Below are 144,179 nucleotides of genomic sequence, written 5' to 3' on the forward strand. Positions count from 1 at the left end.
AGCACCGACCTACTCAAAAAGAAAGTTTCTATTATTTGGATGCTAATTGAACAATCTAGCTTTGAGAAATTAAAGCATAGTTTGATAAATACTTCTATCTTAAGTCTACCTGACTTAAGCAAGGAATTTGAGATTTTCATAGATGCCAGCTCTCTTGCATTAGGATGTGTACTAATGCAGGAAAGTCATCTCGTAGCCTACTCTTTGAGAAAATTGAAAGTCCATGGAAAGAGTTATGCTATTTATGACCTGGAGTTGTTAGCTATGATTCACAATCTCAAATTATGGAGACTTTACTTGCTTGGAAATAACTTTTCCTTGATCATAGATCAAAAAAGTCTCAAGTGGATTTTAGCTTGATCTTAATGTGAGGCAACAACGATGGATCAAAATTTTGCAAGAGTATGACTTTGAAATTAAGTTTAGACTTGGTAAAGAAAATATAGTAGCAGATGCCCTTAGTCGTAAAGTTTTCCTTAGTGCTCTTATAACTGAAGAACCATCTAGGGTAGAAACTCTAGCTACAATGATCTCAATGCCAACTAATCCTATCATTGAGTTGACTAAGGATGAAGAAAATAAGAACCCACACTATCAAAAAAAATTTTGGGAAGTTCAGAATAAGGAACAAGATCCCAAATTCAAGACTAAGTATCAGGAATTCTCAACCAATGACGAAGGACTTGTTTATTTCAAAATGAGACTATTCATTCCTTCAAGTCAGACTCTCAAGAAAAGGATACTTTGGAAAGCACATGACTCTCCTTTTTTAGGACACTGAGGTTATGCGAAAACACTTAATGTTGTCAGGAAAAGCTATTATTGGCAAAGACACAAGGGCGATGTACTTAAGTATGTTACCGAATGTATGAGTTGCCAAAAAGTAAAATTTGAACGTGTCAAGTTACTATGAAAACTCTAGCCACTTGACATTCCTAAGATGAAATGGGAGTTTATTAGTATGGACTTTGTAGTTGGGTTATCTTCAAGGAGGATATAACTCAATGATAGTGATAGTAGATATGCTAACAAAGGTCACTCATCTTATTCCAACCAAAACCAATTACAAAGCTTAAGATATTGCAATAATTTTTGTAAAAGAGGTTTTCAAGTTACATGGGTTACCTAAAAGAATCATAAGTGATTGTGATTCTCTTTTCACATCACATTTTTTAAAAAGTTTATTTGAAGCCATCGGAATCCAACTTTGTTTTAGTACTGCTTATTATCGACAAATTGATGGGCAGACATAATAAGTTAACCAGGCGATTGAGGATATTCTTCAAGAATATTACAGCAAGGAACCTACAAGGTGGATTCAGTATCTACCCTTAGTGGAATTTACTTATAATGCCTCCTATGATCGAGGTATTCAGATGACTCGATTTCAGGCACTATATGGTCAAGATTGCTATATGCAACTTAATTTTTCCGATCCTACCCTAAGAGTAGAAGATTCAAGAAAAGTATTAGAAGAAATGTATGATCAAATCAAGATTATCAAACATGATATTCAAGCTGCCAAGGACTAGCAAAAGGTATATGCTGATCTAGAAAGGTAAGAACGAATCTTCAAAGAAGGAGACATGGTCTTTGTCTATGTCCATCCAAAGAAGAGTTTCTTGTGTTTGGGAGAATTTAAGAAGCTAATTCCAAGATATTGTGGAACCTACAAGGTTCTCAAGTGCTTAATACCAAGCGCTTACAAGATACAACCCCTTGAGAATTTGAAAATCCACAATGTATTTCATGCTAGCTTATTGAAAGCATATGTAGCCAATCCTAATCATATCCTTGATGATCAACAAGTCGTAATACCTAGCCAAGGAGTCCTTGAGCTACAACCTGATAGAGTAATTGATGTAAGAAAGAGAAAATTGAGACATAGAACCCTTAGAGAATTATTTGTCAAGTGGAAAGACTACCCTCCAGAAGATGCTACATGGATAGACGAGAATGTTATTTATCAACAATACCCAAAGTTTCTCTCGAGAAGAGAACATCTCAATTTCTCTAAGGGGAGGAGGATGTAACATCCCCACGCCTCCACACGAATGATTTTTGGTTAGCTAAGACAAAAATGCTAGTTGGTACTGAGTTATTTTATAAGTTAGTAAGCTAGTTAGTAAGATAGTCAATTTATAAGGTTATAAGTTAGTTAGTTTATACATTAGTTAGTAAATTTATAAGTTAGTAAGGCTATTATTAATGCTATATAACTTATATGTTATATAAGATACTTATTATAAATGTTATAATTAACATTAAAAAAAGAAAAGTGTCGCGAAGTGACTAGCCATTGCCCCCATAAAGTGTGCCACCTCTCGAATCAGATTGATGAACATGCAGTGGTCATTCTCCTCAACATCATCATCAATGACACATTTAAAAAAAAAGCCCACACTCTAAAATTGAGAGTGAAGGAGCTATTATAGCAAAAAACGAGGAGAAAGAGAAGGGATGGGAGAGGCAGCACGTACTCCCTTTTACTTATATAAGGCATGCCCTCTACTTGAAAATGAAAAAGGAAGATACTCTGAGAGGATATGTGAGAGAGAGAGAGAGAGAGAGAGAGAGAGAGAGAGAGAGTTAGTGAGGATAGGGAGCTAGTGGGAAATATAGAGTTAGTGATACAGAGAGTTAACTCAACCCTCCCTCTCTCAATCATTGACTAGGAAATATTCTCTCATGCTCTCCTAGCTTGAGTTCAACCCTCCTTCTTTATCCCTTAACCCCACTCTCGACGATGGCTCCAAAGCAACAAGGTGCAAAGACCATGAGAATCACCACAACTGGCCAAGGAACGGGTATTGCCAGAGATATGGGAGTACCCAAGGTTGCTAGAGTTGCCATGACCAATGGAACATCGGGTGTGGTGAATGCAATTGCAAGTAAAGAATAAACTCCCAATGTCGTCGTGCCAAACCAGGCTACTCATGTTTCATAAATAGGCTATTGGTTTCATATTGGCATAAAAAATAATAAGGTTTTTGCTGAAATTTTACATAAAATGTTAGCTTTTGCATTAAATGGTGCATGAACTACTTGTTAGACTGCATGGACAACATCCATATAAAAATTAAGTACATAAAATATTGACTTCCATATTTACACTTACATGAAATGATAGCTTTCATCTAGAATGTGCATTAGTACATGCATAAATTGATAATTGCTACCTATGATTTGTAGTTAGATTATTCAAGATTATAATGCATAGAATCATAATAGAAATAGTTGTAGGTGGATATTGTATAGGTTTTGAAGTAGGAAAACTACACTAGATACTAAACTATTAGGTAGTTGTATAGATGGTTGCATAAACAAAGAACTTAGTATTATGGAATGATCTATGCAATAGAATAGAACTACAAGCTGCGCATTAGTTAGCACACAAAAAGAATTTCTAGTTGGATTGCATGAAATAAGTAAAGGACTATATGTACACTCAAGATTAGTTAAAGTAAAATGACTTGATATATATTTTGTCGAATGCGACAAGGTTAAGTATTGAATAACAATTGTTATACAAAAGTAAAAGTCTATTTAAAAACCTTGTAAATCATCTGTTATCGTTGCTGTATTTTTCTAGGTACCAACTAAAGAAAATTCACTATTTCTTAGGACAATTTAATGTTAATGAAATATTGAATGGAATCTATTAAAAAAAATATTTGAAGAACAATTTAGACCCTCCTAGTCTAACACATTATCTACAAACCCCCAAAATTGAAATGGAGGAATATTGCATATTCTTCATAAATAGTTTATGCAATGGTAACACTTATTTTTTATAAGTTAGCCCTAAGCAAAAAATTCATGCCTTGCATAACAAAGTTGAAAGAGATGTACTCAACACTTCTTTACAGGGAGGAGAATCCTCATTAGATTGTAAGGTTATCTTAGGTTAAGGTTTACCTTGACTATGTGAAGCTGTGAGTTGCATGATGGTGTGATTATAATCATTGCATCATTGATATATGTCTAAAAGGATTATTTATGTTTGCTAGCATCTAGATCTTTGATTAAAAACATTGACAAATAAGGTAAAAGGAAAGATCGGATTAGGCTATCCCCAAGCTAGATGTGAGACCCTACTCGAAGGGGGTCATGGATGGTTATCATCTTGAGAGGCTTAGATTGGCTTGCAGAAAGGTCTGCCTGTGGATAGTCTCGAGCAGTAGGAAATGTGGATACCAGGGGGTTATCTGGCTGTAAATTCCGCATTACTCCTAGAATCTAATGAGCCCCTTTGTGACCTAGGATGGGATGCTAGAACCTTAATAGTAGTTACAAGGGTGGAATCTTGGTGGATAGAATACCCTCGTGGAATTATATATATCTTTCACAGGGTCAGAAAATATGGAAATTGTAATAAACTTTTGATATAATAAAGGAATGTGTTTTCTCAAGGATTATTTGAATTGTATGCATATCCATGAGATAAATTACGTAAAGGAACCTGTGATCTAATAGATTAATTGAGAAAAATAAAGATGATACCATCATCGAAGGAAAGTGGGTGGATGTGACCAATGGTAGGGTGGTTTCAGTTAGTTGGGAGCTTTTCTAAATCGGCAATAGAAATATGAAAACGATAATTGACCAACTATTTGCTAGATAGAACCAACTTACATTGTTTTAGGGGACCGGAATGGGATTTTTCCTTATGGGTAGGAGGGTTGATGTGTCACACTTCCCTTCGTCTCCCATTCTCTTTGAACCAAGTGCAATGGTAAGTCTGCTTTAGTTTGAGTGATCTTGTGTGTGAGGTGTCCGCTAGTCTCAATCCACGGCACACCTTTTAGTAGTCCATCAGTAGGTTTTCCAAAAATGATGCCACCCGGTGCTCCCTTGGAACATCACAGTGTTTGTCACTTAGGCCCTACCTGATTCTGCTTCGCAAGGGGAGAGTTCTAGCCGAACCCACTAGGATCGACTTAAAGTTTTGGGTTTCTAAAATTAGATGGGTCTCCTAGCAGCCAGCTACTAGCGTCAGTAATTTTGAGTCCCACTTTTAGAGGATTACTCGATCTGAAGCAGAATTGCCATTGCACTTGGTTCAAAGAGAACGGGAGATGGAGGGGAGTGCGGTACGTCAACCCTCCTGCTCATAAGGCAAAATCCCATTCTGCCCCCCTAAAACAATGCAAGTCGGTTCTACCTAACGACTAGTTGGTCAATTTACTATCTTCCTATTTCTATTGCCGATTTAGAAAAGCTCCTAGCTAACCGGGACCGCTTTACCATTGAACGGACCCGTTGGGGGTTATGCCCACCCCATTTCCTCTGATGATGGGTCATCTTTAGTTTTTTAATTATCTACAACACATTTATTGAAACATATACAACTAGCTTCCTTAATTAGTCCATTAAGTCACAAGTTCCTTCATATAATTTATCTCACCAACATGCATACAATTCGAACCGTAAAGCAAAATTCTTTATTATATTTAAAGTTTATTACAATTTCCATCTTTCTGTCCTAGCAGAAGATACACAAAATCCCATAAGGATATTCTGTGAAGATTCCACCCTCATAACTAGTATTAGGGTTTAAGAATCGCATCCTCGGTCGCGAAGGGGCTCGTCAGATTCTTGAAACAATGCAGGATTTACAGCCAAAGCCCCCTCTAGCACCTACAATTCCTACTGTTTGAGACTATCCCTATTGACAGACCTTTCACCTGCGAAGCCGGTCTAAGCCTCTCATAGCAATAATCATGACCCCCTTGGAGTAGGGTCTCGCCGCTAGCTTGGGGGTAGCCTAGCACGATCCTTCCATTTATTCTGTTTGATAATAATTTCAATCAGAGATCTAGATTCTAGGAAACACAAACATTCCTTTCAAATGTGTATCATCACCCCAACATGTAATTCATAGCTTTACATAGCCAAGGTAGACCTTGTCCTAAGGTAACCTTACATTCTAATGGGGATTCTCCTCCCCATAAAGAAGTGTTGAGTACATCTCTTATAACATGTTAAGAAAGGCATGAATTTTCCCTTTGGGCTCACTTATTTGACATAAGCAAAATTCCTTAAAGAAATATATTGTGTCAATAACTCAACGAGATGACCTGTAGGACTCTTAAATAGACAATCGGTTCCTATAACCATCTCTAGTCAACTCTTAACCTTGCCACATTTGACCATAACTATATTGAATGTGTATAAAGACATATGTACAATAATATTTGGCAATTAATTCTAACCTGATTCTATGACTTAGAATCTCAATTAATCTAGCTACAAATCATAGTGATTAATTATTTATGCTTGTACTAATATGTTTTCTAGACGAATTATCAATTTGTGTAAGTGAAGAATATGGAAGTTAATATCTTATGTAATTATCTTATATAGCAAAATAATAATCTAGTAATGAATAACCTGGTTTGGTGGCATGACGATATTAGGAACTTCGTCTTTACTCGCGCTTGCATTAACCACATCCGATGTTCCGTTGGTAGTGGCGACTCCCGCAACCTTGGGCACTCCCGTATCATTGGCAATACCCTTTGCTGGAGCAGTTGCGTTGGTCCCCATGGTTTTTCCACTTTGTCGCTTTGGAGCCATCGTCCATGAGTGGTTTGAGAGATAGAGAAGGTGGAATATCTAATATATCTAAAATATTTTAGTATTGTCCAAAAGTCTAATATTCTTAATCCATCCTTACTGTGCACATTAACATTAGTGATTAATATAGCTCATATCTATTGTTCACGTTATAACTTCCATGAAGGGTGGCTACGATCCTTGTTAATTCATATGAAATATCGAGTTACGACTCTTGGTTTTATTTATTTATTTATTTTTAATGATAGTTACTTATTAATGTTAGTTAATTTTTTACTTTAGTTAGTAACCTTACTAACTTATTAATTGACTAACTAACTTTTGAACTAACTAACTAACTTTTATTGCTTGGGAATATTACATCCTCCTCCCCTTAGAGAAATTGAGATGTCCTCATCTCAAGAGAAACTGTGGGTACTGTTGATGAAGAGCATCCTTATCTATCCATGAAGCATTTTCTTCATGATGATCCTTCCATTGGACAAGGTATTCTCTAAGGGTTCTACTCCTCAATTTTCTCTCCCTTACATCAATTACTTTGTCAGGTTGTAGGTCAAGGACTCCTTGGCTAGGTATTACAACTTGTTGATCATCAAGGATACGGTTAGGGCTATCTACTTATGCTTTCAATAAGCTAACATGAAATACATTGTGGATTTTTATATTCTCAAGGAGTTGTATCTTGTAAGCGCTTGGTCCTAAGCACTTGAGAATATTATAGGGTCCACAATATCTTAGACTTAGCTTCTTAAATTCTCCTAAAGACAAAGAACTCTTTTTTGGATGGACATGGATGAAGACCATGCCTCCCTCTTTGAAGATTTGTTCTTGCCTTCTTAGATCAGCATACTCCTTTTGTCGGTCCTTGCTAGCTTGAATATCTTGTTTGGTAATCTTGATTTGATCATCCATTTCTTCTAACATTTTTCTCAAGGCTTCTACCCTTAGAGTAGGTTCGGAAAAATTAAGTGGCATACGACAATCTTGACCATATAGTGCGTGAAATGGAGTCATCTGAATACTCCGATGATAGGAGGCATTATAGGCAAATTCCACTAAGGATAGATACTGAATCTACCTTTTAGGTTCCTTGCTGCAATATGCATGCAGAATATCCTCAATTACTTCATTAACTCATTCTGTTTGCCCATCAGTTTGTGGATGATAAGAAGTACTGAAACAAAGTTGGGTTCCAATTGCTTCATATAAACTCTTCCAGAAGTGTGATGTGAAAAGAGAATCATGATCACTGATGATCCTTTTAGGTAACCCATGTAACCTAAAAATCTATTTTACAAAAATTCTAGCAATATCTGAAGTTTTGTAATTGGTTTTTGTTGGGATAAGATGAGCGATCTTTGTTAGCATATCTACTATCACCAGTATTGAGTTATATCCTCCTTGTACATAAAGTAACCCAACTACAAAGTCCATGCTAATAAATTCCCATTTCATCTAGGGAATGCCAAGTGGCTGGAGTTTTCTTGGTAACTTGAAACATTCAGATTTTACCCTTTGGCAATTTATACATTCAGTGACATACTTAAGTACATCACCCTTGAGTTTTTTCCAGTAATAACTTTTCTTGACAGCATTAAGAGTTTTTGCATACCCTAGGTGTCCTGAAAAAGGAGAATCATGTGCTTCCCAAAGTATCCTTCTCTTGAGAGTCTGACTTGAAGGAATGCATAGTCTCATTCTAAAATAAACAAGTCCTTTCTCTTCATCTATAGAGAATTCCTAATAATTGGTCTTGAGTTTGGGATCTTGTTCCTTATTTTGAACTTCCCAAAGCAATTGTTGATAGTCTGGGTCTTTATTTGCTTCATACTTGTTCAACTCGATGATAGGATTAGTTGGCATTGATACCATTGTAGCCACAGTTTCTGACCTAGATGGTTCTTCAGTGGATAAGAGCATTAATGAAGGGTTTACGGCTAAGGGCATCTGCTACTACATTTTCTTTACCAAGTCTGAACTTAATTTCAAAGTCATACTCTTGTAGAAGCTCGATCCAACGTCGTTGCCTCATATTAAGACCAGGCTGAGTAAAAATCCACTTAAGACTTTTATGATCTGTGACTAAGGATAATTTATTTCCAAGCAAGTAATGTCTCCATAATTTGAGAGCATGAATCATAGCTAATAACTCCAGGTCATGAGTAGCATATTTCTGCTCATGGTTTTTCAATTTTCTTGAAGAGTAAGCTACAGGATGTCCTTCCTACATTAGTATACATCCTAATGCAAGAGAGTTGGCATCTATGACAACTTCAAATTCCTTACTTAAGTTAGGTAGCTTTAAGATAGGAGCAGTTACCAAAGTATGCTTTAGTTGCTCAAAGTTAGACTGTTCGATTGGCGTCCAATTAATGGCAAGTTGCTTTTTAAGTAAGTTTGTAAGAGGTGGTGCAATTTGAGCATAGTTTCTAATGAATACTCTATACCATTCTGTTAGATCTAGAAAACTTCTCACTTCCTTGATAGTGGTTGGGGGTGGCCAATCTTGAACATCCTTGACCTTGGCAGGATCTATTGATATACCCTCAACACATAGTATGAATCCCAAGTATTCAATCTTCCTTTTGAAGAACACACACTTCTTCTTCTTGGCATACAACTTGTGTGTTCTCATTGTCTCTAGGACAATGCGAAGATGTGGTTCATGATCTTCTTCCTCCTTAGAATAAGTTAGGACATCATCAAAGAATACAAGAAAAAAATAATCAAGATGAGGTCTAAAAATGTCTTGCATTAACCTGTTGAAGGTAGCTGGAGCATTTGTCAACCCAAATGACATCACGATGAATTTGAATTGACCGTAACTTGTGTTAAAGGCGGTCTTTGGAATATCTTCATTCTTGACTCTAATTTGATAATATCCTAACCGAAGATCAATCTTAGAAAAGATCTTTGCTCCTTATAGACGATCAAGAAGCTCATCTATCCTCTCGGGATTGGGTACTTATTCTTTAATGTCAATTGGTTTAGCCCTCGGTAGTTGATATAAAGATGGAGAGTTCCATCTTTCTTCTTTTGGAATAATATTGGGGCTCCCCATGGTGAACTACTTGACCGGATATACCCTTATTCTAGTAGTTGCTTGAGTTGATCTTTTAGTTCGATGGCTTCAGGAATAGACATTTTTAAAGGTCTCTTTGCCACCCGAGTGGCTCCTGGAACAAGTTCTATCTCATGATCAACTTCTCTTTCCAGAGGTAACTCAGTTAGCTCTTTAGGAAATATGTCGGCGTACTCTTTTAACCAGGATGGTTCTTCTTCTCCATGACCATCTTGATTTATCTTGTTAAGCTTGATTCCTAGTAAACATTCATAGGCTCCTAAGTTCATTACTCTAAACCTCATAACTTGAAAGGTTTTCTCCTAGGTTAAACTCTACCTTGGCAGTTTGCTGTGTAGAAAGTATTTCCTTTCCATTTGCTAATTCCACAAGCAGCTTTGATGCATTTACTATATCTATTCGTATCTTCTTAGCATACTTGGGTGAAATAAATGAGTGTGTACTTCCATAGTCAATCAGAACTTTAAATGATTTACCTTGGTGACTAGTTGGTGTTTGTATTACCGAATATTGACGATTTGGTCCTTTCCTGTGGAATGCAACATGAACAGTTGCTCTTTCAATATCTTTTTCTAAAGTAGGGTCTTCCTCCTTATTAGTCTCTTTTAGGGTAATATTTGACGTTCTTCCTCTTGCCATAGCTACTTGACCATGGCCTTGGGTAGCTCTGCCTTGACCTTGAAATTGGCCTTGGTGATGGTTCCTACCAAGCTTTGGACAATAACTAGAACAAAGGAGGATTCAAAGGTCAAGCAAAAAGAACCCAAGGCCAATTTTTCCAAGGACAGAAGAAGAAGGAAAAATCCAATGTAGTTGGAAATTTTGTTCCTACCAGGGAAACAAGGATGGTCTTAGGTGTTTCCACTATATTGTTGTTAGGCTTTGATTCTACTTCCTGCACAATAGAAGCAGCTTGAATCAAAGCATCTTGGAGGTCTATGAGGCGCATTGATTCCAAATGAGTGTTCAGAGGATAATTTAGCCCATTGCAGAACTTGCACACTTGTTGAACAGTATCCATGGGGGGTGAATATTTAAGAAGAGAAACAAACTTGGAGTAGTATGCTTCCAAGGTTAGTCCCATTTGCTTCAAATTGAAGAACCCGTTCATCTTTTGGGTGCGATAAGGTAGAGGTAAATACCTTTCTCTTACAACTTCTTTCAGCAAATCCCAAGTAATGGTATTTTCAAGGACACCTTGATCTTACCACCACTGCTTCCACCAAAGTCGAGCTTCGCCATTTAATTTTAGCTTATCTATCATGGCTTGGTTGGTTGTGATAGTTTCAGCAGCAGTAAAATAATCCTCCATAGATTCGATTCAAATCTCTGCATTGGCTTCCATACTTTTGCCTTTCTCATCAAACTCCAGAGGTTTGACTTGCTTCAAAAGATTCATTTTCTCTTGAGCTTCGTTGGGAATTATTGTGGGTGCGAGATTCTGAGAAAATTTCAGCAATTCGTAAGTTAAATTTTGCAAATCTATATAGCGTCAATAATAGAGTTCAATACTCAAATTATCTCTCACTTAGTTTATTGAAACAACTCTCAAATAAACTCTCTTCGCATGCTAAAGTTAAATTACAATTTCAGAGGTTTCAAGAAAAATAAAATAAGGTTGCATTATTTCTCTGATTGATAAAGTACCAATCAATCTTTTATTACAACGGATGCACAAGATAATCAGATGGAAGAAAATACAATATTCAGATGGCTCGCATGCTCATCTTATTTTCTTTCAAGAAAGGATTCCCTACTACAATCTAAGTATGACACTCTGATACATCCTTTATGAAGTAACTTGGATTTGGAGAGTAAATATCTAGGAATCTATATTTTTTAGGGAGTTTAGGAAATCCGTCTTTTTTGTAATTGTGGTGGCTAGAGCGACCTATGAATTTTATTGTGTCAGCCGGAAGGATCTTCGTAACTTCCCCATATATATATATTGGTTTAGTTTGATCTTCTTGCCTCTAGTATACAGGGTCTAGTTTACACTGGCCTCATGAAATAGATAGATCTTGACAACTTTAAGATCTTCCATCCATTTTATCATTTTCAGATTCTCTTGAAGATAATCTAGACGACTTGCATCGATATAGTAATATCCTCTGCTAATTATCCACCATCTTTCACGATATAGAGGAGAGCGGTTGTACAACTGATCTAGTACCCGCATCATTTGAATTCTCCAGGAAAAATTGGATGAATGCACAGCTGACATAAACATTACTTGAAAGATCAAGAATCGCTTCCAACATTCGTTATTATGTCATAATTCAAAACATACATTAATAAAGAGAAGAAAACATGTCCTAGGCTATGCTTAGAAAAAATATTTTTCTTAAGCTTACATTGTAATCTATACTAATGTACACTTTGATACCAACTATGAGGTGTCCGCTAGTCTCAATCCATGGCACACCTTTTACTAGTCCATTAGTAGGTTTTTTGAAAATGATGCCGCCTGGTGCTCCCTTGAAACATCACGAGGTTTGTCACTTAGGCCCTACTGAGTCTACTTCGCAATGGGAGAGTTTCAGCCGAATCCAGTAGGATTGACATGAAGTTTTGGGTTCCTAAAATTGGATGGGTCTCCTAGGAGCCAGCTAGCATTAGTAATTTTGAGTCCCACTTTTAGAGGATTACTCGATCTGAAGCAGACTTACCATTGCACTTGGTTCAAAGAGAATGGAGACGGAGTGGAGTGCGGTACGTCAACCCTCCTATCCATAAGGCAAAATCCCATTCTGGCCCCCTAAAACAATGCAAGTCAGTTCTACCTAATGACTAGTTAGTCAATTTATCGTCTTCCTATTTCTATTGCCGATTTAGAAAAGCTCCCAGCTAACCGAGACCACCCTACCATTGGACGGACTCGTCGGGGGTTACGCCCACCCGATTTCCTCTTATGATGGATCATCTTTAGTTTTTTAATCACCTACAACACATTTATTGGAACATATACAACTAGCTTCCTTAATTAGTCCATTAAGTCACAGGTTCCTTGACATAATTTATCTCACCAACACTCATACAATTCGAACCGTAAAGCAATCTTCTTTATTATATTAAAAGTTTATTACAATTTCCATCTTTCCGTCCTAGTGGAAGATACACAGATTCCATAAGGATATTCTGTCCACCAAGATTCCACCCTCATAACTAGTATTTAGGATTCTAGGATATTATATTGAAAGTTTATTACAATTTCCATCTTTCTGTCCTAGTGGAAGATACAAAGATTCCATAAGGATATTCTGTCCACCAAGATTCCACCCTCATAACTAGTATTTAGGGTTCCAGGATCCCATCCTGGATCACGAAGGGGCTCGTCAAATTCTTGGAACAATACAGGATTTACAGCCAGAGCCCCCTTTGGCACCTACAATTCCTATTGTCCGAGACTATCCCTATTGACAAAACTTTCACCTATGGAGCCGGTCCAAGCCTCTCATAGCGATAATCATGACCCCCTTGGAGTAGGGTCTCGCCGCTAGCTTGGGGGTAGCCTAGCGCGATCCTTCCTTTTATTATGTTTGACAATAATTTCAATTAGAGATCTAGATTCTAGCGAACATAAACAGTCCTTTCAAATGTGTATCAAATGATGCAATGACAATCACCCCAACATGTAATTCATAGCTTCACATAGCCAAGGTAGATCTTATCCTAAGGTAACCTTACATTCTAATGATGATTCTCCTCCCCATAAAGAAGTGTTGAGTACATCTCTTATAACATGTTAAGCACGGCATGAATTTCCCATTTGGGCTCACTTATTCAACATAAGAAAAATTCCTTGAAGAAATATATTGTGTCAATAACTCAACAAGATGACCTGTAGGACTCTTAAATAGACAATCGGTTCCTATAACCGTCTCTTAACCTTGTCACATTTGACCATAACTATATCGAATGTGTATAAAGATATATGTACAATAACCTTTGGCAATTAATTCTAACCTGATTCTATGACTTAGAATCTCAATTAATCTAGCTGCAAGTCATAGTGATTAATTGTGTATGCTTGTACTAATATGTTTTCTAGATGAGTTATCAATTTGTGTAAGTGAAGAATATGGAAGCTAATATCTTATGTAATTATCTTATATAGAAAAATAATAATCTAGTAATGAATAACTTGGTTTGGTAGCATGACAATATTAGGAACTTCTTCTTTACTCGCACTTGCATTAACCACACCCAATGTTCCGTTGGTAGTGGCGACTCCCACAACCTCGGGCACTCCCGTATCATTGGCAATACCCATTGCTTGATCGATTGTGCTGGTTCCCATGGTTTTTCCACTTCCTCGCTTTGGAGCCATCGTCCACAAGTGGTTTGAGAGATAGGGAAGGTGGAATAGATTTGAGATGAGAGAGCGTAAGAGAATATGGCTTAGTCAAAGATTGAGACAAGGGATTTCAGCTAACTCTCTTCCTCTCTCTCTCTCTCTCTCTCTCTCTCTCTCTCTCTCTCTCTCTCTCTCTCTCTCTCTCTCTAGCTTCTTCTCGTAGCCTCTTGAAGGAGTATCCTTCTTCCCCTCTTCCTTTCTCTTATAACCTCTCGAGGTCTCATTCTATCTCCCTAAGTGCCCCCCATGCCTCTTATTTATAGTGAAATGGATAAGAAGGGTTGTGGCTAAGAGGAGGAGCTCTTTGTGGAGGGGGATCTTGGAAAGATCAGTGATCTGATGCTCAGATCATATATCTGATGGTTCCATTGGCTCCGAAAGGGGGGTAAAACTCCAAGACACTTGCTTAGAAAACTCTCAGTTCACTCCTTTTCTCTATTTGAAGTGCTGTCTTTTGCCTGTAGATTGCCACCGTGACGCGCGCATTTTTGCCAGTCACTTTTCTTTATTTTTCTTTTTATAAAATCTTCAAACTAACTAACACATCACTTTTTTTTCTTTTAAATGACATCTACTTCTAGAAATCTCTATATCTTTAAAAAAAATGATAATATCTAAAATATCTAAAATATTCTAGTCTTGTCCAAAAGTCTAATATTCTTGGACCATCCTTACTGCGCACATTAACATTAGTGATTAATATAGCATATATCTCTTGTTCATGTTATAACTTCCATGAAGGGTGGCTATAGTCCTTGTTAATTCATAAGAAATATTGAGTTACGACTCTCGATTTTATTTATTTATTTATTTTAATGTTAGTTAGTTACTAATGTTAGTTACTTTTTTACTTTAGTTAGTAACCTTACTAACTTATTAATTGACTAACTAACTTTTGAACTAACTAACTAACTTTTATTCCCTAGGAATATTACATTGTGAGAAGTGGAAATTTGAATTATTGATGCTAGTTGGGTGTTAGAGACCCGACTGATTTGAATTATTGATGCTAGTTGGGTGTTAGAGATCCTCCTTACTACTATCAAGGCAAAGAAGCTCACTCTCTAAATTGTCAATGCTCTCTTCACTATCGAACCATCATCACTTTGTTCTTTATTTAAAAAATCACAACTTTCCCAATTCTCATCTTCCCCCAAAGAACATGAAATATCTTGGCTCTCTAAATAATCTAGTCTCCCCTATCTCCCCTAAGATAGCTCCATCTCCAACTCATCTCTATCTATCAAAAACTCACTTGCATAGCCCTCATACTATGTTAATCGATCCCTCCTCATGAGATAAGTCACTAATCCCTTGACTAGAATTATCCTTAGTCAATAGATATGAGCTCAGACTCCTAGATTCTTCATTCCAATCATATTCAGTTAAATACATATTTTTCTCTTCAATTACATTCAGACATGCAGCATGGGCTGATATTTGATTGATGTGCTAATTTTCGGTAATTGGGCCAAGTATTAGGCGGAAGAGATTATCTATGGTCCGATTACCACATGTAGGCCAAACAATTGTCAAGTGGGCCATGTGGGTGGAATTTGATCTAATGTGGAGTTGGACAAATAATTGTTGAAGGGATAATTCATCTCAAGTAGGGCAATTTTCATGTACTGGGTTGGTCACGACACTTACCGAAGTTGGGCTGATTTATTTCTGATTGGGCCGTTCTTTTTATGAGTGTGAATTGATTTTAATTATAACATCAAAAAAATATTTTTTCTTGGTCGGCCGATTTTCCAAAAATGTTCAACCAAAATTGGAGGATGGAGGATGCCGATTTTCATTGAAGTGAGGAGAAGGGGACATGGAGACCCGGGGCCCCATTAGACCATATAACAGCATGGCCATGCATACTATACGTGCTCCATGAAATTCAATCCAAAGCTTTCTCTTGTTGGGATTTTGCTACGTCCAATGGATGTTTGGTAGTTTCAGCAATGGCTCATCAACCACCACCTATAGGCATGTGCATGAGGGTAAGTTGGTGGGCATGAGCATGAGGGTGTGGCCATGGACATGCTCATCAATGCAATGCATGAGAGGCTTCACCAACTTGCAAGCGGCCTCTCAGCATGAGATGGTGGACTTGTAGCCCGAGATACCTGCAAAGCAACTCTAATGACCAAAGGAACCTAGAAAAGGTACATAGGAAATCAATTTCGACTTCTTGAAAATTCATTGTATATAGCATGCTTTTCTTAGCGCTTTCTATCTTTCTTGTTGAATGCTAATGCATGCTCATGCTTGTAGTGGTCACCACTTCCCATACACTACAAGATACATGCCTCATAGCGACGTTTAAAGCGATGAAAATGTTCATAAAAAAACTTGCCCCTGTCGTCACAAAAAACATTGGTATTAGCGATGCCATAGAACAGTCGCTTTTATCATTGCTATATGCGACGCTGATAGTGATGCATATAGAGACCATTTGCGATGCTAACTGCGATGCTAATAGCAATGTGTGCAGTAAATTTGCAATGCTAATAGCGATGGTTATAGGGAAATATATATATAGCACTATGTGCTTTATTTGAACCATACAAAAGAGCTATAGTAAAGTGTACAATACTCATCTCCATGAAGGAAAAGTGTACTTGAATCCATAAGACTGATGTATAAAATAAATACAAGATTGCGTAATGAAAGTGACGGTACAATCATGGCAAGATACAAAGGATGATAATAAGATAGTGCATAGAAAATGCCTACATAAATCACATGACCAAAAAAGAAGAGGATGTGTGCTCCACGGATCCAAGGGCGATCTATAGATCCTCGCCATAAGCTACTCCCGTCGCAAAGGAGCATCGAACAGACTCTGCAAAAAAAGAAACAACTACACATCAGTCCACCATACAATAATGCATTTTAATTAAAATTAGTAACTACGGACAAGAAAGATGAGTAACTTATTGGGCCACCGTGTCCATACGATCGATCGATGCCTCTTTCCATATCGAGTCTCTAGGCCGGTGGGATCACGGTTTGTAATGGAGTGCTGCAAAGAAAACACGATACAACTGTTAGAAACACGATTTTCAGTACAAGGGATATTGCAAAAAAAATAAGCAAGTAGAACAAAAGAGAAACTTACAAAGTCCTCCGGATAAGTCTTGTGGCTGCCACTCCCAAGATGATGGACCACTCTTGTCTCGAGATGTGCCCTCATTACCTCGCGCTGTTGTCTCCAACGTCCTGGAGAATCTGTAGCCTCCTCCTTGAGTCGGTGCCAGTCATTTGTGTCTAGCCACTCGGGCTTTGAGGCCCCACTCTTAAGTGCCTTGCGTGCATTTAATCATCTGTGTGACATGTACACATGCATGCACTCCATCATCCAGCTTGTGGAGAACCTATTTACTACAATGGGTACCCGAAACTCCTCATGCAAGGATGCTACTATGTAGTCATTTCTCCCCTCCAATATGTTCTTTCAATGATCCAAGACGTTGTGTTGAAAAACTTGTTGGCACAACTCTCTCATATGAGCCATCACCCTCCTCCCCTCATCATTAATGATGATGGCTCCTATCCTATCATCTACAAGGTATCCATACCCCTCTGGGGTATGCCTAAGATGTATCCTCTCCCACCCACCACCACACTCCTAGGCATATCCAGGAGACCTATGTTCATTTCGTGTATCTACGAGGGTAGTATCTCTCGGAGTAGTACCATAGGGGTGCCACCTGTGTGGATGGTTGAGCAAAAGCTAGAGTGACTAGAGTAGACATCCCCACAGGTGTGAAAAATCCCATAGGTGATGCAACTCTAGCAGAACGACGAGATGGAGACACTATGTCAGTACTACCTCTATAACAACCATGTGAGCCACACTCTCTTGAACCACGAGAGCAAGGAGTAGCACCTATATCCCTAGTTGTATCCACATCTCCACAGTATCCCCTAGAACCACTCCCTCCATCCAGCCCAAGTCTGGAGCGTCAACCTTGTCTACTGAAAATTGAAGCACTAGAGCACATTGAAGTAGATCTAACAGAATTGCCTGATGGTGTCCAAGACAGCTCTTGGTTTGAATCGAGCCATTTGATATGGAGACATATGTATGAAGATCTATTGTAGCTCCTTGTCGCTCATCCCTTGATTTATCATGAGGATCCAAATATCCACAAAGGTCACTTGCACATACAAAAATTGATGTTAGCATAATCAATATAAATCAAGCAAAGCATAGTAATATAAATCTTCAAAAAATGATCTTACTTAAAACACATATCTTATGTACCCTTATAAGCGATTCGTCAACGAATTGAGTAGGTAGCTTGGGTAAGTTACTCATGAATATATGTGTGCATCACGTAGGTTCAAAATAAGGCATTTTAAAAATAAAATTTTAATACATTTTTTACATATAGAAGGTGTAATATAAAGGAGTTATTTACAGATTGAATAGAAAAGGGTTATGTTTTATTCATGAAAATGCCATAAATGAAGAAGCATTACGAACAATGACTACACTCCAAATAGCAAAATACGCATGCCACTTAAAATCCATTCATAGTACAAACTTGACATATCTTATGCCAATCATGGGATTTTAGCCTTGATAATTGGTCATCTTTAGAAAATGCGAACCTGAGAGAATGCATCATACCCGTTGGAGTGCGGATATACTTGATAATTTGCTTTACAAGGTGCTCTTCTTTAGTGGACAAAACCCAAGGAGTGCGGGGTACCTGCAAGCAACCATCAGCACTCGACACTGTGGCCAAAGTGCCTCAATCTTTCCTACCTCATTCAAATCCATTTGTGCCCCCTGCAATGCCTCTCTTTCCTATGATGTGGTCCCATAGTAAGTTGCCCACATTCTTGAAAATATGCATGGGATCCAACAAATGGTTGATTTGTAAGTGGGTCCAATACGAAAACTCGTAGAAGACTAAGAATTGTCACATTCCATTTGGATGTGACTCTGTGTGGACCATTTTTTGCTCATACCAGCTTTGGGAGTTCATTCGTGCTAGAGGTCGTCCAAGAAAACCTTCCCTCATTTCATGACTCTCTGGCAAGAAAGCGAAAAGTGCCCTTGATATACCATCTTCTTCATTGTTTGTGACCTTTGGGAGTCTAATTGTGGCCCACATAATGGACATGCCTGATAACCTGAGGTATCCAGACCTATCCCAATACCTCTATCAAGTGAATACAAACTTGAACAAGCTATGATAGATATTACCAATGAGAATGGAAGCCTACTTACCTGAGCACTCCCCAAATCTCAGAAAGTCATGAATGGTCCACATGAGAATGGATCAAATATTGGCGGATCGTCGACCATCGCGCTTGCTCATATCTTCCATGGTGACCCCCTCCTCCCACAAAATCTTAAGCTCATCGACTAATGGACAAAGATGCACGTTGATATTCTTGACTTTGTAGTGGCCATGAATGAGCAAGCTAAGAATGAGGTATCCTTTCTTTATAGAAATCCATGGAGGGATGTTGTAATTAACAAGGACTATAGGCCACACACTGTAAGAAGTTGAGCACAGACCGAATGTGTTTACGCCATCCATAGCAAGACAGAGCCCAAGATTCCTTGGCTCTTGGGCAAGCTTGGAAAGGTAGAGTCAATGTGGCTCCATGTGTGTGAATTCACTGATATTCATTAGACTCCATCTGTGGATCTATTTTGTGCATGCCACATTGTCAAGCTCGCCATGTTGGATGTGCGAAACATTTGATGTATATAGGGGATAAGCGAAAAGTGTCAAAGAACTTTTTGAGGGATGGTTTGCCTTTGCAAGTCTTACCAATACTTGTAAGTACTATACTTTGGACATGTCTCCATAGTCTTGTATTCTCCTTAAAATAGTATGCAATCGTTGACACATGCATGTATGCTCTTGTAGTTCATGCCAAGCTTTCGTAAACATGTCGCACACATCATCATGAGACTTAGGCATGGTATTTGCAAGTGGTAATATATGATAGTTTAGTAACCTAAAAGAAATCATAAGACACCTTGAAAAAGCACAATTTTTTTAATGATGGTGCAAAAAAAAATCAACGAAGCGTACGTAGAAGGTACTTAAACAACTTGGTCACACTCGCATCACTCCACCCATATTTTACTTGCACACTTAGGAGTGCAAGCAGTGTCTTCAGGTGAGATACTTAGCACCCATCATAAAATGGTATGGATGCTTCCTCTCTAAGTGGATCAGATGTCTTGATATCCATGGGCATCAATGCATCCATCATTGCCTTCATCTCAGGCTCCAAGATTGTAGAAAATTCTGGAAGACTGCATGTCTCCTCTGGTATTGATGGTATAGGTTGGATAGTACCTTCCAAGTGGTGGATTTACTCAGCCACTCCATTCATCGCACGTCCAAAAACTCTTCTAACTAGCTGCAAAGGGTGTACTCCTCCTTGGGATGAGACATCACCTCCCTGTAATACATTCTACGGCCACGTCCAATGTTTTTTATATAATATTCAATTAGTTTGCAAATACAATGTATGATTGATATACACTTTTCTTACCGTTTTCTCAAAATCTGAGATTTTCTAATTAATGATCTCTGATTGAAACTCGCCGAAGTGTGGTACATGTTCCATAGACAATCAATGTTTTCGTCTAATTGCCAACTTGCATTGAAAGCAAGGACATGGGATACACTGATGAAGATACGCCTCGCGATCTTGAACATCACAACTTTCATCATTTTTCATTTGATCTACATTACGACAAACAATTTGTTTTTGTTATCATTCTTTTTTTCTTTCTTAAATTGTTTGAGAAGAGATTTCATCTCTTGTAACTCAACAAAATTAACATATGCAAAGTCTCCACCTACCTACGGGCAGCGGGCCTATAGTATATAAAGTCTAATATGCTATGCATGGGGACGAGGGAGTAGCTACCCTATGTCGTCCCGTGGTATTGCACCAGGCCACCACTACTACTACTACTACTACTACTACTTGCCTTCTCGAACACACCAAAGGTGCACCTTTAACAAAACTTCTCTCTCTCTCTACTACTACTACTACTACTACTACTACCACCACCACCACCACCACCACCACCACCACCACCACCACCACCACTCGCCTTCCCGAAGCATCAAACACACCCAAGGTGTACCTTTAACAAAACATCTCTTTCTCTCTCTGTCTCTCTGTCTCTCTCTACTACTACTGCTGCTGCTACTACTACTACTACAAAAAATAAGAAAAGAAGAAATTAAAGTACTACTACTACTACTACAAAAAAAAAACCAAAAACTACTACTGCTACTGCTACAACAACAACAACAACAACAAAATACTAGAAAAGAAGAAATTAAAGAACTACTACTACTACTACTACTACTACTACTACTACTACTACTACTACTACTACTACTATAAACAAGAAAAGAAGAAATTAAAGGACTACTACTACCACCACCACCACTACCAGCACTACCACTACCAGTACCAGTACCACTACCACTACTACCACCACTACTACTATTACTACTACTAAAATAACAAAACAAGAAAATAAGAAATTAAAAAACTACTACTACTACTACTACTACTTCTACTACTACTATTACCATTACTCCTACTACCATTACAACTAAGAAAAGAAGAAATTAAAGAACTACTACTATTACTACTACTACTACTACTATTACTACATCAAATAAGAAAAGAAGAAATTAAAGAACAAGATCTTACTCTCTCTTTGTTTTTTATCCATTCATTCTCCTCTCTCCCTCCCCCCCCTATCTCTTTCTCTCTTTCTTCATTATGTTTCATGTTTATTCCCTCTCTCTCTTGTTCCATCTTTCTTTTTCTCTCTTCCTCTCCCTCTCTCATTTCCTCTCTTTCTTTCTCAGTACACATCATTTTTAACAAAAACAAGCAAAAGAAAAAGAGAAAAAACAAAAACAAACCAAGAGGGAGCAATGCACTCACAGCAAAGGTCCAAGGATAGATTCGGTGGCTCCTCTTTGCGATGGAGGCTCCTCTTCGCCCTTCGTGCACTTCCTCCTCTTCTTCACAAACAGCGAGGCGGTGGAGGTGACAAGCTCTCCTTCACCCTCTTTCTCTCTTTCTCTCCCTCTCCTCTCAAACGTACGATGCAGTTCACTCTCTCTTTCGCTCCCTCTTTTGCTCTTTTGCACAAAATTCCGCGCTCGAGTTTTGGCCCGTTTTTTTTCTTTTGATAAGTACCATCGCTATTTGTGTTGCGTTTGACCCACTTTTTTTCGTCTGAGTACTGATGCAAATAGTGATGCCACTAATTTGCGTCGAAAATGGCCATTGCTATTCTCATATATTCTTGTAGTGATATTACTTTTAGCCATTTCTATGTCAATGAGCTCATAAGCTCATGGAAGTAGGTTCAACATAATATCTACTCTACACTTACTCATGTTATAATTGCATCTAATTTAATGGGTAAGTGAATCATTTGCAAAACTGGCTAAGGAGAGGCATTAGTACAACATGGAGGAGCATAAGCTACAAGAATGTAGTGCTTCCATGGTACCTACTTGGGTATGATGTAGACTATGTGAAGAGTCATTGTCTTGCCTTTTTGCTTAAGTGATAAGTGTGACTACAACGGCCAATTTGTAACGTGTCCACCTGTTATCTTCAGGACATGTCTTAGCATTCCATCGAAAGAGATGTCTAGAAAGCTCCGCTCGGCACTCTCATGGAATGTCACGGGGTTTGCGATCTAGGACTTTCCGTGTCTGCCACGTAGCGGAAGTATTCCGGCCGTTTCCACTTAGGACCAACTTGAATTAGGGTTTTTTTCTATTGGTCATTTTCTAATGGCAACTAGCGTCGAACCCGAGCGAACTAGTTTACACAAAAATGCCAGGTCAGAAGCGTATTCACTCTGCACTAGATTCAAGGAGAATGGAAAACGAGAGGGATGTGAAGCTCAACCTCTACCATAAAGCATAGTCCCATTTCGTTCCCCTAAAACAGCGTAAATTAGGATCATTTATAACTCTAGGTCAATGCACTTGTTGTTCCTGTTCTTTGAGCGATCTTCTTGCTGTCCATCTTGATTGAGAAAATTTCTCGGCCAACCGGGACCACCCATCCGTAGGATGGACCTATGGCCACATCCACCGCACTTTCCTCGGGTTGTTTTAGTCATTTAATTACCTAACATATTTAGTTGGACATGAATCAATCAGCTTCTTTAATTAGCCCATTAGGCACTGGTTCCTTCACGTAATCATAGCACTTGACAGAGAAAAGTAATGTAAAACAAGTTCCTTTTTAACATGCTATCATATTTATCTTTGAAATACATAAAGTCTATCCCATAGGCTTATCCACAATCCGCTCGAAGGCTATCCAGCAATCCATAGGGATCAATAATCCAAGATTCCGCCCATAGACTAGTATGCGGGTCTGGAGATCCAATCCCGAGTCACGTTAGCCTCTTGTGCAGGGCCCGGAAGGCGAGGGATTTACGGCCAGAGCCCCCTGGCACCCAAGCGTCCTCCTGCTCCAAGTAGCGCTTAACAGAGAGACCTCTCATGGCGGGTTCAGTCCACTTTTCTGACACGGTTAACAACCCCCTTGGTTAGGGTCAAGCAGGCAGTCGGGGGTAACTGAAGCTGCCTCTCCCTTCAGGCCTTCAACTTGAAGCATTAGATATCCATTTATCCTTTAATTCTTTGAGAAAACAAAGCAAAACAGTGCTCTTAATGCTACTACAAGCACAAACAATTCCATTGGTCGTTATTTTTTGCCAACTGCTAAGGAGCGAATCCTTTTTTTTTAATGCATCCAGCACTCGATCCGGGATCAATTGCGGTTTGGCAAGATCCCATATATCCTAGGTTAGGACATGCCCTATTAACCCAACTTGATCAATACCTTAAGTTCATATGTTATTCTAATTTAGTGGCTTGTCCTTTGCTTCCAAGCAATTATCTTTACTCCAAAAAGATATTATATTAGGACGATTATTCATCCTCTTGCAAGATAACTTGCGTAAGAATCTGCCAATCTCACTACAAGGAATTAGTCATTCCCTTGTCACAAGATCATGGAACTCTACAACTTGTTGCACAAGTGTCGCATCAATTATGGGACTGTTTACCCATCGAATGGAGTCACGAAATAATCTGTTCGTGATAGCATTAGGCCATCTTGTCAATCCTAGGGTTTTGAGTTTCATCTTTTTAGTGAGAGATTCTTAGGAAAACCCTAGATCACTTCTGGCAAGTATGTCCTACATTCCGTAAATGTGGACAAGTATTTAGGGTATAGGAGTTTCAATTTTTGGCAATACGTGCGACTAGATAAATGTCTTCATCGGGCTAACCCTACTCAGTTCCTTGGGATACATCACATTGAATTAACCCCTTTTCTAAATGAGAACTCTGCAGGTTTAGGTATTTAGGTTTATGCCAATTTAACCTATCTATTTTTGAAGATAATTACGCTATCATTTCCATAATCACATGACTCATTGTCTACGCGTAAGTTGATTTTCAAATTCTAACTTTTCGGTTTAAGATCAAGCATAGGTTAGGTTATAGCTTAATTTCAATTAATCATCGAACAAGATTCATGCTAAAACCTGCAGCCTTTTACTGATAAATATACAGTTGAAAAAATGACATTTATACCAATTTACTAGAGTTATGCATCTTAAGAATCATTTCATGCATTGCAATTTCCTATGCATTATTAGCACTTTCCATAATGACTCATTCCGAAGAAGGTATGTCCTACTAATGAGACATGCAATCTATACTTCTATGCCTAAACGGAGTGCACTATCTTAATTCCGTTTTGTAAATATGGACATTAATCTAAGTTCAATTCATTGAAATGCACAAAAGCTACTTGCTGGAAACACATATTAATCTTCTGCTCACTTTATTTTGTTCATTTTATTAAAAATACTAATGGCTGAACTCTTTCGTCGTGAGCTAATTCTTTCAAAATTAACCAAAGTATTTAAGATAAAAACTGCATCCTATCTCCTAAAATAAAATTATCCATGCACGATTGAATTAAAACAATGTAAAATAAAAATTTAGGAAGGAAAGCCTGGACTTGTGGTGAGATGTCCACGTGGATGTTAGGAGACAATCCTCCTACGGCGGCGCCTTGTGCTCTCTTAGGAGCCATTGCGAATGCGGCCCTTTCATCTTGGATGCGGCTTTGCGAACTCCCTTTTGAAATTCTACCGTCCTTTATGAGTTTTCTTTTCCTTTCTTTCGTAGAAGCTTTTTGAAGGGATACTTCTATGGAGAAGGGGAGAAACCACGGAAATGTTTTAAAACTCGGGAAGGGGGTATTTAAAAATCCTCTGCGAGTAAGGCCCATTAAAGCCACGGGAAAGGGCTTAATGGCCTTTTAAGGACTCACAAGAAAGGGGAAAAATAAAAGGTGTAAAAGACCCCTTAACAGTGGATTTTTCTTTTGTGTGGGGGAAAAAAGAGGCTTAAAGAGCCCTTAGGAGGGGATCTCGCATGTGGGGAGAAAAAAAAAGGGCTTAAAAGAGGCACATGAAAACCCTTCAAGTCAAATTTGGGGGGAAAATGTCTTTACTGCGCCCACATGAACAAGAGCCTACAAGGGCAATTTATGGAGGGGGAAAGGTGTAATTGGTGTGCAGATCAGTCGCAAATAGCTCACGTAGTGAATCCCTGAAGGTCCCCAAGAACAATGAACTCTACATTTTTGCACAAAAAACAATGTAAAAGCATGCACGACAAGAGGCAAGAGACAAATTGGGTTCAATCTCCCCCATGCCTTGTGTGAGTGCTTCACAAAGCATGTATTTAATGTATATTTCCAATCTTCATGCTCAATAATAGCCCAATTTACAAAAATATGACAAGCTTTTAGCTTTTGAGTTTGCTTTCTACAAAAATTGGAAAATAAAGCTAATGGACGGTGCCCATAGAGTCTGGCACGCCCAATCTCAATGTCCAAATAGAAATAACATATTCGGGCGCATAAGCGCATACAAAATAATAATCGATAATCAATGTCTCAATAGACATAACAAAATATAGGCGTGGCGCCTATCAAAATATAGTCCAAATGTCGAATACCCGCTAGACTCCAATGCTTTCCTCCGCCACTACTGCTATCTCTACACATCAACTGAAGCATTCACAATCGTTAGTAAAATAATACAATTAAACCGACAAAAGCGAATACCTAGCAGTCTTCAGCTACATAAATAAATCAACTGGTTAGAAATAAATCCTAACCTTAATTTATTACGAGTGCGCACTCTAAACTCATAAACGTTTATTAATTTAATATGCATTTTGCGGAATCACCCGCTATGGAATCACCCATGTACACACTAAATTAATGAAACGCCCGAAAAGGACAGGCGTCCCCATCAACTTCTCGCACAAAGAATCCTCTTTGTGTATGAGCCCCGGTCATCTAAGTAAGTTTACGGAATCCACCGTAAAACCTCACGGAATCCACCGTGGAATATGCCTCCTGGCATCATACCCCCGGGGTGGGATAGCAATTAACCTCAATTGCTATTAGATCAATATGGAGCTAACAGAGTGGGGAAAGCATTTAAGTCTCTAGCGTGCATCCATTGTGCTTCCTCTACAGGATGGTTCTTAAATTTTACTAGATATCTAGAATACCTTCGACCAGTTCTAGTGGTCATGTAGTCAGTGTCTATGATGGCTTCTGGTTCAAGTATTTCAGTCTCTTCTTCTAATAAAGGTGGGTTTTCATAAACAGGGTAGATAGGTAATTGGCCTCTAAATTGTCTCAATAAACTGATATGAAATGTATTATGATTTTTCCAATGAGATGGCAATTCTAACTTGAATGCATTATCATTAATCTTATGAATGATTCTAAATGGTCCATAGAATCTAGGAGCTAATTTGACAACTGGATGTCTATCTACACTTTGTAGTCTACGCTTTTCTATTCTAAGCCAAACATAATCATCAACTTTGAAATTCACGGCTTGTCTTTTCTTGTTGGCTTGTTTGGTATATGATTGTTGGGCTTTAGCAATCATATCCTTAACTTCATCAAAAATACTGTTGTGCATAGTAGCGATATCATCAGCACTCTGAATTCTATTAGACAAAGATGCAACAGGTGTAGATAATCTATATCCATAAATGACTTCAAAAGGTGCTTTCTTTGTAGATGTGTGTGGTGTATTGTTGTATGCAAACTGTAATAAATGCAAATGAGTATCCCATGTCTGAGGTTTAGAGATAGTGTATGCACGTAAAAGATCTAGAATGGTACTATTTGTGGCTTCTGTTTGTCCATTTGTTTCTGGATGAAATGCAGATGAGAAATTAATCTTTGTGCCTAGATTTGCAAACAGTGTAATCCAAAAATTGTTACAAAATCTAGAATCTCGATCTGAAATAATCACTTTTGGCAATCCATGGTTAGTAAAAACAGTTTTCAAAAATAACTGTACTGCTTGTGATGCTGTTAAAGTTTTCTTACATGCAATGAAATATGCTTGCTTACTAAATCTATCTACAATTGTCCAAATCATGTCATGGTTAGATTTAGTATTTGATAAACCAGTAATGAAATCCATAGATATATGTTCCCAAGGTTTAGATGGAATAGACAAAGGCATTAATAATCCATACTGTTTACCATGATGTCTCTTTATTCTTTGACAAATCAAACATTCAGAAACGAAATTAGATACATCTGCATCCATATGCGGCCAATAAAAATCTTCAATTAACATGCGTAATGTAGATATGATACCTCTATGACCTTGATATGGGAGACAATGAATTTCATTCAAAACAAATGATCGGAATGGAATAGTAATACACAGTCTCTTTTCAAAAAACATAAATCCATCATTATATGACAATGAATCAACAGGAATGAAATTATTTTGAACTAATTTTTGTCAATCAGAATGAAAAGTAATATCCTGGTGATATGTATCTTTCATAGCAATCAAAGAATCAAAAGATATGATAGAAATATTATGAATTGCAGGTCTTCTACTCAATGCATCAGCAACTACATTTTCTTTTCCAGGTTGGTATTGAATGATAGATGGAAACTTTGAATGAAGGAAGCCCATTTGATATGACGGTCAGAAATTTGGGGTTGGCTAAGTAGATGTCTAATGCTTTGCTGGTCGGTCTTTATCATGAATTCTGAACCCATTAAATAATGCTTCCATTGTTTTAATGCTTGTACAACTGCTAATAGTTCTTTGTCATAAGTGGAATATTTGAGCTCAGAGGGTTTCAGCTTAGAAGTAGAATATGCTATTGGATGGTTGTCTTGCATTAATACGGCTCCTATTCCTGATCCGCTAGTATCGGTCACAACTAGAAAGAATGGTCGGTTAAAGTCAGGCAATTGTAGAACAGGGGCATTAGTTAATGCACGTTTAAGTAAGTCAAAGGATTTCTGCTGATTTTCAGTCCATTGATAAACAATTCCTTTCTTAAGAAGTTTGGTCAATGGTAAAGCAAGTAATGAGAAATTACGTACAAACTTCCTATAGAAACTAGCAAGACCAAGGAATGAGCGTAATTCATGTACATTTTTAGAAACAGACCAATGCAATATTGCATCAATTTTCTTAGGATCAACTTTAATTCCTTCTTTTGATACAATATGACCTAAATATTCTATTTCCGTCTTAAAGAATTTACTCTTTTCAGGATTTGCAAACAATTGATTTTCTTTCAGTAATTGAAAAACTAATGATAAATGCTCATAATGCTCTTTTTCACTTTGACTGAACACCAAAATATCATCAAAGAAAACAATCACACAATATTGATATTTTAGAAAGATACGGTTCATCATTCTACTGAAAGTAGCAGGTGCATTAGTTAATCTGAATGGCATGACTAAGAATTCGTAATGGCCAAACTGTGTCCTGAATGCAGTCTTAAATATGTCGGATCTATCTAGCCTCACCTGATGATATCCAGACTTAAGATCAATTTTACTAAATATAGAAGATCCTTGCAGTTTGTCCATAAGGTCATCAACTCTAGGTATAGGATACCTATTCTTAACAGTGATCTTATTTAATGCTCGGTAGTCAATACACATACGATAGGTATTATTCTTTTTCTTGACTAGGAGCATAGGTGCACCGAATGGAGAACTGCTAGGTCGAATTAAGCCTCTATTTAGTAATTCTTCAACTTGACTCTGGATTTCTTTTTGCTCTATTTGATTGTGCCTATATGGTGCTTTGCAAAGTGGTTGTGTGCCAGGTATTAGATCAATCTTATGGTCTTCTGGACGTGAATGTGGTAAACCTGGTGGTAGGTCTTCTGCAAAACAGTCCTTAAAATATGCAAGAAATTCCTTATGCCTAGGGTGCAGATGATTTTCCTTTGCATGCAATTCATTCACCCAAATGAGATATGATTTAGTATTCTTGCGTAGTGCACGTTTTGCTTGAGTATGCGAAAGCAGTGGAAAAATATGAGATGCATGCATACCATATAATGTAATAGATTTTCCTTGAAAATTAATATTCATTGTGTGCGTGGAATAATCTATATTTGGATTATGCTGGTGTCTCCATGGCATTCATTCCTAGAATAATGTCGCTTGACTGTAATGGGACAACTAAGAAATTTCTTCTTTCAATGTATGGACCAATTTGAATTTCTAAATCTTGTACTTCTTGTGTACCATTGTACCTAGTGCCTAAAAATGCAGCTTTTATGCGATAATGCGTAGGTACAGTATACAATTTCATTTCCTTTACCAATTTTGCTGAAATAAAGTCATGGGTACTACCGTCATCATGCAATATAGTTCTTTCTTTTCCATGCACCATACATTTCATAGTCAACAATGAATGTGAAGTAGGCATACCTGGTAAAGTGTCGGAAGTAGTAGTAGGATCATCCTCATCTTCAGTGAAATCCGACATACTGTTGACACTTGTAGCATACTATTGGCTTGGCTTTGGTCACATTATTTGCAATGGCTGGGAGTCTGGGTACATTTGGATTTGCTTGTGGAATAGGCTTAGGATTTGGATTGACAATGGATGGTAATGCAGGTGGTTTAGGCCAATTCTTGCGGAAAGATGGTGATGAGAAACGACCTAGATTAAACCTTCTAAAATTGGAATTGAATTGTTTAGATCCATAATTACCGTTGGCTTGGAATTGCTGTGGTCGTCTGTCTCTTCCGCGTAACTTATCTTCAGTGTCGTGAGCTAAGGAGATGGCGTCTTCAAGGGTAGCAGGCTTGAACATGTTCACTTCAGCGTAGTAATGTCCAAGAAGTCCACACATATACTTCCGCTTATGTGTCGTCTCTGGCACGTCTTCAAGCATGCGTAGTTGTAGGAGTGCATTCCAAAAACGCTCTGTATACTGTGGAATAGGCTCACGATCTCGCTGTTGAAGTAAATCCCATTGCTTGATAGCCTTCTCATGAAATTGCGGTGGAAGAAAATTCTGCATGAACTTCTTCTTGAAATCTTCCCAAGTAGCAGGACATTCTATGCTCTTGCGGACTATGGTCCACCAAAGTGATGCTCTGTCTATCAGATGATTAGTAACACACTTGATTTTATCTTTTTCGGGATAAGTTTCTGTCAAGATTGTGGGAGAGAAGGAAGGAGTCGCTTGAAGCTTTCTTGCTTGCACAATGGGGGAAGACACACAAGGGTGGAGGCTGAAAATAGTTTTCCTCTTCTTAGTTGTGTAAGCCAAAAGAACTCTAGTACAAAGAAATAGAAGAACCCTAGATATGGGTCTCAAACCAAACTCAACTAACTAAGGTGGCATACTAACTGAGTCACGAACTAGAGTAGATAAGGATAGCTATCATGTAGCTATTATTCAGGGGCGGTGTAACAACTGCATCTGCAACTGACAAGTCGGTGACATAAATACACAACGGTCACCCTGGCGTATCACGAGTGGAACTCGATATCTCAACACTCCCCCTCGAGCTCAATCCCAATTCCTGTACACCAAGCAGGTCTTTGAACTTGCGCAGCTTCTCTGCGCCCAATGCCTTCGTGAATATGTCAGCTACCTGATCCTCTGTGCTGACATAAACTAGATCAATAAGACCTAGTAAAACCCTCTCTCGCACATAGTGATAATGCACCTCAATGTGCTTTGTTCTAGCATGATAGACTGGGTTATTTGCCAAGTGTATACTACTCATGTTGTCACAATAAATGACAACTGGTCCATCTGTAGACTGATGCATATCATAAAGTAGCTTATGCAACCAAGCTACCTCACATGCAGCCATTGCTGCACCCCTGTACTCGGCCTCTGTGCTCGATAAGGCAACTGTAGGCTGTTTCTTGCTGCTCCAAGTGACTGCAGCACTCCCAAAAGAGAACACATATCCACTGGTAGATCGTCTATCAGAAATGCTACCAGTCCAATCAGCATCAGTGTATCCATGCAACTCTATCTGAACCCCAGTCTCATAGAATAGTCCATACTGCAATGTGGACTTCACATACCTGAGTATGCGTCTAGCCGCATCCAAATGTGGTTTCCTTGGAGCCTGCATAAACTGACTTACCAATCCAACAGCATAGCTCAAATCTGGCCTGGTAATAGTCATATAAATCAAGCTTCCTACTATGCGTCTGTACATAGTAGGGTCTTCCAGAAGCTCACCTGCATCTGTGCTCAGCTTCACATTCTGCTCCAAAGGAACTGAAATAGGCTTACAGCCTGTCATCCCATATTTGGACAGCATGTCCAATCCATACTGCCTCTGCAAGAGCTGTATCCTACTTGGTGATCTAATCATTTCAATGCCCAAGAAATAACGCAGCTCTCCCAAATCCTTCATCTCAAACTTCTGCTTCAATAGCATTTTCACATGAAGGATATCTTCATCACTGTCACCTGTCATAATCAAATCATCAACATAAATGACAAGTAGCATAATACCTTTCTCTGTTTTTTCTCACATAAAGTGAGAAATCTGCCTTGGAAATCTGAAAGCCAATAGTGACAAGATACTGTCCTATCTTGTCAGACCATGCTCTAGGTGCTTGCTTCAAGCCATACAAGGCTTTCTTCAACTTGCAAACAAACTCAGGATGAACAGCATGCACATAACCTGGTGGCTGCTCCATATAGACCTCTTCTTGCAAATCACCATGCAAGAAGGCATTCTTTACATCCATCTGATGTAAAGACCATCCCTTTGATGCAGCCATAGCAATAACTGCTCTTACGGTTGCCATCCTTGCAACCAGACTCAATGTTTCTTCATAGTCAATGCCATATGTTTGTGCATACCCCTTGACCACTAATCTTGCCTTGTATCTGTTCACAGAACCATCAGCATTGTGCTTCACCTTATAAACCCACTTACAGCCAATTGCATTTTTACCTTTAGGCAAAGGTACCAATTCCCATGTAGCATTTGCTTCCAAGGCATCCATTTCTTCATCCATGGCTTTCTCCCATTTTTCTTTTCCCATGGCTTGCTCAAAAGAAGTGGGTTCTGGTTCCTGTATCACCTTGACCATATATGCATAGTGAATGGCTGTAAATCCATCATATTTCAGCCTATCCACAGGATACCTAACTCTGGTAGACCTGCGCAAAGTGGGTTCACTCCCAGGTGCTCTCAAAACATCCCTGGTCTTCCTTACTCCAGGTGTAACAATAGAAGGAATACCCAACTCATCATCAATGCTCTGTTCTGAGCCACTGGATTCACCATCCACATAAGAGTGACCTGCATTCACATCAAACATGGGCTGATCAACCTTCTCTTTTCCTTTTCGTGATACCTGCATACCACTATTTGCATTACTTTGAGAAGATTCTCCTGATCTCAATCTGTCTGTCCATGGCGAAGAGTGTGAACCACTACTAGAGGACGCTCCAGGTCCACTAATATTTTGTGACTGCTGCTGTGAATTCTGTGCAGCATTACCATTTTGTGCATCTACATCATCAATCACATTCACTGGTTTATACCAGCTACTCATCTCATCAAAAACATCTCTGCTCACTGTAAACTTACGAGTAGAAGGGTTATAACATCTATACCCTTTTTGCTGCAGAGAGTAACCAATAAAGATGCACTTCTCAGCTTTTGGATCTAACTTGGATCTCAACTCATCTGGCACATGTACATAGGCAATGCAACAAAAAATTTTCAAATGAGAAATATCTGGTTTCCTACCAGTATACCTCTCCTCTGGAGTCATTCCATGTATTGCTGCAGTGGGAGTCCTGTTCATTATGTAGACTGCTGTAGCAACTGCTTCAGCCCAATAAAAATCTGGCAAGTCTTTTTCATTGAGCATGGCACGAGATACCTCTCCAATATGCATATTTTTCCTTTTTGCAATTCCATTTTGTTGTGGGGTATAACTGCATGAATATTGCTGCTTTATGCCATGCTCCTGCAAGAACTTTGCAAACTCATTTGAGAGGTACTCTCCCCCTCCATCTGACCTTAGGCATTTTATTTGCAGACCTGTTTCTTTTTCAACCATAGCTTTAAGGGTTTTGAAATGCCCAAAAACTTCACTTTTCTTTTTCATAAAATACACCCAAACTTTTCTGCTATAGTCATCAATAAAAGTGACAAAATAATGACGGCCTCCAAGAGATACAGCTTTAGTAGTCCACACATCAGAGTGGATTAATTCCAATGGCTTCTCACTCTCTTGAACATGTCTAAGAAATGGTTTCCTTGCCTGTTTTCCAAACTGACAGACTTCACATACCTTATGCATTTCTGCAACCTTGAATTTAGGCAATCCTGCAACAATGTTTTGGGCCTGCATTGATTTAAGTCGCTGTACATTAACATGACCAATGCGTTTATGCCAGATATCAATATCTGCAACTACACCAGTCCCATGTGCAAACATTGCTGCACTCAATTCAGACATGTCTGCATTCAATGTAAACATTCTGCCCTTCTTCTTTCCTTTTGCTATCAAGCGACCTTTATTTTTCATATCCTCAACAAAGCATCCATGAGGATTAAATCTGACCTGCAAGCCCTGTTCAACCATTTGACCAATAGAAACCAGATTCTTGGTGATATTCGGGACATGAAATACATCGGACAGGTATTTCTTTTTCCCATCCTGCATAGACAAGGGAATTTTTCCAATCTGCACAATAGGATGTGCAGTATCATCACCAGTCTCCACAAATCCTGGTTTTTCCATTTTCCTTGCATCCTCCATCCATTCTGCATGACCTGTCCTGTGGTTTGATGCACCTGAGTCAACATACCATACATCATTGCTTTCTTCTGCACTTGTCACAGAATTGTTCATGTGCTGCACCATAAACAAGTGCTCATTTCTGTCATCACCCTGTCTACTAGAAGATGCATAATTCCCTTGTTGCAGTTTTCCATTCATGATGTCATTCTGCTTTTTATAGCAGTCTTTAGCCATATGACCCATTTTACCACAGTAGTAGCATTCAACATTACTGTTTGCATTTTGGCATCTTTGCCATCCACCACGACCTCTTTGGCTCCCCCTGCCTCTAGAGTTACCACGTCCTCCTCCATAGGACTGGTTTTCTTGAGTTTGCTGCATATTCTGATTTCTACCACGGCCTCCAAATCGGCCTCCTCTACCTCTGCCTCTACCTCTTCCAGCATTTGAGTAGAAGACAGCTTCTTTTGAAGTTCCTCCTGAAGAAGATGCACCACCATTTCTCTGCTCCTCAGAAATTAGAAGAGCAATCAACTCCTCAAAATCAGGAAATCTTTCACGAACTGAAATGGATGTCCGAAACTGCGCATAATCCTTTCCTAGACCATTCAAGGTCACAGAAACTAAATCATCATCTTCCACTGGCGACCCAATGGAAGCAAGTGCATCTGCAATCTTCTTCACCTTCATGTGGTAGTCATTGATGCTCATATTTTCTCTTTGCACATTATGCAACTCTTGCTTGAGCTGCATTTTCCTGGCTTGCGTATTTGTGCTATACATCTTTGACAGAGTATCCCATGCCTCCTTTGGCGTACTTGCATCCTGAATATGCACAATCATAGAGTCTGAAATGCTGATAGACAGCCAGTACATAACTTTCCTGGCTCTCTCATGCCATGCCTTGAATGCTTGCATTTGCTGTTGATTGGGAACATCAGGAAGAACTGGTTCTTCTTCATTTCCTGCAACAAATTCCCAATATCCTTTTCCCATAAGGAAATTCGTCATTCTAAACTTCCATGCCTGGAAGTTGTTCTTGTCAAGCTTTTCAGTAACAATCTGTGAGAGAGAATCAGACGCCATTACAGAATACTGCAAAAAGTTCTGTCACTGCAAAGAACACAGCTTCAGCCTCACAAGGGCAAATCTGCAAAACTGGCGAAAGTGGTATTTGACCACACTGTCACTTCCTAGTGACGATTTTACATAAACAGAAACCAAGGATGATTCTGTAACTCCCAATGTCTCTACGCACAAGCATACGATGCAATTTCTGTGGTAACTTTTCACCGTCCTGTAGAACAGTGGTCGCACAGCATAAAACAAAGCTTTTTCCTGAGTGCGTGCAGAAAACTTCCGCCTCCAAAACAGGCCCCGAAATGGCCTCAAATAAAAAAAACAGGGTCGCCAAGAGCTAAAGCTCTTTCCCGCAGCACATACTGCCCTTTTGCTTCACCGCGAAGGGCGTCTCAACTTGAGACAATGCACTCCTGCAATTTTCGGCTGTGCAACCTGCAGAGATCTGCTCCCAAAACAGAAAATGAAAGCAACACTGCTCCTCTTACCAGAACACCGCGAGCTTGGCTTGCTTTCTTGAGCTCCTTACCACGAACAAGGCTCTGATACCATGTCAAGATTGTGGGAGATAAGGAAGGAGTCTCGCTTGAAGCTTTCTTGCTTGCACAATGGGGGAAGACACACAAGGGTGGAGGCTGAAAACAGTTTTCCTCTTCTTAGTTGTGTAAGCCAAAAGAACTCTAGTACAAAGAAATAGAAGAACCCTAGATATGGGTCTCAAACCAAACTCAACTAACTAAGGTGGTATACTAACTGAGCCACGAACTAGAGTAGATAAGGATAGCTATCATGTAGCTATTATTCAGGGGCGGTGTACCAACTGCATCTGCAACTGACAAGTCGGTGACATAAATACACAACGGTCACCCTGGCATATCACGAGTGGAGCTCGATATCTCAACAGTTTCCTCATGGAAATAGTCATCAAACTGGCTAATGAATGATAAAACAGTCTTTCCTTCTCTTATGCCATTGAAAGTGCGAAACGTGAAACTTCGTTTACTTATCTTGGATTCCTTGCGAATGGTTTGTGCTTCAAGAGTGGCGTCGATGGTACGGCGAATCAAATCTTCAGCTTGAGGTTCTTCTTTATCGGTGGACGCTCTTTGTAGTTTTGTCAATTGCGCTTGCAATGCTTGCCTAGCTCTTCGCTCTTCTTCCAATTGTAGCATGATTAGATCTAGCTTTTGTTCCATGGTAGGCTCAGGTAGGTCGTCTTCAGCCATAGGATCATCCATATGTGGGGTAGTCATCCTGTAAAACTCAACAAACCTTTCTCTCTCAAAATCAGGTTAGCGGGATGAGCGTAGCTCAAATTTGGGATTACAAGGCTATGTATTTTTGGGTATTTCTTTGTATATTTTCTGAAAATCTACAATATTTCTGTCTCTGTTTGCTGAAAATACTTCAACGAACTTGTAGATAGGTAGAACAACTTGCTGCGAACAACTTTCCAGTTCAGAGTTTTTGCATACGAACAAGTCTTCTAGGAGTTTTGAGCACTAGTCAGTTCTGATTTAGTCTGACTTGCAGAGTTGCAGACTTACCAGACTTGCAGAGTTGTTGACTTGCTGAACTTAGACCGACTTGCAAAACTTGCAAAACTTGATTTCAATTGACTTGTAGAACTTGACTTCAGAAGTGCGGGACCTGGAGTATATCGATTTGTCTGCCCTGTGTAACTTGCAGAAAGCCTTAAGCTTAAGTGATTAAGCTTAAGCTTAATAAGCTTTAATGAAGGACTAGCAGTCGACGTAATTTTTCGTGAGGGGGGGGACCGATTTTTTTTTGCCGCGCGAAAAAATCGGAGGTCCTCAGAGACCTCACGATTGGATTTTGAAGATATAAGCTTGTTTTTAAGCTTATAAGCTTAACAATTAAGCTTCTGAAAAGATGTATTATAAATTTCCTCACTGTTTGTTGACGACTTGTTGAAGGAGATGGATGTGTGGTCCTCCGCCTACAGAGCCTGGTCCTTCGCGATCTGACAGTGGAAACAGGGGTTCTTGATCGCCAGGAGTCTACCTGTATCGACGGTTCGCGACGAGATTGACTGTAGAGCCCGTTTGTTCCTGGAGCTCCGCCTTCGCCCGAGATTGGTAGCGATTGGAAGCTCTTGATCTCTGCTCCGCTCTGATACCACTGGTGCGCAGATCGGTCGCAGATAGCTCACGTAGTGAATCCCTGAAGGTCCCCAAGAACAATGAACTCTACCTTTTTGCACAAAAAACAATGTAAAAGCATACACGACAAGAGGCAAGAGACAAATTGGGTTCAATCTCCCCCATGCCTTGTGTGAGCACTTCACAAAGCATGTATTTAATGTATATTTCCAATCTTCATGCTCAAATATAGCCAAATTTACAAAAATATGACAAGCTTTTAGCTTTTGAGTTTGCTTTCTACAAAAATAGGAAAATAAAGCTAATGGACGGTGCCCATAGAGTCTGGCACGCCCAATCTCAATGTCCAAATAGAAATAACATATTCGGGCACATAAGCGCATACAAAATAATAATCGATAATCAATGTCTCAATAGACATAACAAAATATAGGCGTGGCGCCTATCAAAATATAGTCCAAATGTCGAATACCCGCTACACTCCAATGCTTTCCTCCACCACTGCTGCTATCTCTACACATCAACTGAAGCATTCACAATCGTTAGTAAAATAATACAATTAAACCGACAAAAGCGAATACCTAGCAGTCTTCAGCTACATAAATAAATCAACTGGTTAGAAATAAATCCTAACCTTAATTTATTACGAGTGCGCACTCTAAACTCATAAACGTTTATTAATTTAATATGCATTTTGCGGAATCACCCGCTATGGAATCACCCATGTACACACTAAATTAATGAAACGCCCGAAAAGGACAGGCGTCCCCATCAACTTCTCGCACAAAGAATCCTCTTTGTGTATGAGCCCCGGTCATCTAAGTAAGTTTACGGAATCCACCGTAAAACCTCACGGAATCCACCGTGGAATATGCCTCCTGGCATCAGTAATATAAAGGCTTAAATAGGCCACATGAAGGCCCTTCAAGGGGAAAATTTGGGGGGGGAAAGGGGCTTATAGAGGCCTTAGGAGGGAATTTGTGGGGGGGGGGGGGGGGGAGGGGGGATAGTCTTAAGGAGCTATAGGAAGAGGGGCTTCCTAGGAGGCCCAACCTTGGAAGCTTCCAAGAAGCTTCCAAGGCTTCTGGATATGACAGAAGCCCATGTGGAAGGAGAAAGGGCGACTTTGTGGCGAGCTGGCAACTTCGTGGCGAATGGTTGTGGCAGGCGGAGACTGCAGCGACTCCTCTTCCTCTCATGGCAACCCCACCAGGGCGGACTGCGACAACAGATGACGACTCCTCCCTCCACACGACATTGACAGGGTCTCTCCCTTCACGAAATACTCAGTAGCATCAATCTAATCTTCACTCCCTCCTCGAACTTTCTAGCAGCGGCCCCCCTTTATGCTCTCATGGCAGCACCTCAATCGTCCCTCCTCAGCTTGCACACAATTTATATAGGTGAGGGGAGGGGGATCCTCCCTTCCTTGCGTGGCATCACACATGCCTCTTTCCCCCTGCAAGCTCCATCTAGGAGCTTGATCACACTTTCTATTCCCCTCCCCCTCCAGCACGACAGTCGGCTAGGAGGATAAGGGGAATAATATTTTTTTTTGTCATTTATCTAATTCAATTATTCTTTATAGAGGCGATTCATGCATGCTTGTGGAATTTCACAATGTTACACAATTAAATTTCACAAGTGTGTAAGCAAGGTGCAAAATCACCTACCCTCATTCCACTTAAGGAGCTATGGTAACTACATTAAAGAACACCAAGTGGCACTCTTTCACAAAGAGTCTGTAAGACATTGTCTCTCTAGAAAATCATAGAGATTAGTAGGACAATTCACCTTGAAGGTGGACCACCACTCGTCTCATCTTAGGTTATGCTCTTACCTTGGGTGGAACATTAGATAGGTTCCAAATCAGATTAAATCACCTTCTAATAAAAGCATTGATGAGTTGCACATCATCGGCTCTCATCTTGAGCGATGGATTGAGCTACTAAGTAGGGAGTGAAATAGCAAGGGGTGAAGATGACCCACCACACCATTCATATGTGTCTCGATTAGGTTGTCTAGTCCACATTGAATCCTACTTAAGATTGCAAGGAATATAACAATCATAGGGAGAATCTCATAGCTTCAATGCCACTAAAATTTTGAAATTTAGTCATCAAGAAATAGAAACCATGCTAGGAGGAGGGTGAAGGAATCTTGTTCACCAACAAGGACATTCGGAATTTCATTCACCAACCAAAATCCCAACCATACACCTAGTCCTAGGCTTGCAACCAACCCAAGCTGCACATACTCAATTGTATCCAACCACCATCCCAACTAGGCATAGGTAGGTTACTGATCTTGCACTAGGCCTAGAAAGCCACCGTCACTAGCTTCTACATCCTTAGAAGCAAATCATTTGACTACTAACTAGGCATACTTTATAAATATCAAAGGAGCTTTACACTACTTTTGTAAGAAAAGGATCCTTGTGCTTGGAGAAAGCCCATAGAGAAGCTAGAGTCCAAAAAATGCATAGTCCTCGAAGTGCAACATGTAGGGTATGATGAAAAGTCCTTGAAGTACCAAAACTTTGAGGGTGTCCTAATCTTTCCACAATTTTTTGATGTCCTTCATGCACTTTGATCACAACAATCTCACACTATCACTTGCGTAGATAAGCTATGGGATTGTAGGATTCATAGCATGACCAACGAGGGTAGCAAGAATCTTGCAATTGAAATTGCAAAGAGAATTGGCTTTGAAAGGGACCCTAAGAACTATTCATATAGATAACCCAGGGTAGAGAAAATTGAGTATTGAGATGAACAAGTATCAGCAAGAGCAAAAGCATTGGGCGTAGTTTGGTGCATGCTAATGAACCAAACTCTAAAAGACCTAGTGGGAAAGGTTTAAGCTTATTTACTTGTAAGAGAATACTTTAAGTCGTAAATTAGGCATCCTTTAAGTGTTGCATTAGGACCCTTGATCTTGAAATTCAAAACCCCTTGACCTCAAAAGGTTGTCACATCTAAACACAAACCACCTCTCTAGCACTCTATCCCACTTGAGCACCATGCAACAACATCAAGACACTTGACTTATCATTTTGAAAATTCCTTCTAGGATGCAAGAAAAACTCTCTTCTCAAGGCTCTCTAGCACAAACATTGTAGCCTTGTATTCACACACTTGTCTAAAACCTTGCTAAAAGTGCTATACTTGGAACTATAGTGCCTTAGACACACTCTCTCGAAGCCCAATTGCTTGTACTTAGTTCCATATCATAGCACAAAACCAATGCATAACCACAAAACCCTAGGATAATTTCACATCTTCAACTTTGCACTTAATCATACCCCATCTCCTTGACTAGCTACACTATGCCTTAATGAACTTGCGTTGTACTTATTACTCACTCACCTCTATGATTGAGGGAACCAAAGGGACCATACTGAATTGAGGAAACATTGTACCTAAAACTACATAAGAGATCATAGAGAAATGTGCTAAAAAGTTGTTTGGGCATGATACACTATTTATTAAAGGGTGAAAAGCATGATTGATTGCATGCTACACTTAGCGAACTTGAACTCTAAGTAAAGCATTGGTTAAGACAAGAAAAAGTCTAATTATGTGCACTCTTATTGTCACAACATTTTGGGAAAAGAACCACAACATCATGTGTCTCATATGAGATATCATTGTAAGATGAAAAATGGAAAACAACTTTACAAGGAAATAATGAATCACATTGAAATTGATGTAGGAAAAATAGGAAATAATATGTTACTAACAATAGTTGGAGGAAGGAAAATCAAACTGAGAACTTGTAAGAGATTAGAATAAGGAGAGGTAGTACCCGAGTCATAGATCTCAATAAGGAATCACCAAGATGCAACAAGGAAAACCCAGACTTGAATAATGAAGATATGAAGACCATAAAACCTCAATGGGCCATGATAGCCATCAATGGCAACTATGCAATGTAGGAACTCCAAATTACACTCATTCTAAATAGAATGCAACACCATTGAAAGAGAAATAAAAAGATGAATCAACTCAACAATCTTTGACCTTGAATGCAATAAGGGTAGCATTGCACAAAAGAGCCATAATTCTAATACATAATCCACATCCGATAGTGCAACTAGAAGTCTAAAGATTTTCATTCGAAAGGTCAAGGTTATAGAATAGACCTAAAAGATGATGAGATAATATCTCCTACCTATATTAGGGTGAGATTACTACAAAAAGAAAGCTTGTCATTGATACTCTCATTGATGAAGTAGCATACTTTAATATTTTGACCTATGAAGCATGGACTAAGTCATGCCAATTAGAGCTAACATTGACCAACACAATCCTCAATCTCTATGGAGGAAACCCATATTCTCTCCTAGGAAAATGTAGAATTCTCATAACTATAGAGACCAAAAGTCTACCCATCTTATTCCATGTACTCCCAAATTGTGAGGATGTAGGAAAGAAAATACTTCTGCATAGAACTTTCAAACGAACAACAAAATGTGAGGTTGACTATGTAGTACAATGGATACATCTGACGATCCCAAATGTGAGGATCATTACAACTTTAAACAAGGGTGATGTTGTCAATCCTCAAGGAAAAGGCACGTATCAAACCTCTAATCTAAAAGAGATACCGACTAAAGTAAGAGAAGTAGGGAAATACTTGAGTGTAAAATATTACATGGCGCAGCAAACAGAATCTGAGAAAGAGATAGAGAGTACACAACATATAAGAGGAGAAACAATAAATTCTTTAACTCCAAACAACTGATACAAAGATGGCTTTGTCCACCCGTGCACTTCCACTGTGTGAAGCTTAGATGGCAATCTAGATAGAAGATAGGTGAAGAGCTTAAGGCTACCTGGAACAACAACTATGACAGGGTGAAAGATGAGTGATCGATGGCTGTGAAGGGGTTTAGCTTTTATAGCCTACAAAGGCCGTGAGGTTGGCCTGACAAACCTACCATATAAGTCTCCACTAGTCGGCCAGGGAATATTCCAAGGAATATTCCCTTTACCATCGGGCCGGGGGCGTTTCCCCCGAACCCCCACCAGGGACCCGCAACTCGATGCAATGTGCCTTGAGTTGCTACCAGCTTAACCACTTTGTCTAACCCAAAGATTAGACCCACAACAGTCACCTTTTTGCCATTCGGTCACATAGACCTCATCTGATATACAAGTCAGGACTCAACCAATGTCCGGGATCACATTTGGCTTCTCCTCATAATGGGGGCCTTACAACATTGAGCACCATGGATCATTGGTAGCACCTAATGAGGGTGGGGCATTGATCATATCTAACACCCCCCCTCAATGTCCACCCATAGGTGAACTATCTCCTCGGCCCAATGCCAAGTCTCTGAAGATGAACTTGAAGCAGATCCTTCGTAAGTGCTTTGGTGAAGATATCTACTCCATTCTCCTCTGTTGGATAGTAGACGAGTTCCACTATCCCATCCTCCATCAAATCACGCACATAGTGATACTGGATCTCTATATGTTTGGTGCATGCATGAAACATTGGATTTTTGGCAATGGCGATGCAACTCTGATTGTCACATATCAGCACCGTTGGTTCTTCATCCTGCACTCCCATATGCCATAGAATTCTTCTCAACTACACTGCTTTACATGCAGCAAAACAAGCTGCCTTGTACTCTGCTTCGGTAGAAGACAATGCCACTATTGGCTGCTTCTTACTAATCCAAGAGGAAATTCCTGAACCAAAAGAGAAACAATAACCAGAAACTGGCTTCCTGGAATCACTGTCTCCTGCCCAATCTGAGTCACAGTTTCCCACAAGAGAAGTTTTGAAACTGTATGTGATACCATAGTTAAGAGTTTTCTTCAAGTATTTGAGCACCCACATCCTAGCCTTCCAATGACTCTCATGAGGTTTGTTTGAGAACCTGCTCAAAACACCAACAGCAAAACTGATATCTGGTCTGGTGTTACAAAAGTAGATCAGACTGCACAACCTCCTATACCTCCCAATGTTTGCTAGTGCTGATGTATCCTCGATGGATAACTTTGCATTCACCTCCATGGGTGTAGCTATATCCTTGCACTCGGTCATGCCAAATGCCTTCAAGATCTCCCATGCATACTTCTTCTGAGAGATGAAGATCCTTCCAGACTTTAATCCCCAAACAATGGTACAGCAAGTCCAAGTCTATCATTTCAAGCTTAGAACTCAAAGCCTTTCGAGTTTGGTTGATCATATCTTCATAGTCACCTGTAATAAGAAGGTCGTCCACATATAGGACAATCACTACAAACTTTTTGCCATCCCTATAAACATACAAGTTAGCATTTGAGGCACATATTTTGAAGTTTAGGTTTAAAAAGAACTTATCTATCCGCTGGTACCATGCTCTGGAGGCTTGTTTCAGCCCATATAATGCCTTCTTCAGCTTACACACTTTGTTCTCAAAATGGGAGGCCTCAAACCCTGGTGGCTGAGCCACGTACACCTCCTCCTTGAGGTCACCATTTAAGAACGCTGACTTAATATCCATTTGGTACACTAGCCACTTCTTGTGGGCAGCCACTGCAAGTACCGTGCGAATAGTGGTCATTCAAGAAATTGGGGCAAATGACTCTTGAAAATCAAACCTTTCAACTAGTGAAAATCCTTGGGCAACCAATCTAGTTTTGTACTTTTCTAAGGTACCATCAACCTTGTACTTTACCTTCCAGATCCACTTGGTGCCAATAACCTTCCGCTTTGCTGGTCGATCTACTAGCTCCCAAGTGCCATTCTTCATTATGCTGTCATACTCCGCCTGCATAGCAGCCTTTCATGATGGATCTACAAGTGCTTCTTCTAAGTCAATTGGCTCCTTTACTTCTCTCATAATCTCAACCATCAAGGCCATATTGACTATGTGAGCAGAAGACCTCCTTTGCTTCTCTATTCTCTGAGACCTCCTTGGTCCGTCTGCCTTCTCCTCAATAGATGCAGGCATTGGATTATTGTGGTCATAGAGCTGCTTCACCCAGCACGGCAATGGCTTTTCCAGTGGGGTGATGCCAGATTGGTGAACTTTTTCCTCATCATCTGAAGATGATGCTTCCTCCTCCTTAAGGATAGGGATAGCTCTCGGGACAGGTTCATAGTGGACTACTTCTTCGCTTGATGATAAAGTGGAAGAACTTTCCTTCTCCTCCTCCACTGTATGCGGCTCCTCCTTGAACACCACATCATGGCTCGCGATGATCTTCTTTGCCTCTTGGTCATATAATTTATAAGCCTTCTGTTCATCACTATAACCCAAGAAGATACATTTTCTGCTTTTTGGTTTTAACTTGTTTCTCTTCTCATCTTAAACATGTGCATAACATTCACATCCAAAAATTCTGAAATGTGAGACAGATGGTTTCTTACCAGTGTAAGCCTCATGAGGTGTTTTTCCCTTGAGAGCCTTTGTGTAGCTCTGATTTAGAATGTAGACTGTAATATTAATAGCTTCAGCCCAAAAATGGTTAGGCAATCCCTTGCCCTTTAGCATGCATCTTGCCATCTCCACAATGGTATGATTCCTGCATTCCACAACACCGTTCTGCTGAGGTGTGTGAGGCGTCGTCAATTGACGCTTGATCCCTTTGCTCTTGCAAAAGCCTTCAGACTCCTTTGAGTTGAACTCACCACCACCATCTATTCTAAATTTCTTCAGAGTTTTCCCTGTTTCATTCTCAATAAGTTTTAGCCATTCTTTAAACTTACCAAAAGCTTGAGCCTTATCACGAAGGAAGTACACCCACATCTTCCTACTGTAGTCGTCGACAATCAACATAAAATAAGAAGATCCCCCCAAGGCCTGTGTAGGCATCTTACCACACAAGTCAGCATGCACCAACTCTAGAGGAGCTTGTGCTCTATTCTTGCTTTCTTGTGGAAATGTCTTTCTCTATTGATTGCCCATTATACAAGCTTCACATGGTTCCTTCAATTCAGTTATTGTAGGTAGGTGAGCAACCATACCTTGCTTTTGCATCTCCTTCAACATTGCGAATTCAATGTGTCCAAACCTTTCATGCCAAAGCTTACTTGTTCCCACTCCAGTGGTGGCTGAAAGAGCACTTAGCTCATACAGGTTGTTCCTTCTTTCTCCTTTGACAACAATTGTGCCAGCACTATCAAGAAATTCTGCACCTGTCTTCTTGAACCTCACTTCATGACCAAGATCAGTTATGGCAGCAACAACTGATAAGAGATTTCTCCTAATTTCGAGAACATATAACACATTTGAAAGCTTTTTTACTTCACCATTTGCAGCAACAAAAGAAATAGTACCTGTGATCGCAGCAGGGCATTTAGCATAATTTTCAACCATCACAGTGATGGATTCTTGTAGAGGCTGCATAGAACTGTATAGACCTTTCTTGTTGGTCATGTGACGGGAGGCCCCACTATCCAACACCCATGAGTCAGTGGTAGATTCTTCTTGCGCCGAGGAGCACACTTCCTCAATGGTCGCCATGAATAGTTCCAACTTTGCTTCAGCCGTATTGTCTCTCTTTCCCTTTACTTTTAAGGGTACCATTCTTTTCATCTGCCTTCTTGACACGAAAATCTGCAATTGCATGTCCTTTCTTCTTGTAGTAGAAGCACTCTCCTTGAAACTTCTTCTTGCCGCTCTTCTTCTTTTTGTCACCATCATTTTTGGTGGAGGAACCACCTTTGCCTTTTGCATTGGGAGAGAATGCAGCATCTCCATTGTTGCTTCCTTCTAGGGCAAGGGGCTAAACACGATATGGGGTTCTGAGCGGAAGCTTATTTGCAACTACCTTAGACCTAGCTATCTTTCTTGCACAAGAGATGTGAGAACTCAATGATGTCAAGAATCGTGTGGTGAGGGGACTTGCTCAAGATGCTGCGCCGAACACACACAAAATGCACAAGGAGAAGCTCACTCAAGAGACAAGAAGAGAGATGGAGGCCAAAACGTTTTCTTGCTGGTTTTTTTCTTCTTCTTTACCACACTTTACAATGTACACAAAATATAGATAAGATACAACATAAAGGAAAGTGGCCTACTAAGTCAAACAATGCATAATCGACTACACTAGTCGACTGGCGCTATAACTATGCCAGCTGTAAATAGGTGTAACAACCTGAATATAATAAGTAATGAGTCAGTGGCCATGTGAGAGTCATAATGACCACCGACGTGCTAAGTGTAGACGTGTGGACGCATCTAACCAGGTGGTCCATCATCAATGCCCGCATGTATTGAGCTTGTCATCTCAATACTCCCCCTCAAGCTCAACTGCATCTCTGTAGCTCCAGGTAAGCTTTGAAACTTTTGAAGCTTCTCTATACCCAATGCCTTTATGAAGATGTTAGCTATTTGATCCTGTGTGTTGACATACATCAAGTCAATCTCACCTGCTAGTACCTTCTCTCTCACAAAGTGGTAGTGTATCTCAATATGTTTTGTCCTAGCATGGAACATAGGGTTCCTAGCCAATTGTATACTGCTCATGTTGTCACAATAAGTGACAATTGGACCTTCCACCTACACATCCAAATCAGCCAATAACTTTTGTAGCCACACTACCTCACATGATGCAATAGCAGCACCTCTATACTCAGCCTCTGTACTCGACAAAGTAACTGTAGATTGCTTTTTGTTGCTCCAAGTAACTGCTGCACTACCAAGAGAGAACATGTATCCGCTGCTAGATCTTCTATCAGACATACTACCAGCCCAATCTGCATCTATGTATCCAAACACTTGCACATCTGTACCTGCCTCATAGAAAAGTCCATAATGTAACGTGGACTTCATATATCTCAGTATGCGTCTGACTGCATCCAAATGTGGCTTTCTAGGTACTTACATAAACTGACTCACAAGACCAACAGCGTAGCTCAAGTCTGGCCTTGTAATGGTCATGTAGATCAAACTCCCCACTATCCTCCTAAACATAGTAGGGTCTTCTATCTCATCCCCAACATCAGCACTCAACTTTACATTTTGCTCCAATGGGACTGAAAGTGGTTTGCATGATGTCATACCATACTTGGACAACATATCCAAGCCATACTTTCTTTGGGACAGCCATATACCATCATCACATTTAATCACCTCAATGCCAATGAAGTACCTTAGCTCACCTAAATCCTTCATCTCAAACTTCTTCTTCAAAAAATCCTTGACTTCAACAATCCCACTATCACTATCACTTGAAATAATCAAGTCATCCACATAGATGACTATGATGACCAAACCTGCATCTCCCTTTCTCACATAAAGTGAGTGATCAACATCAGAAACATAAAAGCCAATATTGAAAAGATACTCTCTGATCTTGTTAGACCATGCTCTAGGTGCTTACTTGAGCCCATAGAGCGCATTCTTCAACCTACACACATACCTGGGATTATCTAAATCTTCATAACCTGCTGGCTGATCCATATACACTTCTTCCTGCAAATCACCATGCAAGAAGGCATTCTTCACATCCATTTGCGGCAACCTCCAACCTTTGGCTGCTGCCAAAGAAATCACACATCTGAAAGTTGCCATCCTAGCAACTGGACTGAAGATTTCTTCATAATCTATGCCATATGTCTGGGCATAACCTTTTGCAACCAGCCTAGCTTTGTACCTACTAATAGAACCATTTGCATTGTGCTTAATCTTATAAACCCACTTACATCCAATAGCTTTCTTGCCCTTCGGCAATGATACTAGATCCCAAGTCTTATTGGTCTCTAATGTAACCATCTCCTCATCCATTGCTGCATCCCAATGAGGATGACCAACAGCCTCCTCAAAACATGTGGGCTCAACATCCTCAACTAGTTTCACCATATAAGCATAATGGTGAGCTGCATAACCTTCAAAACTAAATCTTTTAACAGGGTATCTGACCCTGCTAGATCTGTGTACCACTGGATCACTCAATTGAGCCTTTACATTACTATGAGCTCTCTGTATACTTAGTGTCCTGACAGAAGGAATATCAAGCTCATCATCCAAGCTCTCTGAGCCATTGGAGTCTCCATTAAGAACTGCATCAATGCCATCTGACACTTTATTATTTCCTTTGTCTTTACCTATAGTGCTACTAGATGCACCTGAAGATGTAGAGGTACTCCTTAGTCTCCCAGACCAAGGACTACTAGATGATGCCTCTGGTCCACTAAGAGTCCATGATCCTTGCTTTTTAGCCTGCACATGAGTATCATAATCATCATCATCATCCAATGAATCACCACTAGATTTATACCAACTTCTCATTTCATCAAAGATGACATCCTTGCTCACTCTGAACTTACATGTGACAGGGTTATAACAACGACACCCTTTCTGCTCTAAAGAGTATCCAATAAAGACACATTTTTCAGCCTTTGGATCTAGTTTCTTCTGCAACTCATCTGACACATGAACATACACAATGCAATCAAACACTTTCAAGTGTGAGACATCAGGCTTCTTACCTGTAAAACATTCTTTGGGGGTCATACCATGAACTGCAGCTTTGGGAGTTCTGTTCATAATATAAACAACAGTATAAATAGCCTCAGACAAAAAATGCTTAGGTATATTCTTTTCAGCCATCCATCAAGGCATGTGAAACTTCTGCAATATGCATGTTTTTCCTTTCTGCAACCCCATTTTGTTGTGGGGTATACTTGCATGTGAACTGTCTCTTTATCCCATGAGACCTTAGCAAATCACTGAACTCATTCGAGAGGTACTCTCCCCCTCCATCTGACCTCAAGCACTTTACTTTCAAGCCTGTTTCTCTTTCAACAGTAGCCTTGAAAGTTCTAAAGTGCTCAAACGCTTCACTCTTTTCCTTCATAAAATATACCCACAGCTTTCTAGAACAATCATCAATGAATGTGACAAAGTATGAACTACGTCCAAGAGATACATTTTGTGTAGGCCCCCAAATGTCTGTATGCACAACATTAAGGATATTTCTGCTTACATCTCTGTCATGTGAAAAGGGTTGTCTTTCCTACTTACCGAACTGACATGCTTCGCATACCTTATGAAATTCTACAACTCTAAATGTAGGCAAACCTGTAACCAACCCTTTGGACTGCATTAATTTCAGCATTTGTACATCTGCATGTCCAATGCGTTTGTGTCAAATTTCAATATCTGCAACAACACCTTTTCCTTTAGCATACATAGCAGCATTCATAGTAGGAATTCCAGTATCTAGAGTAAACATAATTCCAACTCTACTTCCCTTTACTACCAACCTGCACTTGTCATTGAAGTCTTCTACAAAGCAGCCCTTTGCATTAAATCTAACTTGCAGCCCTTGCTCTACCATTTGACCGACTGACACCAAGTTCTTTGTAATAAATGGCACATGTAATACATCTGAAATACTCTTTGTCTTACCATCATGCAGGAACAAAGGAACTTTTCCAATGTGTGAAATTGGGTGGTATGAATCATCACCCGTCTGCACATAACCTGCATTTTGCAAATGCTGCATCTCTTCAAACCATTCTACATGGCTGGTATGATTGGATGCACTTGAATCAACATACCAAATATCATCATGTGTTTCCTTTCCTGTAACAACATTCAGCATATGTTGCATAACAAACAGACGTTCATTTTTGTCTTCATTCTATCGTGAAGACGATGCATAGTTTCCTTGCTGCAGCTTACAACTGCAAATATCATCTTTCTTAGCATAACATTGGGCATCAATATGACTTCTTTTTCCACAATAGTGACACACAATACCAGAGTTGTTAGAGCCTCTGTTTTGCCATCCACCTCTTCCTCTAAAGCTCCCCCTGCCTCTAAAGTTACCATGACCTCCTGAAACCTGCATATTGCTAAATTGCTGATTTAATCTATTTTGGTGGTTGTCACTACCACGTCCTGTACCACGGCCTCTTGAAGAGAACCTACCATGTTCCCTTCCTGAACTGGAGTAGAAAGCTTGGACCTGTTCACCACTTCTTTCAAATGTCTCACTCTGCATGTTGATCTCTTCAATGATCATAAGGGAGACCAACTCATCAAAATTTGGAAATGGCTTTCTAACATATACAGAAGTTACAAAAGACTTTCAAGCCTTTTCATTGTTAAGTCCACCCAAGGCAGACGACACCAAATCATCATTATCGGGCATTGCATCAATCACTGCCAATGCATCTACAATGCTCCTTATCTTTAGTGCATACTCATTGATAGACATCTTCCCTTTCTTCAATGTATTCAACTCTTGCTTCAGTTGAATCTTTCGTGCCTTTGTATTTACAAAAAACATACTTTCAAGTATGGTCCAAGCGGCATATGAATTCTCTGCATTTCTAATATGTCCCAGTATATTATTGTCAATTACTGTAGACAGCCAATACATGACCTTCTTGTCTTTTACATTCCATTCCTTCCATGTCTTTGTCTCTTCTGCAGTTGGAGGATCACTCACCTTCGGCTCCTTTTCTTCACCTGAAACAAACTCGTAGAGGCATTTTCCAATAAGGAAGTTCGTGACATGGAACTTCCATGAAGGGTAGTTGTTCTTGTCGAGCTTCTCAATGATGGGGCTTCCACTGTTCTCTGCCATTATCACAAAACTAATATCAAACAGCAAGCAAATCTTCTGCAACCCTCGACCTGAAGTGCACAGCAATACACCAAACAACCTTTTTTACTATCTGCTCAACAATACATGCAATCTGCAACCTGTTTGCAGATTAACCTTATGTTTGCTTCCTGGAAACACCTCAAGAATTACAAATTCGGAATCTGTAACCTGCGCACCTACTTTCGGTCAAAACATCTGAAATCACAGTGTACCTCAAAACTGTTGTCCGCAACCTTGCACTCTAAAATGGGGCTTGAAATGGCCTCAGATGCCCAAAATAACTGTGGGACAAGCCCTAAAGGGCTTATCTACAGAATACACAGCGCTCTTCACGCATAGCAAATCTCACTGCAATCTGAGATTTTTGCTCTGCCCTGCTTCCGGTGCCTCCACAGACACTATCCAAGAGAAAGAGTGGAAGGATGGGAGAGCTTCTTACCCGTGGCTTGCTTGCTCAAACCTTGCTTCTTCTCCTTCACTTCAGCCTTCGAAATCAGCCTCTCTCAGTGGCCTGGCTCTGATACCATGTCAAGAATCGCATGGTGGGGGGACTTGCTCAAGATGTTGCACCAAACACACACAGAATGTACAAGGAGAAGCTCACTCAAGAGACAAGAAAAGAGATGGAGGCCAAAACGTTTTCTTGCTGTTTTTTTCTTCTTCTTCACCACACTTTACAATGTACACAAAGTATAGATAAGATACAACATAAAGAAAAGTGACCTACTAAGTCAAACAATGCATAACCGACTACACTAGTCAACTAGCGCTATAACTATGCCAGCTATAAATAGGTGTAACAACCTGAATATAATAAGTAATGAGTCAGTGGCCATGTGAGAGTCATAATGACCACCGACGTGCTAAGTGTAGACGTGTGGACCCATCTAAGCAGGTGGTCCATCATCAATGCCCGCATGTGTTGAGCTTGTCATCTCAACAAATAAATAAGATAGAAAGTGAAACTCTCTTTCATATAACCCTAAACTGTAAGACTCATTCACATAGATGCACACTATCTCTTTCTCTCTTAAACTATGAATTGCATTCACACTGAACACATTATTCATCTTACTATCTTAGCTAAACCCATTTTTTACCTTGTCGAAGCCTTTTTTCTAGGCACTTGGCACGGTTTTTTTTGGCACTTGAGGCTTTATAACACACTCTTTTAGTAACACAACATGATTTCATCATGTATGCAACCGATTCATCATCACTTTTATTTTCTCTTTTGCAAGAGTTTAGTTTCATCTACTACTATAATGGTATATCACCAAGATAGCAATTGGATCATTGGATTGCTACCATTTACCCCTCCACCATGATAAGTTTTTCTTTGGTATGCACCACACACTATCCAATGTAAATTTTCCATCCCTTGTGTGGACCAAACTTTGATGCTTTCCTTTTCTGCAAAGTATGGCCCATGTGCCTCAAGGATATGCTACAAAGACAGATATCACAAATGAGTAAAACTATGCTCAATAGTTTATACAATCCATATAATTTAAAAATATTAACTTAGTATGCACCATGTAATGTGTAATAGAGCTTTAGCCCCACTCTTCCACCATGTTTTCGTAGAAGCTATGCATAGCATCGATAAATTCTTGCTTATCTTCATTGTTAAATGTCATCTTGCAAATTAAGGGAGCCAATTTGTTAAGACTTATCCAAACCTTAGCTTTGGCCAACCTTTTTTTTCCTCCATTACTTTGATCAAGAACTACAAAATGTAACTTTTTCCGCCCATTGTAGTCATGCGGCCTATGAACCATGACATTCCCTTCCTCATTGATGGGTGTTGAGAGAACCTTCCTAGCCTTTGGTCTTCCAAAGAAAGGCTTTTTTGGTAAGTTACCAGATTTTCCAAATCTCTTATCAACTTTTTCAATCATCACTTATGCTTGTGTAGCCCAATTTCTAATAGCACTGACTCCACATTCCTACATGTTGTAATGGCTTCTTTTTCTGGTTGCACTCTATAAGCAAAGAAAATGTATTCATATACAAGTTTCTCTATGATTCTGACAAAAGCATGCAATGAAAAAATGTGAATACGATCCAATGGAATGTTGAAGATGAGCTTCCAAGTGGGATCTTCTCTATTGTGCGTTGGTGCAACACTTGTTACCCTTTTCTAGTTCTTCTATCCATCCTTTCCTTCCACCCTCTATGTGAAGCAATATAGGCATGGATTCTTTGTATTTGTACCATTGGAGATTCCACACATGCATTTTAAAGTTTTCAAGTCTCTTGCAAGATGCCATTTAACCAAGTATACCATACCCTTCAACCGAGAGCATCTCACCATGTTCCTGATGATTGATGATGCTTGGAATGCTTGTGTGCATAAAGAACAGCTGTAGCACCTCAAATGTTTCCTTAAGAACTAGAAATGTAGTGAGCCACCACACATGGTACTCTTATTGAACACTAAAGTTCCCTAGGTTGTTCTTGTTCAATTGTGAAGCTCTATTCATCAAAGGTACACTCTCTTTCAAGCTTTACTCCTTTGACGATCTCACTTTTATCTAATTTTATAACAAACTACAATTTACCCATTACATTCCTCAATAGACATATTGTAGTACATTGCCATTGCCGACTACATCTTATACAAATCTAAATAGTAATTGTTGAGTTCAGTGAACTTCACCTCATATGCATTTTGGGTCTCAACATTTAGTGTTTCCACGCATTGAACATGCATGAGATCTCCTATCAGCTCTAAAACCTTTGTATTAAGTTGTTGTCAGGCCTCTATTAACTTTGAAGGTTGAGGAAGAGGCACGATTCTATTTCTTTTCAACACGTGACCAAACACAACCTTCACAGATTTGAATATCTTTGAGTAAGTCATTGTACTCATATCGACCCTATCACAAATAGATTGTACATCCATAGCTGAGAACTCATTTGACACATCTTTTAATGTTTAATGTGCACTCAATCACCTTTTCCTTCACAGCCTTAAAATTAGGATTGCTCAAAGTGTTTTTCAATGTACTTCCCTTTAGCAATCTACTAATACATGATCCAACCTCACCCTCACCTAGGTTCTCATTCTGAGCTACCTTACATGCATTGATACGTCACTTCCACTAGCCGCTATTCAAAATTAACTCATTGATTAGCTTCTTCTTTCATTTACGCCCATGTGTTAGCTTGTTGTTGATTTTTCTCAGGTCATCCAATTGTGCCTTTGTCTCCTCATATGAGATACCAATGTCATGGACAATGTCCTACATTGAAATAATTTTATTGTTTTGTTGAATTATAGGGTCATTCAGCTGTACCACCTGTCCTATGAGCTGTTGTATATGAAGTTGATATGCAACGATCACATCATGGCAATTTTTATGGTTGCTTGGCAAGTTGTAAATACTTTGAATGCCTCATCATTGAGCCACCTAGTGTAATGGATCAATCCATTTTTACCCTCGCACACATTCTTCAGAAGAGTTGTGATTCTTGAGAAAGTTGGAGGTCTAAGAGGCTAATAGGGTAGATCCTCCCATCAACCCACAAATCCACATGTTTCAATCCCATTTGCCTGTAACTGTGCAAAACATAAGGGTTAATACTAATACGCTGCGTTCTTTTGAATAGTGGGGCGTATTCAATCTCTACCTCAATATGCAGCTTCTTCTTTCCTATATTCATTTTACAATAAATAGAAAATACGCTGCGTTCTTTTGAATAGTGGGGCGTATTCAATCTCTACCTCAATATGCAGCTCCTTCTTTCCTATATTCATTTTACAATAAATAGAAATGGATGGGACTACTTGGTTGTCTCATGAGGTAGAGTGGAGATGCACAGAGAGGCACACAAAGGTGCAAAGGGAAAGGAGGATATAAGTAATTCACTCTATTAATGAAGGTTGCATAAACATAAAGAAGAGGTCACAATAGAGCCATGAGAGAATGAATATAAAATTTGGTTGAAAAAGACTTCTTGAATGAGGAGAGAGAAGAAATCTAATTATATCTTTGTAAATAATATAAAAAAGGCAAAATGAGATTGCAAAAGTGGAGAGAGAAGAGGATTATTTTACTATTCTTCCCTCTTTTTTTTCTTGTTTTAAGGAGGAGAGAGGGGGGGCTAGAAGGCCCATTTGTGAGTTCATTTTTTTTCTAATGCGAGCAACATCATCCTTAATTAAAGAGCATATTTTCTTCTACTAAGATCAATAGGATGTGACAAATGAAAGTTTGCAACAAGAAGAATGTGCACAAGGGAGATGAGAGCTCAAAGTACAAGAACAAAATCTTGCTTACTAAGTTGCTTAGAGTACAACTTGGGTACACTCTCTCACACTGATAGTGACCCATAGGCAGTTTATATAGCCTCTGCCAAGCTAGGGTTAGGATTTCCCTTTCCCTTAAGGCCATTCACATACATCTACCCTTATAGACTCTTGCTTAGGGTGGATTTCCATGCCTATATTCTAACACCCCCCTCAATGCCAAGGTGGCATTGCATCACAAGACATGTTAAATTTCCCCCCTTCAATCAAATGGGCTTCCTTTATAAATTAGACTATAAGGATATTCATAGGTAGAGAATGTTACAAGACTCAAAAGAGTTGGTCATTTGTGGATTGGGAAGCAAGGTTAGCCTCCAATTTCTTAGGTACTTTTGGAACACTAGGACACTTACTGGTGATATGCCTGGTGTTTTTGCATTTATTGCACTTCATTTTGCAGGGTATTTCTTCCAGCAATTGCTTACAATATGCCATTTTTTGTGACAGAATGAGCACTTAGTAGAAGCGGTATGGACTAACACTTGCTCACAGGAAATAAATGCTGAAGTTCCTTCAGTATGGTTTCTCTTCTCTTCATCTAGGCAAGACTGGATGGTATTTGCCAAGGTTGGGTTTGGAATATTAGTTAAGGTAGTCACAAGAGTTGGAAAAACCTTCTTCACAGACTTCAGAAGGATGGCAATGGCAACTTCATCAGGAATGGGTGCTTGAACGGAGGCAAGATATGCCATAAGCCCCTTCATATGTTAAATAAACTTTCTTAGATATTCTCCCTATTTGTATTCCAAGCTGAAAAACTCAATCTTTAGAAAGATCTTGGAGTTATTTCCTCTACCACTACAGAGCCTTTCAAGTTCATCCCACTTCTCCTTGGCATTAAAGAGTTGGTCAATATGATGAATTAAAGATTCATCTAAATGAAGCATGATGATGGCATGAGCCCTTTCATCATCTTCTACATCAAGGAAATTGGATGGGTCAATAACTTTGGTCCCTTTTATGAAGGGCTAGTAGCCTCTTTCCATCATTTTGTATTTTACCAGGACTTGCCAAGGATGGAAATCTTTTCCATTGAACTTGTGAATTTGAAGCCTTATATCTGCATAGGCCATGGCAATTTTGGAAGGTCTTACCTATTTCCTTAAGCAATGGCAGTGTCTAGTCCTTTACAGATGGCCAAGTACAATTGAATAGCAGAACTGATAGCCAAATTTTAAAGTTGTAGAGTTGAAAATGGTTAGAAATCATACATATGCAATATCTCAAGATAGGATTTAGGAGGTCCTGCTCTTCGAACAATGCTTGATTTAAGCTTTACTATTTTCTTGGGTTTCAAAGAGGTGAGATTTGACTGAACTTCACTTCAGGATCTTTTCGATAATGTATCCTATTAGAGGAGTTCTTGGTGGAGCACAACTTATCGATTCAACACTATGCTCTTGGATGAATCAGAGGAGAGTATAATAACACTCATATCTCTGATGTACTAGCAACAGACTAATATTGGGATATGGTCTATATGTTTATAGTTGTACACATAGCCTTACAACTAAGCAAGAAGAGGTAAATGACATAAAGCACTTGATGGATTTGATTTTCTGATAAAAAACCAAATTGATTCAATATCCAGCTAGCAACATGATTGTAAAATGCAACATTAGTGCTTACAAGCACTCATCTCAAAGTTTATGCCACTTGAGGTGTGAGATGTGGATTGTTTGATGAACTAAGGAGGTCCATCCAGGGTAAAAGACTTTGAAATAGAGTTTTCAAATCTTCAACTAACTTTGGAGAAGATCAATCAATGATTAGAATCACTAGTAGTGATAGCAATAGTGAAAAAATTTGAAATGTGAAGAAAGCTTGAGGTTTGGCTATGGCTGCCAGGAGACAGGCAATTAGGGTTTGCCTCTGTGTGGCCAACAGAGATAGAATTTTTCCAAACCCTTTTAGGGTTAGGAATACACTTTTGGGGCTATTATTTCCTGAAGACACCCGCCATTATTGCATTTTCTATAGGCTGCACCAAGTGAATGAATAGGAGGTTGCGAAGTTTGTGCCTGATTTGCGATTTCTTCAATGCTGCCCTCCATGATGCTTTATTTTGCCCTTTAATGTGCCACACCAGTTTGCCTTGTGTTGGGGAAGAAGTCTTTAGTAGAAGTTAGGAGCTGAAATGCTCTTCTTTTGCTTCCCTAGGTTCTCCAAAGTCAAGGGGTCAATGTTTGGCTATGGAGGTAAGAGGAAGAAGATGAAGATGATGAAAATCATGTGCACTTAGTGAAGCTGAGGATAGAGGAAGCTGAAAGGATCAAAGGAGGCTCTAATACCATGTGACAAATTAGAGTTTGCAACAAGAAGAACGTGCACAAGGGAGAGAGATCTCAAAGTACAAGAAAAAAATCTTGCTTATTAAGCACAACATGGGTACACTCTCTCACACTGATAGTGACACATAGGCTATTTATATAGCCTCTGCCAAGCTAGGGTTAGGGTTTTCCTTGCCCCTTAAGGCCATTCATATACATCTACCCTTATAGAGCCTTGCTTAGGGTGGATTCCCATGCCTATATTCTAACATAGGATGGCTCACCAATTTCAACCATATGATTAAGCAATTAAAACATACAACAATCGATGGTTTCTTATCCAAAGCTCATAAGGTGTAGAATAAAGACTATGTTTATATTGGTATGTCCAAGTTTGCAATTAGGAGTAGATTGTCACCATAGATCTTTAGCCTTATTGTAACCCACATTATAAAAGCATGTCTTAATTACTACAACAATATCAACCATAGCTTTTAAAATACCCATCCATACGTAGATATGGAGATGGTGAAAATAGACGCACTAGCTCAAACAAGAAATCTTGATATGTTGGGACAAAGGATTCAACCATTGTATTTGGAAGACATTCCTAATATGTTCTACCTAGGGATAGTATTTGTCATAGAGCCATGCAACAATTGGGAGGAATCAATCCTTTGATAAATTGAAACACATATACCCACCTTAGCCAACTAAGCTAGGGCTCCTTGACATGGGCTCACAAGTTACCTTTGGCTCTTTATGTCATTAACCTAGTACGTCCAAGTGACATTGTAGCACCGTTCCAAGTCAATTCATACCCTTATTGGCTTGTTAGGAGCTAAAACATGCTCCAACTTTGAAGGTACAATTTCAATTAAATCGACGAGAATACGTCAAAGAGAGAAACATGTGCGAACAAAATGACAGAGAACGAAGAAGTAAGAATAGTTTTTATTCTAGTTACATTGTGAGATGAATTGAGAATTTTCATCTCACTGTTCGATTGTCGAAAGGCACCGAGCCTCTGTTTACTCAAGATCACAAGCACGAAAGAAAGAAAACACTCAAAGAACTTGAAATTATTTGACTTATTGATTCATAAAAATTTTTTACAAACTCAAATTCATCCGACTACTCAATGCTCGGAATAAATTCTTATCACATCATAGAGTTGGCTTCACCTAAATGCAAATCCTCTACATTTTCTTGCAAATCACCCTCATTACAACATGTGCTACCTTTTAGTTCATCAACATGAACACTTGCATCACCATCAAGCTCTTCTTTAGTCACCTCTACAATATCTTTCATTGTACTATCTTCTTTGCATTCACTGGGTTCCCAAAGGACATCTTTAACTGATACATCGTCTTGAGTCAAGCTTCTTTTGATTGCCACATAGTTGTTTGTGGGGCTCTTCTTGATTGCTTCATAGGCTTCCCATACACGTCTGACTAGCACTAGTAAGTCAAGCTCCTCTCATTTGTTTCCCTATTGTCTTGGAAAGGTAACAACAACTCTCAAAAGCTCCAAGCTTGCTAATTGCAACAACTCGCATAAAACATGATCTTGTACTAGTCATCAAGTCCTCCATCTTTAACCATGATCAACTCCAAAATTTTGGCCTCAATACATCGATCGCAACCACAGTGACAATAAACACTCTATATTTACGGGCCTCTTTCTTTTCCATCCTCGAATACATGTGTCCTACATATGCCACTATAAAAAAGATGCAGTGCTTTATCCGAAGAAATTGCAGACAATGCTGCTTTTGATTGTTGAATTCTTAAGCTCACAGTCTCACCTAAGAGAAATTTCTAGGCTAGTTCAAGTAACACTGAAAAAGCACTAGTCCAGTCTCTGGGCATGCCACATCTATAGCTGCGACCTTCACTCCATCTCCATATCTAGCCTCGAATGCTTCTTGGGCAGCTGAGTTCTCCTAGCCTCAATCCCATCTCTGAAGCCGAGCACCATTCCTTGTGCTTGTACTCTCTCTATTGTCTTTTTTACTCTTTTTAATAGCTTGGCTCCCTCTTCAAAAAGCACGGCCTCCCATGAATAGTGCTTCCATAATTTCCAAATGTTAGGGCTAACAAAGGGAAAAGTAGGCAATCAGATTTTGAGGGAAATTGTTTTTGGCCCGTAGGTGGCTAAAAGGAATCCATTCGTGAAACTTGATTTGTTTGCTAGGTGGTAGGTTGGACTTGCAAGTCATGTACATGGTTGGGATAATTTTGGGCAAGCATAGCTAGGTAGATGCAAGGTCCTCTCATTGTGAAGGTTCGGAATGAGAAGAACCAAGAAGGGAAGAAGAAGAGAAGCACACATAATCCTCTTGGGTAAGTTACTTATGAATATGTGTGCATCATGTGGGTTCAAAATAAGGTATTTTTTAAATACCATTTTTATAAATTTTTTACATACAGAAGGGTGTAATATAAAGGGATTATTTATAGATTGAATAGACAAGGATTATGTTTTATTTGGCAACAATTCATAGATAAGGATATTCATAAATAGGACTTGAATGCACGTGGTGTAGAAGATATACATATAGTAACTTCCCCTAGTTAATCCTTCAATACCTTTATTTTTAATATCTTTGTATAGAGTGCATAGGTGCACTAAGATCCTACTAGTAAATTAGATCTTCAATTGCAACTAAGCCTCTTCCATCAGGTTCATGGGGGTGAACATTCCCAAGTTTTGAAACCCACCTTTTACATGAACAAGGACCCAAACATATCTAAAAGACAATCATTTGTTTTCCGCTTCCTCCTTTTCCATCTCTCCATGTTATGTTTGCAATATGATGATGGCTTTGTACTCGATAGTGCTCCCTCTTTTGTTCATTCTATCACCTAATATTGATGTAAAGTAAAACTTTGCTATCTTTGTGATGATTGAGTTGTAGTTCAAACTGCTTTTGGTGGTATTGCTAATTCAACCTCTTTCATCCCACATGAATCAAGTTTCCTTTGAGCTTTGTAGCTAAGCTTCTCCTATCAAGTCTATCACTTGCATTAGCTCTTTGGCTGTTGTGAGCAATCAGATGAGTTACGTTGATCTATTCAGTGTCTGCATGTTGGCAATTGCAGTTCTCAAACAAGTATGCGTTTTTAAGATCAATTTTGCAGGTATTGATGGCATTGAAACTGACAATGGATCAGCACAGTAAGCCCAATCTCAGGACCCCAAGTTCTCCTCCACATAGATGACCTGTCATCAGATGACTCCAAAGTGGCTTCACAATGGTGGACGTGCAGCATCACGACAAAGTTGCATCAGCTCTTGTATGATGTGTGCCGATCCAGATCATTTTAATCTTATAACATTAGGTTGAGGAGAAAATGGATGCTGCAAAGTTTTATGCATTAATGGAAATGGAGCATTGGAAACTCGACGTGCATTGGTGATGATTGAAGGTAGATGATAGGCTCTCATATCTGCTTCAATTTTCCACAAGAAATAACAAATTTTGGAGGTATGTTTTCTCAATCAACATCCAATGCATCAAATGGAAAATTTGTTGCATGGTCCTATTTATATGCAAATAGCCTAGGTGTATATTCCACATTTAACCCTACGGCAGTTTGTGGGATTCTTGTCCATTTTATGATAGTTCCACTATGTTAGGGAAAAGAGTTGTCATAGGCCGATTAAGAAGTAGGCCACAAGGATCCTCTCCTCAAATGTTAGTGGCTTGGGGGGAGGGGGAGCGGGGGGTAGCAATTATTAGATAGGATCTTCATTGGGCATTAGTTGGAGACTTAACCAATTCTCAATAGCAGATGGTCACTATAGATTAGGTTTGTAGAAAACATTGGAATGTATGTCAACTTATGATTAATGGGGGTGTTTGAGGAGATGGTTTGATGTGTAGGGGATGAGTGTGGCATGATGACAAAGGTATGTGCAAGTCCAAGAAACCATGGTATCACTTAATAAATCATCTTGAGACATCAGAGGCTTTAGCCTATTCATTAGAGTTTTTTTTTTGTGTTGGGGGGGGGGGGGGGGGTGGCATGTGGGCCAGTTTTTCCATTGTACTAAGAAATATCTCCATCTTCTTCAAGATTCTAGGCTTGCAATAAGATTGGGGGAAACATTGATCCCCATAGTCAGGAAGAGTTGAAACAATCATGCAGAGACTATAGGTTAAATACTAGAGCAATTAAAATTCAACAAAACAAGGGAGTTTGTTTCAAAGGAACATGCTGAGATGGAAGAGATTTGCAATTGAGGACACAAAATACTTGATCACTACACACAATTTAACAAGACCATTGCCTCAATGGAATTTGGTGAACATGTAAGCTTTAAATGTTGTGTATATTCATGATCCTAGAAATCTAAAATAGTGGTCTTTGTGTGTAAGGCTCATCTGTTTCTAGTTAAATCTTAGTGTTTAAAAAAATATCCATGTTTGTTCAGGCATGGTTGAAATGGCATAGATTCTTGTAAACATTGAAGAGTGTGCTGAGTGCACTAAAAAAGAAGCCTTTAGGGAAAAATATTTGTGGAATTGTTGAGTCAACCAACATTTTACCAAGTTCAACTCTACATGATGGTATAGTCACAAGTCTACATGATTGATTATGTGAGAATGGTAATTCAAGTTGGTATTCAACATGAGAGTCAATAAGAAAAATGTTTATAGCAGTTTCTGACACTTGAGATGGATGAATCCATTAGATTTTCTGCTAGTTTTATCCATGAGTATAAGTTTGTAAAGAGAATGTCACAAGCCAAGTATTGCATTAGTAAGAGCAGAGTTAAGAATACTACTGCATTGGATAATGAGCCTGAGCATTTAGTGGAAGAAATAGTGGACAAGATGATGATAGATCACATTATAGTTGTAGTTGCTCGTTGACTCACAATGATAATAAATGCTAATCTAATTGATATTTTGAAGCATAGATCAGTTGAATAGACGACTTCTTGTCAATTTATGTTTCTAGTTGAAAAATTAGGGGTTCCTTGGGCTTCAATTTTATGCTTCTAACTAAAAAGTTGGTTAACGAAAATGGATGGATCAGTTTAGGCTCTAGGGTGGTTCATGGACATATGGTTTGGTCAATAAATGGAGGTTGAAATAGCTCGAAGTAGCCTAGGATGGGTGGAAATGAAAGGGATATTTGAACCAAGTGTCAAGATTTTGGGAGAGAAGGAAGAAGTCTCACTTGAAGCTTTCTTGCTTGCACAATGGGGGAATACACACAAGGGTGGAGGCTGAAAACAGTTTTCCTCTTCTTAGTTGTGTAGGCCAAAAGAACTCTAGTACAAAGAAATAGAAGAACCCTATATATGGGTCTCAAACCAAACTCAACTAACTAAGGTGGCATACTAACAAAGCCACGAACTAGAGTAGATAAGGATAGCTATCATGTAGCTATTATTCATGGGCGGTGTACCAACCGCGTCTGCAACTGACAAGTCGGTGACGGTGCTCGATATCTCAACACTCCCCCTCGAGCTCAATCCCAATTCCTGCACACCAAGCAAGTCTCTGAACTTGCGCAGCTTCTCTGCGCCCAATGCCTTCGTGAATATGTCAGCTACCTAATCCTCTGTGCTGACATAAACTAGATCAATAAGACCTAGTAAAACCCTCTCTCACACATAGTGATAATGCACCTCAATGTGCTTTGTTCTAACATGATAGACTGGGTTATTTGCCAAGTGTATACTACTCATGTTGTCACAATAAATGACAACTGGTCCATCTGTAGACTGATGCATATCATAAAGTAGCTTATGCAACCAAGCTACCTCACATGCAGCCATTGCTGCACCCCTGTACTCAGCCTCTGTGCTCGACAAGGCAACTGTAGGCTGTTTCTTGCTGCTCCAAGTGACTGCAGCACTCCCAAAAGAGAACACATATCCACTGGTAGATCGTCTATCAGAAATGCTACCATCCCAATCAGCATCAGTGTATCCATGCAACTATATCTGAACCCCAGTCTCATAAAATAGTCCATACTGCAATGTGGACTTCACATACCTGAGTATGCGTCTAGCCGCATCCAAATGTGGTTTCCTTGGAGCCTGCATCAATTGACTTACCAATCCAACAGCATAGCTCAAATCTGGCCTGGTAATAGTCATATAAATCAAACTTCCTACTATGCGTCTGTACATAGTAGGGTCTTCTAGAAGCCCACCTGCATTTGTGCTTAGCTTCACATTCTGCTCCAAAGGAACTGAAATAGGCTTACAACCTGTCATCCCATATTTGGATAGCATGTCCAATCCATACTGCCTCTGCAAGAGCTGTATCCCACTTGGTGATCTAATCACCTCAATGCCCAAGAAATAACGCAGCTCTCCCAAATCCTTCATCTCAAGCTTCTGCTTCAATAGCATTTTCACATGAAGGATATCTTCATCACTGTCACCTGTCATAATCAAATCATCAACATAAATGACAAGTAGCATAATACATTTCTCTGTTTTTCTCACATAAAGTGAGAAATCTGCCTTGAAAATCTGAAAGCCAATAGTGACAAGATACTGTCCTATCTTGTTAAACCATGCTCTAGGTGCTTGCTTCAAGCCATACAAGGCTTTCTTCAACCTGCAAACAAACTCAGGATGAACATCATGCACATAACTTGGTGGCTGCTCCATATAGACCTCTTCTTGCAAATCACCATGCAAGAAGGCATTCTTTACATCCATCTGATGTAAAGACCATCCCTTTGATGCAGCCGTAGCAATGACTGCTCTAACGATTGCCATCCTTGCAACCGGACTGAATGTTTCTTCATAATCAATGCCATATGTTTGTGCATACCCCTTGACTACTAATCTTGCCTTGTATCTGTTCACCGAACCATCTGCATTGTGCTTCACCTTATAAACCCACTTACAGCCAATTGCATTTTTACCTTTAGGCAAAGGTACCAATTCCCATGTAGCATTTGCTTCCAAGGCATCCATTTCTTCATCCATGGCTTTCTCCCATTTTTCTTTTCCCATGGCTTGCTCAAAAGAAGTGGGTTCTGGTTCCTGTATCACTTTGACCATATATGCATAGTGAATGGCTGTAAATCCATCATATTTCAGCCTATCCACAGGATACCTAGCTCTCGTGGACATGCGCAAAGTAGGTTCACTCCCAGGTGCTCTCAAAACATCCCTGGTCTTCCTTACTCTAGGTGTAACAATAGAAGGAATACCCAACTCATCATCAATGCTCTGTTCTGAGCCACTAGATTCACCATCCACATAAGAGTGAACTGCATTCACATCAAACATGTGTTGATCAACCTTCTCTTTTCCTTTTCGTGATACATGCATACCACTATCTGCATTACTTTGAGAAGATTCTCCTGATCTCAATCTGCCTGTCCATGGCGAAGAATGTGAACCACTGCTAGAGGACACTCCAGGTCCACTAATATTTTGTGATTGCTGCTGTGAATTCTGTGCAGCATTACCATTTTGTGCATCTACATCATCAATCACATTTACTGGTTTATACCAGCTACTCATCTCATCAAAAACAACATCTCTGCTCACTGTAAACTTATGAGTAGAAGGGTTATAGCATCTATACCCTTTTTGCTGCAGAGAGTAACCAATAAAGATGCACTTCTCAGCTTTTGGATCCAACTTGGATCTCAACTCATCTGACACATGCACATAGGCAATGCAACCAAAAATTTTCAAATGAGAAATATTTGGTTTCCTACCAGTATACCTCTCCTCTGGAGTCATTCCATGTATTGCTGCAGTGGGAGTCCTGTTCATTATATAGACTGCTGTAGCAACTGCTTCAGCCCAATAAAAATCTGGCAAGTCTTTTTCATTGACCATGGCATGAGATACCTCTCCAATATGCCTGTTTTTCCTTTCTGCAATTCCATTTTGTTGTGGGGTATGACTGCATGAATATTGCTGCTTTATGCCATGCTCCTGCAGGAACCTTGCAAACTCATTTGAGAGGTACTCTCCCCCTCCATCTGACCTTAGGCATTTTATCTGCAGGCCTGTTTCTTTTTCAACCATCGCTTTAAGAGTTTTGAAATGCCCAAAAACTTCACTTTTCTTTTTCATAAAATACACCCAAACTTTTCTGCTATAGTCATCAATAAAATTGACAAAATAATGACAACCTCCAAGAGATGCAGCTTTAGTTGTCCACACATCAGAGTGGATTAATTCCAATGGCTTCTTACTCTCTTGAACATGTCTAGGAAATGGTTTCCTTGCCTGTTTTCCAAACTAACAGGCTTCACATACCTTATGCATTTCTGCAACCTTGAATTTCGGCAAACCTGCAACAATATTTTGGGCCTGCATGGATTTAAGTCGTTGTACATTAACATGACCAATGCGTCTATGCCAGATATCAATATCTACAACTACACCGGTCCCATGTGCAAACATTGCTGCACTCAATTCAGACATGTCTGCATCCAATCTAAACATTCTGTCATTCTTCTTTCCTTTTGCTATCAAGCGATCTTTATTTTTCATATCCTCAACAAAGCATCCATGAGGATTAAATCTGACTTGCAAGCCCTGTTCAACCATTTGACCAATAGAAACCAGATTCTTGGTGATATTCGGGACATGAAATACATCGGAGAGGTATTTCTTTTTCCCATCCTGCATAGACAAATGAATTTTTCCAATCTGCACAATAGGATGTGCAGTATCATCACCAGTCTCCACAAATCCTGATTTTTTCATTTTTCTTGCATCCTCCATCCATTCTGCATGACCTGTCATCTGATTTGATGCACCTGAGTCAACATACCATACATCATTGCTTTCTTCTGCACTTATCACAGAATTGTTCATGTGTTGCACCATAAACAAGTGCTCATTTCTGTCATCACCCTGTCTACTAGAAGATGCATAATTCACTTGTTGCAGTTTTTCATTCATGATGTCATTCTGCTTTTTATAGCAGTCTTTAGCGATATGACCCATTTTACCACAGTAGTAGCATTCAACATTATTGTTTGCATTTTGGCCTCTTTGCCATCCAACACGACCTCTTTGGCTCCCCCTGCCTCTAGAGTTACCACGTCCTCCATAGGACTGGTTTTCTTGAGTTTGCTGCATATTCTGATTTCTACCACGGCCTCCATATTGGCCTCCTCTACCTCTGCCTCTACCTCTTCTAGCATTTGAGTAGAAGACAGCTTCTTTTGAAGTTCCTCCTGAAGAAGATGCACCACCATTTCTCTGTTCCTCAGAAATTAGAAGAGCAATCAACTTCTCCAAATCAGGAAATCTTTCACGAACTGAAATGGATGTCCGAAACTGTGCATAATCCTTTCCTAGACCATTCAAGGTCACAGAAACTAAATCATCATCTTCCACTGGTGACCCAATGGAAGCAAGTGCATCTGCAATCTTCTTCACCTTCATGTGGTAGTCATTGATGCTCATATTTTCTCTTTGCACATTGTGCAACTCTTGCTTGAGCTGTATTTTCCTGGCTTGCGTATTTGTGCTATACATTTTTGACAAAGTATCCCATGCCTCCTTTGGCGTACTTGCATCCTGAATATGCACAATCATAGAGTCTGAAATGCTGATAGACAGCCAATACATAACTTTCCTGACTCTCTCATGCCATGCTTTAAATGCCTGCATTTGCTGTTGATTGGGAACATCAGGAAGAACTGGTTCTTCTTCATTTCCTGCAACAAATTTCCAATATCCTTTTCCCATAAGGAAATTAGTCATTCTAAACTTCCATGCTTGGAAGTTGTTCTTGTCAAGCTTTTCAGTGACAATCTGTGAAAGAGAATCAGATGCCATTACAGAAGACTGCAAAAAATTCTGTCACTGCAAAAACCATAGCTTCACCCCCACAAGGGAAAATCTGCAAAACTGGCGAAAGTGGTATTTGACCACACAGTCACTTCCTAGTGACAATTTTGCATCAACAGGCAACAGTGATGATTCTGTAACTCCCAATGTCTCTGCACACAAGCATACAATGCAATTTTTACAGTAACTATTCACCGACCTGTAGAACAGTGGCTGCACAGCATAAAGCTGGGCCTTTTCTTAAGTGCGTGCAGAAAACTTCCGCCTCCAAAACAGGCCCCGAAATGGCCTCAAATAAAAAAAACAAGGTCGCCAAGGGCTAAAGCCCTTGCCCACAACATATACTGCCCTCTTGCTTCACCGCGAAGGGCGTCTCAACCTGAGACAATACACTCCTGCACTTTTCGGCTGTGCTACCTGCAGAGATCTGCTCCCAAAACAGAAAATGAAAGCAACACTGCTCCTCTTACCAGAACACCGCGAGCTTGGCTTGCTTTCTTGAGCTCCTTACCACGAACAAGGCTCTGATACCATGTCAAGATTTTGGGAGAGAAGGAAGGAGTCTCACTTGAAGCTTTCTTGCTTGCACAATGGGGGAATACACACAAGGGTGGAGGCTGAAAACAGTTTTCCTCTTCTTAATTGTGTAGGCCAAAAGAACTCTAGTAAAAAGAAATAGAAGAACCCTATATATGGGTCTCAAACTAAACTCAACTAACCAAGGTGGCATATAACTAACTGAGCCACGAACTAGAGTAGATAAGGATAGCTATCATGTAGCTATTATTCATGGGCGGTGTACCAACCGCGTCTGCAACTGACAAGTCGGTGACATAAATACACAACGGTCACCCTGGCGTATCACAAGTGGAGCTCGATATCTCAACACCAAGCAGGTTGACCACCTACTTCGACACCTTCAACATTGCTATCCTTATCAATGGGGGATTTTTGAAGCGTTGCATAGAAGGGTGGGTGAGATGCATGCTCAAAGTGTTGTGGCTAGATGAAAATGGTTCCTTCACAAGCATATCTCTAATTTAAGTACTAATTGGATTGCCCCTTTTGTTTGTTCTTGTTCTCAATGGAGTGTGTGGTAAAATATCATGAATATGATAGCTACTGATTATTGCACACTCAAGATCTTTGGCTATGATCTATTCAAGAGAGTAAAAGGTAAGGCACTCCTCTCAATATGCACTATGATTTCTTCTACCCTAGATGTTTATCAAAGCTTGTATCTTACTCTAGGTATGTGATTGTTGATTTTAGGAATCATCTACATTTAAAGAGATTCCACCATTTGCGTTGGTATTCAAGATCTAACCAATGTTATTTACATGCATATGAATTTTAAATGTTTGGTGGAAAGAGAGTATGCACAAAGGCAACGTGTGAATATGGATCCATGTCATGATATCTAATTCCAGAATAGGCTTTTTTGTATGCCATAGCAAGCTTTTCTGCTAGTGAATCATTGGCATCACATCCAATCTCCAAGATCTTCTTGATTTCTTAGAAAGAGAAAAATACGATGTTTAATTTTTCTCCATTTAGCTTTTAATTTAGATTTAGTAATGGCTAAACAACTTTTCTTCAAGTGTGGCATGAAATAACTATGAGTGGCCATGTTGATAGACTATCATTACTAGGTGAAATAGGTCAAAGATTAGGATTTCTATAGGGGTTTGTTTCATTACTGAACGTAAAAATTCAACTCATCTCAAGAAAACTAGGCCTATTTGGCCCCTTAAAAAAGCTTGGACGTCAGTGTTGCCAAATGAAGACATGGTGTCTCTTTGAACTCCTAGACGAGTCTCCTCCAGCTCAAAAAGCTACATGTATGAAGAGAGGGCTGAATTGGGACTTCAAGTTATAAAAAAGGTTGCTTGACTACTTTGGATTAATTCAAGCTCCAATCCTTCCAAGGATTCAAATTTTCTTGTCAATGATAGGAAGCTCTACCTAGGAATTTACAAAGATGGCCAATATTCAATTTCAAAATTTACATGATGACCATGGACTTTGCATTTCCTCTCTTTATCACACTATCTTTGATACCTTGAGGGACAATTTTCGACTATTTAAAATATTGTACTTGGTCTCCAAAACCTTTAAAAGCAAAGGAAAATTTATGATGGGAATCTGATGTCTGATTAAGGATAGAGAAGGAGAGCTCATTGTTTGTGAAGAGATAGGATGCAACACTCAAGACTTGGGGCTCTTTATAGTGACTATAGTAGCAATTAATGGAGTGCAATCAACTATTTCAATAGGTTCTACTATTAGTTAGCATGCAATGTTGATAGTGTCAAAGCAGAAAACGGTGGTGCATGCTATGAGAGGATAGACATGTACAAGCATGATACTACAAGGGAAAGTGTGGAGTGGATTTTTTTTCACTGATGAGAGAGAGAGAGAGAGAGAGAGAGAGAGAGAGAGAGGAAATGATGAAAGCTTGAGAATCTATTGTTAGATAGATAGATAGAGAGAGAGAGAGAGAGAGAGAGAGAGGAAATGATGAAAGCTTGAGAATCTATTGTTAGATAGATAGAGAGAGAGAGAGAGAGAGAGAGAGAGAGAGAGATAGAGAGAGATAGATAGAGAGAGAGAGAGAGAGAGAGAGAGAGGAAATGATGAAAGCTTGAGAATCTATTGTTATCTAAACTAAGAAGGTAGCTACCATTTTGATAGGCAAGGATGAGAAACACTACAGATTAGAGACAATTCTCCATGATTCAATGATATGAATGCCGGAAGAGGTTGCATGAGACAGTACGAAGGAGGCATCTCCTTATTTACGAAGTGCTGAAATCATGCATCATCTTTGCAAGCTTTTAACTTCTTGAGTGGATGCCCCTTTCTTTTGTCTTCTTGGTAGAGTGGATATGATCACTTGTTTGCATTATTTCCTATTTAGGAGAGATATCGATACATAGAGAGAAAAGTCGGAGATAAATTTGTATCAGTATAAATAATGGCAAAAATGATATAAAACGTTCTCAAGATAATTGAAGAAGTGGAGAGTGCAGTCATTATAGGATTTTTCATTCTATAATGGCAAGTTTGACCTCTCATTGGACAAGAGTTCTGATTTAAATAGTGCTAACTGTGGTATAGTCTGATCTATGTAAAGTCAAAACTAAATAGGTGAAGCATGTTCCTGATGCCAAGAGACATATTCCACGATGGATTCCGTGAGGTTTTGCGGTGGATTCCATAAAATTTTATTATAGAGGCTCATACACAAAGTGGATTCTTTGTGCGAGAAGTCGATGGGGACGCCTATCCTTTTCGGGCGTTTTGTTAATTTTATGTGTATATGGGTGATTCCATAGCGGGTGATTCCGCAAAATACATATTTAAATTAATAAATTTTTATGAGTTTAAAGTATGCACTCGTAATAAATTAAGGTTAGGATTGATTTCTGACCAATTTATTTATGTAGCTGAAGACTGCTAGATATTCACTTTTGTCGGTTTAATTGTATTATTCTTCTAACAATTGTAAATGCTTCAGTTGATATGTAGAGTTAGCAGCGGTGGTAGTGGAAAGCATTGGAAAATAGCGTGTATTCAAATTATCGTCAAATTTTTTATAGGCACGTATCTTAGGCATGGCGCCCATATTTTGTCATGCTTATTTATTAAAGCGCTTGATATTTATTTATTATTTTTATATGCGCATGGGCCCAAGATTTAAATATTTGTATTGGACATTGTATTTGGATACTGCCTGACTTCTTGGGTGCCCATTAGCTTTAATTCTTTATTGACACAAAAGCAAAATCAAAAGCTAAAGTGTGTTATTTTGTAATTTGAGCTATTATTTGAGCTTGAAGATTAATAATATATTAAATACATGCTTTGTGGAGCGCTCACACAAGGCATGGGGGGAGATTGCACCCAATTGGTCTCTTGTTCATGTCGTGTGAGCTTTCTTCATTGATTTGTGTGCAAAAAGTAGAGTTCTTTTGTTCTTGGGGACTTTCTGACACTCACTACGCGCGCATACGACGATCGATTTGTGCACCAGTGGTATCAGAGCAAAGCTGAAATCGAGAGCTTTCAATCGCTTACTATCTTACACAAAGGCAGAGCTCCTGGAATGATTGAGCTTTACAGTCAGTTTCATCACGAACGGTCGATACTAGTGCGTTCATGGTGGTCAAGAACCCCTTTTTGCACTCTCTAATCACGAAGGACCAGCCTCTGTAGGCGAAGGAGCGGCGGCCAAGCTCCTTCAACAAGTCGTAAGTAAACAGATAAGCCTCCATAGCCAAAAGCTTTAAAGCTTTAACTCAAAGCTTAATAAGCTTAATAATAAGCTTATTACAAAGATTAAAGCCACGGATTTTTCCGCGAGCGGCGTCAGTATAAACTGATGGCCGCCGATTTTGTCGCCAACGTCCTAAAGTCCACGAAAATTAGCTTGGTTACCTAAGCTTTAAATTTCTAAGCTTCATAAATCTTGCAAGTCACCTAAAGTCACAAGGTCACTAAAGACTTACTCAATAACTACCTTAGTGGTAGTTCACACGTAGAAACATAGAATCAGTCTATTGCTCTATGGTAGACCCTGTTCACACTTATAGACTTGCTGAACCAATTTTAGAAAATGCAGAAGTTCACACGCAGATTATACGCAGTTTCTACGCAACATTATTCTTTTGGACGACGGTTGTGACAACGAATACCGCAAACATAAAATAGAAAAACTACAAAAGCCAAACAAAATATACAAGCCTTGTATACCCGCCTTTGAGCTACACTCATCCCGCTAATAAGATTTCGAGAGTGTGAGGTCTTTTGGATTTTGCAGGATGACTGAACAAAACATGGACGATTTTATGGCTGAAGTTGATTTACCCGAACCAACGATGGCGCAAAAGTTGGATTTGATTATGATGTAGCTCGAAGAAGAACGAAGAGCCCAACAAGCTTTGCAAGTTCAATTGGCCAATTTGCAATGATCTACCACCGACCAAGATGGATCGCAACCTGAAGATTTTATACGACGTACCATCGATGCGACACTTGAAGCCCAATCCATTTGCAAAGAAACAAAGATAAGTAAAAGAAACTTCAAATTTCGTACTTTCAATGGATCACGCGATGGAACGACTGTACTTGCTTTTATCAGTGAATTTGATGATTACTTCCATGAAGAAACATATGCTGAGAAAGACAAAATTAAATGTGTCACTAACCATTTAGTTGACCGAGCATCCTTATGGTGGATTGTGGTCTGCAAGAGCGTTGATTGCCCTACTACATGGGAGACTTTCCAAAAGAAGTTTTTGCAGAATTTTCTTCCTCCTCAATTCCATGAAAAAGCCATCAAGCAATGGGATCTTCTACAACAAAGAGATCATCAATCTATTTCCCAATACACTGAACATTTCTGGAATGCCCTATTGCAATTACGCATGCTCGAAGATGTATCTGAAGCAACTCATAGACTGAAGCTTTTTATTGGCCACATATGGACACTGATGTATCTAACTTTGTATCTGAATGTTTAATTTGTCAACGAGTTAAAAGACACCATGGTAAACAATATGGTTTACTAATGCCATTATCTATTCCAACACGACCATGGGAACAGATTTCAATGGATTTTATCACTGGTTTACCTAACACTAAAGCTAACCATGATATGATTTGGACTGTTGTAGACAAGTTTAGCAAACAAGCACATTTTATTCCATACAAGAAAACTTTAACTGCATCTCAAGCTACTCAATTATTTTTTAAAACTGTTTTCACTAATCATGGTTTACCAAAAGTCATTATTTTTTATCGCGATTCTAGGTTTTCTAATAATTTTTGGATTACTTTGTTTGCTAACTTAGGAACAAAGATTGATTTTTCATATGCATTTCATCTTGAAACAAATGATCAAACAAAAGCTACTAACAGTACTATTTTAGATCTTTTGTGTGCTTACACCATTTCAAATCCACACATGGAATACACATCTACATTTACTTCAATTTGCATATTATATACACCACATACAGCTACAAAGAAAACGCCATTTAAAGTTATTTATGGATATAGATTACCTACACCTGTTGCATCATTATCAAACAAAATTTAAACTGCTGATGATATTCCTAACATGCATGCTACTATTTTTGATGAAGTTAAAAGATATGATTGCCAAAGCCCAGCAATCATATACAAAACAAGCAAATAAAAAAAGACATGCTATGAATTTTAAAGTTAATGATTATGTTTGGTTACGCATAGAAAAACGAAGATTACAAAGTGTAGATAAACACTCAGTTGTGAAATTAGCACCTAGATTCTATGGACCATTCAAGATCATATACAAATTCAATGACAATGCATTTACATTAGAACTACCATAACATTGGAAAATCCACAACACCTTCCATATCAATTTATTACGACCTTTTAGAGGCCAATTACTTGTACACCCTGTCTATGAAAACCCTCCTTTGTTAGATGATGAAAATAAAATCCTTGAGCCTGAAACTATTATAGATACTGACTTTATGACCACTAGAACTGGCCGTAGATATTCTAGATATTTGGTCAAGTTTAAAAACCATCCTGCTGAAGAGGCCCAATGGATGCACGCTAGAGACTTAAATGCTTTCCCCACTCTGTTAGCTCCACATTGAGCTAATAGCAATTGAGGACAATTGCTATCCCACCCCGGAGATATGATGCCAGGAGGCATATTCCACGGTGGATTCCATGCCACGGTGGATTTCGTGAGGTTTTGTGGTGGATTCCATAAAATTTTATTACGAGGGCTCATACACAAAGTGGATTCTTTGTGCGAGAAGTCGATGGGGACGCTTATCCTTTTCAGGCGTTTTGTTAATTTTATGTGTACATGGGTGATTCCATAGCGGGTGATTCCGCAAAATACATATTTAAATTAATAAACGTTTATGAGTTTTGAGTGCGCACTCGTAATAAATTAAGGTTAGGATTGATTTCTAACCAATTTATTTATGTAGCTAAAGACTGCTAGGTATTCACTGTTGTCGGTTTAATTGTATTATTTTTCTAAAAATTGTGAATGTTTCAGTTGATGTGTAGAGCTAGCAGCAATGGCAGTGGGAAGCATTGGAAAATAGCGTGTATTCAAATTATCGTTAAATTTTTTATGGACATGTATCTTAGGCATGGCGCCTATATTTTGTTGTGCTTATTTATTAAAGTTCTTGATATTTATTTATTATTTTTGTATGCACATGGGCGCATGATTTAAATATTTGTATTGGACATTGTATTTGGGTACTTCTTGACTTCTTGGGTGCTCATTAGCTTTAATTCTTTATTGGCACAAAAGCAAACTCAAAAGCTAAAGTGTGCTATTTTGTAATTTGAGCTATTATTTTAGCTTGAAGATTAATAATATATTAAATACATGCTTTGTGGAGTGCTCACACAAGGCATGGAGGGAGATTGCACCCAATTGGTCTCTTGTTCATGTCGTGCAAGATTTCTTCATTGATTTGTGTGCAAAAAGTAGAGTTCTTTTGTTCTTGGGGACCTTTTGACGCTCACTACGTGCGCATACGGTGACGGATCTGTGCACTAGTTCCATTTTGTGATACATTCTATGCTTAATCTAGAACTATGCTCATGTATTATTCATGCCATCTAGCACTTAAACCCCATTTCCACTACAAATATAGTACCAAATATACAAACTTAGTTGTGTTTTAATAGAGTATCTATCAAGCACATCCATATAGGATGATCATTTAAAGTTATAGATCTAGTAGGCTATAATACTTAAGTTTAGCCAATAAAAACTAGAGTCTAATAGATTGAGTAATTTGTTCAATGTTGGAAGTCTTTTTGGATAGTTTCCTATGTCTATCTGAGACATATTTTGTAGCTTATATCTGTGTTTAACAAATCAATTTGGTCCCTTATTCATAACATATATCTTATAACTGATATAGGGTTGGAAGTTGGTACTCAAAACCCTATATGGTTTCAAATCTTTATAGAGGGATCCTATCTTTGGTCTAGAATGTGTATTTGCTTTTTGTTAGTTGCAAGACACTAAGTACAATAATTGTATCTTTTCGTGTAGGTTATTCAAGCAGTAATGCATAATCCTTTGTATTGATTTGCATATGAATAGTCTTTTATATTGCTTCATAAAACACTTTGTTCATGTCACATCTTTCCATGTTCACTTCATTTTCTTTTGAATTCAATATTCCCAAAACTTGCCATAATACCATGACCTGTTATATATTAGAGTATCTAGGTTTAGTTAGCTCCATTGAATGAGATATAAAGTATGCTTGGTTAAGAGTTTTATTTGGGTGTATCATGTTGCTAGAAGTGCCTATTGCATTATTTATGGTATGAATGTAGAGACTTCAATAGTATGAAAACCAAATATATAAACAATCTGAAAAGCACAATCATTTTATGTACCTCTAATTGATTTTGAATGTTGAAATTGTAGGTTGAAATGGAAGCAAAAGTTAGGCAATACAGACGGAAAGGTTGGAGAAAACACAATGGTTTGCTGACCTCGGGTTTCTTCTTGTTTCAATCAATGAAAGGAAAGCGGAGTAAGCTTAGATGAGACATTTGGCATAAGTAGCAGTACTACACAACAACTTCAAGACAAATAATGGAAATAAAGGGTTCCTCTGTTGATAAATATGGCATATCCTATGGTTGTATGTAAAGTGTCCTTAAGTTTGGGGTATCTATCTTTTGAGGATACCATTTTAGTGTGTGTGGACTGTGAGAAATAGAAGGAGAATAATGGAGGAGAAGTTGACATTGAGCTCCTAACTTCCCATCTGAGTGGCCTCACTGACTCCCTCCATTTCAGTTTTGTCATTTGGTATCAGAGCTTGTACTTCCATTTCATCAGTTGTATCAGGAGGCAAGTAGATCTCTTCCATCTCAAATGTACCTATTCCTACAGCTGTAATGGAGGGGGCTGCAGAATGGTGCACATGATAAATAACTACTTTGTCTAGCTCGGTACAGAAATTCTGTAAGGACCAGACGAATGCATAGAAAGCCTCCTTAGAGTCATCAACTACTATCACAATCTTTTTGGACCTCTCAGATGATTTGAATGATGTATTTTGAAGTGCCTCAGACGGCCTAACAATATGACAGGATAGTGTGCATTATCCAGCACATAATCACTCACACCTCCCAATAAAGTCCTTTTGATCAGCCTAGAATCATTGCTCCTACCCACAACTACCACATTTGTAGATAGACAGTTCGCTTCATCCACAATCGAGCTTCCTGGTTCTCCTTTCACAACTTCCCCTTCACAGGAGATCCCTGCTTCTTGGCACTCTTCTAAAAATCTGTTGACTAGAAACTTGGACTGCTCAGTAACCATTTTCTCAGCAGTTTCTAAGGACTCCACGGATCACAAGGAACTTTCAATCGATCCCCATATAGGAAAAAAAGAGAATTCCCCATGGAATTCCCTAGTTGAAAATACATATAAGTGGGAAAAGTAAAAACTAGGGAAAATGGGACATTTCCTAGTGAGAATAAGTAGGGAATCACATAAGACCTTTCCTATGTAGGAAATATTTCCTACATAGGAAATATTTCCTATATAGGAAAATACAAAATTTTCTATGTAGGGAATAATTCCTATATAGAAAATATTTCATATATATGAAAAATTTTCTAGAGGTGATTCCCTAGGTACTCTCACTAGGAAATCTCTCATTTTTCCTATTTTTTACATTCCCTACTTATATGTACCTTCAACTAGGGAATTCCGTGGAAATTCTCTTTTTTCCTTATCACTTTATCTACTTTTCCCTTCCTCTTAGACATGCTAATATCAAACAAGAAATTGCACAATAAATTTTTAACTAGAAAATTATATAGAGAATGTCATCATTTCCAAGTAAGGATCAATAACATACATCTAATGATCAAAATAGATTAAACAAATTAAGACATCAACATCTACTTCTAGCAACCAAAAGTAAAATGAAAATAATTTTAAAGGAGCATAGAACTAAAAACTAATTAAGCAACATGTGTGTCTTGATTGTTTTATCCCTTAAATCTCCAATATGTTGCAAAGTAATAAATGTTTGTCTACCCTCTTCTCTAAATTTCAACATGGGTGGCCGATAGATATCATCATATGATGGTATGCGTATCACTCCTATTGATACTCAAGTGATCAAATATCATTAGTTAGTATAACCATTTCAAAAAATGACTCATTATCAACATAAGAAAGCTAGTAATACCTGATTCTTGGCTTGAAGAAGTGTTAAGGCAAGCAATCTCAATGTCTTCCTTTCTTGCATTGTCTCTTGTGTCATCTTTAGTAACTTGTTTACCTATATATACATAGAGTTAACCAAAGCTCACGATAATACAAGGTTATGAAAAATTTCAATAACACAAAAGAAAGTAATTAGATATTTTGTATCAATTTGGATCACTAAATTTGTACAAGTTTTTGATCCTTAAAGTTGATACCTACATCTTGACTTGAAGAAACATTATTGCGAGTAACCTCTTGATCTCCCTTTCTTACATTACCTCTTTTCCCACCTTTTGTTGTTCTTTAATCTATATTTATATATATACACACAATTACTCAAAGTTTAAAAATATGAATAACTATGAACATTTTAAATTAGACAAAGAGACTAATTAAAGCTAGTTAATCTCAAAATGAATCACCTAATAAAGTAAGATGTAAAATATGTACAAATTTTAATTTTCAAAAGACATATACCTGTATCATGATTTGAAGAGACATTAGGGCCAATGACCTCCTTAGCTTTCATTGTTCCATTATCTCTTGTACCATCATTTGTGATTTTGTTACCTTTATGTACACATAATAAACCAAAGTTTAGAAACATAAGAGACATTTGTAAAACATCAAAACCCGCATTTGTAAAACATCAAAACATCAAAACACGCATACCTTTTTTGCCATGTTCTTTACACCATCTAATAGTAAATTGAGCAGGTGAAAACAAGGAATTCATTGTTTATACTTTTATGGGCTCACCAACTTCTCCTTCTGGTTTGAAGCATCTTACAAACTTCTTGTTGAACAATGCGCGAGGGTGACGAGGAACGGAGAAAGAGAGAAGAGAAGAGAGACACAAGACACCGGAAGTGGAACCCCAGAAGTGCATCAAGTGAGCACACATTAGCTGCAACATCAGCTCCTTAGCTAGAATAGATAAAACATCAAGTAGAATAAACATAAGCTTGAACAGACGAATCAACTGAAAATAGACAAACAACAACTGGAAACAATGAAACATCAGCTAGAACAACTCAACATCTAGAATAATAATGAAACATCAGCTGGAACATTTCAACAGCTGGAATAAGAATGAAATGAAATATCATCCCATCAGCTCGAAACATTTCTTATAAACAAAGCGTGGAATAATTTCAACGCATTAGCTGTAATATAGATGAAATTATATGAAACGTAGCATGAAGAGCCAAAAATCAGCTGGAAGAAAGAAACATTTAGAATAATCAAATGATGAACAAAATACTGACAATCATCAGCAAGAGCTCATCAGTTTTCTTACTGCTGCTCAGAGCCCAAGCAAACATCTCAGCAATCTGCTTCTCGGACTCTAGGAATATCTTTGTACGCCTAGCCTCCAGATCATCACGAAATCGCTCAGACTCTCTCTGCATCTGCAGTTTCTGTTAGCCTGCTCCTCTTCAGTCTCAGTCTGTCATCTCTTGGTTGTGAGCTCCTGTCAGAGTCTGACAGGAGACAGAGGAGCTCTATCAGTGTATTTTTGTTGCTGCCCTAGTCAGCATGCAGCCCTGGTCAGCATGCAGCCCTGGGTTTGTTCCAGCCCAAACTGGGTTGTTTTTGTCCAGACTGCCCATTTTCTGGGCAGTCGACCAGATCTGGCCAAAGTCGGCCAAATCTGGCCAGGTCGGCCAGTTTGCTGGCCTGGGGGCTATTTGTAGCAGCCCCCCCAGTCAGTCCAGTATTGTTCTCTACAGGTACAGCACTGCTCCCTCCGTCTCCGTCTCCGGCGTTGGTGCTGCCACTGCTTCCAGTCTGTCCTGGTTCCCTCACTGACGCTCCGGGCTGCGTGCAGGGACTGCTCTGTCCATTCCAATGTATTCAGCATTCATCTCAGTCAGTGCAGACTTTCTTCCTTTATTCTCTGCTTTCTCTCTCCTCTCCTCTGTGTTCCTGTTCTTCTTCCGTTGCGCACTCTCACATGGTATCATCGCCTGATTGAGAGCACAGAGGACACACCTTCAGAAGAGAAATACCTTACTGCTGTTGCCAACAGATCCACAACAGCCAGGCGATTGCTTCAGGAGGCTGCCAACAGTTCCATAACAGCCAGACGACTGCTTTAGGAGGCTGTACAGCCTGCGTTTGCTGCCCACGCTGACTGCAGAGGCTGCCACATCATCCAGCGACGCAGCAACCCTGCGTTTTACCCCAGGCGGCCTCTCCTGCTGATGGGCAATCTCCTTACAGGCTGCGTTTTGCTGCTCTGCAGGTCGCTTCCACCCCAGGCGGCTCTTTTCCTACTGGCGACCTCTGTCCGGGCTGTTTCCTGGTGCTAGTGGTCTCTTTTCTGGTGTTCGACATCAGATCTCTTTGCGTTTTGCAGATCCAGGTGTTTGTAGGCACTCTCTGCCTATGTCTTGGTGGTTGGTGACCACACTGCTGGTCCTATTTCGACAGCAGCATAACTTTCTTTGGTATTTTGCAGATTGGAAGATGTCTTACCAATTTTTAGGCTTTGAAGACTCAGAGGATGAGCTTCTCTCTCATCATTCCTCTGAGTGGAGGCGGGATTATCGTGAAGTTCAACATCGAGAAGAACCTCCTCGCACTCGTCCTTCTTCGGTCCATGCATCTCAGAGGGTTCCATCTACTGCGAAGGTTTCTTCAGTGAAGACTGCTTCAGATGTGCGGATGCCTTCCTTGTTTCCCTCTATACAGGTGCCGATTCTCCCTTCCTTTCTGAAGGAAGATAAGTTGGATGGTTCCAACTACTCCCTATGGTCATGCAAGGTGGCTTGCATCCTCGATACATTTGACCTTTGGGAGCTTGTTTCTTCGCCCATCGACCGACCCCCCGTGGATTCGTCCGATGGCACCTCTATGGACCGTGCAGCCTTATGGGATATGCTCAACTCTCGAGCCCGTTCCTTTCTTTTTATGAGTCTCCATGATTCTGTTCTTGTACATGTTCACAGGTTAAAGACCGCGGCGGAAGTATGGACAAAGCTTGCGTCTTTGTATCAGCACAAGACATTTGCCCACAAGATTTCCCTGGAGAAGAAGTTGCGGATGCTCAGTCTTGATGGTTCTTCTTCCATGAAGGAGCACATCACGAAGATGGAGGATATACGAGGCGAGCTAGCCTCTCTTGGTCGTCTGATATCGTCTGAGGATATGGCAATGATTCTGTTGACTCAGCTGCCATCACCCCGTTATGATGTCTTCTACACCAGCCTCATCACTTCAAGGACCCGTGAGACACTCCTATGGGAGGAGCTTTCCCCGCTTGTCTTGGAGCATGACGAGCGACTCAAAGAGGTGGGAGCCAGTGGCTCCCCCAAGGCATTTACGGCCGGCACAGGTGGCAGCAAGAAGAAGAAACAAAAGAAGGAGAAGGCCAAGGACAAGGAGAAGGAGGACCAGAAGGATGCGAAGGAGAAGAAGCCCAAGTGTCCCCATTGTGGGAAGGGCACTCATAAAGAGGAGAAGTGTTGGCAGAAGTATCCCCATTTGAAGCCTAAGGAGAAGGACTCGAAGGCAGCCCCAGCCACAACAGAATCTGCGTTTGTGCATCTCTTTGTTGAGGAAGACACTGCCTTAGCTTCTACCACACAGGAGAAGCCTTGGCTCGTCGACAGTGGAGCATCTTCACATATGACCTTCCGTCAGGATTGGCTTCAGGATCTTCGTTCCAGAGGGGGTACAGTCACCATTGGTGACAATTCTACAGTTCCTGTTCCAGGCGTGGGGACTTTACCTATGTTTTCTGACAGGCGGTCTTCCTCCGCCAAAGTTCTCTATGTCCCTGATTTGGGTTTTAACCTATTATCTGTGCATGGTCTTACTCAGTTAGGTACCCGAGTCATTTTTACACAGGATGCAGTCACAGTGGAGGATGCTTCTACAGGTGATGCTCTTTGGACAAGTACACAAGAGGGTGGGCTTTATACGCTCACAGCCTTGGCTGCGCAGACTTCCCATGAGCTTGGGCTGCTTTGGCATGCTCGGTATGGTCATTTGAACCTCGATTCTCTTCGCCGGGCTTCTAGGAGGAAGATGGTGGAGGGACTTCCTGATTTCCCTCCTCTTCACACTTTGTGCCCTAGCTGCTTGAGGGGCAAGCAGCACCGGCAGCCTCACCCGCAGGTTGCTTCTAGGTGGGCTACTTCTCCGCTTGAGTTGGTTCATACCGACCTTTGCGGACCCATGGGCACGGCCTCCCTTGGGAAGGCCAAGTATTTGATGCTGATTGTGGACGACTTTAGTCATTATGTGTGGCCTTATTTCTTGGAGTACAAGAGCGAGGCGTACTCCCGTTTCTGTGAGTGGCAGGTGTTTGCAAATGGCTCCTTGGACAAGCATAAAGCTAGGCTTGTTGCCAAGGGTTTTGCACAGCGTGCAGGGTTGGATTACTTTGAGACTTTTGCTCCTACAGCCAGGATGTCTACCATCCGAGTTCTTTTGGCTCTTGCTGCTCACCACCGTTGGCCTATCTATCAGGTGGACGTCAAGTCTGCTTTTCTGAATGGCATTCTTGAGGAGGAGATTTATGTTTCACAACCTCCTGGTTTTCTTGTGCAGGGGAAGGAGGATCATGTCTACAGGCTGCAGAAGGCTCTTTATGGCCTCAAGCAGGCTCCTCGTGCTTGGTACCAGCGGATTGACCGCTTCTTCCTACAGAGTGGCTTTGCGCGCTCCGCTTATGATCCCAACCTCTACTTACGGGTTGTGGATTCTCTTTCGGTGTTCCTTATCTTGTATGTGGATGATCTTATCATTACAGGGAGCGACACTCAGCAGTGGAGCATACACGGTCCATTCTTCAGCAAGAGTTTGACATGACGGATCTAGGGATCCTTCACTTCTTTCTAGGTCTGGAGATCTATCAAATGGCACAGGGCATTTTTATCTCGCAGCACAGGTACATCTCCGAGCTTCTTTCGGAGTTTGATATGGCTGAGTGTCGGCCTATCTCGTGCCCCATGGACCCTGAGTCCAAGCTTTTGACAGCGGGAGTTCCTCTTCCCGATCCCACCCATTACAGGTGCCTTGTCGGCTTCCTACGGCGGCCAATGCAGCTGATCTCTTTACGAAGCCGTTGCCTCAGGCTTCTTTGCTTCATCACATGCGGTTCTTGGGTCTTCAGACTCTCCCAGGAGTTGAGAGGGGGTGTTAGCCTGCTCCTCTTCAGTCTCAGTCTGTCATCTCCTGGTTGTGAGCTCCTGTCAGAGTCTGACAGGAGACAGAGGAGCTCTGTCAGTGCATTTTTGTTGCTGGCCTAGTCAGCATGCAGCCCTAGGTTTGTTCCAGCCCAAACTGGGCTGTTTTTGTCCAGACTGCCCATTTTCTGGGCAGTCGGCCAGATCTGGCCAAAGTCGGCCAGATCTGGCTAGTCGGCCAAATCTGGCCAGGTCGGCCAGTTTGGCTGGTTGGCCAGTTTGCTGGCCTGGGGGCTATTTATAGCAGCCCCCCCAGTCAGTCCAGTATTGTTCTCTGCAGGTACAGCACTGCTCCCTCCGTCTCCGTCTCCGGCGTTGGTGCTGCCACTGCTTCCAGTCTGTCTTGGTTCCCTCACTGACGCTCCGGGCTGCGTGCAGGGACTGCTCTGTCCATTCCAGTGTATTCAGCATTCATCTCAGTCAGTGCAGACTTTCTTCCTTCATTCTCTGCTTTCTCTCTCCTCTCCTCTGTGTTCGTGTTCTTCTTCCGTTGCGCACTCTCACAGTTTCATCTCTTCTAATCTGAGAAAGCGCTCCCCCAAAGTGTGGATCAAGGAGACCAATCTAAGAAAGTGCTCCCCCAAAGTGCTGTCAACTGGGGGCTGTTAATGCCGCAAGCTGAACTTTGAAGATGGAATATAGTCAATCACAAGAAGTTTTTTTCTTCATGATCTCTCTATTCCTGCAGCCTACAAATCAAATGTCAAGATGGAATATAGTCAATCACAAGAAGTTTTTTTGACATAATTTTCCCATGTGGAAAAGGGAACTGTTTTCCCTTGGTTTCCCCTAATAGTGTTAAGAAAAATCCCACGAGCAATCACATTTCCCTACATGCAGAAAAATCAGCCTATTAGCAACATCCTAATAGTGATAAGACATGTACAATTTATTGATTTGACCTATGCTTAAAAGCCACAGACCCAGATGGAAATAACATGAAGTATAGCAAGGGCAGCATTGTATGATTCTGCTAACCTACATGGGAGAGACAAACTATATTGTACCCATCCTGAAGCTCTTGCCCATTTGATTTAACACACCTCAACAGCTCTATTGATAGGCAATAACCACTTGAGGATTCAGAAATGTTTGGGCTGATCCATTCAACATAAACGTCCCTAATCTCATCAGTTGGTTAGCTAATCTTGGTGATCTCCAAATCAGTTCAGTTGATTAACGAGCGTCATAAGTCATAGTCTTCATTAACACCTTAAATCTCTTTACATTCACATGCAGCATAACATATTAAAGTGAACAAACTGCCTGTACCTTTGAGGTTAACCAGGGCCTTTCTCACACTTCTCTCACAATCGGCACAGTCCATTCGGACCAGAAGCTCCACCATCTGCATGAGCAATAATACCCCACAAGTTAGTTAACAAAATACTGCTAAGGCACACAGTAAAACCACTTCAGGAGCTACACTACCTTCTTGCAAAGTTAAGATGTTGAATTGGAAAGGTAAGCAAATGCATCATTAATCTCTGCCCATTCCAAGTACATATTCATTCAAATGACAAGATTAAACTCTGTGTAAAAGGAATGAGCTCACTTCCTTGTAAGGATTAGAGCCATCTTCTTTTTGCAGCTGAGGCCAAAGCTAAGCCTAGCACACTGGGCTGCAATAATGCAGCAGCTGAGGCCAAAGCTAAGCCTAGCTTTGCATCTTTTTCATTTGATGTTGAAGCTGCTATTCTAGCTGTAACATTTGTAACGGACAAGGCTGCTTGCAATCGAGCATTTTTTGTTATGAATTTCTGTTTTCTTCGGCCTTTGAACTAGTTTTTGAATGATGCAGTTTTGACCAGATTTCTCAGGCACTCCAAATGCTTCTCCAACCATGATTTTAGATGGAAGAAACTGCCCGCTTTCATGAAAACAAATGGTTGTTCTCGTCTCATCCACAGCCAAGTCTTTAGCTCCTCAAGCCTTCTTGGAGTAGAATGACAGCTTCCAGGACTGTACCCAGTATAAGCAAAATATGAGTGATTTCTTTTAGGAATCAAAGGAGACAAATCAGATGGAGCATGGCATTTATCCAATGCGAAGCTCGGTGACAGCTGAGAACTGTGTGACACTGGAATTTGGTTGATTTGTTTAAGCTCATGGAGTGGAGCACAATCAAGTTTCTGTGAGTTGATCAACTGGGATGAGGATGTGCAGCCCTCAACAGTTGATGTGCTCTATGAACGTGCCAAGAAATCATGCATTCCATTCTGGCATGCAAATCCAGGCATGTTGAAGGGTGATCTTTCATACTCCCAAAAGGAAGAGGGATCATCAGGATCACATAGGCCATCTGGAGCATATGATACATTGAAATTCATGGTACTATCTTTTTTGCGAGAGATTTCACAACAGGGTACTGAGATCTGTAGTCACCCTGCTGTAGATGTGCACTGCACAGAGAGCTGCCGCTAGAGGCAGAGAGGCGAGGGTAGGGGCAGGGGCAAAGGAAGAAAAAGACGGCCATGGCCATGCAGATCATCATCTTCATCAAGCCGATCATGTCCCTACTCCCTTCATACTGCCCGCTCCCTATCGCCCCTATAGTGATGCCTCAATCGTCCTGCACGAGGTCCCTACCATCGACCTCTCGCCCTTGCTGTGCCAACAAATAGAAGGCAAGAACACCCAGTCGGGCCCCTGCTTCTGCCTCAAAACGGCTTCCCTAGGTACCTTATCACCTTCTCTTACAGCTTCGGAAGGGGGAACTCCTGCGGGAATCACCACCATCGGTGCCATTACCATTGTTTCCAGTGCCGCCATCTCCCCCAGATGCAACAGAGAAGCATCACAGCAGGGCTTACCACGAGGTGGTGCTAGCTAGGAGTGTCTGAGGAACGTCTCTGCTTGGACGTTGATGCCGTCTCGCTGGGATGGACAGCACCTGTCGATCTCCTCTCTGGAGAAATACATCTCGGTGCTGCTAGATGTGCCGGCGCTAGAGCTACTGCTGCTACCAAGGGGATGATCTGATTGGCACAACACAGCAGGGATCTCGGAAGATGCGACCGCTGGGGAAAGCCATCAGCATCTGTCCTGCTACTGATACTGAGGCTGCCACCTGCGGACCCGGAAGCGAGCAAGAAAACACTTAAAAAGCGCCCTTCAGGAAGCTTTCTTGATCCACGACAATGCTTTCAATTCGAGCAGTTGAGGATTACGGCCTCACAGGTATAGTGCGAAGCAGTTGAGGATGGAATATCTTCTGGTTGGCGTAGTCCAAATCAACCACAACATGTCGATTTGTCAGAAACCCAACCTGAGGAGTCCCTGTCCTACTCTGTACTATGGCTCCAAGTGTACCAAATGTCTCTTGACCTGCAACCTGTGAAATTCACCAGAGAGAGAAACGTATCAGAATTTTCAAACTAGTAATGATGCAACAATTATTTACATATATTGCAACTAAAAATCTGCCAATCTTCACCTCTACAGTGTAAAAAACACCATCAGTTGTTTAATTGATATATGATGAAGCATGTACATACTCTCAGCATTTCTCAAAGTTTATGGAAAGGAGGGGAAAAATGTGCGGAAAACATCTAATGACACCAAAAACATAGAAACACATGAGATGGTCATTTCTATTTTCTATACACAAATATGGACATCATCATGCTGCAATTGAGTATATCGATAAACAAAATGATGATAGATTCGAGAGTGATGCCCCTCGAATATCAATGTAGACATATCAATCTGCCACTAAACTGTACACTATCATAATGCATCAAATGCCCTCATTTGATATGCTAGTTTATACAACTCAATTAAATAAAAAATACTAAACAGTTTGTTAGACCAATATAAGACATCAATCTTGATTACATAAAAGGGCCTACAGTTGATCCGAAAATTGAACTAAGACCACAAGCATGACATCAAAAGAGTAGACACATCTAGATTATGACCATGCTCTAAGGCTATGCAACTGATCCTTGAGATAAAATTTAGAAAGTTGGTTGTAAGATGCACACCTCCAAAACAAAAGTAAAATTATAGAATGACTAAATTTCAAGACAAGCAGTTTGTATTCAAACTTTGAAGTTATTCACTGGCTTTTTACCTGAGATCTTGGACCGATGGATGGGTCATTGCCCCTTAAACCTTCAACCAGCTTTGTGTATACCTCTTGCTTAGGGGTTGCGGCTGGAATACCAAAGTAAGAGAACTCTACCACATCAACATCATACCATATGCCTCTAGCTGGTCAACCGTGAGAGTTAAAGAGGACAAACTCTTGCTACAAAAGACATGTAGATGAGAGTTAAAGAGGACAAACTCATAGCAAGTTTGATGCTGTCAATCATGAAAGTATTTGATGTGGTGAGCCTTGATTTGGTCCTTCATTCATGTTCCAACCCAAGTCCTAAATGCTCTGTCCCTCTCCTGTCTTCACCTTCACAGGTACATGCATTTTCTTTTGCACCAGCTGAAGTATATACTTGGTCATCAGGTAAGATGGCTTCTTCATAGTCAGCTAATGTGTGTTTGATTCCATCAAGTAATGCGGCTTCTTTGCAATAAGCCACTAGTGATTCTCTTCCATCAGCATGATATTTTCCCTGGCAATAAGGTGGTCTGCAAGCAGCATCTGCAGAACAGGGAGGAGACACAGACAATACTTGGTGGTTCTCTCTATCATCCTCCATCTTTGCTTTGGTTTTTAGGTCCAATGTTTTCAAAGCAAAAACCAGCTCAAAGGCTGCAAGTGTGCAATGGGCTGCCTGTACTGGGGTCAGCAGGTTTTGTAGCTCTTGGAGGGTATGCAGCCTGAGAGAGTTTGATCGCTTTAACAGCGAACTCAAAGTTTCAAGCTTTGACTCCATTAATTGTTGTCCTTGCACTATGTTGTGTGACATGATGAAAGAAGAACTCCCAATCCCTATGGCTTCTTTCATGCTTTGATCTGCAATAAGCATCTGAAAGAACCCAAAGTAGTAGTCAGGTTCAGCAAACCTAGAAAAGACAGAATATTATGAATCACAAGTAGCTTTAGACACTTTCCCGTGTCACTGGGAAAAGGGGATCTTTTCCCTTGTTTTTCCTTATAGTATTCAACATCATGAGCTTCTGTGAGGGAGGGACCACATACCTGGTCGGGGGCAGGGAGCAACCACACTGAGCTAGGTATGTGGTCCCTCCCTTGCAGAAGCTCATGATGTTGTCGTAATTCACAATGTGGGAAGTATAGTGAGAATTTGTTGAAAATTTCTTGTGTGCATCATGCCAGACCATGGCAGACAGCTTCAAAATGGCTTGGCAGAAACATGATAAATTGCAACAGAAAACTCAAGAAGCAAAGGTTCACCTGCATGGTTGCTAGTTGATTTGAAAGCTCCATCTCTGCCTGGTGCATGTAATGCTGTAAAGCATCCATTGAAGCTAACTGTGTCTTTGACAACAGGCATGTCACATCATCATGGCTTATGCAACCATTATGCTTCTGCACATCAATACCCATTTTTGAGTACACGAGTGTTATAGCTGATGTGGGCCTCCAAGCACCTATCCACATAAATGCTGCTTCAAGAGCAGAGGAATGACGCCCTGCAGGAAAAAACTTTAACCAATACTAGAAAACATGCCTCAACACAAAACTCTATTTAGTGGGGGCAAGTAGAAAGAATCAAACACAGTAAAGCCAAAGAATACTTGGATTCTCTTCTTGGCCACCCAAAAGTGGATTGAAATCTCACTCTATCACCTACACACGTATATACAACAGATTCTCTGAAATTTATCATTTTAGCTTGAATGTTTTACTTACTAGACACAATATGTGTAAGCCAGGCTGTTAGTCAAGACAATTTTCCTGATGAGAGTTTTGGAAAGAAGAGATATAATATGTGCTAAGAATAACTTTGAGAAACAAGCTAGAGTGTTTGAATGGTTTGAGCAATCAATAAGCCCATCTTGAGGCAATGAAAGTAAGCCATTGAGCGTGTTTAGATTAGTATTCTGTGCATGTTTGGATAGAATGACTACCAACTGTGTACTGAAAGTACTCTGTACATGGCTCCCTAATGCAATGAAGGTAAGTCATGCAGTATCTAATTCAAATAGAATATTATTAGTGCTTTTTTAATACTAGCTTAGAGTACATTTGTGTCAGGCAATTCTCCTGGACATCCATCGCTATATGTTTATTCTGTTCTCTTTCACAGGATGTGTTGCAGAAAATTTCTAAGTTTTCATTTGCTGAAATGCAGGCCATGGGGACAAATGGAATTGTGAAGGAATGCTTCTTGTCGTATGGACTTATGGGAAAAATGGAATAATGAAGGAATTCTTCTTGTTGTATGGGCTTATGGACCTAAGAGTCTCGCAACGGCACAATTCAATACAAGTTAATGCAATCCACAAGCAATGCAACAAATAAAAAGTGTGTGAAGCCTGACCTGAAATAGTTGCTCATGCAGTCCTTCACAAGCTGCCTGACATGGGAATCAGGGCTCTTGGAGACGAGGGCGAACCGGAGGGCCTACACCTTGGCCTTCCACTACAGCCAGACCTGATCTGCAGGGTCTCCACTCTCTTCTCCAGCTCCTCGTTCTTCGCCCTCAGCTCCCGCGTCTTGTCCGGAGGCTCTCCGTGCTCTTCTCTAGCTCCTCCTCCCTGGCCTTCAGCCTCCCCTTGATGCTCTCCACGCTCTTCTCTAGCTCCTCGTTCCTCGCCCTTAGCTCCCACCTCTCGCCCTCGCCCTCCTCCCTTGCCCTCAGCCTCCCCTCGAGCCTCTCCATGTTCTTCTGTAGCTCCTTGTTCCTCGCCCTCAGCGGCTCTATTTCATGCATCAGAAATCGGCGTAACATGATTTCCATTTTCCTGCCTTTCGCGCTGCGTGTGCAAACAGAGACAGACAGTCGGAAAGAGAGATAGGTCCTTAATGATTATTTTTTATATTATTACATATCCGACACCCTTTATATAGATCCCTCTACATCGTGCTGTGTGATTCACTTCATCCTAACGTTATTACTGAGATACCCCGCGGTAAATTACTCAATTCCTAATCAACCTCATAAGCAAACTTCCCATTTATCAAAGCATTCCTAACAAACCCATCAAGAGTTTATTCTATGCTTGTATTTCTTTCCGATAGTATGATAAGGGTGTTAATAGTAGACTTTTAACTACTCACATGGATGTGAATTGTATGAATTAGGTGTACACTTAAGCAATGCATTGTGTACTATTGTTGTTTGGTTAATCACTCATGTAATAGCGAGCTTGAAAATCTATTGAGCCCAACAAAGTGGCTTCAATGTAGCAAGCACCTCATGCATCAGTGAGTCAAGACATTTATTTGGGGTTTGCATGACCCTCTCCCAAAAATGACATCATTCTCAAAGCTAGTACTTAAGATGGATGCTTATTGAAACCCAAAGCAACTTACTTGTACCCAGCTTCTCAAGAGGATTACCACACAACCTACTTGTACCAAGCTTCTCAAGAGGATAGGTTGAGGAGTGTACTAGATAGCCTGCATGAACCAAGCTCAAAGGACTATGCTAGGGGACTATGTTCAAAGGACAATGTGGTGAACAATGCATTACATGAATTTATGCAATGAGGCTAAGTCTCCTCCTAGTGATCTAGAATTGTACACATGCTTTAGTCATTTACTAGAATTTCTTCAAGCTATTTTGATAGAAAAAGATATAGATAATTTCATGTTAGGCTTTAGATTTGCAAGCATTAATCACTACATAAAGGGCGTCATTAAAATTTTTTAGTTGTTATCTTTAAGATAATACACAAATTCAGGTGTATCCACCTATAGGTGGTCTGGATCAACTCAAGCTGGCATTGACCATCCCTCTCTAATTGTTGGCCATTGCCCTAGTTACAATGTGGGAAACAAGAGTCCTACTTCACTTCTAGTGTCTTATACGGTAATCTAGGCTATGGATCTTCAATCTTCATTAATCTCATTGGATTCATGATGCCAAAATTAGGCCTTTCCTGTGCATGTATTTTTGGTCACTATTGCATGTCACTTGGCTCACAGCATACATAATGTAGAAGATGATCAAATGAATTCCTCCATCATATGCTCAGTAATTAAGTCCCCAACCCAAACACATGCATGTTACTTGGCCTATGATAGATATGAACAATCGTAAAGGAGTGTTATAAACTTACTAGCATATAAAGCCCCCAACCCAAACATATGCATGCTCTCTTGATAAAGGGCATGCCTAAGCACAAGTTGTTGACATTGGCACCTTTAAATATCAACAAGTAACCTAACGATCCATTGTTGGTATGTTATTATAAAAGTGTAGTGAACTCATCAATATTCAAGGACTCAAATAATATTCCTAATTATTATCTTGAACATATCTCTTTTAATTTTTTGCATAACATTGATGGCACTCCATCTTTTAATCTATCTCTATTATTCATTTCAAGCTTTAAGTTTTTCCAACCTCACTTATGATTTGAAAAGTTTTATGAAAGTAATTTCTTTGTTTCCATCTTGCTTTAACTTTGACATCTCTAGGATTTGGGTTCCTCCTTTTGAGGGTTGTTTGTTTTCTTCGATTTACCCTTCTCAATCTATGAGCTTTTTTCTTTTTACTTCTTTTGTGACTATGTTGCATGAAGTTCTTCCTTATCTTCACTCTTTTCTCCTTGGGCACTTCTTAGCTCCATTCCTTTGCAAAGCACCCATGTTCTTTGCATATAAAGGCTGTAACCAAGAAGAGAGAGAATTCTACATTGACTAGCAACTCAATCACATTAGGATCATTGATGCCAGGAGGCATATTCCACGGTGAAACAAGAGTACTACTTCACTTCTAGTGTCTTATATGATAATCTAGGCTATGGATCTTCAACCTTCATTAATCTCACTGGATTCATGATGCCAAAATTAGGCCTTTCCTGTGCATGTATTTTTGGTCACACTATTACATGTTACTTGACTCACAACATACATAATGTACAAGATAATCAAATAAATTCCTCCATCATATGCTCAGTAATTAAGGTCTGATGCTAAAAATCTTGAAAACACCCAAATTCTTTAGAATCAAGCAACTACAGCTCCAATTTTACTACTTGGAAGCCTAGATCCCTTAGCAACTTTGCTAACTCATTCAATCTTAGGTAAATGAGCTTGCTTTTGCTCACATTAGTCACAACCCCAGATAGCTCTAGAAAACTTTCATACACTTTCATCAAATACATCTACTAGTTGCCTCTCTACTTGCACAATATTGGTAAGTTATTGTTGGCAAAGAATTGGGAGACCAAGTGTCTTCTTAATGGTATAGGAAGCCCCTTGCTTACTCCATGTCACTCAGCAAATTGAAACCACCATAAGCAAATTTTGCTGCACTGATTGAAGCTGAATGATCATCTCATGTCTCAATGACATCAAAGTTCCTAAATTCAAAAATCAAGCGTGCTCAAAGAAGTACTCTATAAGACAAACTCTTCAATAGCATAAGACAAAAAATATATCTACCTCCAAAACATGAACTTTGAAAGTGAATTAAATGACCACCATGTTGACAAAGGAATGATAGACTATGAATGTACAAGTCACAATAGCTGCATAAATCCACAATGTCTAAGACATGCAAAAGCATAACTGAAGTTACAATGATCTTCATTTAATATTGGCCACTGGCACACCTTGAGCATGAAGATTGTAGCAAAGTTTCTCAAAAGATACAACCAACCTATACTGCCTTTGAATAATCTGTTGTCAACCGACTTATGGATGTATGGTACGTTCCAAACTCTGGATGAGGTTGCAAAGCTCAGCAATTTGGAGGCGACAATCTGGAGGCAATCAGCATATACAGCAGGAACTGCATCCTTCTTGCTCTGCAGCTTCGCACCATCTAGTTGCACATAAGAAGGTGAATGACCTTGGCCCTTGGTTCAAAGAGAGTGAGAAATGGAAGAGAATAAAATGTTGATCCCCTTGCCGATAAGGCATCATCTCACATTAGCCCCCCAAAAATGAAGTTGAGCCTCATATATATCCTATTGAATTTGGAGGATCATGTATTAATAACTCCATCTAATGTTTAGAAAAGCTACCCAAATTATTAGGTCCATCTAGCCATAGATGATTGGTCATTAGGATTGAGGTATTCTCACGTTCCTTGATGGGATTTATTTTACTTATCTAATTAGCAAAGGTACCATACTATTACAACATAAAAAAGTAGCTTCCTTTTATTATCATGTTACATAGGGTCCATTAACACAACATCTAGCACATGACAAACACTTTGAAAAACAAAATTCTATTGCACAAAAGATAATATATAAAAACACAATTCCATGAAGTAGTATAAAATCCATCTCCCTACAGAGAAAACAATTGTCTAGCCTAGGATATGAGCTTCCAACCCCATAAGATTGGGTTGTATGTGATTACACTACTTGTGTCAACAACACACAGTAGGGAACTTATTAACTTGGAGCCATGATAAGCTTCCCTCAGCATTAAAGGTATCCTATATAATAGGGTCACTTGGCCTTTTTCCTTCTCAAGCACTCATGTAATCAAAAACACCTATCTCCTAAAAGATCATGGGATCCCAACCCACTAGTGAGTATTTTGGCATCTTATAGGATGCTAAGGCATATTGGGATGGAAATGCCAATGGCTTGAACTACAATGATAAAATTTTTTTCAGATTGTTCCATGAAAAACAATAATTTTAGAGAATAATTTCAAAATATTTTGTTATAATTTGACAAAATGATAATTTCATAGAGTAATTTTAAAATACTCGTAATAATGTTTTTTGGGGCCATAAATATAGTCGTTGGGATATGATCTTCACAAGTATATATGAATGGTCTTGCTAAAAATTCATGTGTCTATTATTTCTAAGGGTAGAAAAGGGATATGATAGTGCTCATGAATTTTCTTGAGTTGTTCCAAGATTTTTGGGAGCTTTGAATTACCTTTAAGGATTGACTTATAGGAATAAGGGCTAGAGCAAGTTAGGAGGGATTAGAGGGTAGCATAAATAGACTTGTCATGGATGTTACACTTGATGTTTGTCATGACCACAAGATGATACTAGCCAAATAGGTGCCTATAGGAGAAGTTGCTACACAAGATTGCACACATCATAATTTTTGAATTGCCAAATGCATAGCATGATTGAAATCCTCATGGAGAGTACATTAAGATCCTCTAGGGGTTCAGCCTCTCTTGTAGAGATTCAAACCTATGGTTTTTTAACCAACATGGAAGGTTTAAGATGTATAGGAGAGAATAGCCCAACATGCTTTCCTCCCCTCCTTGCTTTTTATAGTGCTCTATTTTAATATTGGCCTTGTTGAGCATGTTCTTAGCACAAAAAGCATGCTTTTCTTTTAGCTCTCTTATTTTTTCTCAAAAGATAAATTCAAAATTTTTCCAATCTTAATTTGTTCTTCTTTTCCTCTTGTGTTTTCCTTTTATTATGATGCACTTTCAATGTTCCATTGAGAATTTGCAAGAGTTTCTACATTGTTTGAATTATTTCACCTACCTTTGAGATTGGTGAGAATTGGATATGCTCCCATCGATACTTTTCTATGGAATTTCTCAACTTCAAACCCTAATAAAATGAGAATATCCAATGAGGATTTCTTTGTTTTGGAGCACTAGTTCTTTGTAAAGGTAATATACTTCCACCCTTGTAAGGCTATTTAGGTGTAGCCTTCTTGTTATTCAAGTCACCTCATAGTGAACCTTAAAGTAGCTTCCCATCTATCATGTTGCAAGCTTCCACATAGAGCTAGCTACAATAGTTAGCAATCACTAGAATCCTTGGTACTTATATTTTTGTGTTAAGACATGAAGTTTATAAGTTTAGTGCTAGTTTGAAAGGTGATAATATTTCATCATACAACTAGCAATGTAGTTTGCTTCATTTTCTATAGCCACATGTTTTGGGCAATGCAATTTAGCTTTTTCTCAATATGGCTACGCGCTTTGCCTTGGTGGTTATTTTTTTCCATGTGCACTTCCATGACCAATATGGTCATACACTTGGTAATGTGCTTTCCTTTTTAATATGGCTATCTAATTTTCATGATCGGGCATATATGATTGTGTGGTTTTCTTGCCATGCACTTTGAATGTTTGCTCTTGTTTCTCATTTGGAAAGTATGGAATATGATGTTAGTGTGTGGAGTTTCTATTTAATCCATTGGTGCAATATGCTTTTTTCTCACTAATATAATCATGAGCTTTGCAATAAGATGGATGTCATAGCCATGATATATGCTTGGTCAATGTGGCCATGTACTTTGCTCAACATTGTAAGTGTTATTGTTGCTAAATGCAATGACTCTATTGTTCGGGCCACACAGTTTGTGTTATTCATGTGTACTAAACATCTTTCTTTTAATTTTCTTTTTTGTTATTGTGATTACCTTTCAACAATTGTGGTCTTGCTTTTGTGTCAATGTGAAAAGCTTAGCTGTGAGTAAGTATTATACAAATGTAAATGCCTAATCAATGAATATTTATTTACTAATTATACCTAGAAAAATCATGAGTTCCAAGTTAACTTGATAGAATATCTATAATTCCCTAGTTAGAGGATAGTACTTGCTAGTTATGACTAGTAAAAAGTAAAATTTTCTAATTAGGTTGATATTATTACTAGTTATACAATAACTTGCTAGATAATGTTGCTAGATAGGGCTTCAATTTTCTAGATACTATCTAGGAAAAGGATGTTACTAGTTAGAAGAGACTAGTGATGGCAAAATTATCTAGTTATAACTAGAAAATTCTACATTCTTCCTAGTTTGGTTAGTAATCTTCCTAGTTATAATGTGAACTTTCTATATAGTAAGTGGTTTAGAGTTTCTTGTGACCTTTGTCCTTACCTTCTTGAAACCATCATTATCAACTTGAATTGAGAAATAGAGAATTGTGATAAACATCATCTTTATCTTATCCTCATTTTACCTTTAATTCCCTATTACATAAAAGTAGGGAATCACATCCTTATAATTCCTTATGTAGGGATTTTCAAAGGAATGTGGGGAATGCTCTATATTCCCTATTATAAGATGTAGGGAACGTAGGGACTTTCAAAGAAATGTAGGGAATGCTCTATATTCCCTATTATAAGATGTAGGGAATGCAATTTCCTAGTTATAGATGGGGAATACGTACTTGTCTACATAGGAAATATTGGAGAATTTCCTATATTTCACCAAATTGCCTATGTGGGGAACGATTGAAAGTTCCTTGTGGATGTAGGTGAGGATACAATATATTCGTTTGCCATGTCGGGGTTTGGCAACTCCGGGTCGACATAGGGAGCTGAGTGGATGAGGACAATGTGATCAGGCTTCTTGGCAAGGTTATGAAGGATCCATCGGAGGGCGATCTCTGAGGAGTTGGAGGCATCTACGGCAACCACGATCTTCTTACCAGCACTAGCCATTTGCACTCTCAAGGAGAAATGTACAATTTGAATTTGTTTTCTACTCCCCAATCATGATCTACGTTAGGCTCTCAGAAAGTGCGCAGCAGGGCTCCTGTGCGATAATTGGAGATTAAGTTCATATTTGCGCAAGGTGAAAGTGACCAGCAATGCCTATTCTACAAAGACAGGAAGAAAAGTGGTGGTTTCCTACTCGAAAAGTCTCCATAAATGGTCTTTTAGAAATAGGAAGACGGGGTCCCTACAACATCAAAGGGAATGTGTAAACCAGATACTGAAGGTTGCAATGTCAATAAATAGTCAAGTCTTGACTGAAATGGAAGTGCCCGCAGTGTATTGGGATGCACTGCCCAATAGTGGAAAAACCAGTCTTGGGGAGACCATTTACAGGCATATTTCTTCAGAGTATTTCTCTGCAAAAGCAGTCCTCTGTTTCACTGAAGCTATCTAAGCAATCCAGAAGCATTGCATCCAACTTTTGTAATGCAGGAAGATTGACCTGGATATCAGAGCGAGGTTTGCTAATCATTACCTCGACTCTACTACCATCTGAAAATTTCTGCCAAGAAGGCACAAGCTCTAGAATTCCTTTGTAACTTCAGCTTACAAAAATTGCATAAAAATTGTAGGAAAAGTGGTCAACTTTAGACCCATGTTTTGATGCATTTTGGGTCATACAGACATCATGTGGAATCCGATTTGGATGTTTCTTGTTGGGAATTGAATGTGTGACATGTTGGCATCATGGATGGATGTATATGACAGTTTTTGGACACATGTATGACAATTATATTGTTGAATGCCATTTCTGGACAGGTTGTATTGTTGTTTTCTTCTGAATTTGTAGCAGTCATAATGTTTGACATGGCATAGATCACTCAGATTGTGGGGGACAAATTGACCAAAGACAACTATAGTGTGTGGTCTTACAAGATGGAGAATTTTTTTATGGGTAGAGGTCTATGGGACCTCATAACAGGTGATGATGAATTTCCAGAAGTTCCTGAGCATCCAACTAAAGAGCAAAAGAAAGCGTATAAGGATTGGATTGGGAAGAACAGGAAGGTTTTGCATTGGATCTTTATATGTATTTTAGAAACATTGATTCCTCATATCAAAAAGGCAAGTACTTGTAAGGAGGCATGGGAAATCATAGAAAAAATGTATGGAACATGTACAGAGGCTCGTAAGATACAACTTAAGTAGAGATTACATGGTGCATGGAGAGGCAATTGTAGTATCAGTGACTATGTGGCAGAAATCAAGCAAATTTCAGAAGACCTTGCATCCATTAATGCACTTGTTGATGATGATGATTTAGTGTTAGTGACACTAAATGGGCTTGGACCAGCCTTCAAATATTTGGATACCTCTATTTCCGTTAGGGGAGGCTCTATGCCTGACTTTGAGGAGCTTGTGGATTGCTACTTACAGAAGAAATCAAGTTGGGATTGAATGCATCTAGTAGTGGCAAAAATGCAGGAGGTGGAGATAGTGTTTTCTATCACCAGAGAGGTCGTGGCAGCCCATCTAGAGCTAGAGCCTCTTCACTTGGTCGTAGTAATTATGGTTTTTCTCGTGGAATAGGTAACTTTGGTTGTGGTGACTTCATGCATAGAGGCAGGGGGAGATCTTTCCCTAGAGGTAGAGGACGGTCTAGTCCTTCTTCACAAAGAGATGGCACTTGTCATTATTGTGGGCAGTTTGGTCACTTTTAGAGGGATTGTTATTATTAGCAGAATGCTATGTCTAGGTGTCGTGGAAGGATCCAATATGGCCACTATGCAGGCACTTATGGTGGTACTGGTTATGGACCTAGAGGTGGATTGCCTAGAGATCACCTATTTGCTATGGAGCATGTGCTTGGGAGCATGAATCATCCTCTTCGTGGAAATGACTAGTTTTTGGATTCATGAGCTACAAACCACATGACTCATCATGCTGAGTGGTTTGATAGCAAGGAGCAAATGCATAATGATAAATATGTTGCCATTGGTGATGATACTTTACACAAAATTACTCATATTGGTAGTGTGCCACTTGTTACTAAAGATGGGATTGAGAACAAGCTTGGTGATGTACTTTATGTGCCCACAATAACTAAGAACCTAGCATCAGTTTGGCAGATCAAGGATTGCAGGTGAGATTCAATAAGTTTGGATGTTTCATTGAAGAGTTCCATAATGGGAGAACTGGCAGGGTGATTGCTCATGGTAGAAAGAAAGGGAGATTTTTTGCTTTGGATGCAGGTACTCCAGTGATTCAAAACTCTATGTATGTTGAGAGAGGACATGGGCAAGATAAGGATGTGGAATTATGGCATAGATGGATTGGTCATGTTAATTTGCAAAAATTGAAGCAAATGCAATCAAAACAGATAGTCTGTGGTCTACCGCATTTAGGATATGTGAATTTTGATAATGCATGTGAGGCTTGTCAATTTGGCAAGCAGTCCAGATTGTCGTTTCCAAAGAGGGGGAGAATAGGTAGCTATCCTTTGGAAATAATACACTCAGATATTTGGGGCCCATGTCAGAATGTTTCCATGAGCAGAAAATGTAGATTCTATATCACTTTCATTGATGATTTTAGCAGGATGACTTGGGTATACTTTATGCAGCATAAAAGTGAAGCATTTGAAAAGTTCTTGGAATTTAAATCTATGACTGAAAAGCAGTTTGGATACTTCATAAAATGTTTGAGATTAGATAATGGTGGAGAGTACGTGTCATATGAGTTTTGTGACTTCTTAAGAGATCATGGTATCAAAAGGCAATTGACATGCATGTATACACCTCAGCAAAATGGTGTGGCTAAAAGGAAGAATTGGATTATTGCAGAGGTTGCAAGGGCAATGATGAACCAAATGAACATACCATTGTCATTTTGGGCAGAAGCAGTGCATATTGCAGTTCACATTATGAATAGAATACCTATAGCCTTGATTCATAATATGCCACCATATGAGAGAATGTATGGAACCCACTGTTGCATACCTTAGAGTCTTTGGATGTGTCTGTTATGTTCATGTTCTGGATGATTTAAGAAAGAAGATGGAACCTAAGGATGTAAAATGCATTTTCCTTGGATATCCTGATGAGAAGAAGGGATACAAATGCTATGATCCAGTGAGTAAGGACGTATACATAAGCATGGATGTCAAATTTAGTGAATATGAATCATGGTACAAGCCCAAAATTGCAGTGGATGTTGATTCCTATGAAAGCAATGATGATGATGGCTATGGAAGGAAAATTTCAGCAAATAGCAAGGCTAAAAATCAGCATGTGGAAGATGCTTCAGGACCTCAAGAGAATTTGGAAAGCAGTGGCAGCTATAGTCCATGGAGTGGTAGATTGAGAAATGCACAAAGGAGTGCAGAAGTTGCAAAAGATAAAAGACCAATGACTAAAAGTTTAGAAGATGAATCTATAGATGACGAGTATGGCATTCCACATGTTAAAACACCTGGCACTAGAAGTGGAGGAAAGTATGTGCCAGCACATGCTAGATCAGATGAGACACACGGTAGTGCACCTCAATTGAGAAGGTCAGAAAGGGTAAGATATCCAATTGATAGATTGACTTATAATGGGTTCATGAAGATGCATTATGCATACATGGTTTCTTATGTACAACATGTGGAGCCTACTTGCTTTGAAGAAGCAGTAGAGAGCAAAGAGTGGAGACAAGCAATGGATGAAGAGATGGATGCACTAAGGAAAAACAAGACTTGGGATTTGGTGAAACTACCTTATGGAAAGAAGTCAATTGGATGTAAATAGGTTTATAAGGTCAAATGTAAGTCGGATGGTTCTCTTGAAATGTATAAAGCAAGGCTAGTTGCAAAAGGATATGCACAAACTTATGGTTTGGACTATGAAGAAACATTTAGTCCAGTAGCTAAAATGACGACAATGAGATCGGTGATTGCTTTGGCTTCTATCTATTGTTGGAGGCTTTATCAAATGGATGTGAAAAATGCATTTTTGAATGGAGACTTAGAAGAGGAAGTGTACTTGGATCAACCAGAGGGCTATGTGGATTTAAAATACCCACATTATGTATGCAGGTTGAAGAAGGCTTTATATGGACTGAAGCAAGCACCAAGAGCATGGTGTGATAGAATCAACAAATTCTTATGCAGTATGGGATTTCAGTAGAGCAAAGTTGATTATTCACTTTATGTGAGGCGTACATAAGATGGTATGGTTGTTGTGGTCATCTATGTTGATGATCTCATTATTACAAGTACACTTGAGAAGGAGATTACTGAAGTCAAGCATGGGTTACATAAAGAGTTTGATATAAAGGACCTTGGTTTGTTGAGATACTTCTTGGGTATTGAGGTTATTGACACACCTCATGGTATATGGCTGATACAAAGGCAATATGCATTGGAGATGTTGGAAAAATATGGCATGACAGGATGCAAACCGGTTGATACACCATTGGATCAAAATGCTAAGTTGATGGATCTTATGTTGAGGATGTTACTATGTTCACAAAGATGGTTGGTAGTCTTATCTACTTGACCATTACCAGACTTGAGTTACGCTGTTGGATTGATAAGTCAGTTTATGCAGAAACCATGCAAATCACATTTGGATGTAGTGAGAAGAGTTCTTAGATATGTGAAGAAGATAGCTGGATTTAGACTGTTTTATGAAAAAGGAATTAAGTCTACATTATTTGGATACTCAAATGCAGACTGGGTAGGTAGCTCTATGGATAGAAGATCTACTAGTGGCTATGCATTCTCATTTGGATCAACCATGGTAAGTTGGAGTAGTAAGAAGCAACCTACAGTTGCTTTATCAAGCACTGAAGCAGAGTATAGAGGCATTGCATTGGTAGCATGTGAGCAGATATGGCTGAGATTGATCTTATATGACATGGACATAGAGATTGATGGTGGAGTCATTATGTATTATGACAATGTTAGTAGCATTATGTTGGCAAAGAACCCAGTCTACCATGCAAGAACAAAACACATAGAAGTGCACTATCATTTCATTAGAGAAAAATTCATTGATGGAGAGATTGACTTGGTCCATGTGAAAACAAATGACCAAGTTGCTGATATCTTTACCAAAGCACTAGGTAAAGATAAGTTTGAGTACTTCAGGAGTGCACTTGGAGTCTTATGTGTGCAAGCTCATTCTGAGCTTGAGGGGGAGTGTTGATAAATATGTCATATCCTATGGTTGTATGTAAAGTGTCCTTAAGTTTGGGGTATCTATCTTTTGAGGATACTATTTTAGTGTGTGTGGACTGTGAGAAATAGAAGGACAATAATGGAGGAGAAGTTGACATTGAGCTCTTGACTTCCCATCTGAGTGGCCTCACTGACTCCCTCCATTTCATTTTTGCCATCCTCTCTATTGGAAATCACTATCTATCATTGTTTGGATACATAAAATTTGAGTGTTTTTGTTGGATATTTAATTGCATATTTCAAATGGTGAGGATTAGTGGAGAGTGGATTTTTTTTCACTTACAGGAGAGAGAGAGAGAGAGAGAGAGAGAAAGAAAGAAAGAAAGAAAGTTATATTAACGTCTTCTAAAGACCAAAACTGGCCTATGAGACAAACTGTGATACAACTGATGAGGTCCAGCTATCCAAAATAAAAGTGCTAAATGAAAAGCTAAAAACTGGAAACTGAAAATACGGTGCTGTGAGTGTGATAAGTGTCGTGTATGTGTATGTGCGTATGTAGCTCTGGTACTCCAGATAATGGCTACAAAAGGGGAACAAATGTCGGCTGTGATAGGGGAACAACTGTCGGCTGTGATAAAGTGGTGCGATGTGTATATGTAACAGATGCAAGGAGATATACTATCCTGGGATGTAGTAGCAGTCGTCGAAGTCGCTAATAGCAGGTGATCCCTCCTGGATACAAGATGTGGCACATCGGCGGTGGAGAAAGAGCAAACTGGAGATCTGAGATCCAATGTGTCGAGTGTCGTTGGATCTTAGTCTGCTGTCGATGTAGATCAAGAATCCTCTGGATCTCCTGTTGGTGTGGCTGTGGGGTCCGAAACCCACGGATCCTCGTGCGGCGTCGGGTACGCTGGTCCTCAGCCTACTGTAGTGTGAGCTCGGAGGTCTGGCTGGAGGTTGGTACAGTAGCTCTCACTCTGTCTGTCTGAAAGAACTGTGTAATAGTCGTCTAGGTGGGCCCCTCTCTAACTGGGACCCGCTGTGTGCTCTGCTCTCTGATATGCCATGTCTCTCCCAGAAAACGGCCAAATGATCTCTGATCCATATCACTCATACATCCCTGAAGTGAGCTGCTCAATGTGTATCTAGATCTCAACTCTGAGTATGCCGGGCATCTGAGAACAAAATGCTCCTCACTCTCCACCTCTGATCTGCAAAGGGGGCATATCCTCTCCTCCCGTGGGATGCCACTGGCTAGAGCCACTCTCAATCATAAGCTGATGCAATGATACCCTGAGCTATCCAATAAGAACTCTCAATCGATGTGGCATATAGATCTGCATATATCTCGGAATCTCTATGAGTCCCTGCTCTGATATGCTCAAGAACTGTGTATAATAATGTGCAATCTTCGATGGCAGTGGCTGTGCAGGGCTGACCCATGTCTGCTGTATATAAATATGCCATATCTCCTGTCTGATGACTCTGTTTCTCTCAGAGAGAGAGAGGGTGTAAGTGGGAGCCTGAGTATCATATAGAAGAGGTGGGAGTCTATTAATGTCTAGCCCATGTCTGGCCCATGTCTGTCAAACCAAGCTCTAGTCTGTGCATACCATGATGTGGTATCCCACGCTCGAGCCATCTCCTGAGATGCCATATATGCTCTGTATGAAATGCAATCTCTGTCCATATCCTGAAATCTGTGTAGGAAGCAGACTGTCTGAAATAATGCCTCGACTAGCATGGGCGGTGTGGCAAGCTCTGCTCGCACAATGTCATGTGGGACTGAGGCCTTGCTGCGAATCAATCTAGATATCATGATCACCTGAGGTCTCTCCATCAATGTCCATACATAATTGGCAAGGCCTGGCCCCCATATAGCTGCTCCATACATCAGTGCTGGAGTGAATAGAGTATCAAAGAGCCGCCCCTTGGTGCGGGGCTCCTGGAAATGTGCCTGATGACACTGTCGCTCCATAAAAGCCAATGTTGAGTATCCTCTAGTGAGGCGGTCACGAGCTGCCTGTGTCATCGAGAAAGTCCCTGAAGCTGCTGTAAAGGTGACTCCCAAATATACATATGATCCAGTGACCTCAATACTCCCTCCTGCTGCCATGAAAATACTCTCTCTGTGTATCTGAGCTGATGTATGGAATATAAGAACCTTGGTTTTACCAAGGTTCACTGTCATGCCTCTCTGTATGCAAAAATCATCCAATGCTAATAAATGCTGCTGTAATCCCTGAGCTGAATCTGAGACCAACACAATGTCATCTGCATATAGTAAGATATGAACTGTGGTTCCACTGAGATCTATACCTCCACCGGCTCGCTGTTGAATAAACTCTGCTATCTCATCAATGTATAGCCCAAATAGAGTCGGTGAGAGTGGGCATCCTTGTTTCACACCAATGGTGCTCACAAGGGGATCTGATATACCTCCCGGACATCTGATTCTGCCAGTAACCCGCTCATAATAGTGCATAAATACCCCACATCATGTCATCATCCACCCCCAGATCAAGTAGGCGTCTGAAAAGCCTCTCTCTCGGAACCATGTCAAAGGCTTTGTGGAAATCCACAAAGCAACAATACAATCTCTGTTTCTTCACTCATGTCTGGTTGATCAGACAACTGAGAGTGAAGATGTGGTCTATTGTAGAAAATGCCCGTCTGAACCCTGCCTGTCTAGGTGTGCGCATGCACTCTCTCTCTGCCAGTGTGCTGAGCTCCTCCTCCATCACCGTGCCATAAAGTTTGGCCAAAATTGGCCCAATCATGATGGTCCTATATGTGTTAGGATCCATAGGATCCCCTGACTTGTGGATAGGTACAATGGTGTGCTCTGTCCACGAGTCAGGGAACCCCTCAGACAATGCACGGTTGAAGAGGTGAGCAATGAGTGGAGCCAATGTGTCTCTTCCATATATAATATGATCTGCCTGAAGATCAAACTGGTCTCGAGCGCGGCCATGCTGTAACCGTGAGATAGCATGTTTCACCATACTAGTGGTGAAAAAGGATGAAATACCCAGTCTCGGTGTACATGGTGTGGGTATCAGCGGCTGTGCGGGTACATGATATAAACTTTGCGCGTATCCATGCCATACTGCAGGGTCATGTATCCGTGTGGGTGAGCGTGGTTCTCTGATCTGTCTCCATGCCTCTGCACAATCTTTGCTCATGAGAAGGTGGTATATATCCCAATATCTCTCCTCCTCCCATTCCCGCTTTTTACGGCGGGTCAAGCGGTGCATGCACCTCTGCGCCTGTCTGTGTGTGATCTCTCCTCTGGCCTCCAAATCGCGTAGCTGTCGATGTAGATCTTTGCACGAGTGCAGCAGAATCATGCAGAATGTGTGTGATATTAGTGGTCAGTGTATCAAGGGGTGCGTATGGATCAAGTGACGTGATGTGCTCCTCCAGATGCTGTGAGTAAACATGTGAGAGCTCATGAGTGAAGTGTATGATAGTATGCATGTGGGGTATGATATCTGTAGGTGGTGATGGTAATGAGGTGAGGAGTAAGAAACTGAGAAAGGTGTGATTGGCACCGAGTGGAAGTCTCCCAAGGCCGAAGGACTCGATAGTATGCATCCCATCGATCGGTCCGAGCAGATAATCTACAGTACTCTTGCCCCCCCGTGTGGGAAGCATGTAAGACATCCTGAATATGGCCATCGTGCTATCCCATTATAAATAACGAGATGATGTCTACTACCAAGCTCAAGTAAATGCCCTCCATACCCTGTGGCGTCTGGCCCAGTATCTACGGACTCCCGAGTGATCCCCAACTCCTCAGGGTCTAATGCTCTCATGATCTCTGGCTGCTCCATATCAAAACTCTCACACTGTTGGCTCTGTGTGAGCCCATTGAAGTCCCCCATAAGGAAGACCTCACCCAAACTAGAATATAGAATAATGTCCTCTGAGAGTTGTGAATAAGGGGAGGGGGAATCTCTAGCCTGAATATCACCCTGTGTAGTAGCATATCTGGACCCTCGTGGTGAAAAGTAGCATACTGCCATATAGATCCATCTCTCATGTGATATCTGCACTCTGATCCATATGTAACTGGCCTCCTCATCTCATCTCACTAACTGGATATGTCTCTGTATCCCATGACGGAATAGAACTGCCACCCCTCCTGAGCCCCTAGATGTACTCTGCCTAGTAGTAGCCTGGTATGCAGATACCCACTCAAATCCTGTAATGCGTGGAAGCCCTCTCTCTGGGCTCTCATGTGACTCTGTGAGGCATATAACATCATGGTCGGGTAAAATCTCCTCAAGTCTGTCCGGTCGTGACCATAGGGAGAGAGAGAGAGAGAGAGAGAGAGAGAAAATGATAAAAGCTTGAGAATCTATTGTTATCTAAACTAAGAAGGCAACTACCATTTTGATAGGCAAGGATGAGAAACACTACAGATTAGAGACAATTCTCCATGATTCAATGATATGAATGCCAGAAGAGGTTGCATGATACAGTATGGAGGCATCTCCTTATTTATGAAGTGCTGAAATCATGCATCATCTTCGCAAGCTTTTAACTTCCTGAGTGGATGTCTGTTTCTTTTGTCCTCTTGGTAGAGTGGATATGATCACTTGTTTGCATTATTTCCTATTTAGGAGAGGTATCAATGCACAGAGAGAAAAGCCAGAGATAAATTTGTTGATCAAATACCAGTATAAATAATGGTAGAAATGATAGAAAACGTTGTCAATGTAATTGAAGAAGTGGACAGTGCAGTCATTATAGGATTTTTCATTCTACAGTGGCAAGTTTGTCCTCTCATTGGACAACAGCTCTAATTTAAATAGTGCTAAATGTAGTATCTTTAAAGAGGGTATTCATGGTTGCAGTAGTGATTGCTAAAGAGAGTTAAAGTCATCAATGATGCATGAGTCCTCTTATTTTGTAGAAGTCATGAGCTTTTCCTAGAGTTACAGCAAGGGGTGAGAGAGATCAAGCCACATAAGTGTTTTTATGAAGCGCCACTCTTTGTTGTTGCAGATGTTATGATCTAGAGTTGTTTTGAATGCCATTGAAGCATGAGGGGGAGGTAGTGGCACCTACATGAGATATAGTTTGATCTATGCAGTAAAGTCAAAACTGAATAGGTGAAGCATGTTCCATTTTGTGATACATTCTATGCTTCAATCTAGAACTATGCTCATGTATTGTGCATGTCATCTAGCACTTAAACCTCATTTCATCGTTCAATTCCACTACAAATATAGTACCAAATATACATACTTAGTTGTGTTTTGATAGAGTATCTATCAAGCACATCCATATAGGATGATAATTTAAAAGTTATAGATCTAGTAGTCTATAATACTTAAGTTTAGCCATAAAAAATTAGAGTCTAACATATTGAGTAATTTATTCAATGTTGGAAGTCTTTTTGGATAGTTTCCTATGTCTATCTGAGACATATTTTGAAATTGATATTTGTGTTTAACAAATCAATTTGGTCGCTTTTTCATAACATATATCTTATCACTGATATAGGGTTGGAAGTTGGTATTGAAAACCTTATATGGTTTCAAATAGAGGGCCCCTATCTTTGGTCTTAATGTGTATTTGCTTTTTGTTAGTTGCAAGATACTAAGTACAATAATTGAATCTTTTCGTGTAGGTTATTCAAGCAGTAATGCATAATCCTTTGTATTGATTTGCATCTGAATAGTCTTTTATATTGCTTCATAAAACACTTTGTTCATGTCACATCTTTCCATGTTCACTTCATTTGCTTTTGAATTCAATATTCCCAAAACTTGCCATAATACCATGACCTGTTATATATTAGAGTATCTAGGTTTAGTTAGCTCCACTGAATGAGATTTAGTGTATGCTTGGTTGAGAGTTTTATTTGGGTGTATCATGTTGCTAGAAGTGCCTATTGCATTGTTTATGGTATGAATGTAGAGACTTCAACAGTATGAAAACGAAAGATATGAACAGTATGAAAAGCACAATCATTTTATGTACCTCTAATTGATTTTGAATGTTGAAATGGAAACAAAAGTTAGGCAATACAAACGCAAAAGGTTGGAGAAAATACAATGATTTTGCTGACTTGGGGTTTCTTATTGTTCAATCAATGAAAGGAAAGCAGAGTCAGCTTAGATGAGACATTAGGCACAAGTAGCAGTACTACATAACAACTTCAAGACAAATAATGGAAATAAAGGGTGCCTCTCTATTGGAAATCGCTATCTATCATTGTTTGGGTACATAAAAGTTGAGTGTTTTTGTTGGATATTTAATTGCATATTTGAAACTATATGGTTCAGAGGATTTCATTACTTATGTGAAGAAACATGGAACATTTAGGGAGGAGCAACTCCATTGGGATAGGGGCTCTTGGTCATGCAAAATTTTTTAATCTCACTACAATATTAAGATCATTGGCAAAAAGCTAGACATACTAGAACACACACACACACACACACACACGTGTGCGTGCACACGATTGTTTAAATTATGACTGTATATTAGGCTATTTAGTTGTTGATAAATTAAAATTAGATTTCACAATTTATTAGTTTTCATTCTAGTTCGTAAAACTATTATTGATAATATATGGAATATTTTATTGTATTAATGGTCCTAGTTTATTCATATAGATATAATTTATTATATCAATGATTCTACTTGTTTTTGTATATAGGAAAATTTTACTATATAAACAACTACAAAATAATTGTAATTCATATATAAAAATATTTTACCATATGACTAACTAGTAAAGTGTTCCGCATTTACTAGTTGAGACTTTTTCTAGATACTTTGATTACTCTGACAAGTATCTAGAAAATTTCTGTTTTACTATATGGAATGTTGTTTAAAGTTTCAGCTGCACGGAGAACCTGATGCAGAGAATGAAGCAGAACAGGCAACCGCCATCTCTGAAGACCACGTACCTCCAATGCCCACCACCAGTGCCGTGGATGTCCACGCATAGACACCGTACAAAAGGGGTGGATTGTGTCAGCTGCAGCTTCTTTATCTTGATCAACCACATTCCGCCTTGCTGGAAGTGGGCATCGAATGAAGAACACTCTCCCGAAATATCTGAAACAGGGCGCACGCATGCAAGAAATGAGTTTATCACCAACATTTCTTCCGCGTCTAACAGAATGTGTGTATGCTTCTTCATATGTGGTGATGGGCGTTAGATCCAGGACCAGAACCGGTGGATCCTGTGATACCATGTGGGAGGCCATGGCCAGGAGGCCTCCCACTATTGAAGATAGGGAGCGAAAGCATGATAGAATGAGAGGAAGAGAGCTACGCATAACTGAGAGGAGAACATACACGATTAATTTGATTGCATATAAGATGCTTGATTTAAAGACTTGGTGAGTTGATACGAATGGGCATGTGGTTCTTCATGTCTGGATGGATTTATTGATCCACTTACACCAACAGACGCTTGAATTGGTTGATGTAACTGGGCCTTCGAATCCTCCGAGAGTATATTTGGTTTAGGTGAGAGGCTGTGGATTGCAGGGATACATTAAGGCGGAAGATCTTTATCATGGGCTTGTAAGTGTCTACAAACAAAGCGTTGCCTTTTCTGAGACAGTTAGAAAGGGTAGAGGTGAAGGATGTATAGACACGTAAAAACCCTTAGAGAGTGGGAGGGGTTTGCACTTTTGAAAGCTGGGAGATGACGGGAAGATGTTGGTAAGTGCGCACGCGATCAGCTGTTTTAATCAAGGGAAGACGTATGTAACTGGAAATGCGATTAGAGGGGTCTTATCCTGCCGCAGTATTTTAACTTTACGATTTGTATTTACCACCTGATCCTTGCTTGCATTGACTTCTATACACACAGGCGTAACTAACAATCCTTATGAGCTTACGAGTGCTTAGCTTTACTATTGGATAGATAAAAGTGGTGCAAGCGCTAGCATTGTGGCCGTCGCCATCGGCATGTTGCGATCCGCACTCACCTCGCGAAGTAGATCTACAGGCAAAGTCGGAGTTGCGTGTGCCTGCGGGACAGTGTAGGAGTTGGCTATATAAGCAGGGTCTCCTCGTGCATTCGTAATCAGCTCCTCTACAATACAAGCTCCTTCCATTAAGTTCGGCAGTAGTAGTGCTTCACATATAATTCACATGGCGTCAAGTCGCCGGTTAGCGTCGATGCTGCTAATTGCAGTTGTCGTCATGGCGACGGCTGCCAGCAGTAGCTGGGCAGCTCGCGAATTAGCTGAGGAGGCAGCTGCGGTGGAGGCGAGGCCACAAGATACGGAGGCCGGAGGATATTCTGGTGGTCACCACGGAGGAGGTGGCCACGGCGGCCATTGGGCAGCGCAGCAGCCAGAAGGCACAGAGGCCGGAGGATACTACGGCGGCGGAGGTCATCATTACGGAGGGGGTGGCCATGGCGGCCATTGGGCAGCGCAACAGCCAGAAGCCACAGAGGCCGGTGGATACTACGGTGGTGGAGGTCATCACTACGGAGGAGGTGGCCACGGCGGCCATTGGGCAGCGCAGCAGCCAGAAGGCACAGAGGCCGGAGGATACTACGGCGGTGGAGGTCATCACTACGGAGGAGGTGGCCACGGCGGCCATTGGGCGCAGGAGCAGCCAGAAGGCACAGAGGCCGGAGGATACTACGGCGGTGGAGGTCACCATTACGGAGGGGGTGGCCATGGCGGTCACTGGGCGCAGCAGCAACCACAAAACACGGAGGCCGGAGGGTATTATGGCGGTGGAGGTTATCACCACGGAGGCGGGGGAGGTTATCACCACGGTGGGGGCTGGGCGCAGCAGCAGCCGCAAGACACCGAGGCCGGAGGCTATTACGGTGGTGAGGGTTATCACCACGGAGGAGGGGGTTATCACCACGGTGGGGGTTGGAACTGACCACTGAAACAATAAGGGGCATAAATACGGTACGTCTCAATATGTAAAGACTAGTACTCTCGAGTCTCTATCTCTCTCTCTTTCTCTCCCTCCTACTCATGCACCATTATCCGTCCTCGTGCTTGTTGCAGTCTGGTGTAGCAGTCCCAACAGGTCGTAGTACCGACTACTGTATTTGTACTTGGTGGGTCAATAAAAACGGATGCATTCCAAATTCCAATAACCTCGGATTCAACCAGTGCGCTCTCTCTCTCTCGCGATCGATCGTTAATTAGTGGCTTGCACTTCTCCCGAATCTCTACGATAACGCCTCGGCGATGTTGGTTCCACTCACAACCTGCTTCACTTCTTTACGAACTCTTGAGATATGCCAGTTGCCGTCACGTGCACACCCAAGGGCTCCATAACTATAACTGCTCCCTCGCAAACACGCTATGTACAGTGGCTCAATGATCAATCGAAGTATGGTGAGATGCTCAAACGTAGGCAAGTCTCTCAAGCGGCGAGCGCTTAACAGATCAAAGCATGTGCGTTACCGCCTCCACAAATTGAACCATATGAATATCGATCCTTTACTCCTGCAGCTAATGGTGGTTTTTTTAATAAATATTTTTTCTTGATGCACGTGTAAAATTAAAATATGAAATTGCAAAAGAGGGATCTGAAATTGCAGAAAGGGGCCTCACGCTAATAAAAAGCATTAAACATTGAACACTAATAAAAGGCAAACGCTAGGGGGTGAAAAGGAAATGTCAAGGAACATAACGTTTTTATAATCGGTTTGTATTGGGAGTTTACCGAACTTCCTATAAAAAACAAATGCCATTCCTCCTATACCAAATAAACCTAAGAGTGACCACCCAGACAAGTGAGATCGGTTTCCAAGAGGCTTCGTCCAATAACCCAACATCACTAAAGAAGGCCACCGCATAGCCAAGATCAAATCTTAGATGAGCACCACTAAGCCACAACTCCACCTTCTTCCATATTCTAATTGTGTGCATGAAGGCTCCCTTATATAGGGGGTAGAGGGGGTTGATGGGAATCTTGGAACTTAATCGAGATTGAAGGGCTAAGGATTTCAGCATGAGCTTCCACCTGAAGAAATTAAGCCTAAAGGGTGGAGTGGCTCTCCACAAATTTTAGAGTCTTCTTTTCTAGGTGTTTGAGGAGGCAAAAGGACATTCCTTCCTCCACTTTACTTGCTTCTTCATGGCAATAGTTGCAAATTCCATAGTGAAGTCCTTAGATTTCCTTGAATCATAAAGTGATTTGCCATTTCGGACCAATTATTAGAGAGCACAAAAACTTGAAGGGGTTGATCGAGGTAGAGGTTGGCAAGTCCTCTCGCCTATTATGCATAATACACTCTAGGCATTACATTTCCACAGCAATGAGGTTGAAGCTAAGTACAACCACGTGCATATATGGCACAATCTAGGGATAAAGGTTGAGCAAAGGATCCCCTTTCCTAAAGTGAGTTGAGGTCCAACTTGCCTCATTTGGGACAGCTTGCCAACATTGAGCTATTGTAGCTCAGGTGATCCGACCAGTTGAGCTTTACTTACCTTTGATGGGTGAAGAGACTATCTAATGCTCTGAAAGAATAGTCCAAGGTTGTTTGTTGCTCATCTTCCTAATCAAACCAAATGCCACATTTTGGGCCTTCATACTCACCAATTCAATACCATCACCTCCACTCGACTTTCAAGAAGTGATGGTAAACCGAGCTGCCTATGATGGTACTTTAGTTCCCCTACTAGACCATAAGAATCTCCTAAAAAGCTTCTTGAGCTACTTCCAAAGCTCTTGCTATATGCAAAAAAAAGAAACAGAGTAAACTGCCATAGAAGTTAGGAACACCTTCAAAATAGTTAGCCTGTTTGCTAAGGAAAGTGGATGTAATATTGAACTTATTGACCTTAACACGAATTTATCGAGATACCAACTGAAACTTTTCTTATTGGTGAGACCTATCCCTATCCAGACACCAAGATACCTTATGATATTCCCTAGATTAACTAGCTTAAAGCCATACTAGAGTAACCAATTTTCGAGCTCCTTCCATGACAAGTAGATGAGCTCCATTTTGGCTCAACTAGTATTGGAGACAAATAGCTTAGCAAATTCTTGGTACCTATCCATAAGAGCCTCCAGAGACTCCTTGGTAGCAAAAATCATTGAATTGTCATTAGCAAAGAACCAAGCTGATATGGCACTTTCATTTAGTAGGGGTAGGGCCTTGATGGATCCTTCCTTTATCTTATAATCGATCCTCCTTAGCAGGGGGTTAGTAATTAAGGCAAGTAGCAAAGGTGCGAGTGGACAACCTTGTCAGATTGACCACTTGAGTTTAAAGGCATTGATGAGTGAACCATTAGTATTGAGTATGGTAGAGGTATTTTGAAAGAGATTGCATACCATTGTGGTGAAAGTGAGGCCAAACCTGAGGGTTGATAGGGTGCTCCTTATGAATGACCAACTTATTCAATAATATGCCTTGTCCACATCTATGTTAACTAGGATAAAATCAACATTCGAGGCTAGAGCATGATCCATGGAGGACATTAGATTCAAGACAACATCCTAAATCCTCCTACCAATGATAGCCAAATAGATCTTCATGTGCCATGAACGAGAACTGTCTTCATTCTCATAGGCAGTCCCGAGGGTCCACTAGGGTTTACCGTATGGTACCACGTGAGTGTAAGGGAGGGGGGTTATTTAAGGGAAGAAATGTGTATTTTACAAGGTAAGGTCCCATAAATAGGGGGTAGATAATGGGTATTTTCATATATTTCTTGCACCATGTGACATCTCCTTATTACTACTGGTGAATCCCTCGTGTAGGCAGTACTTTTGCTAAGACCTTATAAGTGAAGTTGAGCATTGCAAGGGGGCTCCATTTGGAAAACCTTAGTCTTAAGGGGGGACTAGCTTGACCATTCCTATGTTCAAGGAGTGAAGGAGTAAGATTGACCTTCTAACATAGTTAAGCATAGTGAACAAGTCCAAAGGGAGTGAGGTCAAAGTGGAATCTCACTAGCGGTAGCAAGAGCAACGGTGGAAGGAGCAAGAGCAAAAGAGAGAGAGATATACAAGATATGGGAACTCCAAGAGTCATAATGTGTGACCAATCTTTCCTTTATTCAAATGTCTCTAAAAGAATAAAGAATGAAGTGACAATGATGGGCCCCCATCCCTTGCAATGTACAAGTGTGCGGGCACTATCAATGTAGTAATACATGGGTAGCTAGGTGCATAAGTTCATTTACCCCTAACAACCTCCCACTTAAAGGCGAATGTGCCCCAATGAGGAGAGAACAAGAAGAAAGAGTGACAAAGTACAAATGTATGTAAGTACAATAGAATGAGAAAATATGCCATCTCATCCAATGCCTATCAACTTCCTAAGAAATGCAAAATGCTTCGCTGAGAGATTTTTGGTGAGCAGGTTTTCAAGATTTTAGTCATTGAGATCTTGACAAGGTCAACAGACTTGTCCTCAATGATCTCTTTGATGAAATGGTAATGCATCTCAATGTGTTTTGTCTTCGCATGGAAGACTAGATTCTTGGCTAACTAGATACCATTCATAGAATTCAAATGCAATGTAGGGATTACATTAGTAATGCCAAGGTCTACCACCAAGAGCTTAACTAGAGAGCCTCCTTGCAAGCCTCAATGGTGGTTGCAATATACTCAGCCTCGATAGTAGAGAGGACTGTGTATTTTTGCACCCTGGGTATCTAAGAAACAACACCTCTAGGAAAGGTAAAGACATATCCAAAATAGACATAGCCAAAGGTAAATACTTGGCCTTGACAGTAGAGAGGGCTATATATTTCTGCACCCTAGGTATCCAAGAAACAACACCTCTCGGAAAGGTAAAGACATAGCCAAAGTAGACTTCCTACTGTCTCCATGTCCTGCATAATCAAAGTCAGTGTACACGACAACTCCTGTATCTTGGCTACCATAATGTATGCACATAGCTACTATGGCCTTCAAGTACCTCATGATACCCTTCATGGCATCCCAATGTTGTGTGCCATATTAAGCTTTTTTTTTGGATATACTCCCTCTAGAATAGATAAAGGAGTTCCGTAAAGCGATTGCATGTGATTTGCATTCTAAGAATATGTGAGGCATGTCCCATATTCTTCATCTCAAAGCTCTTTTTAAGTTGATACTTCAAGGCATCGAACTCTCCTAGCAATAAGTATATCATCCACATAGAGTACCAAAATCATAAGGCTGCTCTTACGAGCCTTCTCAGTGTATATACATGGATATTCCATAGCACTACACTATATCCCTGTGAATGTATAAAAACATCAAACTTGTGTACCACTCACTATGTGCCTGCGTAAGTCCATAAAGACTATTTTGACCACAGGAGAAGAGATTTCATCAAAGTTAAAACCTTATTCTTGCTTGAAACCCTATTTGGCCTCATAAGTGAGCTTGGGTCGTCCAAGGATACTTTCCAGCTTGTATAGCCACTTGCATGGTAATGCCTTCTTACTACTATTTAAGGAACTAAATCCCACATATGGTTAGTATGTAAGGAGTCAAACTCTAACTATATAGCCTTGTCCCATAAGTGACTATCATCTCTATGCATTTCCTTATCATAAGAGAGAGACTCATTAGCATCTATCACCATAACATAATCCATTGAGGGTGTAAAGTGCTCAGGCTGATGTCTAGCTCTATTAGAGCATCGTAAAGCAAGCTAATCCTATGCAACAATTAGGATTAGGGCCACTAGAGAATTAGCTATTATCTTCTATCTAGTTGGCTATATGGGAGTAGGAGATTCCTCTTGAAAGATTGCCCTAGGTACCTCAAACACTTACTCAAGCTACTTATGCATATTTTTCTCATGGAAAACCATATCACAGCTACGAATAACCTTGTGAGCCTATGGATCTCATAGGCGATATCCCATCTCACTTGCATCCCCATAACCAAGAAAGATGCATTTCGTGGACTTAGGATCTAGCTTATTATGCTTGTCCTTGGAAACATGGCAGAATGCCTTATAACCACAGACATGCAAATAGGTATAGGATGGAGGTTTTCTAGTCCATACCTCCTCTACAACATGAAAATCAATAGCAATGCGAGGGGACCAATTAATCAAGTGTATGGAGATAGTAATTGCCTCAATCCAAAAGTGTTATGAAAGCATGTCTGGCTAAGTATACTACAAACTCTCGCTTGAAACATCATGTTCATGCATTCAACAATACTATTCTGAGGAGGAGGGGTGTAGGGGGCAATCAATTGACACTTAATACCCCTCTCATCACAAAGTTTCTCGAAAGATTTTGAGACATCCTCACCCCCATTATTAGATTTTAGGCATTTTAGCTTATACCTAGACTAGTTCTGAACAAGAGCAAGTCAATGCTGAAAGGTAGACAAGACATTCGATTTATGCTCAATAGAATACACCTAGACCTTATGTAAGTAATCCTCAATAAATGTGATAAAGTACTTCTTACCACTTAGTGGCTGACAATGCATGGGACCTCATACATCCAAATGAAGAAGAGCCAAAGGCTCACCCATGTGCTTCATGCTAGACTTCTTATGCATAGTGCATATCTACTTTCCATATAAACATCCATATAAACAATGATCACATGACTTAGAAAATTTATAGTCTAGGGAAAAAAGATACTAAAAACTAGTCAACATTTTCATTCCTTTCAAAGACATATGCCCAAGGTGACGATGCCAAAGAGATACATATGGAGCTGCCACCACATCCAAAATATGGTCAATCGACCCAAATACAAGAAAAGGATAAAGGGTACTAGATTTAGCTCCACATGTAATAACAAGATTTCCACATGAAATCTTTCTTGAGGAATCACCAAAAGAGACAACATAATATACATAATCCAATGTGCCAATAGAGAAAAGGATCTTTGTGAGAGCTGGTACATGAGCGAAGAGTGAATATGCTACTTGAACCAAAACATATCTAGACATAGCCAATACTAATGATCTCCAATGTCACCCAAGCAGATAGATCCAGTCATATTGCAATAGGAGTGAAACCACATCTTTATGAGGGGTCACATGAAAAGAAGACCTTGAATCTATCAACTAACAATGAGTATATTCTGACAAAGCATCAATCAACTGTGAAACATCCAAAGAAAAATCTACCAAGATAAGATTATCAAACACATCAAGATGAGCCACATTAATCTCCTCAATCTTGACACTATACTTGCTAGGCACAATGCTACAATCATCATTTTTGTCTTGCACTTTACCCTTTCCCTTTTACTTGTGCTTGGCTTCATGCATTTTATGGAATTGTGGGAAATGTGACATGATTTCCTACAATAGTATAAGGGTGGACTTATGACCATGGGACTTACTACAAGACTATCCATGTGTCCTAGATTGAGACATATTAGAGTCTCTACCACGGCCATTCCCATACTACCAGTCTATCACAATCAATGCATGGACATATAAAAAGCATCCACATTCATTCTATTCAACTCTTTTGTCAAGAGGGCACTCTCAATATCCTACAATTTTAGCCCATTCTTAGCATAAAGAGCTGTACGAATAGTGTCCCATGACTTAGCTAGAGTATCAAGTAGAAATAAAGAATACAAAGTATCCTTAAACTCAATCTCCCACAAAGATAAATGGCCGATGATGGAGTGAATCTCGTTTAAGTATGCAAACATAGAAGTCCCTTCATGTGAAGGTCCATCAACTATTTTAGCCATACATCTAAAAGGCACGACTCTGCTTATCATAATGGTTCTTAATCTATGTCCAAAGCTCATATGCAATCAAATTTTTAGTTACAACATTGTAGTGAACCTACTCGGAGAGTGATAAAATGATTGTAGCTCATCCAGCTCATCCTAATCCTCAAATATAATGTTTTTAGGTTTGGTAGCTTCATTTTTGAGGGATCTAACATGTAATTTTTGCACTAAAACCTATCATATCAGAGTCTTCCAATAGTTATAATTGGCCCCATCCAATTTCTCAAATTTGAAGATAGCAATGTTGCAAGAACCACTGGCCATAATGAGACCAAGCAAGTACATAGAATGGCAAGATGACATGCTGCTATAATACCCTACAAATCATCCCTAAAACCACCTCTAAATCAAGTGGGCTAAATATAACAATGTTGTAAAGTTGTTATAACTTTGTATAATATGCTTTGTATCCACTCAAAATGGATAAAATGCCTACTTCTCAACTCAATAAGCATTCAACACAGCTCAACTAAGCCTTGAAAAATTCTTCAATAAGCATAAAGCAAGTCAAAAGAAGAAAAGACTCAATGCATACCTTGAGAGAAAGAAACAATGGCTACCATGAAACCTTGAGTTGAAGCTTTGAATTTGAGCTGAAGCAAAGGATAAAGAAGCTCCTCAAATGGTTCGCTCTGATACCAATTGAAGGGAGTGAGCCCAAAGTGGAAGCATACGATTGGAATCTGGAGCTATGGTGGGAGTAAGAGCAAGCGAGAGAGAAAGAGACACGAGATGTAAGAACTCCAACAGTCACAATATGTAATCGGTTATTCAAACATTATTCAGATAATTTAGAATGAAGTAATAGCAATGGGCACCCGCTGCGTGTAGTGTACAAGTGTACAAGTACTATCAGTATGTAGTAATACATGGGCGGCTAGGCATAGTTGCCTTTAGCTTTAACAAGATCTTCAAAATAAACCTCATAGATCTTCTAGAACAACTCAAAAGGAAGGTCACAAAGTCCAAGTGATTTATCAACCTTTATCTTCATTACCAGAGTCTTTATCTCATTAGTTGTGAACACCCTCTTGAGAGTCACTGCTTTGTTGATGGGCATTAGGGAGATGACACTTGTAAAAAAGGCATGCAGTAGCCATGCATCATAGTCAAGAATATTAGAAGGCTCTATGCCACAAATGGCAATTAGGTGTACTTAAAAAATAGATGCCATTGAGTGCTTGTCCAACACTACCGAGCCATTAGGACCCTATATACAACTTATTGTCCCTCTTTTCCATTAGGACCCAATCCTCTTCTTGCATTCTAAGGAATTCTTCCACCTCCATAGGGCATCTTTGAAGAATGGGATCACTAAGTTGGGCTTGTAGTGCCATAATGATACGTTCATTGGCCTAGATTATATTGATGGACTCTAGCACCATAAGATAACATTGAAAAAGATTAGAAAGGTTTTAAAGATTGTGAAATTAAGCAAATAATTGAGAGGAGTTGGTGATTACCAAAGAGCATCAAGGTTAGTGATAACACGGGTTAATGTGTTACTTTCATCAAGATTAGTGATAATTAATATACTAATACATTTGATAGTTCTATTAGTTTGTATTGATATTAATTGCATTGCATTTGTGCTATGTTTAATTGTTTAGTTAAGGTATTAATGTAAAATTAAGATTGTGGAATTAAGTAAAGAACTAAGAGGAGTTGGTGATTACCAAAGAGCGTCAATGTTAGTGATAACTAATGCATTAATGTGTTGCTTTCATCAAGGTTAGTGATAATTAATGTTATAATACATTTGATTAGTTCTATTAGTTTGTATTGATATTAATTGCATTACATTTGTGTTGAGTTTAGTTATTTACTTAAGGCATTAATGTATAATCAAACGTAATTAATACAAATAGATTTCATGGACCTCAAATGGACACTCCTCTACATTATCACCATTGAGAGGACATGTGATGATTAGCAAAAGTTTTTACTATCTTCTCTACAAGAATGCAACTAAAATTGTATTTTGTCTATGTAGTCGATGGTTGTTGACAAACTCTTTAGTTAGTATTTCTCAAGAAAAGAAGTGTATATCTAACTATATGTATGTTGGTAGTAAAGATGCATGTGCCTAGTCGCTCGTGTAATACTACACTAACAATACCTGCACACATGTGCACTGCAAGTGGCAGTCACCCATCACTATCACTTCATTTTTTATTATTTTAGTGACTTTTGAATAAAGGGAGGACTGGTCACACTATCACTATCAGAGTTCCAGCGTCTTGTGTGTCTCTCTCTTTTGCTCTTGCTCCTTCCACCATAGCTCTTGCTTCCACTTTGAGCTCAGTCCCTTCAACTAGCACTAGATCCAAACATTTAAGGATCTTCTTCATACTTTACTTCATCCCAAATTCATCATTTGCTTCTTCATCCTTTGCTTCATCCTTTACTAGTATAAGACTAGTAGCCGATGTCATAGACAACCTTGAGGAAGAGAGAAGACTAGCAAGGATAGCATTATAGTGCATTGAAAGTTATAGCTAGGAGCAAAGGGCTCAAAGGTTGTGTCATGAGAGAGAGCTCAATGAGGTTCACAAGATCCTAACTATATCACGTAGGAATAGAACATGAGGCAATATTGATAGGGAGAGAGCTTTGGAAGCCAACCTTATAGTAAGTTAGATACTCACAAAAAGATTGTTGGATAATAAACAACATATTGGGGAATATGGAAATTTCCCATAAGTTTGGGACACGTGGTCAAATGTTTGGATTTGCCATAACTTGAACACTATAACTCCAAATGGAGCACTCTATGGCTCAATAGATTCCATTTTTCAAACGCTTTACAATGATAGGTCACATCATATGGTTTTGAGAAACTTATGAGCATGTTATCTTGGTGCCACCTTTTTAGTATTCAAAAATTGGGAATCGGGAGATTCCCAAACTCACTAATATTGTGTTAATACCAATGGCACTAAAGCTCAAGCCAGAGGCCAATGAGAGATACCATGGGAGTGACTCCAGGTATTGTGTTTGGATTTTGGCATTTGAAGTGACTCCCAATGAGAGATACAAGTGTTCAAGGACCCAATGAGAGAGCTATCTCTAGTGTATTCATTAACGTGATCCAAAAATGAAGAACTCTATAAGAACCTTGCAAGAAACTCGAACATGCAAAGGGATGAGATTGCAAGAGTCTTTGAGGAAGCCATACAAGTAGATGACTTGCTTAGGGAGAGAAGTTCTCGAGATGTATAGTAAGATAGCAATGTATTTAGGGACATTGAGAGAGCTACAACAACTAGTGAATGAGTAGTCCTGAGTGGACAAGAAAAATAGGAAAGTGTCGACAAGAACCGAGTTATCACTGACCTAAAACAATTGGAGCCGGCTGGATTGCAAGAGTTAATACAAAGACTAGTACAACATCACATGTAGTGTATGCATTGTGGAGGGAACAACATGTCCCCCAGATCCCAAATTAAGCATTGTGCCAATTATGAAATATTTGGGCATGACACCATGAACTTCTGGTTTCTTTATTAGTAGCCTTACACTCAGCCATACTATTGAGGAGTTAGACAACCATCTTTCGGAATGGGAGTCCCTTTGTCTCTTCATGCACCTAATGATTCAAAACCTGTCACTTTGAGGATAGAAATCAACCTGATGGAAATCCCTAGACCTCCAATACCTATCATGACATATTCATCAAGTGAAGCTCTAGTGCACTTTGTGGAGGAACCACTAGAGAAAGATTCCTATTTGAACCCTTATGTCTCTTATGATGAAGAGGGAAATCCCATATTGATGGACTATAGGCCTCTGCCAATCATGGCCTTAGGAAGACTCATGTCATTGCCTTTTAAGGAGAAAGAAAATAGAGAGAAGAGGTCAACTTGAGGTGCCCCAAATATGGTTGCACATTTGCTTCCTGATTTCCCTAGGTGGAAACCCTCCACTAGCTCTTGACGATTATGCGTTCTATGCCACTCAGACTCTTTTGTGTCAAGTCACACAAAAATGATGCCACACCTATTCCCTTAAATGTAATGACACACACTCAAACAAACTAGGGTGGTATCTCATTACCTGGACCTAGCAACATGGATGCATCCTATATAGGGAAGAAGAGTCAATGAAGGAGGAAAAAGAGAGTCGAGGCAAACTAACACTCAAGATCGAGATGGATCCCCAACATTAACCAAGGGAAAGTAGGTCATGGATGTCGAAGCATAAACATCTGGTTCTAATACAAGAGAGAAGGGAAGCACTAAGGTTGGAGAGTACCCTTACCCCAACTAGGAACTAAGGGCTGCAGACACAAGGTCGAGTGGATAAACAAAGTGCATGCTCACTTTTAAGATGCCAAACCTATCATCAAGGATGAGATTAACAAACTCTCAACCTTGAGCCCACTAGCCTCTCTCACATATTTGAGGATAGGAGAGACAACACTACCACATGAACAATTTCATGGGTAGAATGAGGGGCTATAGCTCCACAAATAGCTCACAAGCATTGGCAGGGAGCCCATGAAGTTGAGGAGGGAAGAAAGCATGAAAAATTTCTAATCCCTTAGACAAAACTCTGCACTTTGGTAAGAATTGATGCACTGGGTAGAATGACCATGAGCCTGTTGAGATATCGAGCTCCACTCGTGATACGCCAGGGTGACCATTGTGTATTTATGTCACTGACTTGTCAGTTGCAGACGCGGTTGGTACGCCGCCCATGAATAATAGCTACATGATAGCTATCCTTATCTACTCTAGTTCGTGGCTCAGTTAGTATGCCACCTTAGTTAGTTGAGTTTAGTTTGAGACCCATATATAGGATTCTTCTATTTCTTTGTACTTGAGTTCTTTTTGACTTACACAACTAAGAAGAGGAAAACTATTTTCAGCCTCCACCCTTGTGTGTATTCCCCCATTGTGCAAGCAAGAAAGCTACAAGTGAGACTCCTTCCTTCTCTCCCACAATCTTGACATGGTATCAGAGCCTTGTTCGTGGTAAGGAGCTCAAGAAAGCAAGCCAAGCTCGTGGTGTTCTAGTAAGAGGAGAAGTGCCCTCGACGACCTTGTTTTTTTGATTTGAGGCCATTTCGGGGCCTGTTTTGGAGGCGGAAGTTTTTTGCACACACTCAGGAAAAGGCCCAATTTTATGCTGTGCAGCCACTGTTCTACAGGTCGGTGAAAATTTACTGTAGAAATTGCATCGTATGCTTGTGCGAAGAGACATTGGGAGTTACAGAATCATCCCTGTTGCCTGTTGATGCAAAATCGTCACTAGGAAGTGACTGTGTGGTCAAATACCACTTTCGCTAGTTTTGCAGATTTTCCCTTGTGAGGGTGAAGCTGTGTTTTTTGTAGTGACAGAATTTTTTGCAGTGTTCTGTAATGGCGTCTGATTCTCTTTCACAGATTGTCACTGAAAAGCTTGACAAGAACAACTTCCAAGCATGGAAGTTTAGAATGACAAATTTCCTTATGGGAAAAGGATATTGGGAATTTGTTGTAGGAAATGAAGAAGAACCAGTTCTTCCTGATGTTCCCAATCAACAGCAAATGCAGGCATTTAAAGCATGGCATGAGAGAGCCAGGAAAGTTATGTATTGGCTGTCTATCAGCATTTCAGGCTCTATGATTGTGCATATTCAAGATGCAAGTACGCCAAAGGAGGCATGGGATACTTTGTCAAAAATGTATAGCACAAATACGCAAGCCAGGAAAATGCAGCTCAAGCAAGAGTTGCATAATGTGCAAAGAGAAAATATGAGCATCAATGACTACCACATGAAGGTGAAGAAGATTGCAGATGCACTTGCTTCCATTGGGTCGCCGGTGGAAGATGATGATTTAGTTTTTGTGACCTTGAATGGTCTAGGAAAGGATTATGCACAGTTCCGAACATCCATTTCTGTCCGTGAAAGATTTTCTGATTTTGAGGAGTTGATTGCTCTTCTAATTTCTGAGGAGCAGAGAAATGGTGGTGCATCTTCTTCAGGAGGAACTTCAAAAGAAGTTGTCTTCTACTCAAATGCTGGAAGAGGTAGAGGCAGAGGTAGAGGAGGCCGATATGGAGGCCATGGTAGAAATCAGAATATGTAGCAAACTCAAGAAAACCAGTCCTATGGAGAAGGACGTGGTAACTCTAGAGGCAGGGGGAGCCAAAGAGGTCGTGGTGGATGGTAGAGAGGCCAAAATGCAAACAGTAATGTTGAATGCTACTACTGTGGTAAAATGGGTCATATGGCTAAAGACTGCTATAAAAAGCAGAATGACATCATGAATGGAAAATTGCAACAAGGGAATTATGCATCTTCTAGTAGACAGGGTGATGACAGAAATGAGCACTTGTTTATGGTGCAGCACATGAACAATTCTGTGACAAGTGTAGAAGAAAGCAATGATGTATGGTATGTTGACTCAGGTGCATCAAACCACATGACAGGTCATGCAGAATGGATGGAGGATGCAAGAAAAATGGAAAAACCAGGATTTGTGGAGACTGGTGATGATACTGCACATCCTATTGTGCAGATTGGAAAAATTCCTTTATCTATGCAGGATGGGAAAAAGAAATACCTGTCCGATGTATTTCATGTTCCGAATATCACCAAGAATCTGGTTTCTGTTGGTCAAATGGTTGAGCAGGGCTTGCAGGTCAGATTTAATCCTCATGGATGCTTTGTTGAGGATATGAAAAATAAAGGTCGCTTGATAGAAAAAGGAAAGAAGAAGGGCAGAATGTTTACATTGGATGCAGACATGTCTGAATTGAGTGTAGCAATGTTTGCACATGGGACCGGTGTAGTTGCAGATATTGATATCTGGCATAAATGCATTGGTCATGTTAATGTAGAGCGACTTAAATCAATGCAGGCCCAAAATATTGTTGCAGGTTTGCCGAAATTCAAGGTTGCAGAAATGCATAAGGTATGTGAAGCTTGTTAGTTTGGAAAATAGGCAAGGAAACCATTTCCTAGACATGTTCAAGAGAGTAAGAAGCCATTGGAATTAGTCCACTCTGATGTGTGGACAACTAAAGCTGCATCTCTTGGAGGCTGTCATTATTTTGTCAGTTTTATTGATGACTATAGCAGAAAATTTTGGGTGTATTTTATGAAAAAGAAAAGTGAAGTTTTTGGGCATTTCAAAACTCTTAAAGCGATGGTTGAAAAAGAAACAGGCCTGCAGATAAAATGCCTAAGGTTAGATGGAGGGGGAGAGTACCTCTCAAACGAGTTTGCAAGGTTCTTGCAGGAGCATGGCATAAAGTAGCAATATTCATGCAGTCATACCCCACAACAAAATGGAATTGCAGAAAGGAAAAACAGGCATATTGGAGAGGTATCTCGTGCCATGCTCAATGAAAAAGACTTGCCAGATTTTTATTGGGCTGAAGTAGTTGGTACAGCAGTCTACATAATGAACAGGACTCCCACTGCAACAATACATGGAATGACTCCAGAGGAGAGGTATAGTGGTAGGAAGCCAGATATTTCTCATTTGAAAATTTTTGGTTGCATTGCCTATGTACATGTGCCAGATGAGTTGAGATCCAAGTTGGATTCAAAAGCTGAGAAGTGCATCTTTATTGGTTACTCTCTGCAGCCATAAAAAAGGGTATAGATGCTATAACCCTTCTACTCGTAAGTTTACAGTGAGCAGAGATGTTGTTTTTTATGAGATGAGTAGCTGGTATAAACTAGTAAATGTGATTGATGATGTAGATGCACAAAATGGTAATGCTGCACAGAATTCACAGCAGCAGTCACAAAATATTAGTGGACCTGGAGCGTCCTTTAGCAGTGGTTCACATTCTTCGCCATGGACAGGCAGATTGAGATCAGGAGAATCTTCTCAAAGTAATGCAGATAGTGGTATGCATGTATCACGAAAAGGAAAAGAGAAGGTTGATCAGCCCATGTTTGATGTGAATGCAGGTCACTCTTTTGTGGATGGTGAATCTAGTGGCTCAGAACAGAGCATTGATGATGAGTTGGGTATTCCTTCTATTGTTACACCTGGAGTAAGGAAGACCAGGGATGTTTTGAGAGCACGTGGGAGTGAACCTACTTTGCGCAGGTCTACGAGAGCTAGGTATCCTGTGGATAGGCTGAAATATGATGGATTTACAGCCATTCACTATGCATATATGGTCAAAGTGATACAGGAACCACAACCCACTTCTTTTGAGCAAGCCATGGGAAAAGAAAAATGGGAGAAAGCCAAGGATGAAGAAATGGATGCCTTGGAAGCAAATGCTACATGGGAATTGGTACCTTTGCCTAAAGGTAAAAATGCAATTGGCTGTAAGTGGGTTTATAAGGTGAAGCACAATGCAAATGGTTCTGTGAACAGATACAAGGCAAGATTAGTAGTCAAGGGGTATGCACAAACATATGGCATTGACTATGAAGAAACATTCAGTCCGGTTGCAAGGATGGCAACTGTAAGAGCAGTCATTGCTATGGCTGCATCAAAGGGATGGTCTTTACATCAGATGGATGTAAAGAATGCCTTCTTGCATGGTGATTTGCAAGAAGAGGTCTATATGGAGCAGCCACCAGGTTATGTGCATGCTATTCATCCTGAGTTTGTTTGCAGGTTGAAGAAAGCCTTGTATGGCTTGAAGCAAGCACCTAGAGCATGGTCTGACAAGATAGGACAGTATCTTGTCACTATTGGCTTTTAGATTTCCAAGGCAGATTTCTCACTTTATGTGAGAAAAACAGAGAAAGGTATTATGCTACTTGTCATTTATGTTGATGATTTGATTATGACAGGTGACAGTGATGAAGATATCCTTCATGTGAAAATGCTATTGAAGTAGAAGTTTGAGATGAAGGATTTGGGAGAGCTGCATTATTTCTTGGGCATTGAGGTGATTAGATCACCAAGTGGGATACAGCTCTTGCAGAGGCAGTATGGATTGGACATGCTATCCAAATATGGGATGACAGGCTGTAAGCCTATTTCAGTTCCTTTGGAGCAGAATGTGAAGCTGAGCACAAATGCAGGTGAGCTTCTAGAAGACCCTACTATGTCCTGACGCATAGTAGGAAGTTTGATTTATATGACTATTACCAGGCCAGATTTGAGCTATGCTGTTGGATTGGTAAGTCAGTTTATGCAGGCTCCAAGGAAACCACATTTGGATGCGGCTAGACGCATACTCAGGTATGTGAAGTCCACATTGTAGTATGGACTATTTTATGGGACTAGGGTTCAGATACAGTTACATGGATACACTGATGCTGATTGGGCTGGTAGTATTTCTGATAGACGATCTACCAGTGGATATGTGTTCTCTTTTGGGAGTGCTGCAGTCACTTGGAGCAGCAAGAAACAGCCTACAGTTGCCTTCTCGAGCACAGAGGCTGAGTACAGGGGTGCAGCAATGGCTGCATGTGAGGTAGCTTGGTTGCATAAGCTACTTTATGATATGCATCAGTCTACAGATGGGCCAGTTGTCATTTATTGTGACAACATGAGTAGTATACACTTGGCAAATAACCTAGTCTATCATGCTAGAACAAAGCACATTGAGGTACATTATCACTATGTATGAGAGAGGGTTTTACTAGGTCTTATTGATCTAGTTTATGTCAGCACAGAGGATCAGGTAGCTGACATATTCACGAAGGCATTGGGCGCAGAGAAGCTGCACAAGTTTAGAGACTTGCTTGGTGTGCAGGAATTGGGATTGAGCTCAAGGGGGAGTGTTGAGATATCGAGCTCCACTCGTGATACGCCAGGGTGACCGTTGTGTATTTATGTCACCGACTTGTCAGTTGCAGACGCGGTTGGTACACCGCCCATGAATAATAGCTACATGATAGCTATCCTTATCTACTCTAGTTCGTGGCTCAGTTAGTATGCCACCTTAGTTAGTTGAGTTTAGTTTGAGACCCATATATAGGGTTCTTCTATTTCTTTGTACTTGAGTTCTTTTTGGCTTACACAACTAAGAAGAGGAAAACTATTTTCAACCTCCACCCTTGTGTGTATTCCCCCATTGTGCAAGCAAGAAAACTACAAGTGAGACTCCTTCCTTCTCTCCCACAATCTTGACAGAGCCGCAAAACTTTTCAGACCATGATGTAGTGACACACGTACCAAGCCTAACATTCAATCCAATGTCTAAGTCCCCACAAGTAAATTCCTTTTGGGAGAGCATTGAGATGCATGTAGTCTTACTTGTTGCCTTAGGAGATACTACACAAAAAGGGATAGTAGACACGGGAGCAAGGACTAATGTGCTTAGTCATGTAGTCTTGCAAGCTTGGGAAAGCCCACCAGTGGAAACTACAAGGTTAAATGTTACTCTAGTGAATGGGATCAAGATTGGACCCTTCAGATTTCTAAAGGACTAGCCACGAAAGACAGTAGGAATCCAATTCTTAGTTAACTTCATAGTTATGAAGGGAGTGGATTATGATATCCCACTCAACAAACCTTGGATAAGAAATGCTAGAGGACTAGGGTAATGATGTGATATTCTTATGTAATAGATCGGAAGTAGTCAAAGTAGAGATGGACACATTGAAAATGTCACTAGTGGACTTAGATTCCATCTCTACCTTGCTAAAGGGCAATTTGAGACATAGAAGCAATCATGGATCTCTAATAAGGTACATTCCTTGCCTTGAGGATGAGTGAGATTGGATGCACGTATTGGCAACAATTGATCTTCCAATCTTGGAGGATTAGGATGGATCTAGGCAAGTTGTAGACTCTGGTAGCAAACCTAAGAGTGCCATCTCTTCTAACCTGCCCATAGTATCCTTGTGCATGATGGTTGAAAGTTTCATGGGCCCACCAACTAACACCAATCACCTATTGTGTTCCAGCGAACAAACTTGAACTTCACAAAATCCTTGAAGAGTACCTGTCAAGTCAGCAACTTATGGGTAACCCAGCTACCAATTTAAATCCTCTCAAGGATCTTATGGAAAGCATAGAGTGTCAATGGACTAAGGTACACGACCTAAATTTGTCATATAATTGGACTCTCGTGACAAGCATGGCAAAGCTCGAAAGTAAGAACCTTGCAAGCGATATACAATCCTAGTTTGATAATTCTGACGATGAGTATTGTGACTACTGTTCCATTTGGAGTATTGTGTTTAGCTTTTGGCATATGGAGTGATTACACTGTTGGTATATAAGTGTTGCACTTGTGTAAAGTGTTGGGTTAACAAGGAACACACTGAAGGGGATCAAGCTAAGAAAAAACCCACTAGTAGGGTACAATGCTAGGAATTAGACAAGGGACCTAGAAAACTAGGGATAAAGACATAGAGGGGATTGAACCATCACATTTCCAAGAGAAGGAAAGGCTTGCCAAGATTAGGGATACGTGTCTAGTTGGCTTACTTGACCTCATAATAAATGCACTAGTGGGTTAGGGGGAAACTACTATAGTAGGGACCGGCTTCAAAGATAACAATCTAGACCTCGACCTTGACCTTAACACGGCTAAGCACCTTGATGACATCCAATGACTTGTCACATAATACAATTGGCAAATGTGGAAAGTGCACCATGGGAGAATAGTAGCAGATGTCATAGCCAACCTTGAGGAAGAGAGAAGACTAGCAAGGATAGCATTATAGTGCATTGGAAGTTATAGCTAGGAGCAAAGGGCTCAGAGGTTGTGTCATGAGAGAGAGCTCAATGAGGTTCACAGGATCCTAGCTATTCATAGGGAGAGAGCCTTGGAAGCCAACCTTAGAGTAAGTGAGATACTCACAAAAAGATTGTTGGATAATACTAGTGGCGCCAAAGCTCAAGCCAGAAGCCAATGAGAGATACCATGGGAGTGACTCCTGGTATTGTGTTTGGCTTCTGGCATTTGGAGTGACTCCCAATGAGAGATACTATTGTTGAGCAACCCAATGAGAGAGCTGTCTCTAGTGTATTCCTTAATGGGATCCATGATGAAGAACTCTATAAGGACCTTGCAAGAAAATCCAACATGCAAAGGGATGAGATTGTGAGAGTCTTTGAGGAAGCCATGGACGTATATGACTTGCTTAGGGAGAGAAGCTATCGGGATGTACAGTAAGGTACCAATGTATTTAGGGACATTGAAAGAGCTACAACAACTATTGAATAAGTAGTCCTGATTGGACAAGAAAAACAAAAGAGTATTGACAAGAACCGAGCTATCGCTGACTTAAAAATTTTGGAGCCGGCTAGATTGCAAGAGTCAATACAAAAACTAGTACAACCTCACATGCAGTGTGTGCATTGTGGAGGGAACATCATGCCCTCTAAACTCGGATCCCAAATCAAGCATTGTGCCAATTATGGAAGATTTGGGCATGACACCATGAACTTCCGGTTGCTTTACTAGTAGCCTTACACTTAGCTATACTATTGAGGAGTTAGAAAACCATATTTCGGAAGGGGAGTCCCTTTGGCTCTCCATGCACCTAATGACTCAAAACCTTCTGCTTTGAGGATAGAAATCAACCTGATGGAAATACCTAGACCTCTAGCACCTATCATGACACATTCACCAAGCAAAGCTCTAGTACACTTTGTGGAGGAACCACTAGAGAAAGATTCCTACTTGAACCCTTATATCTCTTATGATGAAGAGGAAAATCCCATATTGATGGACTATAGGCCTGTGTCAATCATGGCCTTAGGATGAGGAGGAGGTAGAGGCCTAGGAGGAGCTCAAAACCAGAAACCCATAGCTTGTTGGACATGTGGCCATTTAGGGAATATCTCATCTCATTGCCTTGATAAGGAGCAAGAAAAGAGAGAGAAAAGGTTAACTTGAGGTGCCCCAAATATGGTCACACATTTGTTTCCCGATTTCCCTGGGTGGAAACCCTCCATTAGCTCGGGAATCATGCCATCTATGCCACTCAAACTCTTTTGTGTCAAGTCACACGAAAATGATGCCACAACTATTCCCTTAAATGTCATGACATGAGCTCAAACAAAGCAAGGTGGTATCTCATTACTTGGACCTAGAAACTTGGATGCATCCTATATAGGGAAGAAGAGTCAATGGAGGAAAAAGAGAGCCGAGACAAACTAATAGTCAAGATCAAGACTAATCCCCAACATTAACCAAGGGAAAGTAGGTCATGGATGTCAAAGCAGAAACATCTGGTCTCAAGACAAGAGAGAAGGGAAGCACTAAGGTTGGAGAGTACCCTGACCCCAACTGGCAAATAAGGGCTACAGACAAGGTCAAAGAGTGGATAAAAGAAGTGCAAGCTCACCTTCAAGATGCCAAACCCTATCATGAAGGATGAGATTAACGAACTCTCAACCTTGAGCCCACCAACCTCTCTCACATGTTTGGGGACAGGAAAGGGAGCCCATGAAGTTGAGGAGGGAAAGATGCAAGGACAATTGGTAATTTCTTAGACACAACTTTGCACTTTGGTAAGAATTGAATCAATGGGTAGAACACAGCAATGACCATGAGCTGCAAGACTTTTCAGACCATGATGTAGTGACACACATACCAAGCCTAACATTGAATCCAATGTCCAAGTCCCCACAAGTAAATGGATTTTGGGAGAGCATTGAGATGCATGTAGTCTTACTTTTTTTTTCCTTAGGAGATACTACACAAAAAGGGATAGTAGACATGAAACTAAGGATTAATGTGCGTAGTCACATTGTCTTGCGAGCTTGGGAAAGCCCACTAGTGGAGACTGCAAGGTTAAATGTCACTCTAGGGAATGGGATCAAGATTGGACAAGGTAAATTTTGATTGAGCTTTGGCTAGAATGCCTAGAGGTGGTAGATTATTAGCAAGCCAGACTAGCTCATCCTAGTACCACACCACTATTTGGAGTAGAGTTAGGTTCAAAGTTGCAAGCACCAGGGGAGATGACATCTTCTCTAGTGAGGATGACAAGTACAATTCTGAGTCAAAGGAAAGCTTTGATAGGTGACCCCGAGATACTTTGACTGACGCACCATGAGAGACCTTCCAATCCACTTGAGGTGTAGAAAACTAAGGGAGGCAAAAAGGAAATAATCAATGTCTTTAGAAGCTAAATAACAAATGAAATTCCTAGGAGCTACATAAGCATTTCATGAAGTACAAAAAGGGTGATAGAATAGTGGTGTTGGTAGGATCCAAATAGGAAGGGAAAGCAAGTCAACCCATCAAAGGGAAGCCAAGGTTTAGGAGGTCAACTTGGTGGGTGGGGAGGACAAGCCTCAAATCGTGTACATATAGTGGATGACCTCACCGAGAAGGAAAAGCATGATCTCATAAATCTCCTATGAGAGTTCACTGATATGCTTGCATGGTCTTTAGATGTGAGCTGAAGGAAATAGATTTGAGTATTATGACTCACAACATCCCCATGACCCTCGATGCAGTACTAGTGAAGCAACGACCATATGCAATGAATCGTAAGCATATGCATGCTAAAAAGGAGGATTTTGATAAGCTATTGAAGGATGGATTCATTTACAAGATATAGCATATGGACCAGGTGTGTCACCCATAGTCATAGTCATGAAAAGAATGGGAAGATACGACTCTGCATAAACTATAAGAAGGTTAATGCAGCCACCAAGAGAGACAATTACTTGCTACATTACATGGAGTATATTCTAGAGAGAGTGGCAAGAAAGGAAGTCTATAGATTTTTGGATGGCTTTTAAGGCTATAACCAAGTAAAAGTCCATTTAGATGACATGTACAAGATGGTATCCACCATCGAATGGGGGGTGTTTGCCTACATATGCCATTTGGACTCGCTAATGCTCCTCCTGCCTTCTAGCACCACATGTGTGCCATTCTCAAGGACATGCTAAGAAAATGGTTGGAAGTCTTTGTTGATGATTGGTGTGTCCACACCAACTAGAAGGAGCACTTGGAAAAGTTGTGAATAGCCTTTGAATGGTGTCACCAATACGGTCTCTCATTGAACCCCTTAAAGTGCAAGTTTTGGGTAAAACATGGGTTGCATCTTAGGGCATGTGTTGTCAAGGAATGGGATAGCCACAGAATTTTCTAAAGTCAAGGAAGTTATAGACCTTCCCCCTCTAACCAACCTTAGGGGATTTCAAAGTTTCTTAGGCCACACAAGATACTACCGGCAGTTTGTATTGAACTATGCTTTGATTATTAAACCCTTGTACAAGCTATTGAAAGTGTTTGAGTGGATCAAAGAATGTCAATAGGCCTATGAAAGGCTTAAATAGGCTCTAACTTTAGCTCCTGTCTTGAGAGTGCCAGATTGGTCCATTACCTTTCACGTCCACATTGACATATCAAAATTTTCCATGAGGGTAGTATTGTACCAACTTGATGAACATAACCTAGACTATCCAGTGATTTTTGCTAGCATATAGCTCACTGAGATAGAAATGAAATACTCCATAATGGAGAAGGAATGATTAGCCATGTTGTTGATTGTAAAGAAGTTCAAACACTATAACAAGAGATGTATAAGAACATACAAAATAACATGCCATATGATAATGGAGTCAAAGATAATGAAGCCATGTTACCCCTATCCACCTTTGCCAATGAGTGGCATGAGTTTCGTTTGCAAGGAAAAAGAAAGATTAGTTGAAATTAACCTAACCTCAAACCATTAAGTTACGGTTGAAAAAATCAATTTACGCATAGTCAATGAATCATGTGGAAGTAATCTGGAAATTATCTTCTAGACTTAACCGAATTGGCATAAAACTAAAACATCTAAGCCGCGGAGAACTCATTCGGAATAAGTTAAATTCCAAGAATGCCTGTACCTTAAATACTTGCCCACATTCTCTAAATGTAGGGACAGTGAAATGTAATCGTAAAGTGAGCCAGGGTTTGTCCCTAAGAATCTTACAAAGATGAAACTTGGAAACCCTAGAACTTGAAACAGATTATTTCATGACTCCATAGTCTCATAGTTTGATGCAGTACTTGCGCAACAAGTGTGGAGTCATATGATCTTGTGATTGGATCACAAGGGGATGGCCAAGTTCTGGCAATGAAGTTGCCATGTCCTTACGCAAGTTATCTTGCAAGAGGATGAATAATCATCCTAATTTAGTGGTCTTTCTTGAGTAAAGAAGATTGATTGGAAACTAAAGACCAGCCGATAAATTGAATGAACCTAAGGTTTGACCAAGTTGGGTCAATAGGGTACGCCCTAACCCAGGATATAGGGGATCTTGCCAAGTTGCAAGTCATCCCGGATCGAGTGCTGGATGCATTTGAAAGGAAGGATTCATTCCTTAACAGTTTGCCAACAACAAAAGCGATCAATGGAAATGTTTGTGCTTGCTACAGATTTTAGAGCACTGTTTGGCTTTTTTTAAATCAATGAATTAAAAGATAAATGGATATCTATACTTTAGGTTGAAGTCCTGAAGGAAGAGGCAGCTTCAGTTACCCCCGACTGCCTGCTTGACCCTAACCAAGGGGGTTGTTGACTGCACCGAGAAAGTGGACCGAACCCGTCACGAGAGGTCTCTCCGTTGAGCGCTACTTGGAGCAGGAGGACTCTTAGGTTCCAGGGGGGGCTTTGGCCGTAAATCCCTCACCTTCCGGGTCCTGCACAAGAGGCTAACGTGACTCGGGATTGGATCTTGAGGCCCGCATACTAGTTTACGGGCGGAAGCTTGGAATAGTAATCCCTGTGGATTACTGGATAGCCTTCGGGTAGATTATGGACAAGCCTATGGGCGGAAATCCTTGTATTTCTAAGATAAATATGATAATATGTTAATAAAGAACTTGTTTGATATTGTTTTTCTATGTCATGTGATAAGATTACGTGTAGGAACCAGTGCTTAATGGTTTAATTAAAGAAGGTGGTTGTTACATGTCCAAATTAATGTGTTAGATAATTACATAACTAAAACAAACCAAGGAAAGTGCGGAGGAGGGGCCATGGTCCGTCCTACGGTTGGGTGGTCCCGGTTGGCCAGAAACTTTTCTCAAAATCTTGAAGAACAGCGGGATGATCGCCAAAGGACACGAACAACAAAAGCGTTGACCTAGAGTTATGTCTTAACTGATTTACGCTGTTTTAGGGGAACGGAATGGGACTATGCCTTATGGCAGAGAGGTTGATCTTTGCATCCCTCTCGTTTCCCATTCTCCTTGAACCAAGTGCAGTGTGAATCCACTTCGGACCTGGCGTTTTGACGTAAAGTAGTTCGCTTGGGTCCGACGCTAGTTGCTGTTAGGTAATGACCAATCACCAAAACACTAATTCCGGTCGATCCTAAGTGGGAACGGCGAGGATACTTCCCCTACATGGCAGACGCAGGAAGACCTAGATCGCAAATCCCGTAACATTCCATGGGAGTGCCGAGCGGAGCTTTCTAGACATCCTTCCCAATGGACTACTAAGATGTGTCCTGGATGATGCTAGTGGACACGTTACAGTTGGTATCAGAGCCGACCAACAACGGAATTGTTTTTATGAGATCTCAATAAAATGAAGTAAAGAAATTGTTGTTGTCCAAACATTTCCTTACCTTCAATGCTGTCTTGCAGAATTACAAAGCGTGGAACAAGTTTTTGGTATTTCGGGTCATGTTTATGATTGCAATGCATTCTCCGCTTTATAGACAAAGGATTGGGATGATGAACATCCTGGAGCAGATCTATAATCCATCACCTTTGTACATGGAACGAAGATGGATAGGTGCTTCAGGAATCTACTATATAGCCGCCCACCGGTTTGCTTACCTATAGACCAACCTAAAGCGGATCAAGTGGTTGGAAGACCTGAAAGTCATGAAGCTATTCGTTTTTGTGCAAGCTCGCGTAAATTCAACTTTACATATTCGAGGTTGGATGGTTGAGATGAACTCATATGTATATAAGGAAGTAACTCGTGTAATCCCTGCGGACAGGATTAAAGTGTTGGGCCGTTATGAGAAGTAGTGATTCCAACAGAAAGGATATCCTAAACTTCCAATGACTTATCGATTCCTGAAGATCCATGATCCAAAACCCTACTATTACACAGTTCCTGTAGATAAATGCAATACAACGTTGTTCTCCCCAAACTAAATGTAACAATTGGCTTATCATCACATGAAACATTGTATTCGAAAGGGCTATGCCCATGTAAATACAAATAAAGACTTCTTTTTATCAATTTCTGGTTGTGCATAAGAGTTGATAAAAAGTTAAGTAGCTACATTGTTTACGAGATAGCTGAATTAAAGATGTAATATAAGCTAATGTTGATTATCGTATAATAACGTTAAGAAAACCTTTATTCAGGCACAACCCTAGGTACAAGTTCCTAATTCGCCTCCTACATCAAGTACTGCTGTGATCCAGGAGAAGAAGTTCCTTCTCAAGAAGATTAAGCCACCCGAGTTTGACGGGAGAGGCAGATTCGTCCACGCTTACACAGAAATTTGGATTGAATCCATGGAGGATTACTTCGAAGCAGCCGGTACTGCACCCGCTAATTAGGCTATGCTTGCCAAGTTAAAGCTCACCAGCGAAGCCAGACTTTGGTGGAAATAATGGTGCAGGGATCAAGGGATCGCAAAAGGATCCGTTACCTGGGAGAAGTTGAAGAAAGCCGTGCGGGCAAGATACTTACCACTTGCATATTGCACGCAAAAAATGAATGAGTTCTACGAGCTAAAATAGCTAGGACTCACTCTTGACACATACTACTCCAAATTCGTTTCACTTTTAAAGTATGCGCCAAAGATGGACATGATACAACAGGTGTCCAAATTTTGTGCAGGTTTAAATCCACCAGCAAATACCCGTCTTGAATCTATGCATCCATCATATCTTCACGATGCACTCATTCGAGCGGCACCTATAATTCAGGAGGTGCAAGCTAGACCAAGGGGTAATAAAACTTGGTCTTATAATGACCCAAACAGAGGAGCATTCAGACCTCAAATGAAGAGAGTTCAAGGTCATAATTAGGGATAAAGAAAGAAAGCTAGGACGAATAACGTCAACAACTTTGTTCCTACTCAAAGTAATGGCCAAAACCTCGATTGTTTCCAATGCAATGAGCTCGGTCACTTCAAGAGGCAATGTCCCAAGCTCGGCGGAGGACATCGCCAAGCGCCTTTCCAAGGAACAGGCCGTGGTCAAGGAGCCACTACCCGAGGAAGAGGAAGAACCACCTGCATTGCCAATAGGCAAATGTGCGAAGAAGGGGAAGAAGAAGATCCGACCATGGAAGCAGAATTCGAAAGAGCGATAGTCCACGCCACTTTACACAAGAAAGGGCCGAATCGCCAGTTCTCAGTGATTCAGACACCGTCGGACAAACAAGGTAAAGGTTTCAAAACCTTGATTGATTGTGGCAATACACATTTCTTTATCTCACCGGCATGTGCAAAAAGATTAGGAATAGCCATAGTAGAAGCACCTACCCTGCTTGTGGAATTGGCAAATGGTCGTGAGGTAACTTGTACCAGGCAAACTACTAAGGTGGAATTCTTTCTGGGAGGAAAGAAAACTTCAGTTACATTCAGAGTCATGAATTTAGGTATCCATGAGTGTCTACTCGGAATGGATTTTCTTAAGCCCAACGACGCCCACATTCACTATGGAAAGGGTCAAGTTTCCTTTCAAAACTCTGAAAAGGAATTAGTGACAACTCAAGGTGAGGCTGGAGTGCCAAGAATCCAATTGGCCAAAGTATCTCGGATCATAAAAGGAGTCAGAAAAGGATTACCCGTTTACTTGATCAAACTCAACAAGCTAGATCAAAAGTAAGAGTCTCATGAAGGACCTTCTTGGTTAAAGGAATACGCGGACGTATTCCCGGAAGAGTTGACCGAACTTCCGCCTCAAAGAGAAGTGGATCATGAGATTAGGTTAGTACCTAGAGCTGCGCCAATTGCCAAGATACCTTATAGAATGTCCATACCAGAAGCAATTGAGCTGAAGGAACAACTCAAGCAACTGTTAGATCAGGGCTACATTCGGCCTATCAATTCACGGTGGGGAGATCCAATAGTATTTCAGAAAAAGAAAGATGGGACACTTCAACTATGTGTTGATTACCGAGGGTTAAATCAATCAACAGTCAAGAACAAGTATCCTATTCCTAGAATAGATGAGCTTCTTGATCATCTTCAGGGTGCAAAGATCTTCTCCAAGATTGATCTCAGGTCAGGTTACTATCAGATAAGGATCAAGGAAGAAGATATCCCAAAGACGGCCTTCAATACAAGATATGGGCACTTTGATTTCCTGGTTATGTCATTTGGGCTTAGGAATGCACGTGCTATCTTTAATAGATTAATGCAGGACATCTTTAGGCCATATCTTGATGATTTCGTGCTTGTCTTCTTCGATGACACTTTAGTCTATTCTAAACAGGAAGAAGATCATGAACCTCAACTGTGGATTGTCCTTGAGACAATGAGGTCACATAAGCTGTATGCAAAACTGAAAAAGTGTGCATTCTTCAAGCATCAGATCGAATATCTAGGATTCATAGTATCATCAGGAGGAATATCAGTGGACCCATCCAAGGTCAAAGATGTGCTTGAATGGCCAACACCGGTATCTGTCAAAGAAATACGCAGCTTTCTTGGATTGACAGGATGGTATAGGGTCTTCATAAAAAACTAGGCTTTGATTGCAACACCTCTGATGGATTTACTAAAGAAGCAAACTTCCATTACATGGTCAACTCCCAAACAAGATAGCTTTGACAGATTGAAGCAAAGTTTGGTATTAGCACCTATTCTAAAAATTCCAGACCTCAATAAGGAGTTTGAGGTAGTAAGTGATGCTAGCATTCTTGCCTTGCGGTGTTTACTTATGCAGGAAGGTCATCCAGTAGTATACTCTTCAAGGAAACTGAAGAACCATGAAAAGAATTATGCTACGCATGATCTGGAATTACTAGCTATCATCCATATCCTAAAGCTTTGGAGACACTACCTGTTGGGTAACAAGTTTACTCTAGTAACCGACCATAAGAGTCTCAAATGGATCTTTACCCAGAACGAGCTCAACATGAGGCAACGTCAGTGGATTGAAGTGTTGGAGGAATATGACTTTGAAATCAAGTATCGACCAGGGAAAGAGAATGTAGTTGCCGATGCATTTAGTCGCAAGGCATTCCTAAATTCCCTAATCTTGCAGAATCCATCAACGGCCAGATCTCTAGCTACAAAAGTATCTATGCCAAACAGCCCTATACTTGAGTTAGCTAGAGAGGAAGCATGCCATGATTTGGCCTACCAAAAAATGCTAAAGGAAATCTCTACCAAGGAGCAGAATCAAAAGTTGCAAGCTAAATATCAGGAATTTTCCATTGATAATGGACTTGTCTACTACAGAACAAGGCTATGTATGCCAACAAGCCAATCACTTAAGCAGAAGATAATGTGGGAAGCTCATGATTCTCCTTTCGTAGGACATCCTGGCTATGCTAAGACTCTTAATGCAGTTAGGAAGAGCTACCATTGGGAGAGGCTCAAAGGTGACATTCTCAAATATGTCACTGAGTGTTTGTCTTGCCAATGTATCAAAGCTGAACATGTCATGATGCCAGGGAAACTGCAACCGCTTGACATTTCCCAAATGAAATTGGAATTCATCGGTATGGATTTTGTGGTAGGCTTACCCCAAGTCCAGGGAGGATACAACTCCATCATGGTTGTGGTGGTTGACGTGCTTACCAAGGTTGCACACCTGATTCTAGTAAAGACAAACTATAAAGCCTCCGACATTGCAAGGTTGTTTATCAAGGAGATATTCAAGCTACATGGTTTACCCAGAAGAATCATTAGTGATTGAGATTCTCTCTTCACATCACACTTCTGAAGAGCTATCTTTGAAGCTATTGGGACTCAACTCTATTTTAGCACCGCCTACCATCCCCAAACAGATGGCCAAACAAAGTGAGTAAATCAAGTCATCGAGGATATGCTTAGGGCATACTGGTCTCGAGAACCCAAGAAGTGGATTCAATACTTGCCTTTGGTAGAATTTGCCTACAATGCTTCTTACCAGCAAAGCATTTAGATGACCCCTTTCCAAGCATTGTATGGTCATGATTGTCGAAGTCCCCTAAACTTTTCTAATCCAACCCTAAGGCTTGAAGCATCAAGGCAGATGTTGGAAGAGATGGATGATCAAATAAAGACAATAAGACAAGACATACAAGCGGCCAAGGATAGACAAAAGGCATACGCGGATTTGAAGCGTCAAGAAAGAGTCTTCGAAGAAGGAGACATGGTCTTCATTTGCGTACACCCTAAAAAGAGTTCTCTATCCCTAGGAGATTGCAAGAAGCTAAGTCCAAGGTATTGCGGGCTATACAAAATCCTCAAATGCCTAGGACCCAATGCTTATAGATTGCAACTCCCTAAGAACCTAAAGGTTCATAATGTAATCCATATCAGCCTATTGAAAAAAGATATACCCAACCCTAACCATGTACTTGATGACCAATAAATTCTAATGCCTAGTCAAGGAGTCCTTGAACTAAGGCCAGATAGGATCTTAGATGTTAAGGAGAGATAGTTAAGATCCAGAACCTTGAGAGAATGCCTCGTCCAGTGGAAAGATTATTCCGAAGAGGATGCCACTTGGATAGAAGAAGACACTCTCAACCATCAATATCCCCAGTTTATCTCGAGATAAGGACATCTCGATTTCTCTAAGGGGAAGAGAATGTAATATATCAAATATATATATTCTGAATTTCTCCTCCTCACGTGACGGCGCATCGTGCTGGAAGTGTAGAGGGTGGATAGAGGAGCCAGCAAGCTCCTCGCTGGAGCTTGCTCAGCTCCATATAAAGTCGAGGGTGGGCACGTTGAGGAGAGAGGATTCCCTCCCCTCCCCTATAAAGTCAAGGGTGGGAACCAGAGATGAAAGAGGCTACAAGGGAGGAGAGGACGAAGCCTTGACGCTTCTAGTGCTGCTATCGAGGGAGGACGAAGACGAGGAGAATGCTGCTTGGTGTTGTTGAGCTGCCGCTACCACCTGTCACCTCTATCCTCTCTCCCCACGGCGCCATCTTCTGCCACCTGCAGACTTTTCACCCCCCCATTGTCGCCAGATTTTCCCCCCCTCCTGCCACGTGGGATAGGGAAGCTTCCTTGAAGAAGCTTCCTAAGGGGGGGCTAATTAAGCCCCCTTTCACCCCCTCATATCCCTTCTACTCTTTCATCCCCGAGTTTTTCATTTTCAGGATGGGTGCTTGGTATCAGTACCCATCCTGAAACTTTCGGATCTTAGTAAGAATTTTGAAGTGATAACTGATGCCAGCATACTTGTCTTAGGATGTGTGCTTATGCAAGAAGGTTATCCCATAGCATACTCTTCAAGGAAATTGAAAAGCCATGAAAGAAACTATGCTACCCACGATTTGGAGCTGTTATCTGTCATCCATGCTCTCAAACTTTGGAGACACTACTTGCTGGGTAACAAATTTACTCTAGTGATGGACCATAAAAGTCTTAAATGGATTTTTACCCAGAATGAGCTCAATATGAGGCAACGTCGATGGATTGAAGTGTTGGAAGAATATGAATTTGAAATCAAATATCGGCCTAGAAAGGAGAATGTAGTCGTCAACGCACTCAGTCGCAAGGCATTTCTAAATTCTCTGATTTTGCAAGATCCATCAACAGCAAGATCTCTAGCCACAAAGGTATCCATGCCAAACAACCCAATTCTTGAGCTAGCTAAAGAAGAGGCATGCCTCCATGACCCAACCTATTAGAAATTGCTAAGGGAGATCCCCATCAAGGATCAAGACCCGAAGCTACAAACAAAGTATCAAGAATTCTCTATCAATAGTGGACTTGTCTACTATAGGACGAGATTATGTATACGGGTAAGCCAATCACTCAAGTAGAAGATACTTTGGGAAGCCTATGACTCCCCTTTCTCAGGACATCATCGCTATGCCAAGACCCTCAATGCGGTCAAAAAGAGCTATTATTGGGATAGTCTCAAAGGTGACGTTCTCAAATATGTCACTGAATGTTTGTCTTGTCAATGCATTAAGGCTGAACATGTCAAAATGCCAAGGAAATTGCAACCACTTGACATTCCCCAAATGAAATGGGAATTCATTAGTATGGACTTCGTTGTTGGCCTGCCCCAAGTTCAACGCCCCAAGTTCAGGGAGGATCCAACTCCATTATGGTTGTGGTGGATATGCTCACCAAGGTTGCACATCTTATTCCTGTTAAGACAAACTATAAAGCCTCAAACATCGCAAGGTTATTCATCAAGGAGATATTCAAACTGCATGGGTTACTGAGAAGAATCATTAGTGATCGTGACTCTCTCTTCACATCATACTTATGGAGGGCTATGTTCGAGGCCATTGGGACTCAACTCTGTTTCAGTACAGCCTACCATCCCCAAACCGATGGTCAAACGGAATAAGTCAACCAAGTCATTGAGGATATGCTTAGGGCACACTGTTGTTGCAAACCCAAAAAGTGGATTCAATATTTGCCACTGGTTGAGTTTGCCTACAATGCTTCCTACTGACAAAGCATTCAGATGACCCCTTTTTAAGCATTGTATGGGCACGACTGTCATAGTCCTTTGAGCTTTTCAGATCCAACCTTGAGGGTTGAAGCTTCAAAGCAGATGCTAGAAGACATGGATGACCAAATCAAGTCAATAAGACAGTACATCCAAGCCACTAAGGATAGATAGAAGGCTTATGCGGACCTGAAACAACAAGACAGATCCTTCGTTGAAGGTGATATGGTCTTCATTTGCATATGCCCCAAGAAGATTTCCCTATCTTTGGATGAATGCAAAAGGCTAAGTCCAAGGTATTGTGGATCCTATAAGATTCTCGAGTTCCTAGGGCCTAATGCTTACAGATTACAACTCCCTAAGAACCTAAAAGTTCATAATGTATTCCATGTCACTCTATTGAAAAAGTATGTACCTAATGCTAGTCACATGCTTGATGATCAACAAGTTGTAATACCTAGCCAAGGAGTCCTTAAGCTAAGGTGGCTTGACAGGATCTTAGATGTTAGGGAGAGGCATTTGAGATCTAGAACCTTGAGAAAATACCTCATCCAATGGAAATATTATCCCGAAGAGGATGCCACTTGGATGGAAGAAAGTACTCTCAACCAACAATACCCCCAGATCTTCTCGAGATGAGGACATCTCGATTCCTCTAAGGGGGAGAAAATGCAATATTTCTGCACGAAATATTAATGATCCTAGACCCTGTACATCCCGCGCAAGAGCAACTTAAAGAAATCTCTCACAACAGCAAAATTTTTGGCTAAGTGCTCCCTCCGCATGCACTAGCAAACTCCAAGCCCATGTTGTGCCTAAGAGGCCGTGGCTTAAAACCCGTAGCCCACGTAGAAACACCCCTTCAAGGGGAAAAAAAGGAGATAATGGATAAATTTTTGCAAATTTTTAATTAATAAACCCCTCCCCTTAAGCCGATGCATGGTGGGGAGAGGGAGTGTGAGAGGAGTGGGTGTGGAGTAGGAGAGCATGGGGGGGAAGGAGGCATGCTGCCTGCCGTGTGTATGGCTACCCCCCCTTCACAATCTATAAGAACCCCCCCTCTTAAGCTTGGGGGAGGAAGGAGAGAGAGGAGTCGTGCTGGTGCTATCGCCACGCCATCGCCAGGACTGCCACCTACTGCTGCTGATGTGTCACGCTCTCTGCATCACCACCATCATCATCATAATCATCATCATCATCAACATCATCGTCGTCATCTTCACCTCCCTCCTCATCATCCTCTCCAATCACTCTCTCTCTGCATCATTCTGGTACTTCAGAAGCCTAGAAGATTCTAATTAGAAGCTTCTAAATAAGACTTCCATAAGCCTTATTCATCCACACCTCTCGGGTTTTTAAAACCGAGGTTGCAAGGGCCGATTCTTGCGAAGGGAAGTAAGTTCATGGGCAGAAGGGAGTTTTTGGAATCAGATAAAGGGTAAGGAGAGTTTGCCGAGTCGAGATCTATGCCCTCGATGGCTCCTAAGCAAAAGTCGTAAGGCACACACACGGGAGCTTCCACCCCGAGTACACATGTGGACAACGCTCGGATCCTTAATACCCAGGCTCTTAAAAATTAATTCCGCATGAAGGGATGCATTAAGCATGTTGTTTTTTAGGGAAATTTAAATTGCATTTACTCATTCGATTTATAAAGCTTAGTGGCATGCCGAGTACTGGTACTTTTCTTGCACCTCTGTGGTCAAGAGTAGCTTCAAATTTCAATGCATGATGCGTAAGTTATATGACGGAATTGTGTGAAGGCATCCTTGTGGAATCTCGCAAGGGATAGGACATATAACTCGTAATGCATTTATGTAATTAAATTCTTGGTTGTGTCTCGCGATTAAGGTAATCATAGACGGACATTAAATGATGTCTGAATAGTTGCAATGCATGGAAAAGATTTATGTACCTTGCATATTGCATGCGATGATAATTACATCCTAGGTCAGGTTAAGTGCTAAAGGACGGATTAGATCAATAATGGTCTCATGGCATTCACTCATGCATGGAGTTCTTTTATCGAAGTTTGTATTTAGGAAAGGATGCATGTTCATATTAAAGCTTGAATTCAATGCATTAAACGTAGGGTTTATAAGCATAGTTATGAATGTAAATCAACATCACATAAGGTAAGGAAAATAAAAGTTCACTAAAGATCCTTTAGTTGCAAAAAGGTCTACAGACTTGAATTTGCATACTCGCATGGAATGATGCATTCCACTTCTCTTGCAGTTACTTACATCTTTTAGGAGAAAAGTATTTGCAAATTTAGGAGAAAGTATTTGCATTTTTAAAGTGGAGATTATTTTTACTCGTGGGTTAGTTAGATCCACTAAGTAATTCGAGTATAGTTGAATAGCTTACATGAGAATCAGAAAGGTATGATTAGTCAGTGTATGACGATCACCTCAATGTGCTAGGTAGGATTAAGCCATGATAAAATTCTACCTAGTATCGCACTCCGGTTTGCCGACCTAATATTTCCGATCCCAATGATCCTACCCACATTCTCAAAAATGTTAGGGTTATCTAAACACCCATGCAAGAATGATCTAGGGTCCTCACCCTAAGGATCAATTGGCCAAATACTAGACTTC

The 144,179-nt window shown here is 40.2% G+C and overlaps 1 protein-coding gene across 7 annotated transcripts; it reads right to left on the minus strand.

The window, feature by feature from the left end:
• Positions 1–25,869: 25,869 nt before the first annotated feature.
• On the minus strand, positions 25,870–89,714 carry LOC148039252 (uncharacterized). Of its 7 annotated transcripts, none has more exons than XM_087675141.1 (7): positions 87,132–87,254; positions 86,916–86,998; positions 86,019–86,174; positions 84,113–84,188; positions 78,120–78,212; positions 77,623–77,715; positions 25,870–26,153 (listed from the first exon to the last, which is right to left on the minus strand). In XM_087675141.1, the coding sequence occupies exons 1-7, from the start codon at positions 87,157–87,159 to the stop codon at positions 26,143–26,145; spliced, it is 540 nt and encodes a 179-aa protein (XP_087531267.1). In that variant the 5' UTR covers positions 87,160–87,254; the 3' UTR covers positions 25,870–26,142. The 7 variants fall into 7 exon arrangements, 1 of the variants encoding a protein (XP_087531267.1); XR_015690389.1 differs by lacking the exons at positions 25,870–26,153; positions 77,623–77,715; positions 78,120–78,212; positions 84,113–84,188 and adding exons at positions 78,477–78,549; positions 88,161–88,399; positions 88,505–88,556; positions 89,251–89,714 and having other exon boundaries at positions 86,109–86,174; positions 87,132–87,771; XR_015690386.1 differs by lacking the exons at positions 25,870–26,153; positions 77,623–77,715; positions 78,120–78,212; positions 84,113–84,188 and adding exons at positions 78,477–78,549; positions 88,161–88,399; positions 88,505–88,556; positions 89,251–89,714 and having other exon boundaries at positions 86,109–86,174; positions 86,916–87,771.
• Between the last annotated feature and the right edge of the window lie 54,465 nt (positions 89,715–144,179).

The sequence above is a fragment of the Lygodium microphyllum genome, chromosome 3 (assembly GCF_053477565.2).
Source record: "Lygodium microphyllum isolate KBCC chromosome 3, Lygodium_microphyllum_v1.1.10, whole genome shotgun sequence".
Taxonomy (NCBI): Eukaryota; Viridiplantae; Streptophyta; class Polypodiopsida; order Schizaeales; family Lygodiaceae; genus Lygodium; species Lygodium microphyllum.

Coding starts and splice junctions, on each gene's coding strand:
- LOC148039252 (XM_087675141.1), bottom strand. CDS start 87,159: ATGATTGACAGCATCAAACTTGCTATGA. Junction 84,189..86,018: donor AACTGCTTCGCACTATACCT/GTGAGGCCGTAA, acceptor TTGCTCATGCAG/ATGGTGGAGCTTCTGGTCCG. Junction 77,716..78,119: donor CTCTTCAAATCATGATACAG/GTATATGTCTTT, acceptor ATGTATATATAG/GTAAACAAGTTACTAAAGAT.